Source organism: Ictidomys tridecemlineatus, chromosome 6, assembly GCF_052094955.1.
Source record: "Ictidomys tridecemlineatus isolate mIctTri1 chromosome 6, mIctTri1.hap1, whole genome shotgun sequence".
Classification (NCBI taxonomy): Eukaryota; Metazoa; Chordata; class Mammalia; order Rodentia; family Sciuridae; genus Ictidomys; species Ictidomys tridecemlineatus.
Window position 1 is genome coordinate 46761205 of NC_135482.1, and position 144179 is coordinate 46905383.

A 144179-nucleotide genomic window follows, 5' to 3' on the forward strand; every position below is an offset into this window, starting at 1 on the left:
CAGGCATGCAAGCGTTGGATTCCTGGAGTTTACACTTTTTTTTTTCCCCCAAGAGAACCTTGAATACTAGCACTCCTGTTCTCAAAAACCCCCAGCCACTTCATGTTCCACCCTTTCAGCCACTCCCAGTCAAAAATACTTCTTCCTTCTGAATTTTTATAAAATTTCAGTGAGTCTCACATGGCATTTCCATCCTGCTGTCTGTACTGTTATTCTTTGTGAATAGTCTTTATGTCATTTAATAAAGTACGTCTTGAAATCTTCAAAGGGATCCTCTCACTTTAGAAATGATAGAAAATACTCATAAGATTTTAGATTGATCACCTCTTCTTTCTTTCTCCTGCTCCTTTGACAGCCTGCTTGCCTTGATTTAGAATTTAGTCTTGGGTTCTGATGCTTACTATTGACTCTGCCTGGTTTTGATGAATCTCTTACAATCAGATTCCCAGTGTTGATGTGCCCTCTCGCTCTATTAACTCTATTCTTGGTAGGACTTGGTGACCTACTTCTGCTTCTCAGTATATGACCCTGGGCTGTGCCCATCTCTTATACTGGAGTTTTTATCCAAAATGAACCTTACTTGTCACTACAGGAAGAACTGGGACAGAATTGAGGATGGAGATTCACAGAGAAGCCTCCTGTGAGCCCCTTAGTACTTAGAACTTTAGAGCTGTTCTTTGTATAGGCAGGTCCTTATGAAAAATTTGTGCATGGAATAAATTTTTTTAAAAAGCAGTTATGATAGCACCTCATGATGAGGAAAATGTGCTTTTATTCTTAAGATGAGGCACTATGGTAGATACAGAGGATACAAAGATGAAAAGATATGGTTTCTGCTCTAGTTTGGACCTGGAATGTCCCCTAAAGTCTCATGTGTTGCAGACCTGGTCCTAAGTTGAGTGCACCATTGGGAGGTGGCGGGAACTTTAGGTGGAAGAGATGTATCACTGGGAGAATGGCTTTGAAGGGTATCTTGTCCCCATCTCTCCAATCTCTCCCCTCCCTGCTCCCAGTCTCCCTCCCTTTCTCTCCCCATGCCTGGCTCTCTCTGCTTCACGGCTGTCATGGGGTGAGCGGCCTCCTCTGCCACACTCTCCTACCACCATCATAAGTTCTACAACTTAATAGATGCTCTATCATCTTTATCCAAGTTCATTACTCAGACTTTTCCTCCAACTGCATGTCCTGTAAAGTGAGACTCCCTGGAAGAAAGGGATTGTGTTAGGGGGTTGACTGCCTTGACTGATGCCCAAAGCAATGGAGTCAGCTGACCTTGAACTGAAACTTTTGAAACCACGATGCAAAATAAATCTTTTCTTCTTCAAGTTGTTTTCTCAGGTCTTTTGTCGTGGTGATGGAAAACTAACACACACCATCCCTTTCTTCAAGGGAGTCTCACTTTACTGGACAAGCAGTTGGAGGAAAAGTCTATGCTAAACTTGGATAAAGATAAAGATTAAGTTGTAGACCTTATCCCAAGTCCAGATCCAAAGAAATCTTGAAAATGTTAAGGGAGTTGCAATTTTCAGGGTAAGAAAAGTCCTGCTACTAGGAGCAGGTTGATGATTTCTGGATGAGAGGTTTACAAGCTGAAGGATTTGTAAGAGGTGGACATAAAACACACTTGGGGTCATAAGCAAGCTTCACAGGGCTATTCTTTCTAGCTATTGGTTAATTTTTCAGAGTTTCTGGTTTAAAAAGAAGATTTGCCTATGAGGATTAAAATAATCACACAGCTTCTTCGAGTTCGTGCTTTCTTACTGAAATGGCAAGACTTTTGAAATAATGCCATCTGTTGTGATATGCATCCGAAGTTCTGAATTTTATTTTGGAAATGGGGGCCAGATCTTGCTGGTAAATGAACTTTTACATAACACTACAGATGGTGCAGTCAACCTTTTTTTTGATTATGAAGCCAAATTAAGTGATTGTCCTGTATATAAATTGTAAGTCATCGCTCACGGCACTGCATTGAGTAGGCGGCTTTAAGTAGGTCATCCTCTAATCTAACCAACATGATGCTGTGGCCGCTGTGAGTGGGGAGAGAGATGTGGGTGAGTTGCATGCTGAGGTCCGGGCTGCTGTGTGCCACTCTGTCTCTTGCTATTGCTAAGCACCAGCCATCTCAATCCTCCTTCACCCAACCTTGTCACTCCAGGGAGTTGCTGTCCCAAGCTGTCGACACTTTCTATGTCAAGGCAGCCTGGCTCAAAGCAACAATTCCAGTAAGTATTAGGCTCTGCTTAAGGGGAGGACCTAAAGGACACTGTAATCCTGGATACCACTGATTTTGCTTTATTTTATTGTAGGAAGACCGCATAAAAAATATACGACTATTAAAAAAGGAAACAAAAAAGCTATTTATGGTAAGATGGGAAGTTCATTTTTAGGTTCTACTAGTTCAATGCTTTTGCCCTGTGTTTTGATTTTTTCCAGAGTCATTAAATAATAATAATCCGGGGGGTGTTTCAGTGACATTAAAAAGAAAAAATGATCCAAACTATTCAGACCTTATAAATTAAGAACTTCTTGTATCTTATTTGTAGAAAAACTGCAGATTCCAGGAACAGCTTCTGTCCTTCTTCATGGAAGATGTTTTTGGTGGACTCCAATTACAAATTTGCAAGGAAATAGGCTTTGTGGAAGACTTTCATAGCCTTCGGCAGAAATTGAGCCGCTGTGTGAGTATGCCTGGCAAATGTGGTGAGTTTGAACCTAGAAAACTACCTAAAAACAGCATGTGGGAAGCTGTCTCCATACCAGCAGGTGAGTAAAAAGGACTTTCTGATTGTTGGCTTGGAGTCCAAAATGAGAGTCCATCACCAGGGAAATAGCATCAAAGAACCATGCACAGCTCATGCCGGCACTATTTATTAATTCTTAAAGAATAGCACATAGGGCATGTTGAGAAGAGCTGAAATAACATGGGATGGTCCTCAAGTAAATATTCACCTTGTAATCATTCCCTTGTTATACAAGGCCCAAGTAATTTCGTCTTTCATTTGACAAGTATTTCTTGAGCACCAATTTGGTGACAAGCACTAAGTCTAGGCTGCTTTCTCTCTTCTGTCTTTTCACCATCTCTCCATCTTCCTCTTTTTCTCTCTCCATGTCTCTTTGTACCATGATGATGGGAGCTTTTAGATTGCTTTTTTCTTAATTATCTATGTTTTATAAATTTTTTATTAGTTATTGATGGACCTTTATTTATTTATTTGTTTGTATGTGGTGAAAGTCAAACCCAGTGCCTCACACATGCTAGGCAAGCTCTCTACCACTGAGTCACAACCCCAGCCCAAATATCTATGTTTTAATAGTTGTATATATGTTTTTTGTTTTTTGGTACCATGGACTGAACCTAGAGGCACTTAACCAGTGAGCACAATCCCAGCCTTTTTTTGTTTTAAATTTTGAGACAGGGTCTCACTAAGTTGCTTAGAGTCTCCCTAAGTGGCTAAGGCTGGTTTTGGAACTTGCAATCCTCCTGCCTCAGCTGCCAGGGCTGCTGGGATTATAGATAAGCACCATTGTGCCAGGCAATGTACGTTTTTTTAAAAAAATAGTCACAGTCAAAATCTAAAAAGAAGGAGTGTGTCTTCTTTCATACTGGGATTATTCAAAGCTTCAGAATGGTTCACAGTAAACAATAGGAAATTAACAAGGCAAAAGTGACTGAATTCCTACAGAAACCCACCCACATTAACAAAATATCAATGCTGGCGGGGGGAGTCAGGATCTTTGCAGTGTTAGTTGAATTTCTCCTGTGGGGAGTACAGGAAGGTTTTTATTTCTGAGAGGGAGGATGTCCTTAACCAATGGCTCTCAAGCAGAAGGCCAAGGTATTTAGGCGTTTTGAGTGTGAACTGATCAATTAGGCTAAAAAATTTCAACACATTTATGTTCTCTTTTTCCTCTTTTGGTTTTGTGTTTATGTCCTTGGGACTTGGACTGAATAGTTTTTCAGAAACTCTTATATTCCACTAAAATAACAACAAAGATAAAAAAGAAACAAACAAACAACAACAACAACAACAACAAAAAACAACAAACAACAACAACAACAACAAGAATAAAACACAAAAACTACAACCTGGTATCTTTCTGTAGAACCCAGAGAAAGTGCTTTGGGTCAGTCCTCAACCCTGAAATAATGGAAACGTGGTCACTTATCTTATGTTTATTCTGTATTCAACCTATAAGTTCATCTTATTAAGGCAGTGAATAATTAAAAATAGTCTCTTACATGTTATGTAATTTTACATTTCTTTACCACCAGCTGATTATGTTGTTATCACTCCTAGTTAGAGTCTTATGCCAACAAAGATATGAAGAGGAGGAGAATAATGGAAATAATGAGGCCCATAGCAGACATTGTAGGCCAGGGTGGAGTCACCCAAAAGGACAAGAAAGTGTTTCCCATTGCAGTACCTGTAAACCTGAGCATCCTTTTTTACGGGATTAATACCAAAGTACTTTCCAGTTCTCCTTTTGCTAGTCTCCTCTGTGGGTGCTCTCCAGGACACTACCCAGGAGATTTAATTTTCCTTATTCTAAGTGCAAAGCACTACAGGAATCCTTGCCTGATACTGGACATGTATGTGGTCATATGGAACTGGCCAATCCATTTTGTCATTGGTTTGATTTCATTGGCTCAAATAGCTAAACACATAATGATAGCCATAACCCAAACCAAGCAATTTTCTGGAAGAAAATTCTGAAAACTCGAATCTGTCTAGAAACCCTGGTTTTCCCTGATTTGTTTTTGAGCAGTTTTTCCTCCAAAGGGACTTCAACCTGTTAATAATTGAGATGCTGTTTTCAGATTCAACGATGCACCGCAGGGTGCAGCTGTGTCACCTCTTAGCGGCTGGCTCCCCCTTGTGGTCGAATTCGAACACAGCATCGCATCAACCTCCCCAAGTGCCATGGGACTCTGGTTTTTCTTGTTCTCCTGCCTCTTACCGAATTTTGAGCGGCAAACATTTGAGATTTCCTTTAACAATTTTGAAATGTACAAGACATTATTATTTGCTATATTAGTATTACTGTGAAATATATCTCAAAGTAAAAAACGATAATCATGTATTTCTCCTGTCAACTTGAGCCTCACACTCTTGCGTCATCCTCTCCCTTCCAACACCCCTTCAGCCTCTGAACCACCATTCTATGCTATTTTGAGTTCGATTATTTTATATGTCACATCTGAATAAAAACTTGTGTTTTGGTCTTTCTGTGTCTGGCTTAATTCATTTTGCATAATGTTCACCAATTTCATCCATGTTGTCACAAAGGACAAAAATTATTTTTAAGTTTGAATAGTATCCTACCATATATATATATTACATTTTCTTGATGTATTCATCTATATGGATGAACACATAGGTGTTACAATGAATATAAGACTGCAAACATCTGTTAGTCATATTATTTTGAAAATTTGGGGGTAAATATCCAGAATTGGGCAATTTATTTTTAGAAATGGGATTATATGATGATTTATTTTTAGTTTTTTGAGGAATTCCCATATAGTTTTTCAAAATGGCTGTACTAATTTACATTCCTATCAACAACGTAAAAGCATTTTCTTTTCTCTACATTCTTGCCAAGACTTTTTATCTTTTTTTTGTGTGTGTGCCATCCTGACACACATGCATTGTGGTTTTGATTTGCACTTTCTTAATGGTTAGTGATGTTGAGCATTTTATCAATATACAATATTTTGAGAAATATCTGTTCAAGTCTCTTGCCTATTTTAAGTCAGATTATTTGTCTTCTTTCCATAAAGTTTTTTGTGACCCTTTTATATTTTGCCCTAAGGATATTAATGCCTTATAGGATATATGGATTGCAAAAAAATAAGATATATGGATTGCAAATATTTTCTCCACTTCATAGGTTGTCTCTCCTCTGATGTATCCTTTGTTGTACAGAAGATTTTATTTTGATGTAATTCCATTTGCTTTTTTTTTTTTGCATGTGCTTTTGGGGTTTATTCTTCTGCATATGGATATCTAGTTTTCCCAATACCATGATGACTATCCTGTTCTTTTTTTTTTTTTTTTATGGTGCTGGGGATTGAACTCAAGGCAAGCACTATACCAGTTTAGCTATGTCCGCAGCTCACTGTCCTGTTCCTAACGCATGTGCTTTGCACCTTTGCTGGAAGTTGCTTGACTACATGCTTGCATTCATTACCAGCCTTTCTGTTCTGTCCGATTGGTTGATGAGTCTGTTTTTAAGCTAATGCCAGGCTGTTTTAATTACTATTGCTTTTGTAGTGTAGTTTGAAATCAGATAGTGTTGTCACTCATTACTATTTGACAAAAGCAAAGAAATGAATCATTGCCATCTTTTGAGATGTTATGGATTTATATTTGGTGGGGTAGTCATCAACTGGGTGGGACTTCATATTTTTTTCTTTTCTTTCCTTCACTTTTTTCTTTTTATTTCCTTCCTTCCTCTAATCCTTTTGCCTCCCTAAATATATTTAAAAAATGTTACATGTGCCTGTTCCAGGACATTTTGTCAAATGGCCAAGTTGTAAAGTGACCTTGTTGAATTTACTTTCATTTTCTGATTTACTTTTAGTTGAACAGCTCTAATGCTGTCTTCATAAGAAAGAAGTTCTTCTTTTTGAGGGCTTCTCTGTCTCCATTGCAAGTTTGGTATTAGAGATGAAATAGCAGAGAGAAGGGAGACAGGGGACAAAAAAGTCATAAGAATTGAATGTTTCTGAGCATGAACATTTTTATGAATAATATTTAACACTGATCTACATATATGTGTGTATATATGTACATATAGATGATGAATTCTCCATAGTCAATACATTTATGTACTAATTTTGATATTAGAATGATAATGTTAATTGTAACAAATATGCCCCCCAAATTTGCTGATTTCACCTGTTCAGCCTTTATTTCATAGGAGCCCACTCAAGCAGAAGTACAGTCAGGGCTTTCTGGATGGAATCACTTTCCTCTACATTATGAGTCAGGGATGTAGGTTTCTTCTAGATTACGGCTGTGCCATTCCTGAACTGTCTGCATTTAGTGTGTGGCAGGCTGATAGGAGCAGGAAGAAGCCTTATTCATTTCAACAAGCTTTGCTTCCAAAATGATAGGTATCATCCTGATCCCATTCCATTGGTAAGAACTAGTCACATGGCCATAAATAATTGCAAAGATTTCTGAGAAATGTTATCTCATATATGGCTAGAAAGAAGAGAAGAAAATTTTGATTCATAGGTAGTAGTCTCTGCTAATTATTCAAGAATTGTTCATTCATATTTACAACCAGGGCTACTCCAATAGCGGATCTTTTTGCAAATTAGAAAAAGAATGTAGACTTTCTGTTCACAATCCCACTCTAGTCTGTGGCCACTATTCTTTTAGTTACTTACCATATAAGAAAGGCAGGCTAATATTTAATTCTCTGTCTACCAGTTTTTGAGATAAAGGATTAGTTTTTCTAATATTCTTCTATGATGTCTAACAAATTGTTACTTTTGTTGTCATTTCTCTGTTTCATTATTAACTCATGGTTTAATTTAAAAAACATTTTTGTGAAAGCTTTCTGATTTCTCTAAGCCACCCACCTTTGGGGCATCTTTGCAGGTCCTCTTATATTAGCATCTTCTTGAGCCACTCTTAGGATACATACGACACTAGAAAGTTATGATAGACTCCAAGGGCCAGAGTCCTTAGTACCACTGTATTTGAATATCATCTCATTGTCTCTGGTAACATTCTGCACATTTTGCAGCAGCTAATAAAAATTACATTTTCCAATTAGTTTGATTTGGGTAATTTGGTTTAGTTAGTTTGATGGTATAATTGTTAAAATAAAGTTATGTGTAAAGAAGATATTTAAAGATTCTTATAGAACTCATACTCTCAGACTTGAAAGGGAATTGAACAGTTGCCTCATTGGATTCATAAAATAACTTGCCTAATTGCTAGTGATCAAAGTTGAAACTGAAAAAAAATTTCCATTAGTTTTCAAGATTTCTTCATATACTTTAATTAGCATTTTGAGAGCCTGAAGAGTAATTGTGAAATTAGAAAGGCACATCTTCCATATTTATTATGTCTAATTACATTTAAAATCTGATGTCTTGGCAAATATGATATTTGTGTTTCTATTTCTTATAAACAGTTTGAAAAATAATTTGTATCATAAATTGCAATTAGCTTACCAACTTGTGAATTATCCTTCATCTTTGTAATGTCAATTTTTAAAATTTCAATTGCTTCAACTGTTAAAGCAAGAAAGAGGAAGTGAAACCAGTTTTGTCTTATTCTTTCAGTAACTGAGAAGTCCAAAACCTATCTCTTTAACAATAACAGTAGTCTCCTTGTGAGGTTGTTTGGAGAATTAAACAAAAGAATGTCAAAGTGCCTAGCATATCATGGTTTTGGAAAATTGTCTGCTTTCTATACACAGACCATTGATTTACTTTCAGTTACATTTTCTCAACAATTTCTGAGAGTGGTTCTCTTAAATAAGCGAATAACTTTTTAGTACTTTATATTAGTACTACCATGTATGTGTATAATTTACAATAGAAGTTTGATTTAAAAATGAAGAAATCATTATGAGTAATTGGTTTTAATCTTAATAAATATGTTTTCTCATTATGTTATAGAATATTTCTGCCAATAATGGTGTTCCTGGGTTAATGATATATAATACCTCTGTCAAAATGATGAGGCACAGCTCTCTGGCTGGGTTAAGAATTTTCACAAGCTAAATTATATAGACTCATTCTACTGAGTGGTAATTACATCGAGAAATTTAAAAAATCTGCAATAAAGTTTCCCTACCCTTATATCTGTATGTAAATAAGGGTTTTGAAACTCTAATTCTTTTCCTCTGGTTAAAACATGGAAAAATATTTTGTAATGGTCTAAGATTATTCTATGCAGGCAAAATTATCTATGCTTATCCATATCAGATCATTCTTCCAGTTATAGAGAATATATAAATTAAATCATGTTTTATGAGCTCTTCTGTTACATATTTACTTAGCTGTTAGATATTTATCATTTGTTTTGTTAAAATTAAATGTCTGTGGAATTTGGTTTTGCAGAGAGACACTGGCTAATAGTTTAGTTACTCTTTCCTCTTTTCATGAAAACTTTTTTTAAATACAGTATTTTTTTGAATAATGTTACTTTGTTATTTTCTTTTTGACTTTTCCATAAGGCTTCTTGGTCTCAGTAGTTTTGTGTTGTGTCCTAGTGCCTTTCCTTTTGCCAAAATGATATTTATTTATTTAGTCCTTTTTCAAAACAGGCTATATTAGCACACACTTTTCTCAATTGTTACTTTGAAAGCACCTTGGATAATATTTGTAGGACCTCACATGAAAAATTGTGCAAAAAAATCATTGAATAAGATTTGCTTAAAAGTCTTCATTTAGTATCATATGATATAATGATGACATTTATTTAGTCTTTAATCCCTTATTTATCGTTTGTATTTTGGGAAAAAACGATTTTGGAAATCAAGACCATGACCACAAGTAGGAACTATTTAGCTATCAAGATCGACAGAAACCCTGCCCAAATTAACAAAAACAACAAAGAAAGGTGGTTGTGATCCAATCTGAAGTATGCTGGGATAAATAAAAAATATAAGTTCTTATATATATTTTTTTCATTTCCACAATGGCTATATGTTTATAACATGACATAGTATAATAAAATTCTTTTTTCCCCAAACACATGAAGATATCAGGAACACAAATTAAGAACTGTATTATGTATTTATGTGGTTATTTTAAACAAAGTTTTGGTGCTCACTAATGTCTGGGGCATGTTTCAAACTTTTATTAAGCCAGAAGACTGTGGATGCTGGGGCAGTAGGCTGATGTTTGCATTTCTTTTGCAAACATTTATTATTAACAAGCATTTATTTGATGAACACTCTTCCAGAGCTTGGGGATTCACCAAAAATTGACAGTTAATTTCTCTGTCCTCACGAAGTTCACTGAAAATGCTTCCAGCCAGCCCCTGCTGGTGTCAGATTGTGATAGGGGCTACAAAGGGAGCAGACAGCAGAAGTGCTGCCTCTAGGGTGGAAGTTGGGGTTGTAACTAAAATAGGTTCTTCTGGGGATCTCAGCTGGGACCTGAAATATGTTTAATAGTCCGCTCTCTTCAGCCTTGGAACACTTGCTTCCTCTGCCTACTGGTCCCTTCTCTCTGCTCCTTCCACTCATTCTTCAAGATGCACCTTGCTTCTTTCCTAGAAGCCTTCTGGATTCCACAGTCAGATTTCCTCTCCTCTGTCTCTATTATCCAGCTGTAATTTTGTTTCCATCACAGTAGTTATCACATAGTACTGTAATTTTGCTTTGCTCTGACTCTTGGCAGACTGTGAGCCATCATGTATGTCCTGAGGCAATTTTTTTTATCATGTAGGGTACTTTTATACAGAATGCTGTGTTTCATTGTGGTATAATTGGTACGCGCATACAACATTATTTGATCAGCTTCACACCCTTCATTTTCCTTCCTTCCTTCCTCCCCTGGTTTTCTTCTGCCCTATTGGTCTTCCTTCCTCTTTCATGACATCCCTTTTTTTCCTTTTCTTCTCTGCTAATTTCTACTATTGTATGAGAGAAAACACACATTACTTATCTTTCTGAGTCTGGTTTATTTTGCTTAGCATGATACTCTGTAATTTCATTCTTTTTTTATGGATGTGTGTGTATGTATATATTTTTTCTTTATTTATTGATCTGCTTGCTGGGTTGGACACATAGGCTGATTCTGTGATTAGGCTTTTGTGAATTTATGCTGATAAATGCGAATATGCATGTATTTCTATTATTTTTTTTGGATAAATACCAAGGAAATGCATTGCTGGATCAGATGGTAGTTGCATTTTTAGTTTCTTGAGGAACCTCCATACTGATTACCATAGTGGCAGTACTAATTTACATTCCTACTGCCAGTGTACAAGAATTCTTTTTTCTTTGCTAGCATTCACTGTAATTTGTATTCTTGATGATTGCCATTCTGATTTGAGAGAGATGGATTCTCCATGTAGTTTTTATTATCCTGAGGTCTAAAGATGCAAAATATTATTTCATATAATTTTTGACCATTTGGATTGTCCATTTATTGTTTGGATTATGTTTTAGTCAGTTTTTTTTTTTTTTTGCTGCTGTGACTAAAACACCCACCAGAGGAGGAAAAGTTTATTTGGGGGCTCACAGTTTCAGAGGTCTTAGTCCTTAGAAGGTTGGTTCCATTCCTTAGAACTCCAGGTGAGACAGAACATCATGGTGGGAGAGTGTGGCAGAGGGGAGCAGCTCTGTTACATGATGATCAGTAAGGGGAGGGGAGGGGGGGGAGAGAGAGAGAGAGAGAGAGAGAGAGAGAGAGAGAGAGAGAGAGAGGGAGGGAGAGAGAGAGAGAGAGAAATATACATATACCCCATAGTCCCCCCAATGAACCACTTCCTCCAGCCACACCCCATCTACCTCCAGTTACCAGCCAGTTAATCCCATCAGGGATTAATTCACTGATTAGGTTAAGCCTATAACCCAGGCATTTCTTCTTTGAACCTTCTTGCCTTGTCTTGCATGTGAGCTTTTGGGGGACACCACATCTAAACCATAATGGGTTATTTGTTTTTATGGTATGGAGTTTTTTTTTAAGTTCTTTATATATTCTGGATATTAATCCTCTGTAGGAAGAGTAACTGGCAAAGATTTTCTACTGTTCCAAAGGGTTTCTGTTCACTTTGTCAATTGTTTCTTTAGCTGTTCAGAAGCTTTTTAATTTGGTGCCATTTATTAACTCTTGGTATTATTTCCTGAGCTACAAGAGTCCTGCTAAGAGACTGGTTGCCTGTGCCTATGTGTTCAAGTGTTCCACGCCCCCCTTTTTTCCCTAACAGTTCTAAAGTTCCTGGTAATATACCTAGGTCTTTGATCCATTCTGAGTTGACTTCACAGGGTGAGACATAGCAATCTAATTTCATTCTTCTACCTGGGGATGTGCAGTTTTCCCCATGTTAAAGAGGCTGTTTTTCCTCTGAGGCATGTTTGTGGCACCTTTGTCAAGAATCAGATGACTGTAGTTTTGTGGGTTTGTCTCTGAGTCTTCCATCCTGTCCCATGGATCTATGTATCTGTTTTTATGCCAGTGCCATGATACTTTTGTTTCTATGGCTCTGCTGTATAATTTGAAATCAGGCATTTTAATGCTTCCAGCATTACTCCTTTTGTTCAGGGCTACTTGGGCTATTCTGGATCTTTTTTTGTCTTCCATAATGAATTTTAGGACTGTTTTTTTTCTGGTTCTGTGAAGAATGCTGTTGGTAATTTCATGAGGATTGCATTAATTCTGTAGATTGATTTTGGTAGGCTAGTTCAACTATATCAATTCTGCCTCTTCATGAATATGGGCCACTTTCCATTTTCTAGTGGCTAATGTCTTCAATTTCTTTCTTTAGTGTTCTATGATTTTCATTGTAGAGATCATTTATCTTCTTGGTTAGTTCATTCCTAGAGTTTTTCTTTCTTTCTTTATTTTTTGTACTATGGTGAATGGAATTGTTTTCCTTATTTCTTTCTCAGCCAATTCATATTGGTGTTTGAAAAAGCTACTGCTTTTGTATATTACTTTTGTATCCTGTTATGTTGCTGAAATGTCTTACCAGCTCTAGGAGTCTTCTGATGGAACTGTTAGGGTCCATATCATCTGCAAATAAGGATAATTTGATTTCTTCCTTCTCTATTTGTATCCCTTTTATTTCATTCTCTTGCTTAATTGTTCTGTGTTAAATTTGAAGTGCTATATTGAATAGGGTGGTGAGAGTGGACATTCTTGTCTTGTTCTTGATTTTAGAGGAAATGCTTTCAGTATGATGTTGGCTTTAGGTTTGTCATATACAGACTTTATTATGATGAAGTAAGTTCCTTCTAACTATTTTCTTTAGGATTTTTATCATGAAGGGATAATAAATTTTGTCAAAGACTTTTTCTGCATCTATTGCGATGATCATGTGATTTCTTTCCTTGATTTTATTTACATTATGTATCAAATTATTGATTTGTGAATTTTGAGTCATTATTGGATTCCTGGGATGAAACCAGCATGATCATGATTATAATCTTTTTAATGTGTTGCTAAATTTGGTTTACAAATTTTTATTTTTACTTTTTGTACTGGGGATTTAACCCAGGGCTGCCTAACCACTGAGCCACATTCCTCAGACCCTTTTTTGTTCTTTTTATTTTGAGACATGGTTTTCTAAGCTGCTTAGGGCCTCGCTAAATTGCTGAGGCTGGCTTTGAACTCGTGATCCTCCTGCCTCAGCCTCCTGAGTTGCTGGGATTACAGGTGCACCACCATGCCCAGCTCACAGGTATTTTATTAAGGATTTTTTTGTGTATATATATATTCATCAAGGGCATTGGTATGTAATTTTCTTTCCTTGATTTCTTCTTATCCAGTTTTGATATTAGGGTGATACTGGCTTCATAGAACGAGTTTGGATACTTTCCCTTCCTTTCTATTTCATGGAGTAATTTAAGAAGCATTGGTATTAATTCTTCAAAAAATCTTGTAAAATTTAGCTGTGAATCCATCTGATCCTGCTTTTCTTCATTAGGGAGGGTTTTTTTTAAAAAATTACTATTTCAATCTAATTGCTTGTTACTAGCTTGTTTGTTTTCTGTATTCCCTAGGTTCAATTTAGATATGTTGTAGATGTCTAGAAATTCATCCATTTCTCCTAGATTTTCCAATTTATTGGATTGTAGGTTTTGAAAATAGTCCCTAATGATCATGTGGATTTCAATGATGTCTGTTGTAATATCCCCTTTGTTGTCTCTAATTTTATTAATTTGGGTCTTTTCTCTCATTCTTTAAATTAATTTGGCTAACAGTTTATCAATCTTGTTTGTCTCTTCAAAGAACCAATCCTTTATTTCATTGATTATTTGTAGTTTTTTGTTTATTATCTAGTTCCTTAATTTCAGTCTGATATTTATTACACTTCTTTCCTTTTATTGCTTTTGGGATTGGTTTATTTTTCATTGTCTAAAAATTTGTGATATATAATTAGGTTATTATTTGAGATTTTTCTGATTTTTTAGGATGCGTACTCATAGCTTCATAAGCCTTCTTCTAATAATTGCTTTCGCTGCATTCCACAGATTCTGGAATGTTGTGTTTCCATTTTTGTTTGATTCTAGGAATATTTTAACATTCTCAATATTTCTTGAATGACCCAGCCATCATTGAAAAGTATCTTTTTGAATTCATATATCATGGAGTTTTTAGTTTTTCTTGCTATTAATTTAAATTTCATTTCATTATGATCTGAAAAGATGCACGATATTATTTCAATATTTTGTATTGGATAAGATTTGCTTTATGGCCTAATGAAGAATCAATTTTGGAGAAAAGTCTATGAGTGACTGAAAAGAAATATTCTGCTAATGTCTGTTAAGTCCCCTTGATTTATAATATAGCTTAAATCTGTTCTTTGTTGTTTGGCCTGGATGACCTATCAATGAGAGTGTTGTTCTTGAAATCTCCTATTATTATTGTGATGGACCATTGGTCCCTCTATATTGATCAATGTTTTATGAAATTGGGTGCACCAATGTTTCGAGCACCAATATTTACATTTGTTATATCATCTTATTTCCTTGACCAACACATAATTTCCTTCTTTGCCTCTTCTGATGCATTTTACTTTGAAGTCTGCTTTGTCTGATAGCAGAGTAGCTAGTCCTTCTTGCTTCTGAATTGCTTTTGCATGGAACATCATCTTCCATTCTTTGACTTTCAGTTTGTGAATGTCTTTGCCTGTAAGATATATTTCCTGGTGTGATTTATTCTTTCTGTGCCTCTATTTTTTTTGTCTTTCTTTTTGAATAAAAGATTACTTCAATTATCTTCTAAAATTCTGGCTTAGTAGTCATGAATTCCTTATCTCAGAAGTTTTTATTTAAATTTTTGAAGAATAGCTTTTTGAAGAATAGCTTTGCTGAATATAGTAGTCTAAGTTGGTAGTTGTTTTCTTTTAGGTCTTGAAATACATAATTGCATGCCCTCCTGGCCTTTAGAGTTTCTGCTAAAAAATCTTCTGTTATTCTGATGGGTTTTCCTTTGTATTTTACTTGTTGCTTCTCTCTTACAACTTTTAAGATTCTTTCCTTGTTCTGAATTTTTGACTTTTTGGTCCTGTTTATTTGGGGTTCTAAGTGCTTTGAATACCTGAATGTTAATCTCATCCACTGAATAAGTTTTCTGTACCATTAGTCTATATTTCTGGTCCTTCTTCAAGATCTATGGGTCTTTGGTCTTTTAATGTTGTCCCAGAGCTCTTGAATACTCTGCTCATAGTTTCTTATTTTTTCTTTATTACTGTCTGAGTGTTCTAAAACAACAAGCTTGTCTTCAAGCCCCGATTTTCTTTCTTTTGCTTCATCTAGTCTGTTGGTTAGGTTTTTACTAAAATATTCATTTGATTTATTAAATTTTTCATCACCATGATTATTGTTTATTTTTCAGAATCTTTTTTATTGATATATTCTTTTATAACCTGTACTTTTTCCCTTAGTTCATTGCTTTTTTTTCATTCACTAATCATTTTAATAATAAATTTTTTAAAAATAATTCATTGTATTACATTTCATCTACTTCAATATCTGAATTTGGTTACTTGGGAACTATGAACTTTTGGAGATGTCTTGTTTGCTTATGTCCTCATGTTTCCTGTGTTTCTATGTTGTTGCTTGCACATGTATTGTGATGGATTTGACTTCCTCTGCTGTGTGAATGTCTTTTCAGTGAGTAGTTTTCTCTTTACAACATTCCCTGCATGGGGGTATAGCTCAGCATCAAAGCACCCAATCGTAATGGTGAAATTGTTCAATCACCAGCACCACTCGTTATGCAGCCATACCTCTATCAACTTCTTTCAATCTCAGGCAGCCAGTATATACTGGGTACCTCAAGTCCATAATTTATCCCTCTCTGTAAGGTACTTTTCTAAATGAATGAAATATAGCAGCACTATATGGCAGAGGCACAATTGTATGCCAAGTATATACCAGGTTTGCAATAAACGTGTTGATTTAATGGTGAATGATAAGCTGTAGTCTATGATAAGCATGCAGTGTTTTTTTACTGCATGACTTTCCTCACACTTTTCTTTGATTAGTTCTCTAGTTATTCTGTTACTACAAATAATTTGCCTCTAGTTTAAATCATGTCTATTTCAGTTGAATTTTCAGCCATTTTTGGTCATTCAGTGGTTTTTATAATGATACTACTAACCCTTTTGTCATGTAGCCCAATTTTTGCAACTGCAAGAGTATACTGAAATTTTTTTTTAAAAATGAGAGCATTCTTTTAGAAAGCCCTCCTTTCAGATAAGTCCTCCTTAGTTACAGTAGTGAAGTCTAGCTATCCTACCAGATCTGTAGGATAAAAACACCTGTTGGTTGACTTTTGCCATGTATTATCCTTCATCCATTTCCATTTCATGAGTTTTAACTGTTATCTTTCTTGATGTGCCTCTACACTATTTTGTCACTAGGATACAGCCTCTTGTGAGACTTTAACCAAGTGACTAAACTACCTGAACTGTAGTTTCACTTTTGCAAATTGTGAATAACCAATCTATAAAGTCTCCTTGGTCAATTTGAATGCAAAAGTTTTATGAATAAAAACTAAGTGAATAAATCAGACGTTTCCAACTTTTCCTTCTCTTCCCTTTTCTTTAACCCTATAAAAATTTGTGAGAGAATAGAAGAAGATGTTAATTGTTTTCCTATTTTATTCCTAAGTGATCTCTGCATTCAGATAGGGTTTTAAAGCATAACTGCACAAAGGGAGACTGGCATCTTCTCCTGACCAGGCTACCAGCCAGCTTCTCAAAATATCAGCTCACTCCTGGAGCAATTAATATGAAATTCTTGGGAGTTTTCTCCTGATAATCCACACTGAACATTGTACTGTAAATTGTATGTGACAGCTGGGGTGAATTTTCAAAAAGTAAACATTTCTTGTCCTTCTCCTATCTTCCATACTTCCAACAGCTCTCTTTCTCAACTGCTCCAGCCATGCTTTCGTTTTTCCAGTGTCTAGAAGGCACTGATCTCTTCCCTGCTCAGGCCTTGGCAACATCTTTCCCTCTGTCTAAGTCACTCTGCCTGTGTTTCTTCTCCAACTTCCTCTCTCCTCTCCTTGCTTTCTCAGACAGCCCAAACTGGCTCCTTCTCATTTTTCAGATGTTATTTTAAATGTTCTATTTCAAAGGAGCCCTCTGTAACCACTCAATTGAAAGTTGGTTATTACTATAAATCTCTATCACAGAGCACTGTGTATTGCAAACATAACTTTAATTGTAATTTGCAAATTTTCATTTTTGTACTCTTATTTATCATCTTATTTCCTCTGAAACTGTAAGTTCTGTGAGGACAGGAACCATATCCAGTGACCAGAACATAATACTTGCTCAATAAACATTTGTTGAATGGATGGAAGAGCATTATAAATGCATCTTCAGGGGCTGGGGTTATGGCTCAGTGGTAGAGCGCTTGCCTAGCATGTGCGAGGCGCTGGGTTTGATTCTCAGCACCACATAAAAATAAATAAATAAAATAAAGGTATTGTGTACAACTACAACTGAAAAGAATTAAAAAAATAAGTGCATCTTCAACAATTTTGTCTGTACTTATTGTTGATTTCTTAGATATCCTGTGCTTTACCAGCTAGAGAGGTGACATCCATTACCAGAATGAAAAGAACGTTTTATGGGGTAAATATTTCAAATTCTTGTTTTTGAATGATTTGTTTTCTTCAGTATGAAAGACTTCTTCTTTTATATTTTTTACTTTATCTGCAGATTGGAAACAAAGGAATCTATAAAGCCATCAGTGAACTGGATATTCTTCTGTCCTGGATTAAAGAACTGTTAGAAAGCATTCAGTAAATCAAGAGCCCAAACACATTGATTTGATAGTTATTTTGAAATACAATGATAATAATTAGAAATAAATTTATAACAGCATTCTTCTTTAAAAATTTTGTACACATTTCTGATAATAAATTAGGTAATTCAGAATATATGAGAGAGATTTAAAGTAATAAAGTCTTGGAAATAAGTAAATTGTCAATAACTTGTACATTTTCTATGTTTTTAAAGAATATCTTGGCTCTATTTTGTTATTTACAAGTGTATAGTAAAAATTTAATTTAAAGATGTACAAACTGAATTAACTCACATATTATTTGTGGAAGAAAAATGACAAATTACTGGGATATGATATAATGCTGTGGAGACATAAGTAGATGCTATATACATGGTATTGCCTACTTAATGGTCTGATAGTTATTAATTATGCCCAGTGTGAACTTAGCTCTTAATTGGTTTTGATGTTAATTGAATGGTGTTTCTTTCTCCTGGATATCCTTTCCATGATAGCATACTTTAATTTCATTGGTTGTAATAGATAATGATAAGATCAGATCAAATAGAACATACTGGTCAACTACCTATTTGGAATGATTTACTAGGAACATCTTTGACAGATAACCCAAGCTGGAAAGACCACAAGCAGTCAAGTTGAAATGATGCTGAAGCTCGATAATGCTCCTTCCGGGTGTCATAAAATTTGGAAAGTCGCCAGAGGCCAAGTCAAAGTAAAAATGTAGCTCAGATGTCACACAATCAATTTTTGCAAGGTCTAAAAACCTCATTTTCACAGCTAGATTTTCTGTTAACTGAGTAATATGGCCTGGCCACTGTTTCTTATAAAGGGGACCCTGCTTCACTGTTATTGGCACATGGCAGTAGAAGACATGGGCTGTTTCTGACCTCATGGCCTGACAGCCAGCTATGTCACTCTCAGGACATTCATAACATTCTCCTGTGTGCAGACAACACTGATTTGGTGTCCTGTGCTAGGAACTTTTAGTTTCCTTAAGATCTTTACCCATGATGTACTTGGAAAACTTCATTTATTTTCCTACCATCCAGTTCTTTTCAATCCTATGGTGCTTAGGCTGTTCACTAAGTACCATCCTCTCTTGATTGATCTTGTATTTCAAAGTCACCTCTTTCTGCTTTCCCCATCAACTGTGATCCCTTATCTTGCCCTATGCAGACCTCTTTACTAGACAAGACCATAGGATAGGGAAGATGTGGTGATGGGTTGGGGATCTGGGGGAGCGCTTGGAGGACTATCTTCATTTAACATTCAATGCACGGCTTCCTGAGTAGGCTCTGAGGCCATCAGAAGTGGGACAGCCTTCTTTCCTCAGGAACATTTGACAGAGCTGGGATCTGGGGACTCAGAAACTTGGTCCCTGGTTTTGCCTTGTATCAGAGAGGAGACTGTGTACTCACAGCCTCTCCTTACCCGACTTTTAGTACATTATGGGAACAGCTCCCTCATGGCTGAGTCTCACTGTGCTGGACTTCCATAGGTCCCCAGTGTCCAGTCTTGCTGACAAGTCATTTTTAATCTGACCATTACTTAGGGTCTCTAGACTTCAGTGAGGCTGGGAAACATTCTTCTGACAGTCAGCAAAGAAATGGACTTTAGGTCTTTAAGGATAACATTTCACCTACCTCCCTAATATTTTTAGGCAACTAAAGTCAATTATTTTAGTTTGATTGTTTCCCAAATTGTTTTGTTTGCCAAGAACAGTCAAAATGACATTATCTGGGATTCCCATGGAAAATAGTATCCCTTAGGATTAAGTGAGTAAAATCTCTCAGGGGGGAACAAGACAGTCAAGTTAGCACTCGGTCTTATACAGTTAACATACATACCAGAAAATTAGAAGTTAAAAAGTGGACCAGTCTTCAAGTCTATAAAGTTAAGATAACACACCAGGAGATGGGAGGTTGAGAAGCCAGTTCAGCCTTCTGAGACCATGTGGTCAGTAGAAATACCAAGAAGCTAGAGGCAGACAGGTTACTAAAAAGAGACAGGACAACAGCTTTCTCTGCTCTGAAAAAAGAAATATCAGACTCTCCTTGATGATAAGAAACAATTCCAGATGGTATGGGGCAAACACATGCATAGAATTGTCAGTAAACTAATCTACAGTTGGCTGGGCGTGGTGGTGCACACTTGTAATCCCAACTACCTGGAAGGTGGAGGAAGGAGGATCACAAGTTTGAGGCCAGACTGGGCAACTTAGTGAGACCCTGTCTCAAAATTAAATGGAAAAGGGACGGGATGTAGCTGAGCATAGATCACTTGCCTCATATGTATGAGTGCAAGCCTTGGTTCAGTCCCAGTAACCACAGCTCCAGTATTCTCCAGTTACTTTTACTTTCTTAGTAAAAATCATACCCTGAGGTGGACACTTCATATGGAAATTAGATATGTGCTGCATGAAGAGGCATGCCGAAGAAGAAGCACAGGAGCAATATGTATGTGCTGACATCAAGAGTCTAGGTCCCTGCTTCCCCTGAAGAAGCCATAAAGCCTGCACACCTTTGTCCTTTGTTAGAGTCAGCTTGGGATTTCTGGCTCCCATATGCTACCTCCCTCATGCTCAAACGTAAGAATAAAATCTTGCTTCTGTGCCACTGTGCTTTTATCTTATTCTTCTGATAGCACAAGAATGCACAGAGTCACGGATGAAAAGGTGACTGTGCTCAGGTGCAATATAGGAGTATAAAAGTCATCACTGGGGGAAACAACCAATGCCCATGTGTTGGTACCTGTTCCCAAATGAGTAATTTTCAAATTCTAGAGGGGAAAAGCATAATGTCTGTGTTTTGAGGTAAGGACTGATATATTGAAGAGGCAGCTGTGGAGAAGCTGAGATCTTTGTGCACAGGGAGATGTGTCTTCCTGGGATCATTGTGGGTGAAGCCCACTGGTGTGCAGGTGGCATTCTGGGATTTCACCAGACACGATGACACTTTGGAAATGGTTGCACTCCCCCAAATGCCCATGCTATATCAACTCAGAATCCACTTCTTAGCATTTATAGAAGGAGATGCCCTACTGTTGATTCTTCCTGGAACATTCCTATGAGACTAAGTGTCCTGTTAAAATGTTTTGTCTGCCAGCATTTATTAGAATTAGTTAAACAAATCTATAGTACAGGGTAAAGCAGAAGGAGTCTGAGTATCAACAAGCAGTGCTGGGTGCTGAAAAGACCCCTCAGTGAGGTCAAGGGATGTGGCCAGCCCTGACTTATTGGGGGGACACCCACACAAAACTGCTTTACTTTTCTCTAAACTACTTCTATCCTGCTGGCAAGCATGTCTGTTTATAGACTGTCTGGACCATCTTAGAGTATTGGCTGTGTGTGGCAGGGCTTTGGTCTGCTTTGTTCTCGTCTCTCTAGGGTCCCTTGCACCTGAATAGAACCTGAACACAGGGCTCTCTAAACCAGCATTGATACTATGTACAAACCCATAAGAGAATGATTGAAGCTGGGGTCTGACTGCTCTTGGGGTGTGTGGTCATCTTGGGGTTTGTGGCCAGGTCATACTGCCTCCTGGGCCTCTGTTTCTGGGTGGGTCCTGATTGAAATTAGCTACTTCAGGCGCTTCATTCAGACATCTTCCCACCGAGAGACTGAGGTCTCGTGTACTCTAGCTACCCTGGCGCTCTCAGATAACATACTCTCCTCCCTTGCCCTCAACTGCTTCTACTATCATCCCAAGCCCTTTGAATGGTTAATTTCTCCTGATCCTTTGAGATTTCATACAAACATTCTCCTAATGTTAATGGTTTCTTTTTTTTAATTAAGACTATATTTGTTTTATTTATTTTTTATTTTCAGGTGGTGCTGAGGTTCGAACCCAGTGCCTCATACATGTTAGGTGAGTGCTCTCTACCACTCAACCATAACCCCAGCTCAATGGTTTCTTATATTCTATTATGTCTTCACAGAACCCACATGATAATTTCTTTACTGGGTATAACATCTGTATCTCCCATTGGACTGTCTGATTCAGTGTATTTCTGCCTAGAATCTTATACATAGGAAGTTTGCAACAAATACTTGCTAAGTAAGTATATAAAGTAGTGAATTGAATTAGATGGTCTCTAAGGATTCTTCCAGCTCTGTCATTTTTTTTTTTGCCACTCTAATTTCCTGGTTGGCATGAGCCTTAAGGAATGGAATTTAATAGTGCTGTCTGACTCTAATCCTCTAAAAGCATCTATATTATTATTTACACAGCAATGAATTTAAATCAACGCCTTTTTAAAAAATTTGCTCTAAATAAAAGGTAATTCAATATCTGACTTAAAAAATAGATTACTTGAATTTAAACAATTGCATTCTTAATTAAAATCTGTTCACACGTGTACCATGGAATCATCTTGCAAACTTTGGGCAGACTGTGTCTTACAGCTTGGGAAACACTGCATAATAATGAATTTCCACTGCCTCATTTTGGTCCAGCTTAGAACATACAAAATTGAAACAAGGCCATTTTAACCTACCCACAGATACCAGTTTACAAAAAGTCAAGCCTAATGCTCAGGTTTCAAACTGGTTTCAGAGCTCCTGTCATTTTTTCCGGAGATGGAAGGACAAAAGCATGCTCACTCAGTCAGTCGTTCCATGGTTCTGATGACTGTGGCTCTGACAGAGGATGCTGGGGTGGCGACGTGGCTCTCATCTGTCCCCATCAGCCCTGGTCAGATCATCATGGTGGATACAGCTTCCCAAGAAGGAAAGCTGGAGGAAGCACTGCCTTCCTATTAGTGAAGCTTCTGGATTGCTCAGATGTGCACAGATAGGAGCAAAAGTGAAAGCCCAGTCAGGTGGAGCAAGAAAAGCATCAGAACATCTTGAAAGCAGATGCTAAACCGAGCTTCGAATGACTGTACATCATTACATTTCCTAAGAACGGATATCCTTCACCATGGCTGTGAGTCACTGCTAGACCAAACGCAATTTGTTCTGTAAGCATTGATTGAATGCTTACAATCTCTTAGTCACACAGTCACAACAGGTAATGAAGATAAATAAAACCCATAGATACCTACTAGCAATTTTGAATCGAGAGAGGAAGACAGATATGAAGACCAATAACTAGATGGTTATAAGATACGAAGTACAGTGAGGTGGAGATCTGCACACGTTTTCATGAAGAAGTTAGGTTTGCGATAACTTATCCTTTGAGACTCAGTTCAGGGTCACCTCTTCCAGCAAGCCTTCCTCCATCCCACCAACCATGTATTCCCAGCTGGGTTACAACCCTTGCAGAGCATGTTTTCAGAATAGTATTTTCATAATGTACGGTAACTTCCCAGTTGCTTGCTTATCTCCTTGATGAAGGCTCAGATTTGAGTCTTACTCAGCATTGGTTACTCAGTGCTCAGCACAGAGCTTGTGATACAGCAGACACTCGGAAGCTTTTTTTTTTTAACCAGTGAAATAAAACAATGACGGTAAGACTGGAAAAGAGAAAATAGATTTGTTAGGTACTTAGGAGGTAAAATTGATGTACCCAGTGGCCAACTGGTTGGGAGGTGATTAAATGAGGACTCATAAAAATTCAGCATTTTATTTTATAGCATCTCATTTTAGTCCAACAGAAATGCTTTGGAATTTGAACTCTATGGAAACAGAATCTCATAATTTGAAAGGTCATATTGTGCAACCTGGCACCTTATATCAGTATTTTTTTTATATAACACTGTCCCTATCTGGCATATGCTTGGTCAGTTACAATTAGGAGAGACTAAATACCCCCTGCAAGACCCTTCTTGTCTCTAAATAATCTGGCCTATTATAAAATTATTTATATTACTTTGAAATCTGTCTTCTTCAATATGATCTATTGACATAGGCCCCATTTCCACAGAATAGGAGTATTAGTTGGAGGTCTCATGAGGAAGAGGAGGCCTTCACCCATCCTTTTAAAAGAATAAGCTGGAAATTATATACACCATGTGAGTCATAACAGACCAAGGCCAGAACTTAGGCACATAGTTGCACTGAGTTGCAAAGAATGAGGAAACTGTAGGCTTTTGGGGCAGTCATGCATCCAGATAAAAATTGAGAATTCCATGCTATGCAAAAGAGGAAGAGTAAAGATAAAAGGTAATCCAGCCACACGTTAAACACTTACAGACAGCCATCATTTCTCTTATCTCTTATTTCCATCCCAGTTTCATCATCTCCTCCCACAAAAAGGCCTTCTCTAGGCTAAATATCTCTAGTCCTTTCCATGTATTGTCAAATGCCATGGTTTTGGGTGCTTTCAACAGATAGATTTTATTCTCTTCCAAACATACTCCCAACTGTTTTTAATGAGTCTTTGTTGGGGTCTTGGGGCCATACTCTCTTATAGTTATACTCTTGTTTTTCTCTTTTATATTATATTGGGGTTTTATAAATTACAACAAATAACATGTGCTTGCTGCAAAACAGAAATAACATCAAGGTATATAAGGCCAAAATAGAATTTTCCTGCCTTTCCAACTCTAATTTTCTAAGTAAGCTACTGTAACAGTTTGCTGGGACCTCACAATATTTCTGTTTTTACCAACAAAAATAAAAATATTTATGTATGTAGTGTCTTTACATTTTTTAGAAACAAAAGTGGTATCGTACCATTTATTTGAACCTCTAAACTAGCTATTTTGACTTAATGTATTTTTTTTTACTAATATCCCCCACATTCTTGCTGTCACTGAATATTCTCAATAGTTGAAATTTTTTTGCGAGCCTGGTGGTTGAAAATGATATTGCATTGTTTTAATTTGCATTACTCTTAAAATGTATTAAACTGATCATCTTTACACACACACACACACACACACACACACACACACTCCATTTGTATTTTCTTTTTTTCTAATATTAACTTCCAAATGTCCCATGAGTCATTTATTTAATAATAACTTAGCAATCTTTCTTAAACGTAAAAACAAATGGTACATTTTATTTGGTTTTAACATTTCAAGTAATTTAATAAAGAGGAACATACCCTGGAAAAGCACATTGTGCTTCCTCTCCACTCCTAAAAGGTCAACATCCCTCAGCATGAGATTGCTATGAGGACATCTCCCTCCAGCCTCCTCTGGCCTACACTGAAGGTGCTCTACCCCAGCTCTCTTCTCCTCTGGTGTTTCAAGGCCGGGGAGGTAGAGAGGAGACTGAGAATCCCACAGGTTTAACCAGCCTCTTCCTTACTTGTGTATTTAGGTCCTGGCTGAAGCTTCTCCTGACTCCCTCTGCTCCCCACACCCCAAAACAGGAAATGACAATCCCAGCTGATTTGAGGTAAGTGGATAGCCCCACTTCCCCAGAATGAACTCACAGCAGCCTTTAAGGACCAGGACTGGTGCGATGTTGACTTCAGAGCCTCCTCTATATTAAATACCTCCATGTATCACTGGTTTTATATTTTTAACTAATGAGGAAAAATTCTTCATAAACAGGGGTAGTTGATATAAATAAATAAATTCTTCTTAAAGAAAGGTAGAAAAAGGTATTGAAGAGAGCTGCCCATCCTCTTTAAAATTGCAGACTTCCCACCATGACATTCCACATGCTTTTCTTCTCTTTGTGTAACACTTACCTCTTTCTAAAACACCCTCTTAATTATTTACATATTCCTTTACTTATTCACATAGCTTCAAGCTACTATTCATTGGCATTTCATTTTAGCTATAAGGACTCCCTTTAGCATTTCTATTTTTTCTTATTTATTTATAGTTATACCTAGCAGTTGGGGCTCATCCGACAAACTCATACATGCATGGAAATCGATTTCATGATCCCCCCTATATTTTCTTTTTACTTGACATCACCTATTTTCTCTCAGTTTTCTTGACACGAGAGATTTTCATATGTTTTGTTCAGTGCTGTATCTAAAGAATCCGAGCAGTGTATTACATGAATAAATAAATTTCTGTGAAATAAATAAATGTATAAATGGTATGTTCAGGGAAAAGGGGAAAGAACTCAGAGACCTCTGTGACTAAGAGTACTGAAGATCCCAGTCATGGCTGATTCCTAATCTTACCCTCTATGACAAGGCTAGAAACTCTTTCAAGGAGTGGGTGAAATAGCTTCCCAACCTGTGGTCACATTTCCTCTAAACAGAATGGTTTCCAAAGTTTATTCAAAATGAGGCTCTGATGACTTTCTACTTTCCATTTACCCGTATCCTTTATGATGGAGTCCTTTTAGACTAGGCTTAGAGTGGCTTAGCCTGAGGAAGCATACTTGGGGGTTAGAAATGGACAGCTCAAGTATTTCTACCTCTTGCCTAATAAAATGATCTATTGACATTCTTTGGAATTAGTGAGAAAGCATTCTCTTCACATAATTCAGATTCCTCTGGTAATTTTTAGTTATGACAGTTTTTAAAATTCTGGTGATAATTTCCTACAAAGTAAAATGTATTCTGGATGGTGGAATTTCAGCTTTTCGTCTGGATGTTATGCATGGGATCTATCCTACAGTTTCCTAGTCACAAGGGGTGGTACAGGAGTCAGGGCTGCACCCACAACCCAAAAAAGCCCAGATGAGTCCCAGGTTATGTCAATGGGCCCTGGGAAAAGAGTCTATCTTTCTGTGAACCTGAAACTTGGAGGAATTTAGACTGAAACCACTGTGACTATGTTGTTACCATGAGGACAGAAACTGGCTGAGAATCAAGCCAATGTGTTCATCATCCAGTTTCTTGGAATCTACACTCTCCTAGGATTTTTTCTTTCTCGCTTGAATGTTGCTTCTTGGACTCAAAAGTGAATTTGTTTTGTACCTGAACTCTATAAATTGTAGGACACAGGGCTAGCTCTTGGGCCTCTTCTAGTTTCTATTCCTCTATTGCTTTAGTTTTATCCAATGTGGCTTCATGGCTTTAAAACTAGCAGTGGATTAATGTCTCCAAGATTGACCTTTTCCTTGAGTTCCACATTCACATATTCAGCAGTGAAATTTCCATGTTAGGCTTTTCAAGAATAATTTCAAAAACAGAAATTTTGCTTCTCCTTCTAACATCAGTTCATCCTATGGTTGATAGAAACTTGGTAAGACAAGACTGATATTTAAGCACACAGAATATGTAGCCAATAAAGCTTGGGTTCAAATCCAGAGTGCAGCTTAGTCTAGTGAACTTGATCTCTCTATCCTTCTCTTCTGTCATCTGTATAATAAGGGTGATGGCACAGTGGTTGTGAGGATTAAATGAGGTAATATATGTGAAGTGGTTGGAGTCTTGACTGGCATGTAATAAACATTTTATAAGCATATGTTAATATTGTTACATGATAAACGCTGCCTACTCAATTGCTAGGGTCAATAGCCAAGGTCCTTGATTTCTTCTTTTCCTTCATATCCCAAATCAAATTAATTGGCACTTCCTTTCATTCCACCTCCCAAACACTTCCCAAGTCTCCCTGGTGTGTGTCAGTGCCATTTGTTACCTGGACATTGCATAACTTTTAACACGACTCAGTCTCAGTCTCCACTCAGCTCTTCCCCCTAATCCAGCTTAATCACAGCTTCCAGAGAGAATTAAAAAAATAAAAATCAAGCATGTACCTTCCTGTTTGATACTTTTTCATGGCTTCTCTTACACTGAGGATAAACCTTATTATTATGTGGCTAAGAAAGGCCTTAAAATAATTCTGCCTGTTGGCTATTTGTCAGGTAATAATAATAATCCATGAACTGCCCACCCTTCCTCTCTGACCTCATCTTTTTTTCGGACCTTTCTGTTTCTGAGACATGCAAGTTTAATTCTGTCGTGAGCACTTGTGCTTGCTACTTCTCTTTGCACAGTTGTCTCTTTTCATTCAGGCCTCAGCTCCAGTGTACCCTCATTAGAGATGATGTTCTCAGTCCAGCTAAATAAGGCTCCTCAGTTACCCCTAGTAACTCTAATAAAATCTCCTTGCTTACTTCCTTCATATTATCTCCACTCTATGAAGTTATCATGTTTAGGCCTGGGGGGTGTAGCTCTGTGGTAGATCTTCTGAGTTCCATTCCCAATACTCTACCCCCTCCCCCATTATCTTGTCTATTTGCTGGCTTTCTCATTTGTTGAGGGCCACAACCAAGTCAAGAAGGCGCCTGGCAGATTGCCCCTACCCCTGAGCCACATCCCCAACCCTTTCTTATTTTTAAATAAATTTTCAATTTTGGAGGAATTTCATATTTACAGAAAAGTTGCTGAGATGGTACAGAGAGTGACTATAAATTCCTCATCCAGCGGCCTTTGTTGAAATCAGGAGGAGTGGTTTGTGAAGTAACGCCAGCGAGCCATTAAGATGATGAGGATTCTTTAATGACTGACTGCTGTATCTAGATGATGTTAATTAAGTTAAGCTGTGTGTAATTAGTTGGGTATATATACCTCTGCTGTCCCGTAATGATGCGGCTCCTGCTACCTTGGGTGCCCGCTACTTTGAGTTCTCTGTTCCTGCTGAGTTCACTCGCAATAAAGTAGTTCCTGCTTCAACCTTCAAGTTGCTTGTCACCTCTCAGTTATTTTGCTCAGCCGGACTTAGGCAGCCCAGCCGGACTACGGCACTCATTTATCATCATCCCCCACTCCCCTCTGCTTCCACTAACATGCATGCTTCATGAGAACAGAGGTCTGGTTTATATTGTTTATGACTCTACATATCTGTTCATTGTGGCCCCCTGCCATGTTCTCAACCCCATTCCTGGTGCATTTGGAGTCCTTCTTTAGATCCCTCTTCCTGGCATGATTCCTGCTGAATACTTGTGATCTACCACTTATCACACTGTATTACAACCTTTGACTCCCTTGTCTGAATCTCTAACTAAGTCAGAAGCTCCTTGAGAGTAGAGAGTAAGTCTTGATCTTTGTATTGTCAACATTTTTTTTTTAACAGCCTGGAACATAGTTGGGGCTCAAACAAGGTCAAATGAATGAATTAATTACGCATTATTTGTTACATGTTGCAAAGGTTTTGACAACTTTTTGAGAATGAAAAGAGGCATGATCAATTTTTTTGAGGATGAAAGGAATAATTTTCATAATAAGAGATATTTTGAGAAAAATTATTTTTGCCATTAACTAGCAAGAGGCAGAGAGTGCTTGGAGGGTCATGACATAGGTTCGCATTCTCTATATATTCCCAGTAGACATTGGGTCTTATAGACAGCTACTTATTGTTTTTTTTAGTCACTTATAATTTTCCATTCAGCAATTTCTAAATGAGGTAATGGAAGAATATTTCATTCATTTCAGAATTTTTATTTTTTAGTCTGGGTCCCATCTTGGAAAGGCTGAATTTATAACTTATTTCTAGCAGTTTCTGTTCTTAAAGAATGAAACAGGTCTGGATCTTGGTGTGCTTAATCTATTTTATGACTTTTCCATTTTCCCCACAACAGTGCTTTCTAAATTCTGACGCTCTATGTGATCTTCAGAAATATATTGGCTGTGGCCCCTGATTAAATGTGCATAGTCTAATATGCTGCTTTCACCACAACAGTCCCCAGCTGGATAATGATACAGATGTATATTATCCTATGGTGAAATGGCTAATGGAGCACTTCAGGTGCATGATTTTGTTAATCCATAAAGTAACCCCACAAAATGGCATTAACAGTTACTAATTTATTAGTCTGACTTTCAGAGAGTCAGTCCTTCATCGGGTCTCTACTGTCATACCTCCTAACTAGAAGTGATTGAACGAGTTTACAAATCCATCTCTCATTTGACTTTGGCATGTATGCTTCCTTTCAGACCAGTCCATTTTTTAAAAAAATAAGTGCTCCTCATATAATAAAAGCTTATTTCTATTTTCATGTCCTTGTAGATGCTGTCTTGTCCTTTACACTTTTTTTTAACTTCAAATTATATTCTTTATTTTCTTCCCAGTTTCCTCTGCTCTATAGAGTATTCTGCAGCTACTGCAGCCCATGATGAGTATTATCTTTCAGTTAACTTCTCAGTAATATTGAAGATTGGCTATATAAATATTTTGAGCTTTTATAATATGCTTAATTTTATTAATATTATTTTCAATTTTGCCAATTATTCTAATGCAGCTTTCCAATTATTTTCACAAGTTTGATCCCATTGTGTTTTAAAAAAATCATTTAGTCAACAAAGACTACCTTATTATGTGTCAGGTTCTGTTCTAACAATAAACAAATAAGGATGTAAATATAAAGCATGTCAGGATGGCAAATGTCAAGAAGAATGAATGATCTGGGAGCTGTGTAGCCTGTGCAAGGCCATGGATTCAATCCCCAGCACTGATAAAGACAGGGGTGGGTGGGGGTAGGGTGGGTGGAATGAGGGGGATATTAAAAAAGGGGGGGAATATAAACAAGCTGGAGGTGGGAGGGAAGAAGCAGGTGGCAGTGATTTGCTCTTTAAAGAATATGGTCAGGAAAAGGCTCAATAATGAGCTGATATTTTTGCAAAGGCCTAACAGATCCTCACAATGGCAGCAAATATGTTATTGATTTTATATTTGTGTAATTTAAGTGAATATTGGAACTGAAGCTAGGGAAGATTAAACATTTTCAGTAGTATCACACAATTATTATAAAGTAGATTAAATCTGTACCTTAGAAGAGTGTATATATATATATATTTTGGAATTATCTTGTTTTTTTTTTCTCCAGAAAGTATCTAAGTAACTTAATGACTTAATAAATGACAGAAATAATTTCTTAACTGTCTAGAACAAGTTCTCTTTCTTTAACAAACTGTTTCTCTAGTGGTGGTCAATTAATTTTCTGAACGAAAAATTGGGTAAGAAACTCTGAGAAGTTCTAAAGTGCTTAGAGAGACAATGGGACCAAGTAACTGGGAGTTGACACTAAACAAAGAGTATGTGGTCCATAGATCCCTTGGACTCAACAGCAAGCACTAAAGAAAAACTACAGTGTACTTTGCTCCTAAAAGAAAAAATAAAAAAAGACAAACATGATCAAAACTAGCTTTTCTCATTTGGTTCTATGAAATATTAAGCATTTCTCACCATGTTAACAGTTTTCAACTTACAAAAATATCTTTTTATTAAGCAAGTCTGATATGAAATGGTATAAACTATAATTTCTATCTGGGGTATTATAATGTATATTAGGATATTCAGAGATTGGAGAAGTTTTGCATTTAAATAACTGTTCAACTTTATTTAATTGGAGTTTCTAGAAGATTGTTCCAAGAATATTCTTAGCTCTATAGGAATATCTTTTGTCTTTATTTCACAGAAGATAGTTTGGCAATGCCAGTCGATGAAAATGATAAAATTGAGATGAAGCAAGAGCTGGAAAAGAGTTAGTACTTCTGGCCTAACTCTAGATGTCAGTCAAGGAAAACAAAATAGGGGTTGAAACCGATATGCTTTGCATCTTAAAATAAGAGGTGGAGGACTGTGGTTGTGGCTCAGCGGTAGAGCACTTGCCTGGCATGTGTGAGGCACTGGGTTTGATTCTCAGCACCACTTTATAAGTAAATTAAAAAAAATTAAAGGTCTATCAACAACTAAAAAAATATTTAAAAAAAGAGATGGAAGCCATTTTTCCTCCAAATATATCATATTAGGTAAAGAGCCTGCAGTTCACACTTGAAGCTCTCCCTGGATCTCTTTCTTGAGCAAAAACTGAATAGACCCTCACTTTTATGTGAATAAAAGTCTCTTTTACAAAACAACAACAACAACAAAAACTTTGCCTCAAACCTACAGCTGCAGACCTATAGTTCTTCTACTGATAAGTTAATTTTCCTGCAACAGTAGTCTATGGCTGTCTTCTATTTCCTCAATCACTATTCACTACTCATACTTCTTTAATTAATTAATTCATTCAACAAATAGTTATTTGTGTCAGGCACAATTCTAGGCACAGGGAACAAAACAGTTTTTACCCTCATGGAGCTTACATTTTTTGGTAAAACAGGCAACAAATCAACAAACAAGTATGTAAATAAGTATATATATATAGGGGAATGATCAGAGATAAAGAACAAAGTTAAAGAAATACAAAGTAGATAGGAAGTGGCAAAGGGCAAGGAGAACGATTGGTCAATGTCCTTGTCACAGTGAATGGTTGAGGCAACAGAAGAGCAACAGAATTAACCTGGAAATGGGGATTAATTACAAGGAAATCCTATTATTTTGAAGCCCCTAAATATGTTTTATCGGTAACTAAAGGAAGGAGTATTATCTCCTGAGGTGAATAAGAAAGATTACATTATGAGTGTTTTGGTCAGCATTCTGTTGCTGTGACAAAATATCTAAGATAAACACCTTAAAAGAAGTAAAGATTTATTTTGACTTAAGGATCCAGAGTTTTCAGTTCATGGTTGACTAGCTTCACTGCTCTTGGGCCTTTAGCAAGGCTGAACATCATGGTGGGGAGTGCATGATGGAACAAAGACTCATGGCGCCTGGGAATCAAAGAGAAAGGGAAGAGGTGATGGGGTCTCCATGTTTTCTTCAAGGGCACATAACCAATGACCTAACTTCTTCTGTTAGATCTACCTCCTGAAAATTCTACTACCTTCAAATATGTCATAGGCTGGTGACCAAATCTTCAAAACATGTCTGTTGGGAGGGGGGCATTTAAGATCCAAATGATAACGATGAGTTACTGTTGGTGTCATCTCATTACCACGAGAAAATCTGACTTAGGAAAAAAGCCAATATAAGGACATTAAAGTTCAGGAATCATAAAGAAGTGGAGTTGAGTTCTAAATTAAAGAATAACCCAAACCTGCCCTAAGTCTTCTTTGAGTAGTATAATTAATCCCTTCTTTTAAAAAAAAAATTTAAGAGAGAGAAAATTTTTTAATATTTATTTTTTAGTTTCTGTAGACACAACATCTTTATTTTATTTTTATGTGGTGCTGAGGATTGAACCCAGTGCCCTGCGCATGCCAGGTGAGCACGTTACCGCTTGAGCCACATCCCCAGCCCTAATCCCTTCATTTTTATAAGACAAGCTGTATAGAATTTTCTATGATTTACAACCCCAATCCTACTAGCTATACAGTCTAAATTTTAGTTCTCAGACATGAATTTGGGGACCTATACACAATTATTATGATTCTGAGTTATTTTTAGAGGCTCTTTTGTTGTCCTTTTCACATTATTGCCCTCCCTTTTAAGAATGATGATGCTTCAGCAGTGTCTAAGTGCCAAGATTAGGTTTCAAAACTGCACAGGACCATTTCTGGTTTAGGTGCTGGAGTCCCAGATAGTGCCATGAATCTTGGGCTACAGAAAGTCCTGTATAAGACAGGACTTTTTGTCTATATAGTCTCTAAGGGCTAGTTGTGAGCCCACTGGAGAACATTTTGGTAAGTTGACAGGATTCCAGAACGCTCTTAGGCAGTGAATGGTTTGAATTCCCAGATAGAAACTGCTTCTTGTGACCTCCCTCTTCTATCAACACTGGATCTTCTTATCGGACTTTTTACTTATCTGGATAACAGGAGCAAATGCTGTCACAAAGCCAACATTCCTCATTGTCGGGAGCTGCCACTTAGGAACCTAGAGCTCCTTAGCCTTGAGTGATGAGAATGTGGAGATGTGGCAAGCCAGCCCTGGGCTGTATGTGTGTGAACTATGAGCACTGAATGCACAAAGCAGATGGAACTGAGGTTTCCCTCTGTTTGGGAGGGCCTCGCTCTGGTCTTTTCATTTGCTCTGCCATGATCCCCCACAGCTCGAGATGGGCATGGCCTCCCTACATGTCAGTCAATCTGCTGACAGCAGATATCATAAAGCTAGATTAAACCCCCTGAAACCTGATCCCTTGCCTCATTTGAATGGCATCTCCCCCCAAAAAGGGTTCAGCACGTGCCCTCTCCCTTTCCCTCTCTCTCTCTTTCCATGGACCCCCTAAGGTCGGAGGAGCCATCACAGGACCCAAAGAAAAAGATATTTCTCTGTCTCTGTGTGATTATTTCGTGCAGCCCAGTTCACCTGGAGTGACCCTGAGTGTTTAGTTGTGGAATGTGACACCTCATCATTCAAAACCTTCCCTGGTTTTCCATTGTCTCTGTTATGATAAGCAAGCTCCATAAGGTGGCTTCCAGCAGGGCTTGCTCTAGGAGGAGCCAATGAAGTACTTAGGGTACAAATTTTAAGGAAACACTCACTCTTAGCATTGTGTAAATGGTGCTTGTCTGACCTAGAGAGTGTCTTCTTATATTGTGCAACCCAGACACCTTGCTCTTCTAACCCCATTCTGGCCTGGGTTTCCAGGGTATCATGTGTTCTGGTTCAAACTCCCTTTGCAGCACCATCCTTGTTCTTCAGGCTCTAAACTCTTAGTCTTCCACCATCTTTCCAGGAAAATCTGTAAGGGTCAGAGTCAAAATATAGAACGTGGACTTTGACAATCCAAATGAATGGTGGTTTGTAAATAACTGGCATGTCTTTATTGGTGTGTGTAAGCAACACAGAACTCATACATTCTGTGCCTTTTGTATTACACATATTTGTCTCTCAATTTAATGCTTTAAAAAACTCTTCTCATGGTGTATACTATGAGAAATATATACTATATATATTCTAGGCACATATTATGCACTTTACAGTTATTAACCTGTATAATACACACAATAATACTATTTTACCTATTTTACGGATGAGGAAATCAGAGCACAGAAAATTTAAGAAAAGTGCACAAGATCACACAGTAGCCGACTAGGACCTGGTATGAGCATTCTGGCATTCTGGCTCCAGTGTTTACCCTTTTAACCACATTACTAAGCCATTTGGAACATTACCAATTTAATTGGGTTTGTTTGTTAAATGCTCTCAAATATCTGTTTTTCATTTTTTTTCCTAGGATTTTAATATCTATTATCTATCATCATCATGATCACCATCCTCATGTTCATGATCATCATCTGTCATCTACCTATCTTTCCTGCACTAGAATTAAGCTCTGAGGTGTAGGGGTTTTTGCCTGACTAGTATCACCAGCATTAAGAGTTGGATCAGGCACACAGGAGTCACTCTGTAAATACTAATTAAATACCAACTTAATCATATTCATTTGTACATTTATTTAATCACTATCCATCCTTCCTCATCCAGGACTATAAGCTACATGACATCAGAGACTTTGTACATGGTTGTATTCTCAGGTTTCTCAGTGTCTGGAACATTGTAGGTTTTCAACAATTTCTGGCTTAAACAATGATTTTTATTTTTTACTTTTTTTAATGAAAGAAGCTCCAGAAAGGAGACTCTTTTGTCATCACTTGGTTCCTGAAATAGGAGTCTCCTGAATTCCTGGAACTTAGATGATGTTGAAGGCAAATACACAGTTCAAAGAATTCAACTTGTCTTATCCAGAGTCACTGAGGTTCTGACTTGATCTTGATTATCCTAGGCTTGACTTTTATGAATGTATTTTTTTAATAGCTTCTTAAAAAAATATTTTGTTGTAGATGGACACAGTATCTTTATTTTATTTATTTATGTGGTGCTGAGGACCAAACCCAGTGCCCCACACATGTGAGGCAAGTGCTCTAGCACTGAGCCACAACCCCAGTCCATTGAGTGTATTCTTGACTGAAATATAATCTGCCCCTAGAAATATTTTGGTAATCAATATTTTTTCCTTATCCCAAAAGATTTGTGATTTCTGCTGAAGCTGCCTTTTGGGGAATTTTGTTTCCTTAAATGGTTGCCGAAGGCAGAAAGAGTAGTTAACAATATTAGGCTTCCACATTAGGCCTTTGCCTTACAAAAACAATGTTACTAGAAGAGCCAAAACAGACTTATAAAGAGTAAAAGGACAAATTTGTGCAATTTCACAAATAACTAGACAGTTTTTGTTCTCATGACTCCTGATTTAAAATTTCCAGCACATAATCTTGTATCTTGTTAATATCATAGCTGGATAGAATGTGTCATTTGAGTTCTATCTCCATGTTCTCAAATACAAAATCTAAGAAATGTAGATATTGTCAAGAACTTTTCTGCCCTTGACTGGAATAGCAGTAATGTACAAATGTATAACTGTAGAAAACTTTCCATATTTAAACAGAAGAACTAAATATATGAATAAAGATGTTCCAGTCAAAATACAGATAAACAATTTACTGATGTTAGGTTGCTGATCAACTTTGTAAATACAAAAATAGTAGGCAATAACAGAAGAATAGGTCAATAGGTTTTATTTAGTCAAATTTAAAAAATTGTATTATAAATTACCTTAAACAAATGTAAAAGGTAAGATACTGGGAAAAAGATTCATTTAAAAATTGTGACAGAATTTTAAGATCTTTAATATATTAAGGGGTCTTATCAATAAGTAGGTGTAAAAAGTGGTATAACAGATAAATGTTATAGACCTAAAAGAATTTTTTTGCTCCAAAAAGCAGATAGTGCCAGGTGCCATGGCGCATGCCAGTAATCCCAGTGGCTTAGGAAGCTGAGACAGGAGGATCAGCAACTTAGTGAGGCCCTAAGCAAATTAGTGAGACTCTGTCTCTAAATAAAAAGAATAGATAAAGGACTGGGGATGTGGCTTAGTGGTGAAACATCCCTGGTTTCAATCTTCAGTACCAAAAAAAAAAAAAAAAAAAAAAAAAGAAGAGGAGGAGGAGGAAGAAGAGGTGGAGGAAGAAGAGGAAGAAGAAGAAAGCAGACAGGGAAGTATATCCATTTGTTATAGGAACAGAATCCTGCATAACATATTTCCACCAAATATTTGCCTCATACAATTTAAGTACTCATTTAGCCCTCATGTCTGCAGGCCTTCGGGGGGTCCACTGGCCAAGGTCTGGCTTATCTAGATAGCATTGTTTATCATGGCTTGGTTCTGCTCCACCATTTTTAATTCCTTTCCTAGCACCTAAGGGAGTGAGTGAAGGCATGTGAGTCTTCTTAAGACCAGAACTCTCAAATCCTAAGCTCTGATCTGTCAAATTGTCACATCCTCCTTCTTTGATTGGACAACGCAAGCCCAATTCAAAGACAGGGAGTTGAGAAATATTTCTGTCCACTTCCTGGGAGGAACTGTAAAGTCAAATGACAAAGGGAATCGATAAAATGTAGAGTAAAGAATTAGGGCCAAAACATAACCTATAATAGATAGTTTGGAAGCTGCTTCTAAGAAGTAATTTGAACTTCTTAGACAGGAGGATTAGCAACTTAGTGAGGCTCTAAGCAAATTAGTGAGACCCTGTCTCTAAATAAAAAGAAGAGATAAAGGACTATTCTCAGAAGTAATTTGAGTAGTGAAAACAAGTTCCTTCCATTGGCAAAGACTGCAGAAGCAGTGTTCTGGAGAAGAGTACTGGGGAACATAGATGGATTTCAATTTTAGATAGCAGTTGTCTGAAATGGATACAAAACATCAACTCTTTACATGGTTCTTAAAAGAACTTTAATGAACATTGCTTTGAAATTATTGGAATAAGAGTGGGAAACTGTTATGATGCTACCACATAAATCCCTTGAACAGGTAAATCAAGGATAGTATAGGTTCATTATCAGGACTTTTCCCTCATGGTAAAAACAGTAATAGTTCCCAAAGGTAAAAAGACATGTGTCTTCCTCACTGGAATTTTATAGTTTGCATTAGTTAGACTCCGAATAATTGATAAATTTTCATTGACTGAAGTTTTGTTCATCATAATGTGTTGCTGATGTAGATGAAATCTTTAGCACTTAAGCAAACAAAATGGAAAGTCAAATAATGAAGGGGACAGAGGAATAAATCATTTAACTGAGCTTTGGTCTTTCAACTTCTGCACTGAGAGGATTAATATGACTATGATAATCTACTTAACAACCCCAATCTCAGTGTCTTAAATCAATTCATGGGTCAGCTGAGTTGTTCTGATATAGGCTTCCAGCTGCTTGTGCTGTTTCAGGTGTGTGCCCCACAGCTTTCATTCTGCAATCAATAGCAACTTAGGGCATGCCCTTCTCATGGTATGGAAGAAGTACAAGAGGTCAAGCCAAATCTGGCAGCACATTTTAAACTTTTGTTGCCTAAAGTCTGTTAACATTTCATTGGTAAATCCACTTAGTTAACAATTGCAACAGCACTGGTTCAGAAAATAAACTGCCACATATGATGGCTATGATATAGCAAAGGGGCATGGGTGAATAGTTCTAATATTATGAGAAAGTTAAGAATTCAAACAATAATCTAATTTACATTGAGGGCTTCAAGAAGCTGGTAGAATTTATATCCACTAATTTCTATATTATCTGATGGGACTGGCTCACAATACACAACTATTTGGCAACCTGGGTGACGCTTATAACTTACTATGCAAGCATCACCTGTAGAACTTACTAAAGTTGTCCCATCTGCCATGATGGTGACAAAGTTGTCGAGCTACCTTGTGGTCATAGGAAAGGAATTCTTAGAACAGGAAGCCAGAGACACGTTGCTTTTTCAAGACCATGAATCTGTCATCATCCCCAAGTCAGAAACCCAAGTTTTATGTAAGATGTTCTCAATTTTGGACTGAGGTAAGTCTCCTGGGAGTAAATCGAAAAGAAAGTTTGATTATAGTTCACCTTCCCCTAAATCTCACTCAATAATATTTGTAAGGATAAAGAGAACAGGATTTACGCCATGTTCATGTGTTGATTCTTTCTCTTGCTCATTCCTATCCTAATGTACTAACTTTCTTTGAGGAGTTCAGATGTCCATGCATTTTAATCTTACAGAGACCTGCAATTTCATGTACTTCCCAAAGAATAAAAATTGGAGAAAGCAATGCACATTAACTTGTACACTGTCCCTACATAGACTAGAACTGGTGACATGATGGGAGAGTATTCAAGCACTATATTTAGGTACCATCTATTGCTTAGATCTGGGCACATGATGACTCCACTACTCTGGAAATTCTGAATTTCATTAGAGAACAAACATCTATAGGCCAACTCAAGGGAACATCTTTGAATACTCTGAGTTATTCTCAGTATGCCTCAATTCCATTGAGGGAATCTGGATACTTCACTTTGTCTAGGGTTTTAGTTTGAAACAGTATTCAATTGATTAGCTAACTTAGGTTCTCTGATATTGATTTTTTCTTAGTTATTTGCTTATTTTCAACAAATCATTTATTCATCCAACATATATTTATTGTTTATTGAATGTTTGATACTTTTCTAATACAGGGGAAGAGCTACTAAAATAGACAATAATCCTACCCTTAAGGTACTTACAATCTAATCGGGAAGCAGAAAACAAGCAAACAACAAAATAGGTAATTTCAAAATGTGATAAGTACTATCAAGGAAATTATCAAGGTAATATAAAAAGGAAATGACTGGTGAGTGAGTATGCAAGGGTTATTTTAAATTGGGTGCTCAGGATAAATTTCTAAGATGTAATGACATTGATATTTGAGCTGAAACTTGAGAGATAAAAATTGAGATAGGCATATAAGTTGCTAGAGAAAGAGCATCCTAGGCAGAGGAAATAGCAAGGGCAAGGGCCTTGAAGAGGGAAAGATCTTGGCACATTCAAGAAGAAAATAAAGGAGCTAGGATGGTGGGAGCACAGGAAGCAGGGAGACTGTGACAAGATGAGGTTGGAGAAGCAGGAAATAGTTCATGTTGGATGGGAGGGAAGGGTGAAGGTTTTGAATTCTATTCTGCAAGTAAAGGGATGTTTTTGTACAGTATATTTTTGAAATTAAGATTTTCAACCCTTTATTATAAAATTTAGGAACGTATAAAAAAGTAGAGAGAATACTGTAACAAATAAACAAAGAGACCCCAAATATCCAAGAGAACAAACCCTAATATATTCACAACATTTGGCTTAAAAAATTATTAGCACCTGGAAAGCTTGGTTCATAAATATTTCCCATTCCCCCCACACAAATTATTTTAAATAGAATTCCAAAAAGAGTTTTATCCATAATACTTAGACTTACTTCAGTATTCAGGACTCTTCAAAACATAACAAGAATAATATTATTAAACAAAAAATTATAAAACTATCAAACTGAACATTTTGTATATTTAATTTTGTTGAATTGAAATTCAAAATAAATGAACAGACTTATTTCTTAAATCTATAGGAGCTCTCCCATCACTTAATTGCAGAAGAAATGAAGTTTTTATGGATCCTATAGAATTTTCCAACTTATGGATTTTGCTGCTGCTGATATCCTTAGTAACAGTTATATGCCTCATTTATTCAATTTCCTATAAACTGGCAATTAGATGTTCAAGTTTTTGGCAATAATTCTTCCTGGTGTGCAGTGAACTCCCTATTGCATCATTTCAGAAGGCATGTGACACTTGGCTGTTTGTCTGTTCTAGATCTTAAGGTAGATCAGTGGTTTAAGATGTTGTCAGTCAGATAAAACCATTATATATAGGGAGTGGCAAGCCGTGATTTATGCTACAAAGACCATTCTGGTTATTATGGTGTGGAAGGATGATTGGCAGGAAAAATAATAAAAATATTTAGCAAACTATCTTACATGAGCTCTGAACAGCCACAGAGGCCTGCAAGATATAGCCACTGGCTTTGTTCTGATTGTCAGGGTGGAAGCTTGGAAGGTGATTCCAAGATACTTGTAGTGATACAAGATATGATAGTGACTTGTACCCAGGAGGAGGTAGTGGAGGTGGAGTAAGGTTGGATTCTAGAAGCTTTGGAAAGATCTAGGAGTGACCAGTGTGTGAGCTGTCCAAACTGGAGCTATCACTTCCTTTTAGCAATCATGCACTTTATGGACTTCTGACTTGAATCCTATCCCTAATTTCTTAGATTCTGATATCTTGGCCAGATCTTGATTTTAAAAAATAAAGAGGTTAATTCTTACATTTTTTTTCTCAACTTAGTGGGAAAACAGAAGGGTCAGTGTACCACTAAGGAGGAGGAAAACAAAAAGCAAAATGTTTAAGAAAGCAAAATATGAATGTAGCTTGTATTGTTTTGGGGCAATTAGAAGGAGAAAATTTCATAAGCATCTGGACATTAATTTTTATGTTAACTCTTTGTATTTATTAAAACAAAGTGAGTATCCTAAGTGTAAATTTGCTGATGCTATATCTCTAGCTGCTGTTTCCTGCTTAGCTCATCTCTTAATGAAAAAATGGAACGTGTCACCACAGTTACCTGCCTTTAACCACAAATGAAGAACTAAGTTTTATTTCTTTGACAAAATGTAAGTGCCAATGATATTCACTTTTTTTCTGTTCATGTGTAACATCTTGGGAATGACCAATGACACTTTCCTACTGAGAAAGAAAACTTTTCATGGTAGTAGTAACCACAGGTTCGGTTGATTACTCACATTATTACATTAGTAATATCTTTTGCTCTATATTCACACAAGGAAAAAAGTGTTGAATGTAAAACCACAACCCCAGCTGTCAGTGGAAATGATAGTTCATTAACTACGCTGCTGCTGCCTCTGGGCCAATTCTTGGTAAGAACTATCTTGAATGTAGTTTCCAAATCAATGGATAAGAGCAAGTTGTGGCAAAAATTATATGATCCAATTGCTCATATCACTTTAAAAATAAATTGAAAAAATTAAAATATGGTTATAAATTGCATTAATAAACATACATTGAAAATTATAAAAACTGATAAAGACCTTACATATGAAATCAATTTATGCTTTTAAAAATTATTGTAAATATTGTGCTCTAAGTTATGGTAGAAATAATTTTGGTCCTCAAAGTATCAATTAAGAATTTCAAAGTCTATATTGGAGAGTTATGATTATCAAAATAACCAAGATAAGTCCTGAAAAATAATAGAATATAATTGAGTGCCTTCTAGAATATCTGAATTTATCAAATAGTTTGTCAAATTTTACAAACATCAATGAAACAAAATATATGTAAGTATAATGTGAATAAAATTATGTTAATTGCTGGTTAATGGATAGAACTAGAGAACAACATACTAAGTGTAATAAGCCAGACTCAGAAAGGCCAGGGTTGACTGTTTTCTCTCACAGGTGGAAGCTAGAGAGAAATAAAGAATTTATTAAAGGATATATAAAAATAGAAGAGAGAACAGTGGAGAAGAGGAAAGGGATTGAGGGGGAGGGAGAAGGAGTGGGAAAGAAGAGGAACTATAGAACAAAATTGACCAAATTATGCTATGTGTATATATGAATATATCACAATGAATTCCTCTTTTATGTGTAATTATAATGCACTAATTAAAAAAATAAATAACTAGAAAGAATACCAGTAAAGTAGAGAAAGGGGATCAGGGGGAGGGAAGAGGAGAGGGAAAAGGGAAAAACTGCATTTTGAATTGGAGCAAATTATGTTATATGCATTTATGAATGTCAAGATGAATCTTAGGTATAACTAATGCCCTTACAAAATCATAAAAATGGGCTGGGGTTGTGGCTCAGTGGAAGAGCGCTTACCTCGTGCATGAGAGGCACTGGGTTTGATCCTCAGAAACACATAAAAAAATAAACAAAATACAGATATTACCATGTATAACTAAAAAATATTTTTTAAAAAATTAAGTGGGTTTTCTGTTAATAATTTCTACACTGGCAAAATATAATTTCTAAAAATCTTGGGATAACTTTTTTCTCCTCAACTATCATTTCAAAGAAAGCTTTTAAAAATAAAATTCACTTGTATTTTTAACTTATATAAAAGGTGTTCCCCCAAATGTCTCTTCTGAGAGTATTGTAAAGATAAATTTTAAAATTAATCATTTTAAATTTGCTATGTAACAGGACATTTTACTTCACAGCCTAAATTATGACTATAATACCAAATGCATTACCAATTACTAGTATTCTGTAATGTGAATTGAAGCAGCTTCCAATAACAATGCTACCAGCAGAAATTTTAGGCAGATTGTAGTCAACATTTTAAAGCAAGTTCTGCCTATCTCCCATTAGCATTTCTTTCCAAATAATAAATCAATACTCTTTTAAGTGGTCCAACATTTTCATTTTGTATAATCATTTTTGAAGGAGGACTTTCAAAGATAGGTGAGCAAGTTCCTACTTATAATGACTTCACTCTATTTGTCGGAACTTTGGTTTCCTACTCACTGAGATTGAGCATATTCAATTCAGAGTCTCCTAAATTCCCTCATAGCTCTAACATCTACTGGCTCCAGGCATGTTGGCCTCTGACCAGGCATTGCATAGGTCTTGTTCATTTCCCTTTTTCTCTGTGCGTTTTTCCTTTCTCAGGAACCTTTGGCTCTATCTTTTGGTATTTATGCAGATGTAGACATCCTCTTCCCCAGGTAGTCCAGAAGGAGCCCAGAGCTCCTAGCAGGTTCCCTGGAGAGGAATGCTCTAATTACCTGCTTGAGTTCTGGAGCTCTGGGCTCCCAGCAGGTTGTTTTTTTTTTTTTTTTTTTTTTTTTAAATGTTTACAGCATCCCCACTACCATTCGCTTTGAGACCATCAGGGATAGTCCTACAGTGTGCTTTATTCCTGTTTTAAGACAGATGTACCAAAAGCTCAGGTGACCCTTCAGCTCCAGCTTTCATTTCCCTAATGGCTCTGCATTTCCTTTTCCCTGGATCCATATCCTACCTGTATCAGCTTCCAAAACCCCTTCCTCTGAATACCTTGTCAATCACCAGCAAAATTCCTTATTTTTGAGATACTTTCCGTGAACTTCACCTTCTTCTTGCGACTAACTTGAATCATCTTTTAGTGGCCTGCCTCCGAGGTACTTGTGTCTTTATGTGTCTTCTTTCCCTTTCCTCTTTTTACCCCCTGGGCCATGGAGGTAAAGGTAGTTTAAATGCCCCTCGTGTACTTCATCAGAGTTCACATCACTCTCCCTCACTTCTTCCTAAAACTCCTTAGCTTCTTTCTGCTTTAAATATCACATCATCAGACTACATTACCTACTGGTCCCAGTTGTAATCACTGATTCCTTAGTCACTCTTCCTCATTCTAGAAAGATTTTACTCACTGGTTAACTGTCACTCTCTCCAGAACCACTTCTATCACAAGCTCCAATATCTACATATGGATATATAGACAGTGCTTCAAACATGCTGGTCTCTCAATCTCATGATCTCCCTTCCATGCAGATCTTGTCCCTGAACTAACTTTAGTCAATTCTTGCCATGGGCATGCCCATGAACTTGCTCTATGACAACAACAACCCCCATAATCCCAACTTAATCAATCCTATTCTACAGTTTGCCACCATGTACCCTCCAGAACCCACTCTGGCAATAATTCAACCCCAATGAGAGGGACAATCCATTAATCTTAATATCTCCTCATTATGTGTCCTTCCATTTTGTCTTTGTGTCCCTCATTATCCAGCTTAGATTCTATGATCTCTCATTTGCCATTCTCTTCCTTCCTCATGTTCTCCTGGAAAATTCCACTCATGACTAAACTCCCTGATGCTATCTTGAGCTCTGTACATGGTAAGTTTAAGTTACAAGGAGAACTTTTTTTTTTTTTTTTAACTAGGACTTGATTTATAAACTAAGGATAGCAAGTCCTGGCAAGTGCTAATAAGCATCATTAATAACATCCTAGGCCACTCTCTGCTTGGTAGAATCCTAAATGTATGTCAATCCATTTATTCTTCATAATAGCTCTATGAAATAGGGATTATTATCTTCTTTACCATTAAGCTGAGGAAATTAAGGTTCTGAGAGTTTAAGAAGTGTGACCATGGTCACAATAATAGTGAGGTTGGAGCAAGGATCCGCTGCAATTTCAAGGGTAGGTATTAATGGTTTGAAAATTCATGTGTGAGACAGTGCTAGAGAGTTTAGAGGTGAAATAATTGGGTTATAAGAACCTTAAACTGATGGGTGCATTAATCCACCAATTAGTTGGGTGGTAATTGTAGGGCAGATAGGGTTAGTTAGAGGAGGGGGTCCCTGAGGATGTGCCTTTAGGATATATATTTTGTCCTTATTGAGCAGAGTTCTCTCTCTGCCTCTTGGGTGCCATGTTCCCAGCTGCTTTCCTCTGCCACACACTTCTGCCATGATGTTCTGCCTCACCTGGTGCCCCAAGGAATGGAGCTGGCAGTCTATGGACTGAGACTTCCGAAACTGGGAGCCCCCAAATAAACTTTTCCTCTTTAAAATTGTTCTTGTCAGGTCTTTTGGTCATGGCAATGAAATGATTAAAACAGTAGAACCCTGGTTCAGGGTTTTCTGGCCCTCTGGTATGTTACCTTCTGATTTAGGATTCACTCAATAAAATACATAAACAAAACAAAAACAAAAGCGGAAAGTAAAGGTAGATGTGTTTATGCAGTAATATTAAGTGCGACCCATGTAGGGAGCTAGCAATCTAAGTACTGTAGGCAGGCTCCCTGATGGTGGCTTCTTGGACCCATCTTTACATGTAACCAGCATGCAATGCTTCATAAGCTCACTGTGCAGATCCTATGATGTGCAAACTATGATGTCTCCTCTAGTTTCACCCCCACTGTTAAGTGGAACTTTTCTCCTTTCTCTCATGGCAGAGCTCCATGAGTAGAGCACTTCTGTTCGTTTTCCACCCACTCTCTCACTCAGTTGCTCTAGGTGGGGACTCACTTGATAGCTGTCTGGGAGACAAATAGGATGTGCATATTCCAGCACCTTATTCTGCTCTTTTCTTTTCCTTCTGGTGGGGATGTGGGGGCCACATGTAGAGAAGGCACGTTCCGTTCTAGCCTGCCACTAGAGGTCATACTTCCCTATACATACATACATATACACATACCATAGTTTGGATATGAAATCTTCCCAAAGGCCCATGTGTTAAAGGCTTGATATCCAGATTGGCACTATTGGAAGGTAATAGAAACATTAAGAGGTGGCATCTAGTGGGAGAATTTTAGGTCACTGGGCAAATGCTCTGGAAGGAGGTAGAGACCTTGAACCCTATCTTTTGCTTCCTAACCATGAGGTGACAGTTTTGCTCTGCCACATGCTTCTGCCATGATGTGTTGCATCATCAAAAGCCTCAAAGCCATAAGGCCAACTTATCATGGGCTGAAACCTCCAAAACTGTGAGCCAAAATGAAACTTTTCTTCTTTATAAATTGATTGTCAGGTATTTATTATAGTGACATAAAGCTATAACACATATATATGATTCAGATTAATTTGTAAATTAGGCACAGTAGTAGATTAGCAACAGTTACTAATAATAATATAAAATGGAACAATTACAGAACAGTAATATAGAAATTATGTGAAAGTGATCCATATCAAAATATCTTTTTGTACTTTGATTCTTTCACTTAAAGGAAGCATATTCAAATTTTCAGCATCACTTCTTTTGCACTATAGGGCCATTATTAGGTAAAGCAAATGTTACTTGAGCACAAGCACTGCAATAACTAATAGTCAATCTGATAACGAAGCTAGCTACTGACTAACAGCTGGTACCATATTGGGGGTGGATATGCTAGACACAGGGGTGATTCATATCCTGGACAAGATGAAGTGGGATGGTGAGAGATTTCAGCATGCTACTCAGACAGCATGTAAATTAAAACTTACAAATTTTGTATTTCTGGAATTTTCCACTTAATATTTTCAGATCATCATTAACTGTGTTAAATAAAATCATGGAAAGTGAATCATGGATAAGACATTACTAAATTAGAAAATTTTGTTAAATAAGCACTGGAATCTCAGCAATATATGTATATGTATGTATGTGTATATATATATATATATATATATATATATATATATATATATTACTGTAACACCAGACTAGAAAAATAACATAAAGGTCATGTTTAAAATTCATGCACTTTAAGCCAAATATTGTAAAGATTACCTTTCCAAATGACTTCTGCCTCCAGCTTGGCTTCCAGGAAATTAATATCTTTAGGAAATAATTTCTGGAATAGGACAGATAGAGTTGTGTTAACCTCACTCAGCAGGACCACATCATATAAGCTGGTCATCTGGGCCATGTTCACATACATAAAATGAATGGACAGTTGCTTTTGTTTGCTTCAACATATCCTTATTGGCCACCAAAGTAGTTTCCTCTGGGGAGATAGATCTCAGATGGGTAAATAACCAGAACACAGAATGCCCTAGAAGTGGTCTAACCTATGAGGAAATTGATTGTTTGAAAGGGGTCGGGGTGGGGTAGGGTAAAGAATATAAAGAGAAGCCAGGATCAAGGCTGAATGAGCTATAAACTTTTCATGGGCTGGACTCCCGAAAGGACAGGAACTGCTAATAAGAAGAACCAGAGGTTTATAAAATCCATGTCAATAGCCCTAATGAAACTTAAGTCTGTACATTATCTTTTCCTTATATTAAAAACTTATCTTATTCATTAATCATTTGTAGTAAATTATATTTCACATCTATTAAGTGCCATGATAGGTTGGAAAAAAAGGAGAATAAGATAAAATTCCTAGTCCTGAAAAACCTCCTAGCTTGGTTGAGCAAACCTACATATCAACAAAATTACAATACAATATGATAAGTACATGGTTGAGGCATGCACAATATACTAAAGAAGCACAGGAGATGAGAACTGTGTCCAGCCTGCGTGAGAAGGCAAAGACTTCCTGAAAGAGTTGATTTCCAAGCTGTTCTGAAAAGCAGAAGTGATAGAGAGGGTTCAGCATGAGCTGAGAACTGAAATCCACATAGTAATGCAGGAGCTCAAGTGTGAGTCAGAGGATGCTGAGATGAGGTGTGCAGAAGTTAATAAATGCTTTCTGTCATCACAATAAAGAACTGCTACTTGAGGACAGGTGTAACATTCATCTTCCAGGGGGGAAAAATTTCTAGCAAATGGAGTTGAGAGGGCCATGAGCAGAGACTGAAAGTTGGTCAGGGTTCAGGAAAGACAACAAGCCTATTTTCAAGGATGGGCAGAAATAAAAACATGGACAGATTAGGAGATATAATTGGCATGTTATATTTAAGTCAATGTAAAAGGTTTCCTCTTGGGGGACTGTGAATTGATGCCACCAAGGAGAAAGAACATAAGAGAAGGTGGCTTAGGGTAGACAGATTATGTTTGAGTTGTCTCTGTACAATAACTGCTTTGAGAGCCACCCTGCCCCTGGCATCCTTGTTTGTTAGTTTCTAAGTGTAACAGTCAGGATTTGGCCAGGAAAACAGAAGCCACTTTAGGTATTTCATGTAAGTCAGGTTTTAAAGGACTGCATGTGTGTCAATATTGTAGGGAGCTTCATTGAACTGTGTAGTTCTTAAAATTTGCCCCAAGCAGATGTGAATTTCAAGAACCTTGGAGGCTCCTTTGAACCATTTCAGTATGCAGTACTAATGCGGGTAGTTCTCAGGAAGCTTGCCTGGAAGCTACTTTGAACCTTACATCTGTCCATGTGCCTACCTATAGAGAATAATGGCCTCCCCTTGCCTCTGCCTTCAAAATTTCCTGCAAGTGCCTTAATTGGTCAGCTCTGCCCAGGAATATGCAGAGAAGAGAAGTCTGGGAAATGTAGTTTCTAGCTTCATTGTACCACAGGGGAGACCTTAGAATGGTTTGGGGGTTCTGCAAGACTGACATCAGAAAACTCAGATTTATCACTCAATTCTTATTGAAAATTCTGATTTATGATTCAGAGACAGTTGATTAGCCAAGAAGTAGAGAAAGATGGAGAAAGAAAAAGGAAAGAAAATGTGCACAGAATGGTGGATTTGAAATATCATGTAGCCCATAGCCACAGAAATGGAGAGACTCTCTTGAACAATTGCTGAACTTCCTGCTTTGGATTCTCTGAATAAACCTGGGTCTTTAGAATAATCTCCCTCTCATTCCTCTCCCCACCTTAATATAGCTTAAATTGATTTATGATTCTTTTAAACAAAGGAGTCTTTAGCAATATAGCATCTGATCAGGGATGTCTACACAGCTGTGGGAGGGATGCATCAGGTTCTGGAGAGAGGCCTTTCCTGGAGGTAGAGAATTAGCATATAGAAGCAGTAGAACTGTGAGAATGAAGCAGCTTGGGCAATGGTTCTTACTCAAAGGTGAATAATAATGTGGATACTGAGAGAGCTACAAGTGGATTTTGTCCTTTTTATATGGGGTACAGTGTGATTATCAACTGTCTCTTAAGCAATCATATATTAGTGCTGATACAAAAAAGAAAATCAATGTTTTATGAACAAATAAGTAAAATTAGAGTGTGAAATATGGAAGCATGAATAAGGTGGATAAATATATAAATAAACACATTTTTAAAATTATTTATTTTTTAAGTTGTATTTGGACACAATACCTTTTATTTATTTATTTATTTATATTGGTTCTGAGGATCAAACCCAGGACCTTGCATGTGCTAGGCGAGTGCTCTACTGCTGAACCACAACCCCAGCCTGATAAATAAACACATTTCTTATTTGATAAATGATATATTTATTTGGAGGAATGCTTTTTAAATCTTGATGTTGGGCATGCTACTTGATAATGAATTAAAAGTATCCAATTTTGAGGTTCTTTCTCATGACAACTAACAATAATTATGAGTTTAGTTTTTGTTTGGCTTTGAAAATGCTATGTATTTTTATATACTGGGTTATAAAATTTAAAAACTGCCAATTAGAACTGGGTATGATTGTACTTCCCTGCAATCTCAGGCAGGAGGATCGCAAGTTTGAGGCTAACCTGGGTAATATAGTGAGACCCCATCTGAAAAGTAAATAATAAAAATGAAAATTGACAATTAAATTTTAGTATTTAAAAGATAATGTTGCTGTCATCAAAGCAATATTTTCATAAAAATTATTTAATATGGTTAGTAGAGAGGATCTGAATATTCCCCACAAAAAATGTTCCTAACACATTTCTTTGAGATAATACATATGTAAATTACCCTGATCTGACCATTACACATTGTATACATATATTAAAATATCACATTATATGCTATGAATATATAAAATTATTTTGTGTCAATTAACAAACAAAATATATTTTAAAAAATAAAAGAATTTTTTTAGGAGGAAGATACATTCCTATTTTCAACAAATAAAAATCTCAAAGCTGTAATAAATGTTTAATTTATACATTAATGCTAAAATATGATTCTGAATTGACAGAATATGTGTATAAATAATAAATAATCACTTTTTATTGCGAAGTGGTTTGTAAATTAAATGTACATGATGGGCCTAATTATTTGTCTTCCAGCACTTTTCCTTCTTCCACGTAACCTGGCTTTTATTTTATACATGATTTTTGGTAGGAGCAGAGGGAGTCACCATCTTTTCATGTAACTTCATAGGAAATTGCTCCTAAGGTGGGCAACAGACTTGGGCCCCTCCTCCAGAGTGGTACTCTTGTTACAAGTGATGAACCCACATTCACACATCATAATAACCCAAAGCCCATGGTTTTTATTAGGGTTTGCTCTTGATGTGTCACTTTCTATGGTTTTGAAAAATTGCATAATAACGTGTTCATTATAGTATTATACTATACTGTATATACTATAGTATACACTATACTATATATATGGAACTATACCATACTGTACTGTATGCTGTGCCTTGTCATCCCTCTCCCGGATCACTGATCTTTCTTTTCTAGAATGTCATATGGTTGGAATCATGCACTGGGTAGCCTTTTTAGACTGGGGTCTTTCACTTAGCAATATACATTTTAGGTTCCTCCATGTCTTTTCATGGCTTGATAGATCATTTCTTTTTACTCTTGAATAAAATTCCATTGTACAGAAAAACCACAATATATAACCAAGCACCTGCTGAAGATACCTTGGTTGTTTCCAAGTTTTGGCAACTATAAGTAAAGTTGTAAAAACATCCATGTGCAGGTTTTTGTGTGGACATGACTTTTCAATACTTTTAGGTAAATACTACGGGATGCAATTGCTGGATCATGTGGTGAGAATTCACTTATTTTGGTAAGAAACCACCAACCCATCTTCTAAAGAGGCTATACCACTGAATGAGAGTTCCTGTTGCCCATCTCCTGTCCAGCACTCGGTATTATCCTTGTTGTTTATAGTTGTATTTCCGCAGGGATATGCTACAAAGCGCAACAAGTGTTTGAAGGGTTTGTGCTGTATTTCAAACTGCAATTGGAAAAGTTTTTTTTGGGAGTAGAAGTATGTTAAATATGTTATTTTGGAGGAATGTTGTGAGCCCAGTTTCCTTCCAACTAGAAGATTCTGCTTTGTGGGAGCAGATATTGTGTTATGTCATCAAGAGAAGCAGAGACAACAGCCAAATATGATCTGGTTCTACCTGACCTTGAGGCCTTCCCTCTCTTACCATGATATCTGTGTCCTTCCAATAAATACTTTCCCAACAAAGTAATGTGGCTGCAATGTTCATCTTGTGCTACCCAGAAAGTCCTGAGAAATGTAATTGCTTAGTGTACTGATACTGACATTGAAAAATAAAGGAAATAATGAAAACTGAAAAAAATTAGAATTAAGGTAAACTTCCAGAGATTGCTGATGCTGCCATGTCTTGCCCAGACCTCTCAGCTACCTCCTTTTCAGTCCTATTTGCTCCCTTTAACTCTAGCAACTTACTATTCTTGACCTGAAAATTCTTTCTGTCTCTGTGTGGAGAAGGTTGGAAATGTGGGGGCTGATGTATTTGGAGGAACCCTTAGACAATTGTGAAAAGAGTGGAGGATAAATAGCCCAGGTTCTTCCCCACTTCAGTGGGACCACTTTGCAGTGGCTTCTGTGCCATCACCCAGAGACATTAGTGAATTGAATTCCAATTCCCACTGTGCCTTCTGTTGTTAACTACTCTCTACAGACTTCCTTCCCTTCCCTGAACCATGTCACTTCTTCCCTACTAGTGCTTCCTAGAATCACCTCTGAAATGATCCTGTCTCAGGCTCTGCTTCTGGGATAACCCAATTTAAGTTTCTCTATATAATATACTTCAATTGAACATGAACAAATATATTAAAAATGAAGAAATATACAAATACAACCTATTGTAAATCAGGTAGTAGAAGAAAAGCTACTTCAAAATTATGAACACATATTGTGCTTAACACATGCCAAGTATTGTTCCAAGTGTTTCACATACAACTCTGATTCTTACAAAACCTCTGTGTGAAGATGCTGTTATTGTCAGCCAACTCTAGAGAGTTCAAGGAACTTTCCCAGTTTCACATAAATGGTAAAAGAAGGATCCAGGATTCAAATTCAGTCTGGCTCCTAACATCTTGGAAACAACTAAGAAATAACTTTAGAAGATGATTTATCAGTAATGCCAAGATATCATGTAGGTATTGTATATAATTATTGTTTATATAGATACATAGCACTATTCATACATATAAACCTACATACATATAAGTAGTTCTAGAAATAAATTTGAAATCACTATAATCTAAGGATTAGAAGGTTACCACAAAAATAGTAGTGATGAGATGAACATTCCTTAAAAATCCTTTAAAATTAATGCTTCTCAATCAGTTGTTCATGAAAGTGATTTGTCATCAATATCTAACAGTGAATGACCACTTGCAGAGATTCTGTGATTGGCAGTAGTACAATCATTAGGTAAACAGAGGGAAGGTATAGTTGGAAGCTAGCATTACCATGCATCATGAGATACCATCCTGTTCCCAGTATTGGTCTGACACTAAACAACTGAGGTCTCTTTGAATGGCATCCTGGATAACTGGTCTCATGGGCTCCATGCACCAAGTCTGGCAGTCAAGAGTCATTAGGTACTTCATGCAAAGCACTGAACTGGAAATTTGGGGATAGACACAGTGCGTGCTTTTTAGGACATTAATAGGGAGACACACAAATGAAGATAACTTGAATTTTATGTTTTTATGAGGAAAGCTTCAGGTTCACTTATGCAAGATAGTTCATATGGATTTTCACAATTTGGCACAATTTCTACACTGGCTTCATCTGTTGCAACTCTGGCAGAGAATATGGTTCCTCAGAAGAGAGAAGAACAAAACAGTCAGCCTGGGAGCTCTGCAGGTGGTTTATAGTTCTTCAAACAAGAGGAAGTCAAAAAGCCTCCTGATTATAACAGAGTGCCCTGCCCTCTGCAGAGACTAGAAAGTCTGTGAGCACATCCCCCTCTTCATGTGCTGGGTTGAGGAGAGAGGAAGTATGATGTCAGTGCCAGGAGGGGAATAAGAGTGATTTCCTTCTTCTCGGGTGACCCACAGGAAGGCAATGGGAAGTCAGGTCAAAATTGGCTTGACACCTCTGTCCTGGGAAATCCTATCAGATGACTAAAAGAAAACCTAAGCCTCTAAGGTGCTGCACTAGGCCAAGAGATGGGAGGCACCTTGGGGGAAACCCCTGACCACAGGCCAATAGAACAGAAGGTAGCTAGTCTTGCTGAAAAACCAACTAGAAAAAAATACTTCAAATTCCACCCGAGGTGACAAGAAATATTTCCCAGTCTTGAGTGTTTTCACTTTCCTAATAGAACAGACTAAGTGTATTTGTAGTATGTAGTTTAGATTTCCCCTCTGGTGGTAGATCTTTTTTTCCCTTTGTATGAAGAAGATAAGGTGTCAATGAAACACATTTGTTGTTGAACAGGCTTCCTAATGAAATCATAACCGTGACCAGCATTTTAAGTTGTGATCTATGATTCTAATTAGCAAATGATGTTTCTAATTTTCAAATAAGGCAAGCCACATATCATTATGTTTGGGGACACCAAATATTAATTAAAGAAATTGATATGTGTTTCAAGTTGCTTGGAGTAATAAATCTGTGCTATTAATCTCAAAGAGGCAAGATGATTTGTTGGACAAAAAAGATAAGAAATTTAGCTTATTAATCTAGCATTGGGGTATGTTGCCTTTCAAAATTAAAAGAATAGACAAAACTTTTAAATGTCATTACAGATTTTTGTGGAATCATAAAACTTACTGTTAAGCAAGCAAACAAACCAAGAGAAAAGGAATAACATCAGAATGTAAAAAAAATTAAAAGTTTGATGAATAGAAAATAAACAAAGTGGCCTCATTGGTTCCTCAAATTAAATAGGTCTTAGGAAGGTAAATCTAAATGAAAATATATGAACAGGCTTCAATGTTACAGTAAATATGAAGGAAATAGGCTTCAGAGCAATAAAAGTATGAATATAGATATTTCTTAATCAAGTTAAAATGGTAGTTAAGATATGTGGTTTCAATAGCTATTAGTTAAACTAATATGGCTATATATTTTAGTTTAGGCAATATACTTCCTTAAGTTAAGGCATAACTTGTGTTAGTTAAGATAATATTTGTTAGGGTAATATTAATGAAGTTTAGTGAGTTTATATAGCTAAGGTAATACTAAAGCCCCCCAAATGTAAAATGACTTAAACCTAGCAGTAGTTTATTTCTTGCATGTAAAGTCCAAATTGGACATATCAGAGCAGCAGGTATCTCCTCTAAGCAGGACCAGGACCTTTTCCTTCTGTGGCTTCACCATCTTTACTACTTGGACTGTGAGGTCACTGTGCATATTTGCATCAGGCTGGTTAATGGAGAAAAGCACAAGTGATGGTCCACCATGGTGAGACATATCTCTTCTGCTGAGGAGCTGGAACTCAATCATATGTCCACATGCAACTGAAAAGGAATCTGGGAGGTATAGGTGAGCTCTGTACCAGGCAGAAGAAACAGGTTTGATAACAAGCCAGTTCTGTACTCAAACTCATCCCAGATAAAAATGTACATAAGATAATTCAGTATATGAGCAGTCTCTGCATTGACTGCATTGATGAGTGGACTTTTAAGTTTTTTCCCCCCATCATTAGATTCTTAACAGGATCAAGACATTTCCTAGAAATAAAATATTAAAAATATATTTTATAAATTCTACTCAGTTTTTGACATTTCACAAGCTATTCTGAAAATTCCTATTAAGGTCATTCTTCCACCTTTTTAGCAACCAAGCATCTTCCTCTTTTCTCCTTGCCCCCTAGTTTTCTTTTGGAGATTCTTATCACCTTTGACACTCATGGTCAGGCTGGGCTAGTAAGTCATGAAATCTAAAGGGGTACTGGAAGACGCTTCTACCTCATAGTTTGTCAGCTCAGTAGGATTAGTGCCACAGGGCAGTCAACTGATCCATGATCAGTTAATTAGACTTACTTCCTATGGTTTGATCCTGGAGCAGAGTGGCACAAAGACCGGAAAAAAAAAAAACAAAAAAAAAAAAACAAAAAACAAACCACTAGAACTTACCAATTCCGAACTGGATGGTGTCCTATAGGAGGGTTGAATAGTTTCTGGGGCTGAGACTTAAGATTTTGAATATGATTCTTCAACTTTGTCTTCCATCTTTGAGTTCCTCCATATTCCTTTATTAAGTGTGATCTTTAGATAAAATAATCAATGTTGTTTTTTTAAACATGTGAATAAAGAACTCTAAATTATATATTAGGTAAGACAATCTTTTAGGACTTGAATTAGACAGCAGCCACTAGCTTGGTTGGAACAGGATAGTTAAGAGCACACCACACCTGGTTTAGTCACTTATTAGCTTAAAGATTTTAGATAAGTTGCTTATCCTCTCTGAACTTCATTTTTCTTCTCTATTAAATGAAAATAAACTTGATTTTTCTCAGAAAATTAAAATTTTCAGAATTAACCAATCAAGTCCCAAGTTCATTTCTGAGAACATTTCAATGAAATTGACATAGGTGCATTAAAATAGGTTGGAAATCACAATCTGGAGCTTATTATATTATTTATTAGCATTAATTGTAATTGCTGATGATATCATTAATAGTATTAGTGACTATTATCACTAATAGTCCACTTACTACTTTTCTCAAAAAAATAGAACTCTAAAAACATAAATATTTATTTTCAAATTACCATGAGTGGTATATTTGTTGTTCAATTTAAGTGTTGCATAAATGGGCCAATGGGACATATGAGAGCATGAATATTTACTTATTTTGTAGGCAGCTGTTATTTACTATTAGGAACTAGTTTTTTTTTTCCTGGCAGAAATATTTGGTTACAAAATGCTTATTCCTAAACTTTATGATTCTGGAGCCAAATACATATTTATTGAGTCTTTATGCTAAGTTTGAAAGTCTTCAATCTATGTATTGTTTTGAACAATAATAGCCTAAGCTAATCTGGGAAATTATAATGTATAGCCCCTGCAAAATCTCAAACTAAAAATATCAGGACTTGTGGGAACAACTAAGGCTGGGACAGTATAGTTGCCATGGTCCAGATATGGCTTACGTGTGTCCCCTAAAGGTTCATGGGTCAGAAGCTTTCTCCTCAGTGTGGCAGTGTTAGGAAGGGAAATTTTTAGGTGGTAGGACCTAGTGGAAGGATCTTCGGTCAATTAGGATCATACCCTCCAAATGGAATGTAGGGTCCCAGCCTCTTTCGGGCTTCCTTTCCCAATATGTGATCTATTCCTCTTGTTCATGGTCCCACTATTGCCATCTGCCATGTGTCAAGTAGGGCCCTCACCAGAACTTTCAGGTGAGGTGCTTTCAGGCTCTGTGAGCTAAACAAACCTCTTTTCTTAATGAAGTTAGCCTACTTAGATTATTTTGTTATGATAATGAAAAATACTCTTGACTAAAATACTATTCAATACTTCTTGAACTTTATGATCAATTATCAATCATTGACAAAAGCAACAAAAATCCTAGTCAAAATATAACACTGATACATCTGAAGGGGATGTCTCCTCCTATTATCATAGTGAATCAATCTTTTGCAGCCTTACAACTTGGACTGCTGCTTTCTTCTTTGAGATGAAGGGCCTGAGGTCATTTACTCCCAATACAGAAAATTTTCATCCCAATTAAAAATCCCATCTGAGATGTAGCCATTTTCATTGATCCATTGTTTTTAAACATGAAGGAAGGTCTTTCCAGTTTGTACTTTTTGATTTTAAGAGTTGAAAGTTTAGCAATTTTGAATCCACGAAACCAACTACTACTTGTTTTAAATTAAAACACTTCTGTAACTTTTTGTTTTTTTCCTTAATAACTTCAAATATAACTAAGGCTTTTACCTGTGAGAAAACTGGTATTTAAAACATTAACTAACCTGCTAGAAAAATCAAGTGTGAACCAAATTGAATTACACATTTTATTAATATCGTCTTCCTATAAACCAGCTGAATAGAAGTAATCATGTAAGAAAACTCCATAATCCTCACAGAACAAACTGTATAAAAGAAAAAAATACAACAAAATATTGTGCAACAAAATAGTAATTTTGTCCAAAGAGAGGTTTGATGTAAATTCTAAGTCCTGGGAATTTCCTGCCTAACAAGAGCCTCCTTGTTTACCTGAGGGTATTAGGTCATGCTGATAGTCTAAGCTATGTAATTTATGGTGGGGAACTTAGCCTACAAACTATCAGACTAGCCTCTGGAAGTGCAGGCCATCAACAATGTCTATGTGAGCAAGTTCAATAAAATCTCTGGACACCAAGTCTTGGTGGAGCTTCCCTGGTTGGCACTACTCCATGCATATTGTTAGACACTACCAGGAAAAGTTGGCATTGTCTACTGCTACTTTGGCAGAGGACAACTGAAGGCTCTAATCTTGGAATTCTCCTGGACCTTGCTCTATATGCTTCTTTTCTCTCCCATTTTAACCTGTATTCTTATGCTGTAATAAATGATAATCATAAATGACGATCAAAAATATAAAGAGTTTGCTGAGTTCTGTGAGTCCTTGTAAACTATGGAACATGGGGTGATCTTGGAGGTCTCCAAAGTTGCAGTTGGTTAAGAAAGATGGTCTTGGGGACTACTAAATTTTACAAATAACAAAGGCTTATAACAAAAGGCCTATAACAAAAAGTTAGCAGCTCTCTGGTCCTTGTGTTTCCATTCCTGAAACACTTTTCTCTTTGGAAATCACTTTCAATTTATTTAGTTTCAATTCTTAGCTCAATTTCTTACTTCTACATAACTAAAAAGTTCTTACACTGGTTGGGTGTGGTGGTGTGTGCCTATAATCCCAACAGTTTAGGAGGCTGGCAAATTCAAGGGCAGCCCCAACAAATAAACAGGGCCCTGTCTCGAAATAAGAAATGAAAAGAAGCTGGAGATGTGGCTCAGTGGTAAAGTACCTCTGGGTTCAATCTCCAGTATTAAAAAAAAATGTTACCCTGAATTTTCCTCATTTTAGGTGGTATCTATAAACTTCCTACAATAAAGCATTACCTTGGCTCAGAGTTAGAAAGAAAAAATCACAAGACACAATTTAACTAACAGAGGTTGTGATATGTTTTATAGCTTGTGCTAGGAAGGAGCCTAGATCTGGATACTGGAAGACACTTGTAACGTGGATAAACATTTATATTGAATTCTCAATAGATGTCCACCATTGCACTATTATACACATTGACATAATTTAAACTCATGGAATCTTTTCAGACATCTGCTATTTATATCAACTTTTTATAGATGAGGAAACTGAAGCACAGTGAAGCTCAAAGTCAACACTGAGGATAAAATCATGATTGAATTCCTGCAACCCGACTCCAGAAACTTTGGACTTAACCACTGAGTCATTTTGCCTTTTTTGTGGAAAAGTTTATTGGAAAGTGATTTTGTGCTAGACATGTATGTTAGGAACACAGAAAAAATCTGAAGCAATTTGTATCAAAATGCTGATAGTGTTTGCCTATCAGTAGTGAAATTGTAGGTAATATTTCTCTCTCTCTCTCTTTTTTTGATTCTGAGGTTTGAACCCAGGGCACTTACCACTTGGCTACACCCTCAGGCCTTTTTGTATTTTATTTATAGACAGGATCTCCCTGAATTTTTTGGCATTTCGCTAAGGTACTTAAACTGTTGAGGCTAGTTTTGATCTCAGCTTAAACTGCTGAGGCTTTTGAAGTGTTGATCCTCCTGCTTCAGTCTCCCAAGTCATTGGGATTATATATATATGTGTCAGTGTACTGGGCCTGGTTTTATTTATTTTTTAACTTGAAAAACAATATAATTTTTAAACTATTTCTATTAAACAATTAATGGATGGAAATTTGTTTCAGGTACTTCATGAATAGGTATAGGGATTGGGGACACAGTAATAATGATGAAGAAAAACTTAATCTTGAGATCATCATGGAGTCAGAATTTCTATGCAAAGGAATTCTAGGAATTCCTAGGAAAAAATGTGAATCTGCCAGTCTGCTATTAGAAACTTTTATGACAAAGGGTAAATAAATTTCCTATGAAAAAGTGGCATTCCTAGGAACACCCTGAGAAAAACTCACACGTTGAGAAAAAAACTCTTATTTTGAGATCATTGGGGGAAAAAGTCATATGGCCTGGAAGTTTAAGTTTTTTTTAAGTATAAGCTCAAAGTATTATTCCTCATCTGTTCTTAAAATTCTCTGTATTTTTCAGTTTAATTAAAATTTACAGTTAAAATTTAATCTAAATTCAAAACTCAAGTCATCAGCAAAATCTCCCAACTTTCCTATCATTCAGAAAATTATCCTCTTTGAATTCCTATATCAATCAGTTGGAGCCTCTACCTTATGTATTTTTAGTAATGTCTTATAGTTAAAATTAGTTAATCTTATTCATAGAAAGGAAATGTTAGAAATAGAAACTTATCATTTTCTGGATCTAACTTCATTTTAAAGATGACGTAGTTGAGGTGTCTGGCATGGATAAAGACTTTGCTCAAAATTCCACATCCCATCAATAGCAGATCCAGGACCAGAATTTGGGACTCCTTTTTAGGTCAAAGTTCTTTCTCTTATATTACTTTACACATTATAATTGTTTTTATCTCTAATACTGATTTTCTTGGAGGAAGAGATCATGTCTTTCACTTCTTTGTAAAAGAATTGAGATAATTCACTGAGAAATCTAAGAGGCATGTCAATAAGTAATCCTTTGTTTCAAGAATGCAACTGGGAAATGAAATTCTGATGAAGTAGTATCTATGGGGATTTCAGTATTAATATCTGGATGGTGAAGAATGTCATGATTTACTGGTGACATATTATCAGTATAAGAAATGGAAGGTATACATGTCAAAATGTGTTTGTTTGTTTTCTCTCTTCCTAATAACAATTCATCTTAATTCTATGTAAAAATAGCCATGGAGAAGAAAAAGAGGATCTGGATCTTTATCCAGTAACTGGAGCAGGGGATTAACCCTAGCTATTCATGTGGTAATACATGCTCCTACAAAATTATCTCACTGTAACTTATTTATAAATCCTTAAAGCTATGAGCATGTAGTCTGTGTTGAATAAGGACGTACAAACTGATTGCAATTAGTGTATAAACAAATATTTTCACAACAGAGCTTTCTATCTTTCTTCGGTAACCCTGTGACAAGTACTTTGTAGGTAATCCTTAAGGAACAAAAACACGACCTTTGAAGTGGGACCACGAATCTCTAGATTTCAATGCACAACCTCATCTGAGGTCAAACTGAGAATATTATAAATTGATGATTGACCTCCATAAATATAATGTCTTCTATATTCTCCGATCCATACCTCAAAGTTGCCCAGTGGGCCGAAAAAGAAAAAGGGGAATTCAGAAAACTCTCCTTTAACATACAGGATTTTACGAGTCAAATTGTGGGGAAAATCTGACTCCGTGTGGACTTCCATTGTACATGTCACTCTTCTTCCGTAGGCTCAGCTCAAATGGCGTCAGGAGTTCCAGGAGCCGAAATAGCGTGGGGGCATGGATCCGATATTGACTCATACTGAGTGGAAGAAATCAGCACCAAAGTCTGGATGAGATCATTTGGTTGTGAGTGCTAGGGAAGTGACTGCTAATCACAGAGGAAAAGGGCAACCAATGTGTAAGTTTTATCTTACTACCTATTCAGTTCAGATAGGTAGCAGGAGATACACTTGAAATCTTGCTGATGGCTAAAGCATAACCATAGCCAGTTTTCAGAAAGAAAGTGTAGCTGAAAAGAAAAAAGAAAGTTTTCAGCGCCCCCCCCATTTTTAGTAATATTATTACACCTTGGCTCCTAGTGGCTTTGTAAAACTTTTAAAGGATATCTTGGTGGTGAATTATTCGGCAGTATCATTATGGGTAGAACCAGCAAAGTGTGAAACCTCTAGTTTGCATGTGTAACAGGAGGTGTTTTACAGGCAGAAAAGAGAGAGAAATTTCTTTGTTTCTAAGTTGACAAGACAGGAAAAGATCACAAGGATATACCATTGTACTGACAACATTCTGAACTAAAGAGTTGTATGTTCAAAAATGAAAACCTGACAGCAGATCTAGCCTGGGATGCAAGATTAGCTACATAATTTGCAGGAACCAGTGCAACTGTGGGCTCTGTTAAAAAAAATGATTAGGAATTCTAAGATGGTGACAATAGAGCATTAAATCAAATATGTTTGTTTCCAAGTTCAGGGTCCTGACAGACTGTATAGTTTGCATGCCCAGGATGTTGTCTGCTGGGATGGTGACCTAAGAATTTCAAAACTTTATTCTCAGTCTTACTATTTTTTCAAAGAACTGAAGTGTGTCTACTGTCTCACAAATTCTGAGGGGAGAAATCATAGGAAAAAAGCTTAAATTTAATTATTTGAACTCAGGTATCTAGCATAACTAGAGGCACATTCAATAACTTATTGGATATGAATTTAAACACATCACTTTGTTTCTCTGGGTCTTGATTTATAGATCTAAAACGTGTACAGATAGACAGTCTCAGTAATTTCTTAATTTCGTCCTTAGTATTACCACCAAGAATCATTAGAATTTGATTTTAGCCATGTAGTAACCATCTCTAAGCATTTGGTCATATCATAAACATGTTCTCAATATGTATTTATAATTTTGAATAGGCACTCTCAATTTACAAATGCTAGGGCTGCATATAATTCTCTATTATAGATCCCACTATTCTTTACTCCTCTCTCCCAACACTATATTATTGTGGATGAATCAAGAAATAGATAGAATTATTTATTATCCCTTTCAGAAAGTTTGGAATATTCTTTCCATAACTCAGCATTTTCTGATTGATTACCTGGAAGGTACTGAGTGCCTATAGTGTTTGTCAAGGCTTTGACTCGCATCACTGTGTTGCCTTAAAAACACATTCTCTGGATCATAATTTTTCTTGCAGAGGACAAGTAAAGAGCTTTGTTTTTGCAGCAGTGCAATTCTATACTCTTCACATGATTAACATGAAGCTCTCATCTCATAGATAAGTTTTGATTTTGTTTATTCTTTGGAAATACAGATCCTCAAAGAACTTTCTAGCTTTTTAGAAATATTTTCTTTTAGATGTTGATGGACCTTTATTTTATCCATTTATTTATATGTGGTGCTGAGGATTGAACCCAGTGCCTCACACATGTTAGGCAAGTGCTCTAACACTGAGCCACAACCTAGCCCCTGTTTGGGCTTTTTTAGAAACACAAAATAATACATGGAAAAGTCCCAGTCAGAAGGGACATACATATAGCATCAAGTTTCTAACATTAATAAATCACACAGCAAAGAAAGCAGTTAAGAATGTGAAAAGAATCTATAGAATAGGTGAAAATCTTTGCTAGTTACTCTTCTGACAGAGAATTAATATCCAGAAAATGTAATGAATTCAAAAGACTTAACACCAATAAAACAAATAACCCAATCCATAATGGGCAAATGAACTAAACACATTTCTCAAAAGAAGAAATACAAATGGCCAACAAATATATGAAAAAGTATTCAACATCTTTAGCAATTAAGGAAATGTAAATCTAAAGTACACTGAGATTTCATCTCACTCCAGTTAGAATGGCAGCTATGGAGAATACAAGTAATAATAAATGCTGGAAAGGATGGGGGAAACAGGAACACTGTTAGTGGGACTGTAAATTAGTAAACCACTATGGAAATCAGTATGGAGTTTCCTCAAAAGACTAGGAATGGAACCACCATATGGCTCAGCGATATCACTTCTCTATCCTAAAGAATTAAAGACATTTTCATGGCTCTAGCACTCAAATTATGGAACCAGCCTAGGTGTCTATCAGTGGGTGAATGGATAAAAAAATGTGGTATATACACACAATTGAGTTTTATTCAGCCATAAAGAAGAAAGAAATTATGCCATCTTCAGGAAAATGGATAGACTTTGAGAGCATTATGTTAAGTAAAATGGCCAACATTTGAAAGTCAAGGGTTATATGTTTCCTCTCATATGTGGAAGCTAGAGAGAAAAAACGAAAAGAAAGGTGAGGAGGGATCTCATGAAAATGGAAGGGAGACCAGTAGAATAGAGAAAAGGAGAGGGAGAGGGAAAATACTGGGGAATGATATTAACCAAATTATATTGTTATAGCATGTACATGTATAAATATATCACAATGAATCCCACTATTATGTATAATTATAATGTGTCAATAAAAATATGGGAAAAAGTAAACTAAAAAACTTATTATTTAATTAAGAAGTAGTTTGGCTTAGGCCCGATTGCACTGGGATATAATTTGAGGGTATGTAATGAAAAATAAATCCTTAAGCAAACATTCAAATATATACTTATTCGGTGCTTCCTATGAGCAAATTTCCATGCTGAAATGTTTTAGGGAAAAATGTATGCCATAGAAGCAATGGAACTCTTTCTGATTTTAAGGAACTCAGTTGAACATGGAAAAGATATATGAATAACTAACTTTCCTGAGATTGAGGGATCAGACCTAAAAAAAAAAAGTATAAACCAAATGCTAAACCAGTATGGAGAATGTGAGATTAATTTAAAGAAGATAAATTTGAGAGAACTCATGAAGATGATATTTAGGATGGGACTGGATGATTTGGTGCCAGCCTGAGGGGCACAAATGAAGGGAAAGGGAATTTTAGGCCAAAGATATTGTATGAGTAAAGTTCAAAGTATGATTTTTCTTTTTAGGAATGGCTAGTCACTCCACATGACTGAATTATACTAGTTAACTTTAGTTGAGTGATTACACAGGGAAAATTCTTCCCACTTTATATGTATTAATCCCATCTAATTTTCAACTAAAGTCAAGAGGGAGACACTATTATTAAGTCGATCGTGTACGTAAGGAAACTGAGTCATAGAAAAGTTAAGGGATTTATTCAGGATCCCAGAGCTATATAGTAGTGGAGCCAGGATTGAAGTCTGCACCCATAACCACCCTACTTTACTGTATACAGTATAGGGCAAATTGCATTATAACCAAAGAGTGGAGGGACTTCTGGGCCATCTTGAAGTGTTATAATTTCTAATAACTACCAAGGGATGAGAAGGAATTTCTATTTTTTTTAATTTTGAAAGGCAAAAGATAGTTAAAAACTTTCTCTATTATTAATGAACAATTAATTGATTGATTATCTTGAGCTACACTATTCAACAGAGTATCCCATAGCTACATGTAACTATTGAGCTTTCAAAATATTGCTAGTGCAAATTGAGGTGTGTTGTGTGTACTAGATTTTTAGAATTTCATATGACAAAAGTATGTGAGATATCTTATTTTTTAAAATTATTTTTAGTTGTAGATGGACACAATATCTTTATTTATTTTTTTATGTGGTGCTGAGGATTGAATCCAGAGCCTCACTAATAAATAAATAAATACGTAAATGGGGCTACTAGATAATTTAAATTTACCTGTATAACTTATATTGTATTTCTAGTGGGCAGTGTTGACCTAGAGCAATTTGAAACTTGTGGTGGATATTTTACTAACCAATTCTGATGAAGGACTTCCTCACACATTGGTTTTTTTTAACCATATTCTTTCCTTGCTTTTTGGTCATTTGCAAGAAAAATTTTAAAAGGCTTCCCCTTTGTAAAGTTTGAGAGGCCCTAGAATTTCCTTTTTCACTTGTTCCCAACCACAAGCAAATGATCAATGTGCCCTGTGGATGAGGAGTCAACATTTTACAAGGGTAAAAAGGGGGGAATAAAAAAAAAAGGGCAAAAATAATTTCCAGTCCCTGAATGGTGTGAAGTAAGAGTGCTTTCAAAGGATCCCACAAGAATGGCACAGGTGGGCACAATGGGTCTGTCTCATCGTCAAAGGACCCAAGAAGTTGAAAGGAAACTCTAACTACAACACCAAAATGCCACAAACCATAGTTATTAATACAAACGAATAAGCATCCCTGCCTATCTGTCACCATCTCATCTTAAAAACTTGTGAAAATACGTAATCCTGATGAGACTTCAATTAGGTATAAATACCAGCAGTGAAAGGAGATGCAGTATATTGTTCTGATCATCTCAGATCAGCTATTAGGAAAGGAAGATCAGCCAAGTCCTTTGGACCTGATCAGATTAATACAGGAGCTACTGATTTCAACGTCTTTGGCCTAACTCTCTCTAAAATGATGAAATACATAAGTTATTTCTTGGCTTTTCAGCTCTGCATCATTTTGGGTTCTTCTAGCTATTACTCCCAGGACATAGTTAATAAAGAAATAGAAGCGTTAAAAGAATATTTTGTAAGTATGACCTTTTAATAATACTTGTTTGTGGTTAAAAATGACTGAATGTTTGACTTGTACTAGTGTCTGATAGACTGTGATCTCTAGTTCATAATCATTTTGAGAAGATGTGGTACTTTGTTAATTGTTGGAGGATGTTTCTTGACTAAATAATTTAGATTTTGCTTTAACCCTCTGCTCAATTTGCTATAGAGACTTAGAGGGGATACATGAACATGAGTCTTCCAAAAGATAGGTATAATATGGGTACTAAGCATAACTATATTGATAATTTTATGGTGAGAATATTCTCAAGGTTTTTTGATTTTGTTTTGTGCTGGGATTGAACCCAGGGCCTCGTGCGTGCTAGGCAAGTGCTCTACCACAGAGCTACGTCCCAGTCCCACTAAGTTGTAATAAATCAAGCAATGTCCGTTTCAAAAAATGATTGGCTATTAGTTTCTGATTTCTCAAACTATTATGAGGATGACAGTAAAAGGTCAAAGTTAGTATTAAAAGTAATAATAGAAAGCTATTAGTTAAAATTAAAGAAGGTGAAGTTCTTAAAAATTTGGCTTAAAAATGTCACTTATAGAGGTTTTCTTTTTCCAAAAAGTGATTTCTGAATTCTGTCGCTCCACTTAAGTTATGAATTATTCCTTCAGTCAGTAACTAACTGAGACTTTGTTGAAGTTACTATTCTGGCTTAGGAATTTTTAAATTTTTTGGTTTATGAACATTTACATTTTTATTTATGATTAGTAAAAATGTTTTTTTGGCATTTTAAATAATTTACTATTTCCCCCCAAATTAGCTATTGTAATTATTGTTATTATAATTCTCAAACATTCACAAATGATTTTATTCTTCCAATGTAAATAAAATCTCTCTGTCTCTCACACACACATATATTCACAGAGGTTTTAAAGCTGACATAATAAAACTGTATAGGAGGGCACAGGTAGATGTTATAGAAAACTATACCAGAGGGGGGCAGTATACTATAGTGTGACAACTGCAGATTTCTATTTATTTTTTTTCAACTAGGCTTGAAAATGCTTTTAGGACAATATATGGACTAATTATCAATCAATTTTCCTCTCTTTTCTCAGAATGCAAGTAATTCAAATGTATCAGATGGCGGGTCTCTTTTCTTGGATATTTTGGATAGATGGGAAGAGGTAAACTGAACATTACCATTTGGATGATTTTTCAATTATTTATTTTCTGATGGATTAAACTAACATCATCCTATCTTTGTGCTCTTTTCTCCCAAGGAGAGTGACAAAAAAGTAATCCAGAGCCAAATTGTCTCTTTCTACTTCAAACTCTTTGAACACTTAACAGACAACAAGATCATCCAAGGGAGCATAAACACCATCAGGGAGGATCTTTCGGCTAAGTTCTTCAACAGCAATTGCATTAAACGGGAGGACTTCCTAAAGGTGTCTCAATTTCAGGTGAGATGATTTCAATTCTTTATTTCATTGCAGGGGCTTTTGCAGAGTATTTAATTCTCAGAAAGTAGAAATTAGCTACTTAACAGTTGGCTATATCTATGATTTAAACCTCTGGCTGAAACTCCTCCTTACTAATTCAACGCATCCTTTGGGTAACTGTAAAATCAGTATGGGAATCATTTAAATGTGTCATTTGGAGAAACACAGGCAATAAAACTTGCACAAGGACAGGTGAACAGATAAATCCAGAGAGCCGGAAGTAGGTGAAGACACAGAGAGGAGCATGGAGAAGCAGGTCTCTCTTTGCATGTTGTTTATGCGATGGAAATTCTCTTACTTTGGATGGGAGGCTGTTTGTCTTAGTGGAAAGACACGTGGGAGGGAGTGAGAAGATATCTGTTCTCCTTCCAACTTGGCCACCAAGAAACTGTGACCTCAGATGAATCACATGCCTGGCCGGTGCTCCATTTCCCCATATTGAGAGGAACTTGCTAGGTTCACTACAATTGTAGCTCTATGGTTTCCTTTGCTCTACAATTCTACAATGTTGTGGGTAGAAAATGAGAATGAGAGAGGAGAGAGATATAGCTTTTGAGGAGTCACCATGTGACTGCAGTCTCTGCAGTCTCTGGTCAACATCTCAAGATTATGCAGCCTAACTAGAAGTGAGACTATTTGCTGCTTGTTTTTAGTGGGGGAAAAGGGATAGAGTTTACACCTTCTGAAAGGATTGTTTGATTAACTTTCATATACTAAAATATCTCAGCTGGTGAAATTCTTAGGCTCTGAAGTGTTATCTATGAGGTTGTCTTGGATCTTTAAATTATGGTAATTTTAAAGCAAAAAGACAACTTTAAAGCATAAAGACAATCATGTTTCCCCAAATTTTATCTAGAAGACAAAGGGGTCAGGATCCTTTGGCTTTGGCTTTAATATCAATGGTCTTGAGTGAGAGGGACTGAAGTCTTACTATGAGTTCTGCTCTTAGGATTTGTGCCCAGTTTTCACTGTGCTTCGGTGTGCCTCTCACTCAATTCATGTAGCTCCCAGTAACCGGAAGGAGAGATGGAACCAATTTTCTTTGGGCCATAGACTAGAGATTGAGGAAGCACTTGTTCCTAACCCAGTGCCATCCTGGTTTGTTTAATCTTGAATCTAAGTCTCTTAGATTCTTGGTGATAGTTTGAAAGCCGAAAACTTTTGAATTTTTATTTTTTGCCACTATAATGCACAGGTGGTAGAATTTTTTTTTCTACTCTTGTAACTGGTCCTTGAGAAAGTGAGAAAAATGTCTGGGTTTCATCTTTCTAGACTCTTCAAACCTCCTGATTCATGATGGGCAATACTGAGTGAAATCTTAACCTCTGTCCTCTTGCTCAATTGCGAACATATTTTAGGCATGTTATGTCCTTTAATAATTATTCCGGAGTCTAGAAACCCCCTAGTCACTCTTGGGAATAGTGTTTCTAGCATTAGAAAGAGAGTGACAGAGAAAAGATGAAAATAAATGGTCCTCATTTTATTAATTATAAAATCATCCACATGGCTCTATTAGTTAGATTGAAGAAAATCAAATAGTGCAATCTGCTGGCGTAGAAGTCAGGGTATAGCAAAAGTTGTTGCAAGTCCTAATTTCAAATGTTCTATATCAGCAAGTCACTTATTTTCATATGAGCATGAGTGGTGTTTATTTCAACTTATTCTAAATTTAAAATTATAGTTTTCATCTGTTTTGAACTTGGTGTTTTACAAAGGACTTAACCTATATCAGTGGCTCTCACTCTGTGGTTGGTTTCAGAATAACCTGGGGAATCAGTGACTACACAAGAGCAAGTCTCTGAGCCCAGTCTCTGAGTTCTTTATTAGGTCTCCAGGTCAGTCTGCTATACACCCGGGGTGAGAGGCTGTGTCTTATAGGAACTCATCTGATATGTACAGCAAAGACTGATCAAAGTGTGAGGTGACAGAATTGGTAGACTAAAGGTCAGCTCAACAATCTCTTCTGGTTAGATGAGGAAACAGAGGTTTAAAGAGGTTAAGAAACTGGCTCAAAATTAGAGATACTACAGATGCAGGATTTAATACCTCCTTTTCTTTTTAAGACTACCCCAGGTCTCTTTTCACTAAATAATTTTGAGAATTCTATAGCAGTAAAGTTAGAGATATATGATGTAACCCATAATAATTTTGAACAACTATCAATTCAGTTTTCTTTTAGCCTTAATGGTGGAAGAAGTTAATAATATAGATTAAGATATTATATTGTTATTCAGAATCACCTTTTTAAAGATGAATAATTTCATTTTCACTATGATGTTAAAAGGAGATGGCTTGTATGCCTGAAATTAATTTTGCTGTTTTCTTTCCCATTAGGTAAATGACCTGAAGATCCAGCGTAAAGCAGTGAGAGAACTCAAGAAAGTGATGAATGATCTGTTACCACACTCTACCCTAAGGAAGAGAAGAAGGAGTCAGTCTTCCCTTCGGAGTCGGAGAGCAAATTACAGTCCTCATGACTGTAATATTTGAATTTTTAAATTGAAATCTATTTATTAATATTTAACATTATTTATATGGAAATATATTTTTAGATTCATCAAAGAAGTATTTATAGTAGCAATTTATGTAATGAAAGAATATGTATTATTAATTATATGTATTATTTATAATTCCTGTATCCTGTAACTGTCTCACTTTACCCTTTTTTTTTTTTAATTAGGCAAGAATATGTGATTAAAAGACTTTATCTCAGGGACCAACTAAACAGCTGACCTAAGTTAGACCCTGTGGGTTGTGCATTTATTTAGACAAAGAACACTTATAAACGAAACAGTACCATCTAGTTGTTGCCTATTTGAGAACATGTCTGCATTCTGAGCCACTGCTTTAATGGCACATCAGACAGCACTTGAATGTGTCAGGTGATATGACCTGTGCCCTGATAAACTCAGCACCTCACTGGAGATTTCACACTTGGTGCTTCTGAATATTGTTGACAACTGTGACTGCACCCAAATGGAAAGTAATTCACTTGTTCAGTTTATCCGTATCTAATATATCTGAATAAAGCATAACTTCACAACTATTCATGCTGTATCAGACTTTTTCTAAATGAGGACTGGGGTGATTGAACTGCATACTAGTTAACTAGAAGGGAGAAAGTCCTTTTTAGCTGTGGAAATCTTAGAGTACCATTGGGCCCCATCAAATGTGGTATTTCTCTCCATTGAAAACTCGGCTGATTTTCATTGTTCCACCTGTTTGAATGATCTTCGAAAGATTTAGGTTTAAGTTCGTCACCATTCAATTTAGTTTCTGCTATGGAAATAATCTGCTCAGTTTGGTACACAGAGATTTATTCTACCCTATCTTCCACCTCCTCCCCTTTTCCTCATGTTGGTTTCCCCTCCCCCATCTACCATAGGCAAATACTGTTGGGTGTGGAACAGTGAGTGTTAGTTCTAGGGAGAGAGGTCTAGATTAGAATTTGGGTTATGTCATTGCAAGTAGCATGACCTTTCATGAATTGTGTATATTCTCTAAACTTTGGCTTCTGAAAAAGAGAAATAATTGTGTCTTCTTCCTAATATCGTAGCTGAGAGTTCATTCTATCACTACAAAGTATTTACTGGGGCACACCCTATGTGCCTAGGTGCTTTACAAACCTTAGTCAACAAAACTAGACAATAATCTTTGCTCTTGTGGAATTTGGGATTGAGCAAAAGGGAGATGGACAATACATACTATGTAAGTAAATTACATAGTATATTAGAAAATGATTGGTGCCATGGGATAAAAATACAAATAGAACAGGATGGGGAATTGGGAATAATGTAAGTTGGGTGGGTGAGTGGTCAAGAGGCTTGAATAGACTGATTATAGTTGATCTCATGAAGAGAAAACATTTGAGGAAGCATCTTTAAGAGAGCATCCCACTTGCATTCCAGGCAAGAGGAATATTCTTGCAAAGACTATGAAGTAGAAAATTATCTGGTGGTCAAAGAAAAACCAGCAGACCAATGTGGTGGTCCCAAAACATGGAAGAGAAAATTAGCCATCACTCAAGGAAGATGCAGGGAAAGGAAGCAGTGTCCTTAGTGGACAGCCTCTATTACTTGTGTAGGAGGAAGTTGCAGATATGATGAATTTGCTTAGTTTTCAACTATGAATTTCAGATGACCCAGTAAGTTGATGTATAATAGGTCATAAAAGGAAATGTACATGGGAGTGTGTTGTGAGTTTGGACTTCTGACGAAAACTGACATAAACACGGAAAATAGATATAATGAAATGATTTTTGGTGGCGTTGGGACATAGTGGTGACAAGATTGAGAAAAGTTAGGTATGTGGAGCTTCCTTCTCAACAATTTCACTTAACCCTCCCACAATAGTGGGATTAAGTGAAATCGTTCATGTGAAGCAATAATTTTAGTCTTTGACAATAATCAGTGTTATATTGATTACTGGATAACTAACTGTTCATGAGAGTGGATTCCAAAGCTTTTAAGTATTTGAAGAGGCAAGATAAAAAACTTTAGGTTAATTTTGGCATAACTTTAATTGACATGAGATGATGCTGGGGTCTCTCCTCTTCCTAGTGTAAGATTGATTGATGCAGACTTTAAGTTACCTATAGATGGAGGGCTGCTGTGAGACTGTCTCGTCTGGACTATAGAACCAATCATACCTCTGGGGAAGGGAATTAGAAATTCTTGCTCTCAATCATTTTGGGAAGAAATTAATGATGCAGTAGAAAATGGAATACCAGAAGTCGTTAATTTAGGGCTAGGTAAAATTTCTCCTTCTTCCTGCAGTTGGTATCAGTTTGACGCAGACTCTGAGACAAGAAGAGATATACATTGTTTTCTGTGGTGTCAATGGTCACAGAGATTAAGACAGGGAGCAGTTTCTTTAGGAGAACTTGAATTGAGACTGGCCTATGAAAGAGTTACAAAATATCCTCTATATTATATGCTGCGTTTTAAATGTACACACCTAGTCTCAGAAGTGTTGTGGGTGTTTACAGGAAGAATAGACTGTGATTTAAACTAAGATTTAGACAGGAAGAATAGACTGTGATTTAGACTATGATTTAGATTTTGACACCAATTATTGTCAAGGACTAAAATTTAGACTAAGGAATCTTGGGCATGGCAATGGTTCTTCTCCCAGTGCCAGCAGAGGCAAGTCTTTCCTTAGTCTCAAGAACATTAGAGGCAGCAGCTAAGGCCTGGATTAGGAAAACTGTACTGTTTAAAGTCCCATCCTAATGACTTTCATAAATAGCAGACATGCCCTTGCTAGCGGGGTGGTTTTTGGTGATTAGATGACTGAAATTTGAGTATTAAATATCAACGGATTTCCCTCTTTTTTTCTTCCTCGTTTTTTCACTTTTCCTTTCCCATAACTTCCCATTCTGAATAATATAATTCAGATTAAATTAGGTGTATCAGAGTAAGGTAGGCATCTACAGTTGAGCAGTGTTAGGAGTCAAATTCTGAGCGCAGTATGAAAGATGGACATGCAGGGCAAAACCTAGTGTGGAAGCTGTTAGAGCCTGAGCAAAGGAGAGTGTTCAAGAAGGGCTGGGAGAGCATATTAGTTTTCCACTGTGTTTGTAGTAAGTGACCACAACTTAGTTGCTTTAAAACAACTTACATTTGTTATCTGATAGTTTTGGAGGTCAAAAGTCCAAAACCAGACTCAGTGGGTTAAAATCAAGACACTGTACATTCTTTCTGGGGCTCTGGGGAGAATCTGTCTCCTCGCCTTTTCCAGTGTCTGGAGGCCAGGCCCATTCCTGCTCTTTCTTCAAAGCCAGCAGTGTAGCACCTTCCAATCTCTCTTCCTCTCTTTCTCTCTGGCTCTGATATTCCTGCTTCCCTCTTATAAGGACCCTTGTAATTATATTGAGACCACTTGAATAATTTAGGATAATATCTATCTCCATTTCAAGGTTTTTAACTAAAGTACACCTGAAAAGTTCCCTTTTCCACATAAAGATATATTCACAGATTCTGAAAATTAGGATGCAGATATCTTTAGCTAGTCATTACTCTATTTATCATAAAGAGGCAACCTGACAAGAGTAGTCAGAACTTCAGCCAAATGAGGTTGCCACACTGAAGAACAGCCTGGAATGGGTGTTATGATGGAGATATGCCAAAAGATGTTCCTATTGGCTAAACATTGAAAAATGTATGCATCAGAGTAAATGATGATAGAAACATTATTATAACCTGTTGAATATGAAAGGAAACCCAAAGTATATAATAAACTAAAAATTGGATGAAGAATGGGATATTTACATAGCTTTGCTTTCTCACTATACTTACTAATCACAAATTGGAAAAGAGTAACTTTATAGTGGAGAAGCCTTGCAGACAACATCATCTTAATCAACGGGTAAAAGTGAACACTGTTAGTAATGGGGTAAATGAAAATGATGTGCTCCTTGGTAGGATGCCATGACATGAACATAACTCACCCTCTGTGACATCCCTGTGAAAGATGTAGAAACTTTTAATTGTGAGAAAACATGAGGAACACACTACAAAGTGGTCTGTAGCTTTCAGAGTATCAACATCATGCAAGTTAAGGAAAGAATGAGGAATGAGGAACAGCTGTTAAGGAAGTGGATTATAGACATAGAACAATTACATGCAATATAAGTTACTGAAGTTCATCCTTTTGCAATTAGAGGCATTTTTAGAACACTTGGTTCACTTAAATATGTCTGAAGATGATATAGGAGTAAAATATCAATGTAAACATCTTGATTTGGACTATGTGGGTCCAAATGGCTATGTGGGAGATAGCCCTGCAGGTAGTAAATGCTCACGGGCACATTCAGTGTGATGTGGCATCAAGGCAGCACTTTCTCTGAGGTAGCTGAGGAGACATAAAGATTTTCCAACTCTCCTGTAAATCTGTGATTGTTTCAAAATAAAAATATGCAGAAGTCACCATGAAATTATTTCATAGTTGCAGGCTGCTAAGGTCTAAAATTCTTGAGATTCTTTATTTTCATTGCAATCACAACAGTTAATTTAGAATTTCCCAATAGGGTAGGTTAAATTTTCTAAAGTGACCACACATATTTATTCACCTTATTCCTATGCTTTCTGTACAATATAACTGACACTTGACAGGTAGGGGATATCCTTCTCTCTCTCTTTTTTTTTTTATAAGGGAAGTACTCATGGATTTTTTTAAGAGAGAGGAGAGAGAGAGAGAGAGAGAGAGAGAGAGAGAGAGAGAGAGAGAGAGAGAGAGAGAGGATTTTTGATATTTATTTTTCAGTTTTTGGCGGACACAACATCTTTGTATGTGGTGCTGAGAATCGAACCCGGGCCTCACGCATGCCAGGCGAGCACGCTACCACTTGAGCCACATCCCCAGCCCCTAATACAAATTCCTTCTCTTTAATAGTAGAGTGGAGTGGTTGAAAGTGAAACTGTTCAACTTCTAAGTCAACAATGCAGCTTCTGCCTGGTTTTCTTTTACTCCCCCCACCCGCCATTATTGTACTTCTGATTCTATCATTATATTGGGAGGTTCACACTGTATGGGGAAGCCACATGTGGACAGTCTAGCCAACAGTCTCAGGGAGGCTTCCAGCCAACCCAGACTCAATCATCATATTGATATGCATGAATTCCTCTTCAGATAATTCTGGCTCCAAGCAATTTTCTACCTATTGCCTCAGTCACCCAAGTTTCTTATGATTAAAAAAAAAGTCAGATTAATTTCAGCTCTAATATATTCAGTATAGAAGTTGTTACTTCAATATATTCTTAAAACAAGAATAGATTGGAAAAAATGAAAAACAATGATGTTTCTTAGTTCTTAGTTCAGAGAACGGACTTTGTAACCAAGATCTGTCCACTTGGGCCAGAAACCAAGGGAATCACTAACAGATGAGAATACTAAAATGTTAATTTTGATGAATTCCTGGAGGCTTAGTGTGGAGTAGCTTTGGAGTGAGAAACTCTTAGGGCTGACATATCAGCAGTCCCCACCCTATCATGGGCTTTATCAACAAAAGCCTCACCAGGTCCTAATAGTAAAGATCTGAGACAGAATTCTCTGTGGTTTTGGAAAGGGGAAGAGAAGAAAAATCCTTGTGAAACATGCCCAGAAAAGGAGTTTACTCTCTGGGGAAAAAGACTTCATCAGAATATTGTACAAGGGCCATGGGAAAGGATCTTCTTCTAACTTCAGCCCCATCCAGTCTTTCCTGTGCATATAAAGTTATGCAAGAAGAAATGCTTGTGAAGATTACAGCCCTGAGACACAGGCCATCAAAACAGCAAGATTTAATGGAGAGACTACAGAGCCCTCTCCTTTCCACATACCTCACCACACACCCACCCTAGGGCTTTGGTTATTTACAGTACATGGCAGGTGAAAGGGCTTCAAGACATAGACTCTTTCTGAGAAGGAGTACTTAGGGAAACCCAAAGTAAAGAAGAAAGACAAAAGCAAAGACACTAGAGAAGTTCAAAGTCTTTGGCAGGCAAAAAGGGAAGAAAAACAGTCTGTAGAGATACAGCAAGCATCAGGACCAGACTCTGATATGACACATACCGGAAACATCAGGCAAGAAATTTAACGTAACTACAATTAATATATTAAGAGCTCTCATGGAAAAAGTAGACAATATGAAAGAACAGATTGGTAATGTCAGCAGACAGATGAAAATTCTAAGAATCAAAAGGAAGTAGTATAAATCAAAAACATTGCTACAGAAATGAAGACTGCTTTTGATGTGCCTGTTAGTAGACACAACAGAGCCAAGAAAACAATCAGTGAAATCAGTGAACTTGAAAATAGGTGAGTAGAAACCTCTCATTGTAAATTGCAGAGAAAACCAATGACAAACAACAATAACAACAACAACAACAACAAAAAAAATCAAACAAACAATCCCTAACAGAATGTCTAAAAACTGGAAGGTAATTTCTAAAGATATAACAAAACTACAGTTTCTCAAAAATTATTAAGCAGAACAAATTCCCATAAAACTACCCTAGGGATGTCATATTCAAACTACAGAGGAACTAAGAAGAAAATTGTGAAGTCAAAGGAAAATTGTGAAAAGTCAAAAACCTTACCTATGTTAGAAATCACATGTATTAGTTTTCCCTTGTGACTCTAAAAAATTATCACAAACTTAGCGGCTTTAAACAATACAAATTTATTGTTTTACAGTTCTGGAGGTCAAAAGTCCAAAATTAATCTCAGTGGGCTAAAATTAATGTGGTGGATAGCTCTGTGTTTCTTCTGGAGACACTAGGAGAAATCTGTTTCTTGCTGTTTTCCATATCTAAGGCTGCCTGCATTCCTTGGCTCATGGATCCCTTCCTCCATCTTCAAACCCAGAAACATTGGAATGAGTTCCTCTCATGCTCCCATCTTTCTTGTTCTATTTTCTGTTTAACTTTTCCACTTATAAGAACACCTGTGTTTACATTAGGTCACAGGGATAATCCAGGATAACTTACCCATCTGAAGGTCATCTGATTATCAACTTTAATTTCATCTGTAACACCAATTCATTTTTTGCCATTTAATATAACATATTCATAGAAGGAAATATAATGTATACAGTTTATAGAGGAAAAAAATTAAATTGTTCACAATGATATGGTTGTCTATGCCAAAAATGCCAATGAGTTGACAAAATGTTCTTGGAGCTAGTAAGAGAAAATAGCAGGGCTGTAGGATACTAGTTAATATATAAAAGTTACATGAGTACATCACAGTGAATTTCATCTTATAGTCTATAAAGCATCAATTAAAAAAATAAACAACAATGAGTACATAGAAGGAAGATCAGTGGAACAAAGGAAGGAGAACAGGTGAAAGAAGAAGAGGGAAAGAAGAAATCCTGAGGACCAAAGTGGAATAGATTATATTTCATGCATGAATTATTATATACATAATTCAACTGCTCATTGCTAATATCTAGGAAAGAAGTTAACTTTTATAACATTCTATATTTGTGGATTGGAAGACTATTGTTAAGAATTCATGGCTTATCATTACTGGATTCATAGATTTCACACAATCTCAATAAAAATATCAACACGTACTTTATAAATATCAACAAATTCTAAAATTTATGTGGAAAGGGGAAAACATAGAATAGCTAACAATATACTAAGGAAAAATAAAGAGGACTCCATTTTATTTCAAGACTTACTATAAGGCTACAGTACTTGTATGATACTGTGAAAGAATACATATGTAGATCAATCAAATAGAGAATAGAGAACCTATACAAAGACAGTCAACTGATCTTTGATAAAGAGTAAAGGCAATTTAATGGAGAAAGAAAGTTTTCAACAAATATTACTGGAATAAATGGATGCAAAAAAATCCTGGGCAAATTTTATGGTATTGGTACCCATAAAAATGAAAAAAAATAAGAAAAAAATTAAATCAAATATTAAAAGTTTGCTATTTTTTTCTATCTCTTGCATTGCTACTGTTTACTAATTATGTAAGGCTCTATGGGACACTATAAGATTCACATTTGTACATTCTTTGGTGTTCCTTGGGAGGGAGATTGGTGCCTGTCTGATGCCAAAGAGATGGTCCTCCGGATGGATGCAGCCATAGCAACCAATTCTGGAGGGTTAGGGGTGGGATACTACTGTAATTTTCATTCTTCTTTGAAATGGCATTATGAAACATTGAAACTAGTTATAAGGAAAAATGGATTATAAACTCTTATTTGTAAGAAGGAGACAGGAAACTTAAGTTGGAAATATTAATATAGAATAGGCTTTAAAAATATATAGGTACTTATTCTACTTTCAGTACAAGGATCACTTCTTTGAGTTCACTCTTTTTTATCCTTACTATTAAGGTAAAACAAGTCATTGTATTTCCCTGTGTCTAGATTTTGAATTTCGTGAAAGAAACCAAGGCCCTGCTGCTTCTCTAACAAAAAGTATCTGTTTATTAAACTTACAGAAGTAAGGAAAAAGAAACCTTGGGAAAAATCTTATTTGAGCTCAGAAGGGGTTGGAGGTTGGGGCTATGGACTCAGATGGCTTGAAAAAAGTCTGTTAGTGGAGGGATACTGAGATTAGGGACTTTCATGGTAAGATAGTTCAGGTCTAGTAGAAACAGTGGGGAAAGGTTCTTGAAGCAATTCTTGATATACAAGCAGTTATTCAGCAATTGCTCAGCTAACGTTCTGAGAAGGAGGTTGCTTATTCAGTTAAGCAAGCTATTTGTTCAGACGAATTGATTCTCAATGATTTCCTGAAGCAATCATTCAAATTGTTTATTGGATTAGAGGCTAATTTTCTTGTGAAATAATTTTCTGGAACAAATAGTTAAGTCACCTTTATCCAGGCAACCTTAGGTATGCAGGTGATTTCAGTTCTTATGATGATCCAATTGTCAATGTGCCCTATGAGCTCTGACCCCGGGGTGATATGGATCTTCTATTTTTAATATGTTCTAACCCAGATGTAAAGCTTAACTGTTCAAAATAACCCACTCACACCAAAGCATTAATACGTATTCACTTAGAAAACTTTGTGAAGTTTCATATGGCATTGGAAGAAAGAATGACCACCCCATATTTAAGAGATTTCCATTTTCCAAAAGCTTTGCATCAGCTGTGCTACCACAGGGGAGATGAAAATTTGCTATTTCTCAGCATAGTTCTCAATTTCCTCAACAAGATATCTTCTATAAATTCCCAAATCCATACTCTTTTGCTATATGTAGTGGTCTCTCCCTTTCTTTTGAAGTTGTGACTGGAGTGGAATCCATTCCCTAGTGCTCAGTTTCTAGTCTAAGTCTTATCAAACTATTTTCTATAAAGTCAGGCTTCTCATACAAAATACTTGCTACTAAGAAGAATATATTTTTTCTTCCTTAGTTTTGTTACCTTTAGAATTTTTTTCATAATGATATGTGTTGGACATTATCAGATAGTTATCCTGAATGATAGTTGATGGAAATAATTGACATGGATTGAGAAATCTTGGCTCATCTGTAAAATGATGAGCATCTGAGTGCTCTAGGAGAAAGACCCAAAGCCAAGAGTCTCACCCTGCTCTGTTTACCTAGATGAGAACATGCCTTCTTCACAACAGGGCTTCTATCAGTCAGATGTGATGAAGGACCAAGGGTGAAAGTGACACCACCACCTGAACTGCAGTTGCAAAGCCACATCAGAGAGCCATTGACATCCTGGGTACAGCCACTCCCAAGGATGTTTAATAAGCTAGTGTAAAAAAGTACTAATGAGCAACGAGTGGTCCCATGCTATAAATAAGAGCTCTTGTTCAGAATTCAGTTAGACTGAAATTTTATTAGCTGAAAAATTTTAGGAATGTTTATCATCTTCAAGTCTTATTTGCTAGAGGAGCAAAGTTTCTACAACCTTCAGACCAATCAAAAACTCTCCTTCCCCAGTACCACCACCACCAAAACAAAAAAACAAAACAAAACAAAAATCAAAACAACAAAAACCTCTCCTGGCTGAAAACAAGAAGGAAAAATAGAAATGTGCTGATGCAGAGAAAAGTCAGTGAGCTCTGGGATACCAATGTTGCATGTGAAAGAATCGTGTGGTCCACATTGGAGTCTATTTAGGTTAACTCCAGTTTCTCTTTGAGCAAAGTAACCAGATTTCATCAGATTCATTATACAGTATCATTCTCTCTCTTTCTCTCTCTTTTTGGTACTGGGATTGAACTCAGAGGCACTCAACCACTGAGCCACACCCCCAGCCCTATCTCACTGAGTTGCTAAGCGCCTCACCATTGCTGAGGCTGGCTTTGAACTCTTGATCCTCCTGTCTAAGCCTCCCAAGCCACTGGGATTACAGGTGTGCGCTTCCCTGCCCAGCCCAAACAGAATTATTCTAAGGAACATTTTCCTTGATTTCACCAAAGGATTTTGGGATACTAACTCTGTTCCAGTCTAGAAAAATCTGTTAATGCCCCATTGAATACTAGTATGTGATTTTGCTTTGTTTTTCTGTTTATGTTTTAAGAAATGTGATTGAAAGTCTTATTCATCAGCATAGCACTTAAATAATGTACTTGCTCTGCAACCATAAGAAAAAATTATATTAGACTGTTTTTTTTTTTTTTTTTTTTTTGTGTGTGTGTGTGTATGTGCGCGCCCACTAGGGTGTGTTTTTGGTGGAAACCAACAACATTTGTAAGCCAGGCTCCTGTCACTGCTTGAGGACACCCACTAGCAGATGCTTAGATTTATGGATTGCTTGCACCTCATAAGTGTTGAGGAAGATGAGCTTGCTGCACCGGAGGAACCACTCATTGTCCATTAACATATTCAGTGGGGCCTATGCTGCCTCAGCATCCTAATGAATTTCCTCTGGGTCTTTACAAATATGCTAACCCTTTTTGTTGCTAAGGTCTTCTGAAGGCTTTGTTTAGACCACTAGAAACCTTTCTAAAAATTAAGGCACCTGCTGGTGAGCCTCAAGAAATGGCACACGAATGATATGTAGGTTAAGCTTTCAGGTGCAAGGAAAATGAACCAATATTGTGTCTGTCTTTTAAAAATGTTAAAGACATATAAAGTAGTGTTATGGTCATGGATGGTTCTAGTTAATTTCAGATGAGTGAAGTAAGAGTTGTCTTTATCTCCCTAAGGCGAGTGAAGTAAGCTGAGTGAAGTGAAAAGCAAAACAGGTTCTCTCTGAATTGGGTGTCTAGGTGTGAACCTCATGAGAGGGGTGAGAACAGAATCAATTGATTCTATGGGAGTCTTATCAGTTGTTAGTTGTACCAGTCTAGCAAGTTCAGTTTAGTTACAATGATCATTAAGGTATAGGTGGGTAAGCAGATTCCACTTTTATTCCTCTTTCTCAACCTTACAAGGTTTTACAGTTCTAATACTTGAACAATGGTGCAGACTCCTAGTAACCTTGGCATCGTGCTTCTTTCAATGAACCAGGAAATGCTTTTCCTTTGTAAGCTATTCAAAGACCAAAATGGTATCATTATTTCCTAGTTAAACCAAGTAGAGGTTGGTTTATGTCCTACTACATATACTATTATGGAAATAATTCACCTTGTATCCTTTACTTCCTCAGTACTTAAATTCGCTGTTTAAGAAATAAGGAGGGGGCTGGGGATGTGGCTCAAGTGGTAGCCTGCTCGCCCGCCAGTAACTAAAAATAAATATTAAAATTCTCTCTCTCTCTCTCTCTCTCTCTCTTAAAAAAAGAAATAAGGAAATATTCTTAAGGCAGAGTCTATTTATTGCTATATAGATGCAGTAAAGTGGGAACATTTTAAATTGGTAGAGAAAAAAGCGAATAGTTTGTTTCTTAAGACCTTTTTATATCATGATTATAAGAAAGTAGGAAGTAGAAAATATGTTCCTGGAGCCTCACAAAAGTGTACTCAGTGTGTTCCAATAGGATAGTAGCTCAAAATTACCTTAACACAGTGATAAGCTTTAGGTGAAATTTCAAGGAATTTTGTCAGATTTTTACCAGGAATACTTATTTTAATTTGAAAGTATTAAGGCTAATTATAATTAATCTTTGAGCCTAAGAAGTTTCTGGTGTCCCAAATGATTTCTCATTCCCTTAGACAAAAGTTCTAGAGGGTGCCTGTGTGTTCAAGTCTTGATCCTTGGGGCTGTATCATTGGGAGGTGGTGGAAGCTTTTGGAGGCAGAGCTTTGTGGGAGATTCTGAGGTCATTGGGAGTGGGCTCCCAAAGGGAATTGTGGGGCCCTAACTCTGGTCTTCTTTCTCTTTGATTCTGGTTTTGTGATGGAAGTAGTTTGTATTCCCATCATTATGTACTGCCATTATCAGAGTCTGCCCCCCGCCTCCCCCGCAACATGGATGGTCCAATCTTGAACTGGAACCTCCAGAACCACGAGCCAAATTAAAAATTTCCTCCTTTAAAAGTTAATCACCTCTGGTATCTTGTTATAGTAACATGAAACTGACCAATAAAATAGTAACCAATCTTGCATGAGTTGGCAGGGGCACCAAGAATTTTGGGTAACTAAAGCTTAGCTATCTTTGTTTTTATCATTAAGTTTAGAGACTATGATCAGAGTAGAAAATGCTGTGTAATTGGAAATTAGCATGCTGAAAACTCTGCTACAGGAGTTAGGAAATCCCCACTGTCAGTTTTATTAGGCTAACACACTGGGGTTTGATCAAAAGTAACTGAACGGGCGGGTCTTCAAAGCGTATTGGTCTGCATGCGTAACTGAAAATGGAATATTATCAGTGAAGGCAGTTTGTCATAATGTTGTTAAAAGCAATGATTGTTTACCTTAGTTCTTGTTCTACTTTAATTCCTGAATCAGGGCTATCAGAAGTGAATCAGGAAAGCACAAAACACATACTGAGAGACAGCAGCAACAAAAATGATACCATGAATCTCTGAACAACCATATCCCCCCAAAGTCCATATGACTTTAACCAGTGAACTCAACACCTGAGACATAGCATCTTTTCCAGAACATCAAGTTCTGTGTCTGTCTTTTAAAAATGTTAAAGACATATAAGGTCGTGTGGGTCATGGATGGTTCTAGTTAATTTCAGATCAGTGAAGTAAGAGTTGTTTAAATGTTTAAATGCTTTTTTTTCAACTTTTAAAGATAAGTGGCTGCTACCATCCTATCTACTGTTCTCTCATGCTCATTACCTGTGAGTTCAGTTTTAATGACACAAAGAAAGATAGATAAGACCTGAAACCTCGAAAAATTGTTCTTCACCAGTAACTACCACTTCTGGTAAAGGAAAAGTGATCCAGACTCCCTCTTGAACTGAGAAGAAAGGGATTTGAGGAAAATGCCAAGACATAGTCAGGGAAAAAGCATTTCAAGGGACACTATTTCTGATGTGAGAAGAGACAGAATTAGGAAACAAAGTTCTACTCTTTTGAAAATGTGTTTTTCCTGATAAATATCTTAAAGGTCACATACCTATTAGTATAAGAATGTTTTTAACCACACAAGTTTCAGTAAAATCAAAATCAAATGGTACTAAGGAAACTGGTTCTTTATTTTGAATGTCAGGTTAGCAAATAAGGAAAATTGTAACTTGTGAGGCTGAATGGCTTGAGAATCTAAATGGTCTAGTAAGCAGTGCCAGGGAAACCACAGACTGGGTTTTCTACCCTAAAATGTGGAAACATATTTATTTTCATCTTTTCCTATCTCAAAAACTAGACCAGAATGATGGTGTTAAAAACTGATTCACACACTACTCCCCAAAACAATTATATACCAAGTAGCAAAATATGAAGAGATGGGCTCTTGGCAATACTGGGACTTGAAGTGCATACAGAGGAAAGTTTCCTAACTTTGCTTTCTGATCCTTATTAAAGACAGTTAGTGGGGAAAAGGTAGACTGTGAAGAGACAACAGGAAATAGCTTCTTGGACATGAAATGAGAAGTCATTTATAGATTTATCAGAGGAGAATGGTAGGGGAAATAGGAAAAAGGCTAATAGAAAATTTAAAAATCACTAAAATAGGGCTAAACATGCTGTACTGGACTGCAATAGACAGCATCCTAGAGAATGCTCTTTGATGAGGTGAATTGCTTCCCAGCTCTAAGAAAGTCTTTTTAATTCAGGGAAACAATTTGGACTTTCTGCAAAACATGTCCTCAAAATGTAGATATAAAGTGCTATTTCTTAATCTCCTAATTCTTCTATTCCTGCTGCCCTCAGGATTTTGCTTTGGAAGAGCAAAAAGATAATGTAGATCACTAAAAATTTAGCATAGTGCTCGGCACAAAATTAGCACCAAGTGAAAGTCAATGTTTTGTTAGTATCATTTTTCACTTTAGTGGCGATTTTATTCCCAGCCCATCAAAGGTCACAAAGTAGCTTAATTAACACTTGCTGATTGGATGATTAATTGAAATAGTCATAGTGGTAATAACAGTCCCAAACATTTATTCTGGGTTTACTATGTATGTATGCATTTACTATAGTAGTTCAGAAGTAATACTGAACTCTTTACATGTAGCTCTCTATGACAGAGTATTATGACTATTCTCCTTTTGCAGTTAAAGAAACTGAGGTCTAAGATCAGTCAATTAATAAGTAGGAGAGTCAGGGCTCCAATCCATTCACCTTTTGACCTGGGTTGATTCTATAATTTAGCTATTGTGAGTTGTGCTGCTGTAAACATTGAGGTAGCTAAAGTATGCTGATTTTTGATCTTTTGGGAAATACAAAGAAGTGAGATAGCTGGGTTATATGGTAGTTCCATCCCTAGTTTTTTGAGGAATCTCCATACTACTTTCTAGAGCAGTTGTATTAGTCTACAGTCCCACTAGCAATGTACAAGTGCTCCTTTCCCCCCACAATCTCAGTAGCATTTATTATTGTTTGTATTCTTGATCATTACCATTTTGATTGGAGTAAGATGAAATATTGATGTAGTTTTGCTTTACATTTCCCTGATTGTTAGAGATGTTGAACATTTAAAAAATTACTCATTTATTTATTATTTGTTATTTTTGGTTATACATGACTGTAGAGTATGTATTGTCATATTTATACAAACATGGAGAACATCTTATTCTAATTAGGATTCCACTCTTGTGGTTGTACATGATGTGGAGATTCACTGTGGTGTATTTATATATACATATAGGAAAGTTAAGTTAAATTAATTCCATTGTTTTTCCTATTCCTTTCCCCCCTCCCCCCTCCCTTGCCTTCAATCCCCTTTGTCTAATTTACTGAACTTCTGAACATTTAAATATATTTGTTGGCCATTTGTGTTTATTCCTCTGAGAAGTTTATGTTTAGTTCTTTTGCCCATTTATTGATTGGGATATTTGTTTTTGTGGTGTTAAGTTTTTTAGTTCTTTGTATATTCTGGATGTTAATCCCCTATTGGAGGAGTAGCTGGCCAAGATTTTCTCCCATCCTGTAGGCACTCTCTTTAAGTTCTTACTCATTTATTTTGCTGTGCAGAAACTTTTTTAGTTTGTCAGTGGCATTCCACTTATTGATTCTTGGTTTTATTTCTTGCACTTTGGGGGTCTTGTTAAGGAAGTCAATACCAGTACCTAGATGATGATTGTTGACCTTATGTTTTCTTCTTCTAGCAGTTGCAAATTTTCTGGTATAGTTTCTAAGTCTTTGATCTGTTTCAATTTGTGTTTTGTGCAGGGTGAGAGAGAGGGATCTATTTTCATTTTTCTACATTTAGCAATTCAGTATCATTTGTCTCTTTTCCAAAATATATATTTTGGCACCTTTTTCAAGTATCAGGTAGCTGTAAGTATGGGGATTTGTCTCTGTGTCTCATATTCTGTTCCATTGGTCTTCATGTCTATTTTGATGCCCATACCATGTTGCTTTTGTTACTATGCTCATTAGTATAATTTCAGATCAGGTATTTTGATGCCTCCTGCTTCACTTTTCTTGCTCAGGATTGCTTTGGCTATTCTGGGTCTCTTCTTTTTCTAAATTAATTTCATGATTGCTTTTTCTAATATATGAAGAATGTCATTGGGATTTTGATGGGGACTGCATTGAATCTGCTAATTGCTTTTGGTAGTATGGCCATTTTGAGAATATTAATTCTGCCTTACCAAGAACATGGTAAGGTCATCTTCAATTTCTTTCTTCAGTGTTCTATAATTTTCATTGTAGAGTTATTTCACCTCCATGATTAGATTAATTCCCAAGGTTTTATTTTAGGTTATTGTGAATTGGATGATTTTTCTGGTTTCTTCTTCTGTTAGATCACTGTTGGAGTATAGGAGAGCTATTAATTTATGAGTTTTGATCTTTTGTTCTGCTACTTTGGTTGAACTCATTTATAAGCTCTAGAAGTTTTCTGGTAGAGTTTTTTTGGTCTTTTAGATATAGTATCATCTTTGGCTAATTGAGATAGTTTGACTTCTTACTTGTATCCCTTTGATTTTTTTTCCCTGATTGCTCTGGTTAATGTCTCAAGGACTCTATTAAAAGGAGTGGTCAGAGTGGGTAGTCTTATCTTATTGTTGACTTTAGAGGAAATATTTTTAGTTTTTTTTCCATTCAGGATGATGTTGGCTTTGTTTGTCATAAATGGCCGTTACAATGTTGAGATAAGTTCCTTTGATCCATAGTTTCTCCAGAATTTTTAACATGAATGGGTGTTATATTTTAGGAAAGGCCTTTCTGCATTTATTGAGATAAACACGTGATTTTTGTGTTTAATTCTACTTAAGTAGTGAATTACATTTATTGATTTGCATATATTGAACCAACCTTGCATCCCTGGAATTAAACCCACTTGATCATGGTGTGTTATCTTTTTGATATGTTTTGAAATGCAGTTTGCTAATATTTTATTAAGAATTTTTGAATCTGTGTTCATTAGGGATATTGGTCTATAGCTTTCTTTAGATAAAAAAGATCAATAATGTAGAAAAAGGAGATTGAGAGGCAAAGTGGAGGGATTGGAAAGGGGAATCAATGCAGAATAAATTGTTTAAAATCATGTTTCGCACATATATAAATTTACTGCAGAGAATTTCACCTTTATGTATAAGTAAAAAGAATCAATTATAAATAAATAGACAAGCAAAAGAAAGTCTGGTTGAGTAGAAAAAGGAGAATGGGAGAGGGCAGAGAGGATAAGAGGGAAACAAGGGAGTGAAAATGGGGAGGGATCATGACGGAAATCAAATTCCATGCATGTATAAGTTTGTTGGGATGAATCCAACTACTATGTAAGTATAAAGCTCTAAAAAATTAAACAAGAAGGGATTCTGAAAGTATCAAGAGGAAAAAAAAGCAAACAACATAAAGAAGACTCAGTAAGGTGAATAGAGGGCTTCTCAGTAGAAACTTATAGGCTAGGAGAGAGTACTAAAAAAAAAAAGTTTCCAACTAAGAATACATTATGGGGAAAGTAGTTCTTTAGAAATAAAAAAAGAGATAAATATTGTTACCAGATAAAGTTAAGAAAGTTCATCATCACCAGACTTGTATTAACAGAGATGGTAAAATGAGTTATTAAAACAGAAAGAAAAGGAAACTAATTAGTAACATGAAAGCATATTGAAGTAAAAAACTCACTGGTTAAAGTAAGTATAGAGTGAAATTCAGAATACTCTAATATTGTTATTATTGTAGCATGTAATCACAGATATTTAGCACACAAGTTAAAAGGCAAACATCAGAATAATATAGCTACAACAAATTGCTAGAGACAAAATATAGACAGATATAAATTATTATAAATCCAGAAAAGGACAATGCAAGAAAATTATAGACAAATACCTGATGAACATGGATGCAAAATCCTCAATAAAATACTAGCAAAGCAAATTCAACAGCATATTAAAAAGATCATTCATTGTCATCAAGTGGTATTTATCACTGGGATACAAGGACGGTTCAACATATGAAAATCCTATTGTGATACACATTGACAGAGCAAAGCACAAAACAATATGATCATTTCAATAGATTGAAGAACTGCACTCAACAAAATTCAATATTCTCATGATAAAAACTCTCAAAAACTAGGTATAGAAAGAGTGTGCCTCAGCATAATAGAGGTCTTACATGATAAGCTCATAGCTAACGTCATACTCCACTGTGAAGAGTTGAAAGCTTTTTTCTCTAAGATAAGGAACAAAATAAGAATGTGTACTCTCACCACTTCTACTTACCATAATATTATTTATTTATTTAACATAATATTATTTAATTATTTAACATAATATTATCTAACATAGTTATAGCCAGAGCAATTAGACAAGAGAAAGAAATAAAAGGCATTCAAATTGGAAAATAAGAAGTTAAATTGTTTTTGCAGATGACAAGAATTGATGTATGGAAAACCCCAAAGATTTCCCTAAAAAAGTGTTAGAACTAATAAACAAATTCAGTGAAGTTGCAGGATATAAAACCAACATTAGCATATTTCTACACAATAATAGATAACTACCTGAAAAAGAAAGCATGAAAACAATCCTACTTTCATGGTTTAGATATTAAGTGTCCCCTAAAAGCACATGTGTGAGATAATGCAAGACAGCTTAGAGGTGAAGTGATTATATTATATATGAGAGCCTTAACCCAACTAGTAAATTAATTCCCTGATAGGGATTAACTGAGTGGTAACTGAAGATGGTTAGGTTGTGGCTGGAGGAGGTAGATATTGGGGGAATGCCTTTGGGGTACATATTCTGTGTCTAGTAACTGGAGTCTCTCTCTCCTTCCTGGATGTGTCCTGAGCCACTTCCCTCCACCTCACTCTTCTGCCATGATTTTCCTGCCTCACCCTGAGTCCTGAGGAATGCAGCGATCTATGGATTGAGACCTTTGAAACTGTGAACCCCAATAAACTTTTCCTCCTTTAAAATTGCTCTTGTCAGGTCACTTGGTCACATCAGCAAAAAACTAAAACATCACTTACAATAGTTACCAATAAAATATCTAGGAATAAACTGAATGAAGGAGGTGAAAGTTCTTTATAATATAAACTATAAAACATGGATAAAAAATTGAAGTGGATATAAACAAATGAAAAGATATCCTGTGTTCATGGAAAGGAAGAATTAATAATATTAAAATGCCCATATACTCAAAATGATCTACGCACTCCTTGTAATTCTTGTCAAAATCTCTGACATTTGTAGAAATACAAAACAGAATCCTAAAATTTGTATGAAACCACAAAAGATCTTAAGTAGTCAAAGCAATCTTGAGCACAAAGATCAATTTATACCACCTAAATTTGAAAATCCTCTACAAAGGTATAATAATCAAAACAGCATGGAACTGACATAAAAACAGATGTATAGACCAGTGGAATAGAGTTAAGAGCCTTATGATGAACACACAGTCAATTGATTTTCAATAATGCTGTCAAGAATGCAAACTAGAGAGGATAGTCTTTTCAGTAAACAGTGCTAAAATACCTGAATATCCATTATGCAGAAGAATGAAATTATCTCACACCATATACCAAAATCAACTCAAAATCAGCTAATTGTAAGACCTGAAACTTAAATATACTACTATAAGAAAATATAGAATTGAGTTTTTAAGGGTTTCCTTTTTTTCTAGTTCATGGAATAACTTGAGGAGGATTGGTGTTAATTCTTTGAAGGTCTGGTAGAACTTGGCTGAGAATCCATCTGGTCTTGAGCTTTTATTAATTGGTAGGCTTTTGATGGCATCTTCTATTTCATTGCTTGAAATTTATGTATAAGACCTTCAAAAGAAGAATTAACATCATTACTCCTCAAATTATTTCAATGAAATAGAAAGGAGGGAACTCCTCAAAACTCATTCTATGAAGTATCACCCTGACACCAAAATCAGACAAAGACACATCAAGGAAAAAAAACTTCAGACCAATATCCCTAATGAATACAGATGTGATAATTCTCAATAAAATTCTATCAAATTACATGTAAAACATATTAAAAAGATAGTTCACTATGATAAAGTGGGGTTCATCCCAAGGATGCATGGTTGGTTCAACATATGGAAATCAATAAGCATTATTCATCACACCAATAGAATTCAAGACAGGAATTGTATAATCATCTCAATAGATGCAGAAAAAGCATTTGACAAAATACCTTCATGTTTAAAACACTAGAAAAACTAGGGATAGTAAGAACATGCCTCAACATTGTAAAGCCATATACGACGCTAAGTCCAAGATCAACATTGTTCTAAATGTTTGAAAGCATTCCTTATAAAAACTGGAACAAGACAGAGATGCCCTCTTTTATCACTTCTATTCAACATAGTCCTGGAAACTCTAGCCAGACCAATTAGAAGAGAGAAACTAAAGGGATACAAATAAGAAAAGAAGAACTCAAACCATCCCCATTTGCCAATGATGATTCTATATACAGAAGACTCAAAAAACTCCACCAGAAAACTTTTAGAACTCATAAATGAATTCAGCAAATTAGCAGGATGTATAATTAACACCCATAAGTCAATTGTGTTCCTAACATTAATGATGAATCAACTGAAAGAAATTAGAAAAACTATCCAATTTGCAAAAGCCTTTTAAAAAAAAAGAAAACGAAATACTTGGGAATCAATCTAACAAAGAAGTGAAAGATCTCTACAATGAAAACTACACAATAGAGAAAAAAATTGAAGAAGACCTTAGAATAGAAAGGTCTTCCATAGGAGAATTAACATTGTCAAAATGGCTATGCTATCAAAAGTGTTATAGAGATTTAATGCAATTCCTATTAAAATCCCATTAACATTCTTCATATAAATAGGAAAAAAATCATGAAATTTATTTGGAAAAATAAGAGACCCAGAATAGCCAAAGAAATCTTGAGCAAGAAAAGCGAAGCATAACATATCACAATACCAGAGCTTAAATTATACTACAGAACTATAGTAACAAAACGGCATGGTATTGGCACCAAAACAGACATGTAGACCAATGGTACAGAGTAGAAGACACAGAGACAAATGCATGAAAATAGAGTTGTCTCATACTAGACAAAGTTGCCATAAGCATATCCTGGAAAAAAGGTAGCCTCTTCAACAAAAGGGAAACTGGAAAACTATATGCAGCAAAATGAAACTAAATTCCCTATTTCTCACCTTGTATAAAACTCCACTCAAAGTGGATCAAGGATTTAGGCACTGGAGCAGAGATGCTGTGCCTAACAGAAGAAAAAGTAGGCCCAAATCTCCACCATGTTGGATTAGGAACTGACTTCCTTAACAATAAATAGTTCTAAAGCTTAAGAAGTAAAATCAAGAATCAATACATGGGATGTATTGATTCTTGATACAGAATGGGATAAAATGTTTACCACATGTACCTCAGATACAGCATTAATTTCTGGGATATATAAAGAACTCAAAAAACTTAACACCAAAAAAAAAAAAAACAAAACCCAAATAACCCAATCAATAAATGGGCTAAATAACTGAACAGACACATCACAGAAAAGATACACAATTGATCAACAAATATATGAAAAAATGTTCAACATCTCTAGCAATTAGAGAAATGCAAATTAAAACTACTATAAGATTTAATCTCACTCGAGTCAGAATGACAATTATTAAGAATACAAGCATCAATAAATGTGGGGAAAAAGGTATACTCATACATTGCTAGTAGGACTGTAAATTGGTGCAACCACTTCATAAAGCAGTATGTAGATTCCTCAGAAAACTTGAAATGGAATCACCATTTGATCCAATTACCTGATTCCTTGGTTTTATACCCCAAATACTCAAAATCTGCATAGTATTGTGACATGGCCACATCAATGTTTATAGAAGCTCAATTCACAATAGCTAAACTATGACACCAACCTAGAGGCCTTCAACAGATGAATGGATAAAGAAAATGTGGTATATATGCACAAGAGACTATTACTCAGCCTTAAAGAAGAATGAAATTATGGCATTTGGTGGAAATGAATAGAACTGGAGAATATCATGCTAAGCAAAATAATTCAATCCCAAAGAACCAAAGGCCAAATGTTTTCTCTGATATGCAGAGGCTAATTCACAATAATCAGGGAGGGCTAGGGAAGAATATAGGTACTTTGGATTAGACAGAGGGAAGTAAAGGGAAGGGAGGAGTTATGGAGGTAGGAAGGATAGCAGAATGAATCAGACATTATTACCCAAGAGCATATATGGTTACATAATCTGCGTAACTCTACATCATTTACAATCAGAAGAATGAGAAGTTATACTCCATTTATGTATGATGTGTCCAAATGCCTTCTACCGTCACTATAACTGATTAGAATAAATAAATAAATAAAAGGGAAAACCTTCATGGCCTGATCTAGGCAAAGATTTTTAAAAATCTGACCCCAGAAGCACAGTCAACAGAAATTAAAAATAGCCTCAGCACAGCAAAGGAAATAACCCAGTGAAAAGACAACATATGGAACAGGAAATTATATTTGCAAACCATACATATATATCTAAATATATAAGGAACTTAACTAACTCATTCTTAAGAGAACAACACAATAGTACAAAAAACCCCCAAGTAATCAATTCTAACTAAATGTATTCAAGAGATCTAGTGTGTTTACAGTTAATAATGATGTATATTAAAAATTGCTATAAGTAGATTTCTAGGGCCTCATCACACATACAATATAGTAATTGTGTGAGGTAACATGTAGGTTAAATAGGTTGATTTAGCCATTCCATAATGTAACATATACCAAAACAGAGTGTTTTACATCATAACTGTTTATTTAAAAAAGAAAGAAAAAAAACCAGAAAATGTACTAGCCTTTAATATGTTTTAAAAAATATTGAGCACTTATATAAGCAAGCACTGCAGAATGCACTGGTGACCTGGATACTTCTGAAAGGTGACTGCTGCCCTGATGGATTTCCTAATCAGATGAAAAGGTGACAAGCAAATATATAATGTAAAACTCTTAAAAACTTCACTGACAGTTAAGTTTTCACATTTTCCTTGGAAAGCTACCTTTTATAGAAGCCTCTTTTATTAATTATTGTTATTATTTTAAAAGTAGCAGCCTCTTTAAAATGGAGTATCCTGAAGACATAAAGAAATGAAACATGAATGATGGGGCAGTTGATAATTGGGAGCAGGAAGGCACCCAATCAGATGCTCCTTAATTCACAAATCATTGTCATCCAGTATCTTAAATAATTTGTTTCACTCTAAGGAATATTTTCTCTCCCTCTTTCTTAATATTAGAGTAGATGATACAGATAAGAAAGACCCTGTATGACAATCATATTTCCATAAAAGATAACCAAGATCTGCCGAATGACAGAGATGCCAAAAAAGTACTATGATAAAAATAGTTATTTAAGTTGTACTTCAGAAATTAAATAACAGCTACTTTTCTTCCTCAACCAATTATTTCTTAGAAAACAATTACTGATCACTAGCCCCATCTTCCCAATATTGTCCTAAAAAGGAAAGACTGATCTTAATTTCTTTTCTTTTTTCATCACATGCCTCAGGACTACTTCAAACTACTTTACTCTTAAATCAGATTCAACTACTGCCACTCATACCCCACAGTTAGATTTACGCTTGTGAGAAAATGAACTATGTTTTCATCTCTATGACAAAATTTATTTTAGCACCGGCATAATCCAGCATTGTAACATATACTGATGACACTGATATTTCTAAAAGGTGATCTCTACCCTGCAGGGACTCCTAATCTAGTAGAAAGGCAGACAAGCAAATATAGAATTGCAAGATTAAAATATATTGTGATGGTGACATGAATAATGTACTAAATGAACACATAACGGGAATGTGTTCATGTGATTTAGGTGAAGCAGAAGAGGAGAACCTTGGAGGTAAAGTATGGGGAGGCTGCCAGTGCCTCGTTAGGGGGGTTCTTCTTCCTTCTCAGAAGGATGTAAGCCACCTAATAAAGTCTAGAATAATTAGTGAAGAACAAAAGACAAAGTTAGAAAGAAAATTTCAAGAGATGAAGCCCCTGATAGGTCCAGTCTACAGGATGTGGAGCTAGACAATTAGAAAATAGCTCCTGTGGTTTATTTAAGGGGATACATCAAAGGTAGAGGATAAGGTTTAGGGGTGGATTCTTGCTTCATGATGTCTTGCAGTTAGCTGGTTGACTGGCATCTTGGCAAGTCACACCCATCTCAGAGGGGCTATGTGGCTACAGGAGGTCACCCCATCTCCGGTGTTTGGAACCTTTGGCAGAGCTTGAATATATGACTCACAATGTGTCTGGGCAGTCAGCCAGAGGAAATGTCTGCTGGAAGTTTCCAGACACCAGATTCTCCTGTTCATTAGGCTACAATGCCGATGTAGTCCACACATAGCCTGTGGATGGCAACAAATTTTCTTTTCTCTTTTCCTGGAATCTGGAACATCCCAAATCGAGGAATATACAAGGATATCTTTATAACAACTCAAGGTGATGATAGAGACAGAGACTCTTGTAACATAACAACATTCAGGAGAGCTGGTCCGAGGAAGGTCATCTTGGCAGTATGGAAAATCTTGTATTGTAGAAACTCTCTGAAAGCCCTCCCCATTATCCACTGGAAAAGGAACAGAATGGGAATGAACAGTAAACAGGACCCAGAGGAAAAAGAAGAGAGCTTTCAAAAAAGGGAAGGTAAGATTTTAGGAAGGGCTTCACTGAGGATCTAGTCACTTAATTTAAAAGCTAAGATATGGCTTGGGGCTGTAACTCAGTGGCAGAGTGCTTGCCTACCATGTAGGAGGCACTGGGTTTGATCCTTAGCACCACATAAAAATAAATAAAATGAAGGCATTCTGTCCATCTACAACTACAAATTTTTTTTAAAAAAAGCTGAGATATGAGGGTCCAGGGTTGTGGATCAGTGGTAGGCGCTTGCTAGCATGCACGAGGCACTGGGTTCGATCCATAGCACCACATAAAAATAAAATAAAGGTATTATATCCATCTAAAACAAAAAAATATTTTTTAAAAGCTGAGATATGAGAATTCTTTTCTGCTAAACTGTAAACTCTATATAAATTTAAAGCTAATGAATGGCTCAATATGAAGTATTGCTTGGTTTTCTGTAGTTATATGAATGCTTAATAGCAGAGTATTACATCTCCCTTCTGGTGCTATTGCAGTTATGCAGTCACAAGAAGCAGCATGTACAAAGGTAAGAAGGAAAGAGAAATTATGACACATTTCTGAATTTCTTAGTCACATTCCTTAATCCCCAGTCTCTAGTCCCTGTAAAGCTCTGAACCATCTTGCTCCTGCTCCCCTACCCCCTGCTTTCTTACCCAGTATCCCATCCCTCACAATCTCTCAAGGCCTTTATCTGTGCCCCATGGAGCCCAGCTGAATCAGCAGTAACATCCCCTGTATCCTTAGCCTCTTCTGTGGACACTCTCGCTTTCTAATTGAATTGTGGCCTTCCCCACATGCTCTTTCCCTTGCAACTGTCTTGAAAGCTGACTATTTTCTGTCTTGCAGTCCTTATACCTCTGAGCCTAGAAGCAGGATAGATAGGAATCCTCTTTATTCTTATTCCCGCTGTCAGATATTTGAATTTTATGCCATACGTTTAATTCCCCTCTTTGTAGTCATCTGTATTCCCTAGGATATTTCTATTTTTCCTGAGCTTTGCCCAACATATTACTGTTAGAATTGTTGATGTTTTCAAATTCACAAAGATGGTCCTTACAAAGTCTTGTCTTCTCATTTTTTTCATTTCTCCCAGTGATCTTGTCTTTCAGATCATTCTAACCCTTATTCCCATGATAGTAAATTAAGAATTCGTTGTGACTAACAGGTGGAACCCTTTTCTAATTCCAAGGTCAACTGTTCTACTTTCTGAGTATCACCTCTTCTACGCTGATGACTAAATTTGTTTCCCTAGGCTCAACTTTGTAATGGATTCAATATTTACAGGGAAAGAGTTCAAATCATTTTTGCCTTTGAATGTCTAACAGAAATTTTAGACTTGCCATATCCAATACAAATAGAATCATTTATCTTCACTAGTATGTCAATTACTCTACCTCAATTCCTCTTCTAGTTGAAAAATGGTAGTTGTGAAATAATTCATACAGTATGAAAATACATAAAGTTAAAAAAGATGGAACTACTTCTATCTATTAATATATATAGATAGAAGTATAAATGAATATAGTAAAGGCTCAAAAAAATTCATGGCATAACAAATACCAAATTGTAAATCGTGATTATTCCTGCTGTGAAAAAAGGTGGTACAAATGGATATGGGAATAAAAGGGCTTCATTGTATTGATAATGATGTATTTTCTGATATGGAGGATGATAGTCTTTGTATTATCCTTTCTACCCCAAGTCATGTTTAAAATCACAAAAATTCAAATATAAATAAATACAACAAAATAAAACTGAACAATAAACCTTAAGCAGAAACCAATTTCAAAGACATGAGATATTTTTCCTCATTATGTATGTCTATTGTTTTAATTTGAATATTCATATGTCATTTTTGTACTCAAAAATCACCCACAGACTTTTTAAAAAAATAAAAACATTAGGATTATTTTATAACCATTGAGCTTCCCAAGTTTCATATATTTCGATGACTATGTTGAACATGAGTGGTGTTTCTTATGTATAAGATGATCAGGGGAAACAAATTATATTTACAATGAAGAGTTAAAATTGACAGAGGCAGAGTTTGGGGTTAGAATGACTTGGAAAATATCTAGGATGTTACAAACCTTGGGTTTGATTGAATTGTCTCCCACAGGAAAGCAATATGCTTTGGAATCATAGACATTACACACACACAAATCTTGGTTTTCTTTTCTCATTCTATGAGGTTAAAATGAGTGGGGATGATAAAATCTCCCTTGTAGGATTATTTTGGTGTTCATGGGTTACATTTGTGATATATTTGACCCAAACATGACTACTTTCTCTTTTTTCTGCAGGCCCGGCTCACTTTTGCCGTAGGGCTTTCTACAAATAAGCAACTTGGCATGGAATGCTCTTCCTGTGTCTGTCTCCTTTTTACCATTGAAGTCTTAGTTTATAAGCCCCTTAGAGAGACTTTGCCTCACTACCCAATCTAAAGCTGCTTCCAAGTCACTTTGTTACACTCTGCATACATTTAGTTCTAGCATGTATTTTCTCATTTATGTGGTTGTTGGTCATCTGTTAGCCAGTCCACTTCAGCTTAATACTTAGCATAAAACATTCAATGAATATTTGGGCATAAAAAGAATATATTACAATTGTCCTTCTATTGTTATTGAGAAGTTCTTGACATCAATTGACCACCACAAGATGCCCTAAAATCAAGGAAAGGAGTTATTTTTCTTTTTCTATCAGTATTACTTCCACAATCTTTAAAATGAAGTTTTGACGGAACTTTTTTTTTTTCCTAGAGCAGCATATGAAAGTTGAACTTTTTGGGGAAAAAACTTTGAAGGATATGCTTTAAGGAACGTACGATATTTCTAGATCACATGAAATAAGAACCAGAGATGCTTCCTGCTCTCACATACATCATAGTGCAGAGGGAGGTATTGGAAGGGAGAGGTCAAAATAAAATAAGCTCAGGAGGTGGAATTTTTTTTTTGCCTCTGCTTCAGTATAGCATATAAGTTATAAGAAGAATAATATAAGTTATCAGAAGAATTTGAAGAAGATCTGAAGTTTAGAGCCACTGGTGGATAATCATGTTATTTTACAAGATAAAATATAGGAGAAGGAAGAAGAGCAGAAGCATCAGCTGGAGAAGTGGGAAGATGGAGGTACAGCTGCATAGGTTTGGCATTCATGAGATGGGTCTGGACTGGGCTGAAAGATATGGGGCTTATTATCCTCAAGGTGGTGGTTGAAATCATAGAAGTAGTTGAAGTCACTAGGAGGAACAGACTGAATCTTCAGGTGAAGTAACATTCATGGACAGAAAAACAAGAGGAGTCTGAAAAGAGGTAGCTAAGAGAAGAACCAAAAGAGCAGTATCACAGAAGACAGAGGAAGGGGGCGTAGTTGATAACATCAGCTGCGGAAAGATGGCAAGTACTAAGACTGGAAAAGAGTCCTCTGATTGCCAATCTGTGGTCACCAGGGACCTTTGGAAGTCACAGTTTGAGAGGTGCTGATGGGCTTGGGGGTAGAACTTAGAAAGCAGAGTGATGAATAGAAAAATGATAAAGAAGAGACTGATCTTATTTATGTTCTTTATGATGTGGCAATCTAGTGCAGTTCAGTGATAACTGCTAGGGAAATGTTGCTTTTTAGCAAGCATATTGCATGTATTGATGTTTCATTTTTACCTATGGTTCACTAAGATCTGACTTTTTAAAACAACCTAGATGAACCAGGGTCTTTCTGTGCTGAATGTTCAAAAACACCTCACTAGTGTAAGTCAACCTTTCCAAGATTATTCTGAAACCTGATTTCACCATTATTCACTTCATAGGTCTGCTGAGGACCCTACTTTTTAAGCTGCTTGGACTTCTCCTTTAGTAATGAGATAGAGGCATTCCTACTCTTTGCACATAAAAACAAGAACTGAGTTCAATTTTATCCCTATTCCAAAGAAAAAGAGCCCAATGTTTATAAAGGAAATGTAAATCTTAACTGAAACTGAACAGAGATTTTTCAAGAATTGCATTTTGAAAGAGTGAATGACCACAAATCAAAAGATCTATACAATTTAATATTCTCAATTGATTGTAAGATTCCAAATACTCGAAATTGTCATTATGTTCTACTTATTCAATAGGTGCATGAATTTTTAGAATTTTTTGGCCAAAGAATAATAGAATTAAATTTGAACACCAGGATACTTACTTGCATGAGTATTCCACTAATTAATATTTTTTCCTGCCTTCTTTCCTTTCTTCTCTCTCTCCCTCTTTCTTTCCTCTTCTTCCTCCTTCTCCTTCTCCTCATTTTTTTTTGTCTTTTCAAAGGACTATGAAGTTGATCCCTATAAAGTACATGAGTTATTTTCATTTTACTTGTAAGAAAACTGAAGTGCAAGATGTATATGTCCTTGGGTATATACCCAAAGAATATAATTCAGATGTTATGATTTCTTGCCTGGGATTGTTGCCAATATCTTCCCTACACTCAAGTCAGTATATTTTTATCCACAGCTTTAAAAAAGTGTTATGTCTCAAGGAGAAAAATCTAGGTGGGAACAGATAGAAGCAGTTTTATATATAGCTCAACTAATTGTGTGAAGTCAGTGGTCATGAAACTGTGGGACTGCTAGAAATGGTTACAGTAAGGTGCAATGTGGGCAGAAGATGCTTCCTCCAGGCAGCTTGGGCAAAGTGTTTAGTGCAACACTGCAACACGATTGCTGTTTTGTTTTAGTTCATAGCAGTCACAGGGTCTGTAAGCCCTCTAGCTCATTTTCTATACAGGATAGAATTTTTAACCCAGACCTGAGAAGATGCTTACCTGTGACCCTACTGAATCCTCCCAGAAAATGTTTAACTGGAGCCGCAGATGAAGTCTATTTAGGAACTTGCAGCCTGTGCACTTCCAACGAGTGACCAAGATGCTTGGGTGTGTGCTGACTCATTTAAAAACAACTGATTTAGAGAGCTGCTGGGCGTGGGTGTTAGAGTGTGCTGTGGTTGATTTTCCAGCATGCTACCAAAAAGCGATGGATGGAAGTGGCAAATGATAAAGTCAAAACACAATTACTGTACTGTTCAGAATACAGCTAATTATTTCCTTTCTAAATCTGTTTTTTTTTGCAATACCACAGTCATTAGTAGCTAGTAGCTTTGACAATAATTTAGAAGCATTGAAATATGAATATTAATATTGGAAGAGGCTGAGGCTTGGGGACAAGAAGTGAAACATTAAAGATGCTAGGGTATCCATGGTGGAACATTATACAGACCCAGTTCTGACTTAGGCATTTATGTTCTTATCTCATGAAATACTACTAAGGTTTTAGTGCCATTTTAAGGAAATAAATAAGCTACATTTAATGTTCAGTAAATTTAATTTCTATATCATTTCCCATAGATAAATGTATATGTATACAAATGTATATATATTATACATATACATGTGTGTCTATATATGTGTGTATATGTATATACACACATACACACACACATTAGAAGATAAAAGTTTGTCCATTTAATCTGAAAATGTGTACTAAGTGATGTTAAATTAGGAATATGAAGAGGGGACTATGCTCTATTTCCATATGGTGGGTACTTAAGTCCTTTTAATTCTTCCATTTGGTTGATCCTTGCTCAAGGACAAGTGGAGGGAGGTCTGTGTGAGTTGCTGCAAGTTGGGCTGGGTATAGTTTATGTTGAGACCCAGAGCCTAGAAAAGAGTCCTGGGGTAGTCAATGGAGTTGAGTTGACTCAATGCAGTTGATACTGAGTTGATGATTTAATGATTAAGGAGGAGGGGTAACCAAAGGTAAGTGAATCATTCTAATGGTATAATTTTGTATTTCAGATATACATTTAATTGTATTACATCTTTTGTTGACCTAGTCTCATGGTTATGGGATCTTTTTTTCCCATGAGCTTTCTGCCTGCCTACAGTCTGAGGGGTGGGGCAGAGGTCTTTGACCCATATGTCTTTGGCCTCAGCAGCATGATTTCCAAATAGACGTGTCTTATTATTAGTAATATTATTCCAATTTTATAGATGCTTAAAATGTAAACCATTTTACTCTGACCCAATTATTAGAAATTAGCACACCTTACCTCAACTGTTCTCCCAGGATTTGGAGAGCACCTAGGGACCACCAGCCTCAGTGTCACCCCATGCCCCAGGTCTACCACCATCTTCTCGTGTTGTCCCTGATCCTCAGGGTTGAGTTTCTCTAATCACACTTTTCATTTTTCAGACATCACCCTCATATTCTCCTCTTGACCTCAAGAACCAGACCTCTGCTTCCCTGTTTGTAAGCCTTTCATGATCCATTTAATAAAACAGGTCAAACACACGTAGTTGAATTTAAATCACCATTGTTCCAACTATGGCTCTTCTTAGGACCCTGTAAATCACTTAGCTCCCAGTTGGTCTCCACTAGGCAGAGACTGGCTCCTCCTCCATCACACTACTAGGAAGGTCCCAAGCCTCAGAAACCCTGCAAATCAACCCCAAGCCCTAGAGACAGGAAGCAGACTTCCCCACATTCAATCTGAAACCTCTGAAGCCCATCACCCTCACTGCATTCTCATTAATGGAATTAGTGTCTGTCCACAGTTACTGCCTGGGAGTATCCACTTCCTTAAGTAAAAACTCTGATCCTATCTGGGGGTGCAGGCTTAACTGCCAGCTCCCTGAAAACATCAGAACCCTTGAAGCAGGCACTGATGCTTCCCAGATTCTGGGCTCTTCCTCTCAAATTTAAGCTTTCCGTGGCCTCTTCACACCTGCCTGAGTCACATGGCATCAACCGGTGCAATCCCTTTCTTGTTTTTTCTTTCTTCAGCACAACCGGAAGGAGCACAAAGCTAGGCTCAAGGAGGGCTCTTCCCCCCAGCTCCCACACCCTGCAAAGGACTCAAACATCAACACACCTACTTTGTGATGAGGCTCATATAGGATATAGGTTAAATAGAGCCGACAAAATGCTTACAAATAATTTCTCTCTCTAAAACATAATGTACAGAAATAAAGATCTGTCAAAACATACTAATTGTTGACTTTTTAAATAAGGCATAGTGTCTCATTGTGGAGTGGCTGGCACACGGGAAGTCTTTAGTAAATATGGAACAAAAAAAAAAGGCGTGTCAATGTTGAGTCCTAAACTTTCCCAAGGAAGGAGAGTAGACATTTGCTTTCCATTTGGATAGCAGTGGAGGCCCTTTTAAATATGGCTCTTTTTTTTCCTCCTCAGAACAAAGGGACCGTCTGCCACAAGGATAAATCCAAGTCTCTAGTCTAGAAGACAGAAGCAGCTTATTAATTTTAAAAGGGCTATTTACTCTATTTCAAACATTAGCCTTTGCTAATACTTCTATGATATTAGTGTTGTCAAAGTACAAAAAATACTGGATTGGAGTTGTGAGGCCTAGTCTGACTCATAGTTTCATATTGGCTTAGCTTACAAAACCAAACAAGTGATCCTCTCTCTAAGGTTCAGTTTCTTTATCTTAAAATGACATAAAAACCAAATGAAAATAAATATATGGTGGGAATATTATTCTTTCCATAAAGTGCTCTGATGATGCAAATTAGAGTTCTGAATTATTATTATTACTTAAATTTATATTCATTTAAGGACTCCCAACTTTATTATATTTTGAGACAAATTATTAAAGGATGACATAAAAGACTAGCATTTTCTATTTCCTTTTTCTATCCTCCATGTCTTATGTGATCTGCATCCCAAAAATGTTAGCTAAGGTTGTTGATGTTCTTTTTCCTCCTTTAAACAGCTGCTTATTGAGCAGTTACTCTAGGACAGATACTATTCTAAGTGATGAAGTAAGTGTGTAAATAATTAAAACTGTTCTGGACCATGAGCAATTATAACCCAGCTGGAAAGACATATTTTAATGATATAATTACATAATTAACTATTTGCAACTGAAATAAATACTCTGAAAGAAAAAGAATGCAGAGCCAGTTTTTTTAAAGCAAATGTGGTATATATACACAATGGAGTTTTAAAAAATATTTATTTATTTATTTTTAGTTTTAGGTGGACACAATATCTTTATTTTTATGTGGTGCTGAGGATTGAACCCAGTGCCTCAAACATGGTAGGCAAGCATTTTACCAATGAGCCACAACCCCAGCCCCCTGAAATCCATTTTTGAAGATCACTACCCTGACAAGCAACTTGGCCAATGGTCTCTTCAGCTGTTCTTGAAAGGCACCCTCAAGTTATTTTTCACCTATATCCTTACCATCAGCTCCTTGTGTCAGAGGCACTTTGGAACTTCTCCCATTGCTAGTCCCCATTGAATCTCTGCTATCCAAAATGACTTCTGGGTTCTTTGAAACTTGAGTATCTATATGCTTTTCATTCTGCTTAATGTAAACCTATTCCTACACCTTCCAGAAGAAATATGTAGTTTTAAAGAGGTTGTTAAAAGTTCCTTTCAGTTGCTCTGGGGATGTCTTCAAGTGTAACACAGCAGTGTCTGTAGTGTCTGGGGATGGAGAACAGGTCTGTAATTCCTTTCTTGGCTCCCAGAGGTCAGCAGTGCAGATTCCAGGACTCATTCATTCCTCAAGCTCTATTATGACCCAAGGTTATGGCATGTTTATTGACTAACATGTAGAAATGAACTCATGCCAGTTATGGATGATGGAATTTTCTCGAATAACTGGACTGGTAACTAGCAGGTAGCATCTTGTAACCAACCAGTTTCCTTGAGAAAGTCTCTATTTTTGTTGTTCTCAGGTGTGACAACTGCAAAATGAATATACAATAATCGTAATTTAAGTGATATTTATTAATTTACATGAAGAAACTGGATCAGACACATATACAATATTCATATTCTTAATTATTTGGGTATTGTATTTTTGAGATTTTAGAATACAATAATTATTTAGTGACTAAAAGACAAAATGACATAAAGTCATGTGCTGCATAATGACATTTTGGCATATAATGGCAGTTCCACAAGAGTATATCACCTGGCGACATCAAGACATATTGGTTTGTGTAAGTATACTCTATGATATTCATAAGGATTGTGTCACCTAACAAAGATTGCCTAAAAATTCATTTCTCAGAATGTATTCCTGTTGTTAAATGCTCAATCATATATGCCTCCTGGTGCATGGTATGGACTTAGTGCTTGTGTCTTCAAAATTCCTATATTTAAGTCCCAGTGCCCAATATGGTGTCATTTGGAAATGGAGCTCTTGGGAAGTTAAAATTAATTAAGATAAAAGGAGGTCATGAGGGTGGAATCTGGTCTGATAGTATTAGCACCATTATAAGAAAAGATACCAAACTGGGCATGATGCTGTTTACCTCTAATCCCAGCTACTTGAGGGGCTGAGGCAGGAGGATCACTTGAGCCCAGGAATTTAAGGCCAGTTTGAGTAATACAGTGAGACCCCATTTCTTGACAAAAGGAAGAAAAGGAGGAAGGGAAGGGGAATAATAGAGACCAGAGTACTTGCATTCTCTCTCATAGCATTCGTGATAAAGGGTAATTGAGCACACAGAAAGATGGCAGCCACAGTCCAAGAGAAGAGTCTTCAAGATGAAATTCACCCTGGTATCTCCTATATCTCGGAATTACCAGTTTCAGCTCTGTGACAGATTTCTATTGTTTAATCTTCCCATTCTACTGTATTTTGTTATGGCAGCATAGGAGGACTAATATAGTGCATAATGAATGGAATCTTGCAATGATTGATTATAAAATGAACAACCATAGAATTTTTTAATTTTTCCCACCCAATTTATATATTTCTCACCCAAATGTGTGTGTGTTGATATATATGATATATATGTGTATATATATAAAAAAATATATATATAGCTATAAATGTCTTTCAAATGCTTTAATCTTACTTTTTCTTTAAAGTAATACAAACCTCCTGTATAGAAATGCTAAATTCTGTTTGAGATAATATAATTAACAAAGTGATAACATAATCATGGGCTTTAACAATGGAATTTTTTTTCAATATTCTGCTTCCCACAGTTTTAAATCATGATGGGGATCATGAAGCTCATTTATAAGCAAAAATTCTCAGTTCATTTAAAAATGTCAGTGAAAAAAATTTACCCTTTGATCTTCTGTATTATTCTCTCTTTCTCTCACTCAGTAAGTTTCATTTTATTGAAGGAGAAGCAGGAGGACAGACTGATCAACTATCTGGAGCTCCAGGAAGCAGTGAAAAAGACTTTGCATGTAATTGCATGGCCTTCTCAAATTAGACCAGAGGTAAAATTATGTACTTTAAATTTGTTCTCATATATAAAAATTTAGTATTTCACAGTGAATATTTTTGGGGAAAAATAGTTATAATATATGCTATCACTTTTTATGAATGGATGGTTAGCACCGAGAAAAAGGTAAATGGAAAGATAAATGCATAGATATCAGTCATATTTAATATAATGTCGGCTTCACTTTCTTTCTCCATAGTCCAGACTTAATTCAGTTTTAAGTTTTACTTTATGTTTTTTTAATTTTCTGAATCTTTACTTGTGATATAAATATCAACCCCATAATTAGCAAAGGGAACTTTTTCAGTTTTACTGGAACATTTTTGTGACCTAGATCTTTAGTTTATCAAGGAAGAAGATGAGAATATTAAGAACTCACTTCTGGGGTAAGAGTTAATTTTGGATATAGAATAATTTTGATGAATCAAATTAAATGGCATATGGTAGAAGATAGCCTGTTTCAAATGAACACAGATTCTGAGATTATGTTGGGATTTTTGTGGACATGGCTATTTTCCTCCAACAACTAATTAAACTGCCAATATACTTTTGATCTCACATCAGGCAGTCAAGAACAGAGAAGTATTTTAGGGCTTGCTATCTGAGTCAGACAATCAAACAGCAGAAAATCTCCCAGCCACTTCAATTGCAACACAATTCTTAATTCTGTGTTATAACAAGGCCTTAATAATCATACTTTATTTTTTCATGTACATATAAAGCTGAAGTGTTAGATTTTGGGGTGATTTTACATATAGAAACATCTCAATCCCTTTTCCTTGTTGAAGCTCTTGATACTAAGTAAGGTTAACAAAAGAAATATTTATTTTATTGTGAGACTTTATATCAATGTTCGTCCTCTACATCATCTAATTTCTTTTTTACTATGATTGTAATTCTGTCTTTCCCTCAGTCATTTCCCCTGCTTTCAGCATTTCCTTCAATTACAATCTTGCATGGCATGGCTCAGCTGATGCACAAGCCCTGAGCTACTTGCAAACACAGAGGTTGATTTTTATGCCAGAAGAAAGAGCAAGTCAGAACCCCGACTCTCTGATTGTCATCTAGCTACCGAAAGATTTCCAGAGGCTTAGAATTCTGATATTTCCCCCTTTCATTCAATTTAGTTTGCTCCTTCCACTAAACTCCACCTTTTCACCAAGTTTCTTATTTCCTTTAGCTGCTGCTTTGCTTCAAAAGCAATTTATTAGGAATGCCTGCTATCCCCGAGTTAGGATCCTCAAGTCAAGCTGAAATCAAATCAGCTGAAATCTACCCAAGCTCATGTTGATCTGATCCAGAGCTTTGGGCTCTCATTGGAAATTCAGGCATTTAATAAATATTTATAGTGAAATATTATGTGAGGCACTGAGTTGGGCACATGGTGGGAATCAAACAGGTGCATTTCCTCCTCATGGGCTTGTGTTCTACTGAGGAATTCAGATAATAAAATAAGCATGTGCAAATGTGTGCTGGAATGGAAACACTCTTAAAAGTCTCACAATAAAAGAAATATTCTGTTTCTTCCCAGCAGTGGTAAGAGCTGGGAATAACAACCAAACAGGGCCAACTGTTAGGGGGGAAAGAAGGTAGAGGCAAAGTCTATCTGGGCAGGTAAGGTTCTGCTTCCTGATTTGTAGATGCCATCTTCCTGCTTTGACCCCACATGGTGGAAAGGACCAGAAGCTCTCTGAGGTTATTTTTATAAAGGAACTAAGCCCATCTGTGTAGGCTGACCCCTTATATCTTATTACCTCCCAAAGGCCTCATTTTCAAATACTGTCTAATTGGTGGTTAAGTTTCCATGTATGAATTCTGGGGAGACTTAAAAATTCAGTCTATAGGACAGTGAGAAAGATGGTGTGCAGTCAGCCATCTGCTACTATAACAAATGCCTGGGATAAATCAAATTAAAAAGAGAATTTTGACTCATTTTGGAGTTTTCAGTCTATGGTAAGTTTGCCCTATTGCTTTTAGGCCTCTTCTGGGGGAGCAACACATCACGGTAAAAGTATGTGGCAGAGCAGACCTGTTTGTCTCATGGCAGAGAAGTGAAAGAGAAAAGCAGGAAGGGGCAGGGTCCCACTATCTCTTTCAGTGATAAATGCTAATGACTGGAAGACCTCTCACTAGTCTTCCACAACCTCCTAATGGCACCAAGATGTAGATAAAGCCTTTAATACATAGGCTTTTAGGAGACGTTTCAGACCCAAAGGATAGCAAAGGGATAGCTATTGCTTTAGGAGAATATTAAGAGGGAAAAGGCAATAAAGACCCCCTACAGAATGGGAAAAAACTTTACCACACACACCTCAGATAGAGCACTAATCTCCAGGATATATAAATAACTCAAAAAACTTAACACCAACAAAACAAAACAAAACAAAACCTCCAAAAACCAAATATCACAATCAATAAATGGGCTAAGGAACTAAACAGACACTTCACAGAAGAAGATATACAATCCATGAATAAACATATGAAAAAATGTTCATCATCTCTAGTAATTAGAGTAATGCAAATCAAAACTAAGATTTCATCTCACTTCAGTCAGAGTGGCAATTATCAAGAATACAAGCAATAATAAGTATTGGTGAGGATATGGGGAAAAAGGTACACTCATACATTGCTGGTGGGAGTACAAATTGATGCAACCACTTTGGAAAGCAGTATGGAGATTCCTCAGAAAACTTGGAATGGAACCACCATTTGACCCACCTATCCCACTTCTTGGTTTATACCCAAAGGACTTAAAATCAGCATACTATTGTGACATGGTCAATGTTTATAGCATCTCAATTCACAATAGCTAAACTATGGAACCAACTAGTTGCCCTTCAACAGATGAATGGATAAAGAAAATGTGGTGCATATACACAATGGAATATTACTGAGCCTTAAATAAAAATTATGAAATTTGCAGGTAAATGGATGGAACTAGAGAACATCGTGCTAAGTGAAATAAACCAATCCCAAAAAACCAAAGACAGAATATTTTCTCTGATAATCAGATGCTGATGCATAGTTGGGTGGAGGATAGGGAAGAATGAAGAAACTTTGTATCGTATAGAGGGAAGTGAGGGGAGGTGTGGGGATGGGAAGAATGGTAGAATGAGACAGATATTAATACCCTATATACATATATGATTATACTACTGGTGTGACTCTGTACCATGTAGCCAGAGGAATGAGAAGTTGTGCTCCAACTGTGTAGAATGTTAAAATATATTCTTCTGTTGTGTATAACTAATTAGAAAAAATTTTTTAAAAAGTTGAAGGGAGATCAGTAGCATAGAGAAAGTCATCAGGGGGCGGGAGGGAAGAGAAAGGGGATTTACTGGGAAATGAAATTGTTCAAATTATACTGTTTTATTGTGTGCATATATGAATATATTATAATAATTCCACCATTATGTATAATTATAATGTGCCAATAAAAAAAGAAAAAATAATTATGAGTACAATATCCAATTTCTGTCTAGCATATAAATATAAATATGAATATATAAATATATTTTATATATGAAATATAAGTCTTGAAGCCATTTAGGTTAATATAATTATTATTCTAACCAATCATTCTCAACCTTGGTGGCTTAAAACAAGAGTGACCCTCAAACATCTCTCATGCTTTTGAGAGTGACTTGATAGTTTTTGTGCTGGTCTTGTTGGTGTCTCTTCTGTGATTGCCATGGGATGATGGCTGTGGCTGGGGGTTATTTGTGATTTGAGGATGATTAGGCATTTATTTCTCCCTCCTGATATTATCTTGAGACTTCTCTCTTTCTATATGGCCTATCTAGTGTCTATCCAGCAGGTTACTGATCTTTCTAAAAAGTAACAAAGATGTTATAGTTTGGATGTGAGGCGTCCCCAAAAGCTCATGTGTGAGACAATGCAAGATCATTCAGAGGTAAAATGATTGGGATATGAGAGCCTTAACTCAATCAGTGAACTAATCTCCTGATATGGATTAACTGAGTGGTAACTGAAGGCTAGAGGAGGTGGGCATTGCGGGTGTGCCTTTGAGATATATATTTTGTATTGGGCAAGTGGAGTCTCTCTCTGCTGTCTGATCATCATGTGAGCAGCTTCCCTTCTCCACACTTTTCTGCCATGATGTTCAGCATTAGTTTGAGTCCTGAGAATGGAGCTGGCTATCCATGAACTGAGACCCCTGGAACTTTGAGCCCCCAAATGAACATTTTCCCCTCTAAAATTGTTTTTGTCAGGTCTTTTAGTCACAGCAATGAAAAAAATGACTAAAACAAAAAGGAAGCAAGTGGAAGCCTCATTCTTCTTAGCAGCTAAGCCAAGAAGGACAAAGCAAGCACCATTTCCATTGCATTCTGATGGTCACTATCAACCATAAGCTGAGATATTTGGTAAACCACCTCTCCAAACAAAAACTGTCACTGATTTATAGCATTTCCTCATATAAATATTTCAATTTTGGCTGATTTTAAGCTACAAGTGTAAAATCACTGAACACAAGATTGGGGAAAGATATGCACAATTGGCTCTCAAGAGCTGGTATAAGCTAGAGACACACATCACTAGAATGTATCAATCAAGGTTCAGCACAGAGGGCATTATACAAATGCAATAACCACATATGATATAGTTCATTGGGCACCATTTTTGGAGATTTTCACAGAAATTGTCTACTGTAAAAGACAAATTTATAAATATATTAGTACATTATAGGTATTCTATAAGATATGGTTAAATATCATACTAAATGCGTAATTAGATAAATACAGGAACACAGGGAAATGAGTAACTCTTCTAGGGGATTTAAATGAAGATTCACAGTATTAGCCATGATTATGCTGGTTCTTCAAGAGTGAAAAGGAGTTCATTGGGGAAAAACAATGAGTTCAACGGGGGCCACACTGTTTAAGTAACTGTTAGAACATCTTGATGGTGATGACAGATGCCACTGGAAATTCATACCTGAAACTGCAAGAGAGACAAGGTTGGGGGAGAGGGATCATAATGGACAACAAATTGAGTAGGAAAAGTTCAAGGGTAGATCTCTGGAGACTGCACCATTTGAGAAGCATGGCTAGCTAAGGAGCAGGTAGGACATGAAAGAGATGTCATTAAAGTGAAAATGTGGAAAAGAGGAGAAAGGAGTTGGCCATGATGTTAAGTATCTTAGTCAAGTTAGATAAAGCCTGAATGTCTATTGGACAATGCAAAACAGAAGATAATGTAGGATATGATTAAGAACAATTTTAGAGACCTTGCAGAAGCTAGAGCAGATGAAAAGTGAGCAGGTAGAGAAAAAGTCTAGAAAACTAAATGTGTGTAGTAGAAGAGATAAGCCAGGGATCCCTATTTAAGAGTTAGCTCAGTAGACAGGAGAAAAAGGAGGCACATATATAATAAATGAGCATATATATATAGATATATTAAAGGGGAATATGGCAAAACCAAGAGCATAAGATTACAGCTTTCATGTTTTTCATGATATTGATGTGAAGAGCATCTCAACTGAGAAACTCAAACCTGAGCTTATGAGCTTGCAATGAGATAAGTGTGCACAGTTTGGATCCCAGCGGGGACAGCTTAACTCGTTTCCATTGCAGTTTCTTTATCTGTAAATGGTGGATGATAAGGTTATCTACCCACTGGAGATGGTAATGCACAATAAGCTTAATAAATGTTAGGCAGTTTTATTATTTTCACAAATTTGAATGCCTTATGTTCTTCCTTTCATAAACATTTTAAAAATGCTTTTAGGATTCATTATTTTGATTTTTCAGGATTTTTATTTAAAGTTTTAATATTTATCAATGTGCCCATGGATATATCTAATCTTCAACTACAACATAATTTAAAGAATGCAATAAACAAATATTATTTTAGCCTGATGTATAAGATCATCAGGCCTATGAGAATGGCTTATTTTAGGGTTAATAAAATCCTATTTTAAATCCAAATGTGGGAGGATATTGATATAACATTTATACCTGCAGCTCCAATATGATTTTTTTTTCCTTGTATGAGATTTTCATTCTGTCATTTCTAAATTAGGGAAGTCTCAAAGCTATCTTTGACCTCATGGTGTGAAGCTTAGGCTCTTAACTGAAACACTTCCAAAAATCACTGCAGCACATTGGCTATCCTCAAAAGCCTGCTGAGTTTCCACCAAATCTAGATCTTGCAGAGTGTAAGCATTAAATGTGCTTAATTATTACAGCCAATCAACTTGAAAAAAACTGCTAAAAATATTTGTATGTTCTTTTTTTTTCAACTCAGAAAATAAAGTCCCAAACTAATATGGTTGCTCTTATGTTTAAATAATCAATTCAGTGTAAATGGCTGGGTGAAGAAAAGTTGCCCAGAGTTACCAAATTAAAATTTTTATAGAAGAAAGAAAGGACATGTCTGGAGACTGGGTAAAAGATACATTTTGGGCATAAAAACTCCTCATCTGTTGACTTGGTTTTATATTAAAGAAAACAAGCAAATCTTTGCAGGTTAAATTGTATATGAAATTGGTAGAGACTCATGGGCAATAGGCACTGACTGGAAATATGAGCTGTAATCTGCTTCTTAGGGAAGGGATGTTTGTCCTGTCCTGATGCTACTAAAATAGCTCAAAGTCATCATTTTAGAAATCTGCCTGACTTTCACCAGGTACTTTAAAGTTCCTGGGACAAAAGTAGAATGTATTAATTAGACTTATAATTTATTAGTCCTTAATTTTTTAAAATAGCATTAGATTTTTCTAGAGCTTTCAAATGTTGAGTGTTTTGTATTTTGAATGCAAACTTGTTGTCTTTTTACTCTGAACTATGAAATGTGAAAAATTTAGCACATAAACATCCCTTTAACCAACATTTTGAGAAAATGTGTGAGGAGGTGTGTGTTGGATCCTAAGAATACATACAGGAGTATACATACCAGCCTTCTTTTCATTCATACAACAAATATATACTGAGAGTTTACTTCATGTCAGCTATGTTTTCTTCTTGCACTAGGGATTTAGCAGTAAATCCTGTTTTTAGGAAGCAAATATTTTAAGTCATGAGAAGCAGAGAAGAAAAAAATTTTTTTAAATTAGGGGTTGATTCCAGGGGCACCTTATCAATGAACTACATCACAAGTCCCTCTGATTTGTTCGTTAGTTTATTTTTGCTTTGAGGCAGGATTTTACTAAGTTGTCTAGGCTGTCTTTGAATTTGCAATTCTTCTGCCTTACACTCTTGAGTTGCTGGGATTACAAGTATGCATCATCATATCTGGCAAGAAAATTTATATTGTATATTGTAAAGTAAATCAACAAAAATGTACCATACCACTCCTTTGTTTAAATTATTCTGTGACAATAGGAGGAAGCCTAAGCACCTCCATAAGCTTGGTATCCTCTCTATTTTTTAGTCTTCTATTCTGTTGTCCTCTACTCTATCCCTGGATGCAACATTTCTCTTTTCTGAACTTAATGCTATTTACTTTTCAAATCCAGTTGGCTCTCCTGTATCCTTGGGTTTCTCATCTGTGGATCAAAATTATTTGAAAAAAACAAATTGCATTTGTACTGAGAGTGTACAGACTTTTTCCTTGTCACCACCACTTAAACAATGCAGTATAACAAGTGTTGGCATAGAATTTACAAATGTTGGGTAATCTAGGAGAGAATCAGAATGTATGGGAGGAGTTAAATAGGTTGTATGCAATACTGTGCCATCTTACATAAGGGACTTGAGCATCTTTGGGCCTTGATATCTCTGTGCGGGTGTGGGGTGGGTGGGTGGTATGGTCTTGGAAAGACTTCCTTGAGGCAAATGAGGGGTGCCTGTATATTTTTGAGACTCTTTTCCTCTACTCTATCTATTCTTTACCTTGCCATCTCCCATTGAACCTGTAAGAAGTCTCAAAGTCCTTCCTGTGAGTCTGGATTGCATACTTCTCATGAGAGGTTCCATAACACCTTGTACCTTTTTTATTATGGTGCTGGTCATTCTGTATCATGGCATCTGGGTGAATGTGTGTGTGGTTGATGCTTTGTCCTGTATTTGTTTGAGTGGTACATGATAAGCCCTTGATGAAGGGGCAGATGGATAGATGGCTGAATATATGAATAAAGGAATAGAATTAATTCACTAAGTAAGAATTCCACCTGAAATTAGAATCCCTAAGGCTACAGAAACTTCAATTACATTAGTTCAGGCCTAATTGTCTTCTTGACCCTTATTCCTAGCTCTAAAGGTAAGTGAAATTTTCTTACTAACTACTTACTAACTTTTCCCAGACTATTAGATAAGATCTTTTTAGTGGACTAACTTTTCTTAATCTGGTTAAAAAAAATGAAATAATTCTTTTTTTTCCAGGAATTTAAGGGATGATATAATTTTAGTACCACAGAACAAAGATCAGAAACTTTTACATTCAGAGCTCTAGAGAACACTGTGAATGGGCTTTTTAACCCAAACTTCATCCAAGAAATTTAATTTGGAGGAGTTTTCTGTGTGGGACAGTGTGGACTCTAACAGACACTATTTCCATTTACCTGTGGTATTCATTGTGAGAGGGAGGGTCGATGTCTGATTTGTTTTGTTTTCTTCCATTCAGTTGCTATAATTTGGTTATTAGAGACTAAATTGCACTACTTCCTTGCTTCACATGCCGTAAATTACCCAAAGATGTTTTGAGGTTTGCCTTTGAAGGATCGGTGTGTGTATAGGAATGTGAGATAGATAGCTCTTGCCATCTCTTTGCCCCTCTTGAAGTGTCAGGGGTGTAGGATTTAGTGTAGCCATTCATAGGAGGAGAGATACAGTTTAATGTTGGGGAGAGAGAGAGAGAGAGAGAGAGAGAGAGAGAGAGAGAGAGAGAGAGAGAGAGAGAGACTATGGCTATCAGATTATTTGGTAATTGGGAGCAGAGAATAATCACAGTTCTGCAAAGACAGGAGTCACCTAGAAATAGTGCTTTGGAGATGGCAAATGGCCTTTGTGGAGGAAGGCTGAGGAAGGCTGACCATTTTGTGACATTCCTTTCATATTCCTCAAATGAAATTCTTAGATAAGTATAACCCTGCTGTGCATGCAATTTCAAAAATCCACATAATATTTTACTTGTAATATAATATTCATTTTAACTCAATGCTGGGATATAACTACTTTTGACATAATGAGGTAGTCAAATGCTTGGAACTAATTTATAATAACTATGTTTGGGTTTAAGAGAGTAAGGTCATATTCAATTGAATATTGATTACATGTTCTTTTGATATTTTAACATAAGGGTCTAAACAAGGACATTTATGCACATACATTGCATTGTCATGACCAAGGTAGCTATAAATGCAGATGAATAAGGATGTGTAGTATCAGTGATACAAGCATCACAAAGTGCATGGCTGGTGGTGATACGATGTTCTAAAGTGGTGAAAATTCTCAGTAAAGTGCTGAACAAAACAAAGTACATTTTGGTAACACTGTTGCCATAATGAAAATACCTATAATACACATACATACATACACACACACACACACACACACACACACACACACATGCATGCACACATACACACAATGAATACATGTAGAATTAAATATAAATAATAAAATATGTAATAGACTTAAAACTTTATGGGTTTCCTGTTCATTCCTAAATATGTTCCCAACCTTCCATTTCTGCTGTATCTAATGATGTCACTTTCAACATTACTTCCTAAATCAGACTCATTCTACATTCTTTTACTTTGCTCATTACCCCTCTCTGTCACACTCCAGTTGGTCCCTGAAACAGTCCCTAACAATTGCAATTAACGTGTTTAAAATCCTATCCTTCCTTTTTATCTCACTCTTAGCCTACTCCCTTCTACCTTTATTTTATGAGGACAATATTATAACTGGTAGGTTGGTGAGTAAGCTTCCTGCCTTACTTACAGTTTAAAAAGTTATGTTGTCATCACAGTAATGGGGGAGAGGTGAGCATTGGTAAGTAATGGCCAGGAATTCTGGAAAGCCTGACATTCATTAAGCAGTGAATGCATAATGCATGAAAAATTACAAAAATGTCCTGGGACCTACATGACTTTTGTTAGTCTTCTGAACCGTGGAGGTGGACTTCTTATCTACTGTTCACGCCTAGAAATTAATTTTAGGATCAACCTGAGAACTTTTTAGTTTCTTAGCACCCATCCAATGCTTTGTTATTGAATTTATATGCACAAAGTTTATCAAATTATCTTATGATTCCATTTTATAACTGGTTATTCCTCGATTTTCTTGTCTCGTCTTTGCTTAGGAAATGCATGGTTTATACATTTTGATGTTTGTTCATTTTTCAAAGAACCAGGTTTTTATGTAATTGTTAGGTTCATTACTTTGGGGTTCTGAGTCATTAATTTTGGATTTTATCTGTAGCATTAGCATTTGATTTCTTCTATTTTAATATTAGTGTGAGGTTCCTTTCCAGATTTTAAATTTTTTTGGTAATTATTGTATTTTAGGCTATGACTTTTTCTCTGAATTATGTTTGCCTTAAAGTTTATTTATTATTATTTCTTAGGAACTCTGCTCTAATTGATTTCATTTCTACAGTGGATATCTAATGATTGGGGAAATACCTAAAATTTTCATGTGTCAAAGATTTTTCTGTTTTGTTATTAATTTATAATTTTATTACATTCTGATTTAAAAATATTATCTATACTACTCCTACTTTGGGTAATGAGGTTTCCTATGAGATCTGTTATAGGTTGAATTTTGTCCTCCCTAAAGATATGTTGAGGCTCTAACTCCTGGGACCTCTGAATATGACCTTATTTGGAATTGGAGACTTTACAGAAGTAATCAAGTTAAGATGAGGTCATATTGGATTAGAGTTGGCCTAACTCAATGACTAGTATCCTTATGAGAAGAGAGAAATTTGGACATAGAGACTTACATGGAAACACCATGTGACAATGGAGGCAGAGATTCAAGAATTGCATTTACAATCCAAGGAGTGTCGAGGATTGTTGGAAATCACCTGAAGCTAGAAAGAGGTAAGAAAGGATCATCCCCTGGAAGCTTCAGAGAAAGTATAACACTGCTGACATTCTGTTTTTGAACTTCAAGCCTCCAGTTCTATGAAGGAATACATTTTTTAATATTTATTTTTTAGCTGTAATTGGACACAATACCTTTATTTTATTTATTTATACATGGTGCTGAGGATCGAACCCAGGGCCTCAGATGTGCTAGGTGAGCGTTCTATTGCTGAGCCACAACCCCAGCCCTGAAGGAATACATTTCTATTGGTTTAAGTCACATAATTCATGGTACTTTGTTATGTAAGACCTAGGAAACTGATACAGAGCCAAACAACATGTAGCAAAATTTTGCAGATTAAAGGTGCTGCACCTGGGCTGATTCCTATGCAGAAAATTATTACTTGTCCCAATTATACCTGCAAAGGAGGGTATAATTCTTTCATGTCAGGATTTGTCTTCTTAATTATGTTAAATCCTCTATATCATTTCTAATGTTTTGCTAATTTGAGTAATCAAGAATGGAGAGGCAGATTACACTCATTTGTAACTACTGTGCTTCAGTTTGTTTTTCCTTGTAGTTTTGAAACTTTAGATATCATGTTATTTGGTACATTAAATATTAGGCTCAGATTTCGATTATGGATTATATTGACCTATTTTTACTAAAAATGTGAAGCACCTTTAATTCTTCTTTTAAAATCTGGTAAAGTTTAGTAGTAGGAAATCAATACAGACCTGGGCTTTTGTTTGTTGGGAGATTTTATTATTGCTTCAATCTCATTACTTGTTATTAGTCCACTTGGGATTTTTTTTGATATCCTCTTGGTTCAATTTTGGTAGGTCAGGTAAATACAAAAATTTTCCCATTTTTATAGGTTTTTCCCATTTATTCGCATATAGTTTCCCAAAATATTCTCTAATGGTCCTTTAAATTTCAGTGCTGTCTCTTGTAATGTCTCCTTTTCCACACTTAGTTTTCTTTATTTGGGGCTTTTCTCTCTTTCTTTTGGTCAGTTTAGCTGAAGGTTTGTAAATTTTGTTTATTGTTTTGAAAAACCAACTATTTTATTGATCCATCATATTGTTCTTTGAATTTCTGGTTCATTTATTTCTTCTTTGATTATTATGCTTTCTTTCCTTATCCTGATTGGAGGTTTGGTTTGTTTTGTTTTTCTAAGACCTTTAGATGTATTTTTGGTTATTTGAGATTTTTCTGCTTCCTTTCTGATATAGGAACTCATTACTATAAACTCCCTTCCTAGTACTATTTTGAAGTATCTCACAGATTTTGATATGTTGTATTTTCACTTTTATTTGATTCTAGGAATTTTAAAATCCCCTCCCAATTTATTCAATGACTCATTCTTTGTTCAACAGTGTGTTATTCAATCTCCGTGTGATTATGTAATTTCTGTGGTTCTCTTGCTCTCAATGTCTACTTTCAAACCATTGTGATGTGATCAGATGCAAGAAAGTATTTCAATTTTTCAAATTTGTTAAAATTTATTTTAAGGCCTAAAATCTGATCAATTTTGGAAAGAGTTCTATGTGTTGATAAAAACTCTGTTCTGCAGCTGTTAGATGGAATACTCTGTAATATATGTTAAATTCTTTTGAACTGTACTGTAATTCAACTCTGATGTTTCTTTGTTGTTCTTGTCTGGATGATCAATCTGTTAGTAAAAGTAAGATGCCGAAATTATCCACTATGATTGTATTGCCCCCCCTCTATGTCTAGTGATGTTTGTTTTATAAAATTGAGTGCTCCAACATTCATTGCATATATATTTATAATTGTTAAGTCTTCTTGACAAATTGTTCTTTTGAACAATTTGCAGTTACCCTTTTTGTCTCTTCTAACTGATCTGACTTGAAGTATATTTTGTGAGATATAAATATAGCTACTCCTGCTTGCTTTCATTTACTTGGATTATCATTTTCAATCCTTTCTCTTTAAGTCTGTATCTGTAAGGTGAGTTTCTTGTAGATAGCATATTGTTGAGTCTTATTTTTCCAGTCAACGAGTCTGAATCTTTTAATTGGAGAATTAAGGCCATTTACATTGAGTACTATCACTGAAGGTATATAGTTGTTCCTGTAATTTTGTTAATTTTCTTGGGTTGTTAAATATGACTTGGCATTTTTTGTAGCTTTTAAGAGATCTTGTAGCTTTTACTATTCTTTCTTTTCAGTACTTTTAGCAATTTGATTATGTTGTGGAAATATTCTTTTCTAGTCATGTCCATTTGGGGTTCTGAACCTAGATATCCATCTTTTCCAAGATGTAAATTTATCTGCTATTATTTCACTGAATAGGTTTTCCTATCCCTCAGCATGTATCTCCCCTCCCTCTGACATGCTAGTTAACCAGACACTTGGGTTTTTAATGATGTCATTAAAATTCTCAGCCTATGCCCACCAGAGCCTCTCTTTGTGTATTCTCAGGCTATGTATTTATTGGAGAGAGCAAAGGATGGCTGATATTAACACCCTCTTTTCATTTGGGGTGCTCATTAGGTGACTAGAGGAACAATTTGGGGAATGAAGAAGAGAGGTACAAATTCAGAAAAACAATAGAAAAGAGAGCTAATAATGTCAAGGAAGAAATGGAAAAGGATTAAAAATATATATGAAAGAAATATTAGAAGCAACAACAATACTGAGAGTAAAGTTAAGAAAACTTTCATTTTTTCCAACACTTTTTTTTCTGGTATAATGATTCATTTCTGTGTCTGTAGAAGTGGGTTTGTAATAAATCACTGACCATCACAGATAGTTCGCATAGTAAATTATTGCTTGCTTTGCTTGAGTTAAGAACACCTGCCACAGAGATTTATTCTGAATCTTCCTTTTGACTGTGCTCACAGCCTTCTTATAATGGTATGGCTGTACAATCCTCATTTGGTTCCATGCTCTCTTATAGTCCAAACCATCACATATTTTTGTATAATTATGCCAACCAGAGTCCCTCAGTGCCTTCCAAACTTTTCTCTTTAAAGAAAGAATTGCTGGTTTTTCCATTATGTGAGCACTCTGGGATCTGCCTCACATCTGCAGAAGAAGGGACATCCTTTTATTCTCCCATTGGTTTAAATTTATTGTAAGTTTTCTATTATCATACCTAGATTATGGTTTAAAGTTATAATTCTTTTTAAAATTGAAGGTGAAGTTACATTTTCCTTTTTTTAAAAAATATTGTATTATTTTTATTTGTTTTCAGGGAGAAGAGTGAGGTAGAATTACATAGTTCAGCCACTTTTAATTTGATGTCAGTTTTGACACCTTCTAATAAAATTTTACTCTATTAACAAAATCTTTCAATAGTTAAGAAATATAGAAATATTACTGTGAGCCAAACATTATGGCAGTGGATCCTATACAGAGATAAAATGCAGAAAACCTACCCAGAATATATAGTCAATGAGACACAGGAAAATCAACCAATCACAACTATGCAGTAATGAGCATTAGGAAAATGAGATGAGATGGTTATGTGCAGGTTATAATAGGAACATAAAAAATGAGAGTCTGGGGGTGGGGTTGTGGCTCAGTGGTAGAGCGCTTGCCTAGTATGCGTGAGGCACTGAGTTCAATCCCTAGCACCACATAAAAGTAAAAACAAATAAAATAAAGGTATTGTGTCCATACACAACTAAAAAAAATTCTTTAAAAAATGTAAAATAAAATGAGAGTTCAGAAAAGGTTACTCATAGGAAGAAATGGTCAAACGAAGTCTTAGAGTAGGCATAGGAGTTCTCTGTATTTGTGTATGTGCATAGTGTGGTTAGGAAGGAAGGCGAAAAAGCACATATAAAAGAATAAAAACATAAGAGAATGTGGTACTCTTAGGGACCACAAGAAGATTAGGACACCTAAAAGACAAGTTGTGTAATGGTACATGAGCCTGGAGACTTAGATGGGGGCAGGCCATTATGAATGAATATCCCTTAGACCTCTAAGGAACCACTGGAAGATTCTGAGTGTATACAATTCAAGATCAAAGCAGTAAAATAATACTCTGGTATCCACATGGAAGATGAATGAGGACAGGGAGAGGAGGGTGGTCAGCAAATTCAAATACCATTTTATTATATCAAGTGATGGGTATTGAAGACTTGTATAAAGCCACAACAGCACAGACTGAGAGAAAAGAATTAGTTAACAGGAACAAAAGATTATAGGTTGATTACAGATATTGGTTGGGTGGGGAAAGGGACTCTCTATGGTAACTTCATATTCATGGTTTTCTATGATAACTTCAGGTTCATGATCAGTTAGTTCACTTAGGTGGACTGGAGTTATATACACAGGAATAAAGACTCAGGAAGAGAAAAAGTTTGGAGGAAAACTTAAGTTCAGTTATGAACAGGATGAGAGGTCCAGTTATGACTAATAGATAGGTGGAAATCAAGGCGAGAATATAAAACTAAAAATCCCTTGGGTATGATTGGTGACTGAAGTCATGGTTTGGATAAAGCTATGAAGGGAGGCACTGCCTAGCATGGGAGCCAATAGTCATATGGGGCTATTTAAATTTATCCAGAAATTAAATAAAATTAAAATTTCAGTTCCTTAGTTGCACTAAGCAAGTGCTCAAGTATTCAAGTACTTGAAATCAAGTGCTCAAGTACTAACTACAGCTGCCATATTGGACAGCACAGATTATAGAATATTATCAAAGAAAGTCCTACTGGACAGTATTGATATATATAATCTATCTATCTATCTATCCATCTCTCTCTCTCTCTCTCTCTATATATATATATATATATATATATTTATAAAAGAGCAAGGGTTTGACATAGATCAGAGCCCTGATAACTTTATTGATATTTATGTGGTTACTGAGGAAGAAAAATCTAACGACAACAACAAAAATTTGTGAATGATCCTCCATCCATTGAATCACTTTTAATGAGTTGGACATTGGATGCTTTTTATGTTATTTCTTATCCCCAAATGACCCTGTAATATTAATTATTTTTATTGAGACTTGTTAAGAGTATTTACCCAGGACCTCAAACTTCTAAAGGCAGAGATGGAATTATAACCCAAACATATAATCTAGTAAATTTTCATTTATCCTAGCTGTTTGTCCTCCAAAAGCCCAGAGAAAATAATGTCAAGGAAGAATAGAATGCTGTGAAAGATCAATGACAAAGGGCACCAAGAATTCAAGTAAGGTTAGATCAGAGAAGTTTTCACAGGATTGGGCTACAAGAAGTTTTCATAAACTTTGTTGAGAACAGTTTCATTCAGTGTAAGGGTTGAAGCCCAGTCAGAGTGAACTGAGAAGCAGTATAGTTGTGTAGAGTGTGGACCAGGATAGGCTGTTATTTCAAGACATTACACATAGGTGATTCCTTTATTATATAAAATGGTTCACTGAAGAGAAGTTTCAAGTTTTGCAAAATATATGTACTGAGTGTCCTAAGGCTGTAGCTCTCATCTTTGGTATAATCAGATCAAGCTCAATCCTATATTCTTTACTCCTTAATTACCATCTGTATGACCTTGGTTTTGACACTAAATTCTTCTCCCAGTTTTTCTGCCTGTGCACTGGGGTTGTAAATATGTGTTATTCTCACCTAATAGGAATATGGGAGCACAAAAGAAAACGATGAGTTTCACGATGAACTTCACAGTGAAGCATGATAAAACATGCTATTCCTAACCAATCTGACCAAAATATTTCAGCTCCACTAATTGCATCCATCTTTCTTTTCCCTACCCCCCACTTTATGAATACTGTTCTTATTTCCAAGAAATAGAAACTAACCTGAGATAAAACCTACCTGTCTGGAGACATGTCGGTCTCTCCCTGTTCTCTCATTGAGAGATAGGAGACAACTACAGGCCCCTGAGATGGGAACATACTGGTTTTCCTGTTCTCTCCTTGAGAAGATAAAAGGACATGCTGGTTTTCTTGTTCCCCATCTCTGAGAGACAAGGAAATTGTCTGTCTTTGTTCCCAAGAAACAAACTTGCCTTCCATAAGATCAGGGGATGCTTTACTATGTCAGTCAAGACTAAACCCACCCCTAGCCAGTGGTCATGATTCTAGCCTATAAAAAATAACATTCAAAGGGGAGTTGCTGCTGCTCTCCCTCCTTGCTGCTGCTGTCCCTCTCTTTTTGCAGAGCATCCTTGTCAGGCTCCTGACAATAAACGCGCTTCTTATCTCAGGTGTGTGGGTGATTAGTCCTGCATCACTTTTCTTTCAACATTTATTGGAGATTTTAATTTCAATCTATCAATTCTAAATTCCGGATAAATAAAAAAAATGTCAGATTTTGTTGAATTTCTTCAATTGATCTTTATAGCTTGAAACTTGCCTTTTAAAACCAAGGCCCATGAATTCCTGTGGGTAGTTCTGATTTAAATCTTTGCTCCCTGGCTAACTCCACCAAAACTGGAGGAAGAAAAGATCATTTATACTCTCCAAAATGTTTAATGAATGAGTGATTCAGACTCCTTAAAGTAAACTCAGCACTTACAAGATAGACATTTCTAATTATTTTGCTAACTAGGTTATGTGCCTATATCTAGAACCTGATAATTTATAAAAAACTTAACATTAGTTTACCCAATAGCAAATCATGTTTATTATGTCAACTGGAGAATGCTCTGAATTTTGTTTACTTTTGAGCCATGTTCATGACCAGAGAGCAGAGTGTTGCTTGGAACCACCATGGTTTCATAGAAGTGAGGGTCAAAATGAGAGGGTACATATTTACTAGACCAAGGAAAGCAAAAAAAAAAAAAAAAAAAAAAAAAAAGAACTCTGCAGGTATTTTTCTGGACCTTACCAGCTGAACACATTCCTTGCTGACAGAAATATTCCTAGCTTCCTGAACTCCCAGGTACGAACACTGGAGTCTTACCATAATTACCCCTGCTATCTGCAGTAGTTTTCAGGAGAACCTTTAATATTTTAGCTCAGAATAAATCAGAGAAACAGTAACTCCAAATGATAAACTGTTTGTCAATAAGGTATTTCTTGGTCTCCTCTGAAACTTTTCTGATTAGCTTCAAAGCACGTTGAACCCACAACAAGTTACTGGAAATGTTAGTTATTAAATAGACACTTTACAGTAATTCAATGTTAGTGTCACATAGTTCAGACCACAGGCCCTGGCAGCCTAGAGAAAAAGTTGCTTGTAGCAAACTCTGCACTGACAGGAAGCAAACTTCTCAGCTGGGTCCCACCACAGTGCTTTGGCCTTAAGTTGCAAGAAGGAAAAATAACCAACCCCATCCCCCCACATCAGCGATTGCCACTGAGCTGCTGTCATTGAAATAATATCATGGTGGTCAGATAAAATATGAAGAAAACCAAAGTCTTAGTGGGACTTTTTAAAGCCTCCATTTCAAAGGAATTATTTTTCTTTTGGTTGAGGTTTATCATGCTACTGTTAAATGGTCAGAATAATGTGCAGAAAGGAAATCCCCAGCCACAGTGGTAGAGGGTTAGGACATTGACTTGGCTCTGCTGATATTTTAGTAGAAATGATATGAAATTCCTCTATTTTTTGATTGATTTTTAAGGTACCATCTAAACACCAAAAATCTGTCAGGTTGAATTTCAGCTTTCTGACTTCAAGACAGATAAGAAAAATTGTGATTATCTTAATCTTGGGATAGAATACTACCAGTGTATAATGCTGGCTGCAGTTTTCCGTTAACTGCTGCATATCCCTGTTTCTAGTGGCAAGACTATTCATAAAGTGAGCTAAATTAGCTTTTTTTTTTTTAAGCTAAATTAGCCTTATATTTAGGGCTCTTCTGTGTACTTGGTCCCATCTGCAGCTTCCTCAGGATCCTCCAAGATAATTCCCTTCACCCTCCAAATGTGCTCCAGTGTTCTCTTAAAATGAACATAGGAAAAACAGATAAATGATCTTCCTATACTTTTTCCACACATCTCCATCTACTTAAAGCCTTTTTCTTCTTCCTTTTATATCTGTAAATATTTGGTTAATGATAGCATCTCAATGTCAAGCCCAGTGACATCATTATGTAGGGAGTGAGAAGAATGCTACTGTATTGCTAACCAAATCAGTATCCAATGTATCCAATGTGAGCCCTGAATGCTATCATGAGACATGAGCTTACCCTGACTCCTTGTAAGTGGGCCGTGATGCAGACAGGTTTCTTCTTTATTCTGGTCTGCCTTGCCTCTGTTTGGTGGCTTAGAATACCTTCTATGTATGGATTCATGGTTCACATAAATATATAATATGGACCAGGACTCTGGTGCCTTGATTAGTTCTTGTAAGCTTTTTTTTTTTTTCTAGGTCTAGATCCAGGTTTTCTCTCTAGTGGGAAATCCTGTTACATATGGGCAGATTTCCTGGGACAGACCATTGTCTGACTCTTACACATGTCATATATATAGCATCTCATAATATATATAGGTATATATATGTGTCACATCATGCATTATATCATCAAGGTAAAGAGTAAATACTACACACTTAAAATAAAACTAAAAGAAAATAGTTTTAGAGCTTCTTTAACCTTTGTTTTCTAGCCAAATGCTAAGAAAAGAAATGATCAGCTTTGACACAAGCTGCTGTCTCTTATCTACCCTGGATGGGACTACTAGATCTGAATGGTTGAATTATTGCCATTAAAAAAAATGATGAGGTACTTATGTTTTCTATTTCTAGCCTTCCTCTGGAGCTTGGCAATGTTTGGCCATGTCCATCCCTCAACATTGGATAGAGCACTCTTTTAAACTAAACCAGCATTCTTGCCACTCACCTGGCTCTGAGTATTACAATTGCCAGATTCTTTGGGAACCAAAGGTTTATCTTGTCCTCTCTAGCATGTTCAAATCAGCTTCAACTGCATTTGTCATGCATGTTCCTTTATAATTATGATCTGGACTTCTGGCTACCAGCATTATCAAGGGTAGTCATAAGCTGGTTTAGTCTGCACTCTCTAGCCTCTTTCCAGTTTCCTCTCTTAATCAATAACCCAGCATGGGGATAAGCCCATTTCTTCTTCCAGAGGAAGCATGGCTATTTCCCTTTCCAGACCCAGTTCAGTGTTAGAAAATGTGCAGAAAAACTTAACAAGCAAACAAGAGTTAAATGTGGGCATTTAGCAATAGGAAATTCCATGAATTTTTGAGCCTATAATTACTGTGGTAAAATTCACTTTAAGAAGCATGACTGGATATTTATGGACAGGAGTGATAAACCCATGAAAGCCAGAGAATCAAGAGCATCTGAAAGTCTATTACAAAAAATACATAAAGCATGTAAAAAATTATGAAATTGTATGTTGAAAGACATTAAAGAGACCTTGTGTTTTCACATTTGTTGACAAGAAGACATTTTAAAGATGTCTAATATTTCCCTAATTAATCTATAGAATCAATGAAATTTCAATCAACATCTCAACTAGTTTCTGTTTATTTTAAAACTGATCTTGACAAATTCTAAAGTGAACATGCAAAGGTGGAGCCAAGAAACCCTAAAATGCTACAAAAATGACACCTAGGTAGAAGCATTTATTTTATAAGATATTGTGATTTGCAAAAATGACACCTAGGTAGAAGCATTTATTTTATAAGACATTGTGATTTGCAAATATTTAATAACTGAGGTAGGTGATATGTGAGCATGGTGAAGTAAGATCAATGGCAGAGAATAGAGTCCAGAAATTTTTAAAAAATGCATATGGAAACTTGATATAGTACACCATTAGCATTTCTAATCATTGGGAGAAGAGGGACTGTTCAGTAAATGGTGCTAAGAAGGAAAAAATCAAGAACGTGAAGAGAGAGCCTATAGGATGGGAGAAAAACTTTGCCACCTGCACCTGAGATAGAATATATCTATCTAATAATATATCTGTTAATCTCCAGAATATATAAAGAACTCAAATAACTTAACATCAAAAACCAAATGACCCAATTAATAAATGGGTTAAGGAACTGAAGAGTCACTTCACAGAGAAGAAGCACAATCAATCAACAAATATATTAAAAAAAAGTCTAACATTTTTAGCAATCAGAAATTCAAGTTAAAGCTACACTGATTTCATCTCACTTCAGTTAGAATGACAATTATCAAGAATACAAGTAACAATAAATGTTGGCTAGGATGTGGGAGAAAAGTACACTCATACATTGCTGGCAGGACTGCAAATTGGTACAACCATTATGGAAAGCAGTATGGGGATTCCTCAGAAAACTTTGAATGGAACCACCATTTAACCCAGTTATCACATTCCTGGGTTTATATCCAAAGGACTTAAAATAAGCATACTACAATGTTTTTAGCAGCTCAATTCACAATAGCTAAGCTATGCAACTAACCTAGATGCCCTTCAATGAATGAATGGTTAAAAAATGTGGTATACATACACAATGGTATATTACTCAGCCATAAAAATGAAAGAAATTATGGCATTTGCCAGCAAAAGAATGGATCTGGAGACTATTATTTTAAGTGAAATAAGCCAATCCCAAACAACTAAAGGTTGAATTTTCTCTCTGACAGGTGGATGCTAATCCCTAACAAGGTAGAGTCGAGAAGGGAAGTATGGAAGTTTATTGGATTAGACAAATGGGAATGAAGGGAAGGGAGGGAAGATGGGAATAGGAGAGACAGTAGAATGAATCATACGTAACTTTCCTATGCTCATGATATGAATATACAACCAATGTAACTCCACATAGTGTACAACCACAAGAATGGAATCCAAATAAGAATGGGTTACACTCCCTGTATGTATAATATGTTAAAATATACTCCACTGTCATGTACATCTAAAAACAACAACAAAAGCAGATACTGAATAAGTAAATAATTTAAACACATAATATATGTGACGATAAATACTATGCAGATTATTTACCTGAGAAGGAAGGTAGAGAATTCTTGAGGGAAAGTAGGTGTCATCTTCAACATGCTTATCAGGAAAAGTCTTCCTGAGAATCTGAACATTGAGCAGAGATCTGGAAGAGGTAAGGGAGTAAGCCATGTGATTTTCTAAGGAAGAAATTCATGTGCAAAAATCCTGAGGCATAATTATGCTTTGTTTGCTGGATGAAGAGTAAGGACACCAGTATGGCTAGATTGAGTGATTAAGGAGAAGAGTAATAAAAGATGAAATTGGAAAGGTAGAGGGGGAAGATCATGTAAGAGCCTTGTAGACTATGCAAAAAATTTTTTTTTTGTATTTTACTTAGAGCGAAATGAAAAACCTTTGGAAATTTTTAAGCAGATGATAATGTTACTTGATTCACAGATAAAAATATCATTCTGCATACTCTGTCAAGTATAGATCAATTAGAGGAAATCCAAGCATAAAAGCAGGGAGAACAACAAAGAAGCCGTTGTACTAAGACAAGTGAAATATGGTGGTCTTTTAGTGCAGTGGGGTAAGAGGAGACTAGATTTTGTATGAATTTTGATGTAGAGCTGAAGGAGTTTTCTGAAGAGTCAAATGAGGTTCTTTTTGTCCCAAAATAATGTAGAATTACTGATGTCATTTACTGAGTTAGGGAAGACTCTTTGGGACTAGGCATGAAAACCATGAGATCAGATGTGGATGTGTTATACTGAAGATGTTTTCAGAGAAGCTGTTCAGTAGACATTTGCATATACTAATATGCAGCTGGAGATAGAGATTTGGATTAGAAATGTAATTTTGGGAGTTATCATGATGTAAATAGTGTTTCTAGCTATAAGACTGTCACTGAGATTGACAAGAGAAGAAGTGTAACACTGGAACCCCAAGCAGTCCAATTGTTTTAAGTATATTCAGTAAAGACAAACAAGCAGAAAAGACAAATTAGCTACAAAGAATCAACAATTAGACCCAGCTCATTTCTGTATGTCAGTGACAAATCCTCTGAAAGGGAAATGAGGAAAACTATACCATTTACAATAGCTTAAAAAAAATACTTGGGAATCAACTTAATGAAAGAGGTGAAAGATCTATACAATGAAAACTACAGAACCCTAAAAAAAGAAATAAAATAAGAACTTAGAAGATGGAAAGATCTACCTTCGCCTTGAATAGGCAGAAATAATATTATCAAAATGATCATTCTACCCAAACCACTATACAGATTTAATGCACTTCCGATCAAAATCCCAATGTCATTCCTCATAGAAATAGAAAAAGTAATCATGATATTCATTTGGAAAAATAAGAGACCCACAATAGCTAAAGCAATCCTTAGCAAGAAGAGTGAAGCAGGTGGTATCACTATACCAGACCTTAAACTATACTATAGAGCAATAGGAACAAAACAGCATGGTATTGGCACCAAAACAGACTGGTAGACCAATGGTACAGAACAGAGGACACAGAGTCTAACCCACATAATTACAGTTATCTTATATTAGACAAAGGTGCCAAAAATACACATTGAAGAAAAGATAGCCTCTTCAAAAAATGGTGCTGGGAAAACTAGAAATCCATATGCAACAAAGTGAAATTAAACCCTCACCATGCACAAAACTCAACTCAAAGTGGATCATGGACCTAAGAATTAAATCAGAGACCCTGCGTCTAATAGAAGAAAAAGTAGGCCTCAGTCTTCATCATGTCACATTAGGTACCCATTTCCTTAATAAGACTCTCATAGCACAAGAATTAAAACCAAGAATCAATAAATGGGATGGAGTCAAACTAAAAAGTTTCTTCTCAGCAAAAGAAATAATCAGTGAGGTGAATATAGAGCCTACATCCTGGGAACAAATTTTTACCCCTCACATATCACACTAATCTCTAGGGTATATAAAGAACTCAAAAATCTAAACAACAACAAAAAACAAATAACTCAATAAATAAATGGGCCAAGGTACTGAACAGACACTTCGCAGAAGATGATACTCAATCAATCAACAAATTTATGAAAAAATGTTCATTATCTTTAGCAATTAGAGAAATGCAAATCAAAACTACTCTAAGATTTCATCTCACTCCAGTCAGAATGGAAGCTATTATGAATAAAAACAACAATAAGTATTGGTGAGGATGTGTGGGGAAAGGTACACTCATACATTGCTGGTAGGACTGCAAATTGGTGCAGCCAATATGGAAAGCAGTATGGAGATTTTCTTGGAAAACTAGGAATGGAACCACCTTTTGACCCAGCTATCCCACTCCTCGGTCTATACCCAAAGGACTTAAAAATAGCATACTACAGGGACACAGCCACATGAATGTTTATAGCAGCATAATTCACAATAGCTAAACTGTGGAACCAACTTAGATTCCCTTCAGTAAATGAATGAATAAAGAAAATGTGGCATATATACACAATGGAATATTACTCAGCAATAAAAGAGAATAAAATCATGGCATTAGCACGTAAATGGATGGAGCTGTAGAAGATAATGCTAAGTGAAGTTAGCCAATCCAAAAAAAAATGCCAAATGTTTTCTCTGATATAAGGAGCCTGATTCATAGTGAGGTAGGAAGGGGGAGCATGGGAGGAATAGACAACTCTAGATAGGGCAGAGCGTGGAAGAGGAAGTGTCTTTTTCTGCTAAAAGAGGGAAGGGAATCTGATACTGATTTTCTACATTCTTGTAAAATGTACATGTTGTGAAATCCCTTCTACCTTCTTGCTTTCTTAGCCCGCTTATCTGCTAATGTTAATAACATTAATGTTAATAACATCTGCAAATGTTATTATCTATATAGGAAAGGCCTCTGTTATAGTTTGGATATGGAATTCCCTCATAGGCTTATATGTTAAAGGCTTGGCCCCCCATGTAGCAATGTTAAGAGGTACAGTTTTAGGAAGTGGTTTAATCATGAGGGAGCTAACCTCATGGGGGTGCTAACTTCCTCAGTGGATTAATCCATTGCTGAATTCACAATTTTAATGGACTATTGGTATGTGGTAGAAACTATGGAAATGGGAGGGAGTGGGTCCTTGGGGTCATGTCCTTGGGGTCTATGCCTTGTTCCGGTTTTGGTTCTCTCTCTGCTTTCTGTTTATCATGAGCTGATTAGCATTCTTCGGCCACACCTTTCTGCCATGATATTTGGTCTCATCTAAGGCCCTAAAATGGATCCAGTCATGGACTGAAACCTGAAAACTATAGCCCAAATGAGTCTTTCCTCTTTTTGGTTGTCTATGTCAGGCATTTTGTCATTGTGATGAAAATCTAACTCATCCCCTCTTAGATTCTGGTTTAATGATTGGATGTAACCTCATGCAGTCCCATAATTTCAGATACTGTTTATGGGTCAATGAATCTTTTGAACACTCTACCTTAAGCTGCTTCATTGACTTTTCAACTTGGATATCTTCAATCAGCCTCTCAAACTAAAGAGAATTTTTTATACATCATGTTTTATTTGCAATGCATGGACAGCGTTGCATGAGACTGGAAGTCCCTCATGGCATAAGACTGTCCAAAGGCTTAATTAATGTTCCTGGGTGTGGTGGGACACACCTGTAATCCTAGTGACTTGGAGCAAGAAGATCCAAAGTTCCAGGCCGGCCTCAGCAACTTAGCCAGACGCCTATATCGAAATAAGAAAATTAAAAAGGGCTGGGATGTAGCTCAGTGGTAAAGTTTTCCTGGGCTCAATCCTCCCCTTCCCCAAAATAAAAGGTTTAAGGTGGCTACAGTATTAATATGGGGTGGGGGATAAGAGCAAGGGAACTCTCTGGGGAGAAGGGAATCAGAGAAGGCTTAGGTGTTTTGACTGGCAGCAGAACAAGGAGTCTACGCAGCTAGTTGTAACTGTAGGGACCTATTAAAGAGAATTCTTGTTTTCCCTTCTGCTCTCATTTTCTGCACACCTGGGTGTTCCTTATTCCAGTTCAATAAAATCATCACTTACCCCTTTTTGACTATGGCAGACAGCTGAGCAATTCTTTATTGCCTTCTTTACATCATTATTCATCAGCAGATCCTCTTGACTACACCCCTCAAAAATCTCCTTAACCTGTTTTCCTCAATATCTGTTAATAATGCCCTGACTCAAATAACAAATCTTTTTTTTAAGGATCATCATATAATTTCTTTCTTAATTTTTCTTCTTTCTGATGCACACAATAGTTAATAGAATCTTTTAAAAATGTAAATCAGAACATGTAATTTTCATGAGTAAAACCTTGAGCCTCACTTAGAATAAAATCTACATGCTTAATGTGGCTTTCCCAAACCCTAAGAACTCTTTGGTGCTATTCTCCAAAGTCAATAAATTCCTCCTCTCTCACTATGTTATTATTACTTGGCTTCTTCTGGTTTCTTTGAATATGCCAATCCAGTTTATTATGAGGCTCTGGGTTATATCTAGACATGGGTCTCTATCCAGACATCATCACCTTCTCAGAGAGGAATTCTCTGTCTGCACAGTTCATTGTAGGCACTTAATACCTTTCTACCATATTTCCTTAATTTCCTTCTATCATATTTGTGACCTTTGATTTTTTGTTGTTTACTGCCTCATCTCATTCAAATTTAAACATCTTTGTAAAAGAGAAAACTTGCACAATTTATATTCTCAGCATATTTGTAGAGTAGGTTTTAAAACATAATAGAGTCTCCTCAATATCAATTAATATAATGAATGGATGAAAAGTGCACTTAAGCTTATTTTTCTCATAAAAACACTGTGAGAGATGTATGATAAGTGTAGCAATTGTTTCTGTTACAATGTGTGGCTTCCAATCTATTTGGAGACCAAACAAAAGAACATTGCATGACTAGGCAGCAGTAAGCTATGTGGTATTGACTATAAGTGAGACTGGAGTTCAGAGAAGAGTGTGGGAAATGCAAGAGACCTAAGCTCTGAGCTTCTGTTCCAGTATTTGCATACTGTTCCAGTATGCAAATCATTTACAGAATGTATAGAATTTCCATTCCCATCATTGTGGTTGTAGCAGGAGTGAAATGGTGCTAAAACTGGTGATAGTTTATGCATCAACTACTCATCCAGCAAACTTTGTGTGTGTGTGTGTGTGTGTGTGTGTGTGTGTGTGTGTGTGTGTGCTTTCTCATTTTAGCATGCTTTCAACAGAAATGTTTTGGGTAGATTTTAAGTTTTACCCAAACTAAGTAAAACATTGGGCAAACTTCTTCTCTTTCTAAACAAGATGCATATGCAGGATGACTTTAAAGGTCATTAATTCATAGCAATAAGTAATAAACATTAAGAACTCCATGATACCAACATAACAAAGGACATTTGAATATTTGTTTTCTCACTTACTGGGTATATTTTTGGTCTTAATTGCTTACATTACTTTGGCTTTTTGAAGGATAATTCTTCTTGGAAATGAGTTCTATTTGTAATCTCTTCTTATAACTCATTTATTTAATAGACTATTAGAATTGCACTTTGCATTCACTTCTGAGGGTCTTCTTCCAATTTTCAACAAACCCGTAATAGTAAACATATTCATTAAATGAATAACCCCTAAGGTTGAAAATAATTATTTTAATTTTATAATTTCCTGCTGAAAAGTTAATAAATAAGGTTTAAAAAATTTGTCTAGGAGAAACAGCTGAGCAAGGAAGACACTGTAAACTTTCAGGTCCTTTACCATCTCTTTCTCCTGGAACAATAGTCAAGACTTCAAGAACTCATTGCCTTTGCTTTTCAAATAAATGACTTGGGGTGTGAAAAGCAGCACATCCGCCCTGTGGTTGAGCATTGTTTTCTGTGAGTAGCATAGCTTTGAACTTTTTGTAGTGCTGGGCTGGTGGTACTCCCTTGGCCTTTCCCAGAGATTCCTCTCTAACTCACTTTCCATTTACTGAAAGACCCTAGAATGACCAAGTAAAAACTTTTGGTTACCTCATTTCCTGACTTCAAATTATAGTGATTGCTTCTTCAAAAAACAGAATTCTATACTTATGAAAGTACATCCTTATCCTATTTTATCAGGAAAGCAATATCTCTCTATATATTATTTCATGACTTGAGTTAATATGATAAACCTCAAATATTAGAACCCACTTAACTCAAGTCCTTATTTCACTAGCATTTCCCCCACTGAATTCAAGTTTTAAGAGAAAGGAGAATAGCAACTGTTTCAGGAATATATTTAGTTACTTTAAAAATATTCTATTATGATATGTAAAAATAAAATATAGTTTTCTTAAAAAACATAACTACCAACTTATGTTCTATTATTTACAATAAAATGGTATTGTCAACTTTTTACTCTCATCCTTCAAGGTTCTAAATAAGGGTATGCAAACATAACAACCATACTTGGATGAAAATTGAAGTGTTGCTTTTCCAATATTAACAAAAGTCCTACAACTCCTAAAATGGAAGGCTTCCAGTAATCTAGTGAGACATTTAAAAACTAGTTTAATATGTACTTTCTTTCACAGAAATTGAAGAAAACAGGACTGCAGTGCAAACTGTCTGATTTACTTACCCAGTTACCAGATGGGAAGGATGGTGGCTATCTTTTCCCACTCCTGTACTTAATAAGGAGAGGCCCTGCCAGGTCTGCAGAAACCTAAAGAGGACTTACTTCCCCTAGGCAAAAAGGGAGTTGCCAACCGAGTAAAACATGTAGCAATGAAAATCAGGATTCAACTGCTTGGCATTGGGGAAGGCTGTGGAAATGAGATGCATTACACATAGAATTTCACCAAGGACAGAAAGAGGAGAGACAGGTTGCCATTTATAACCATACAACTCATACACTGTACTACTCTAAAGTGCAGTTCCACTCATAGAATATGACACAATATGTCCTGGAGAGTTGTTCAGCAACAAGAGTCACCAAGATTTCTTAGTACACTCATATGAAGACAACTAACTGTACTACTCTGGCTGAGTCATTTAATCCCCATCAGCCCCAATTTCCTTGATCAGAGAAAACTATTTGTATATCCAATAATGATTCACTCCTGTTTCCTTAGCATTGAATACCTGCATTGATGGGGATATAGCTGTGTCCACATTGGAACAAAGTACACTTCCAAGCCTGCCTTGTAGTTGGGAGTGGCCCATGGGATATTCCTTTAAAATACTTATATAAGGATAATTTTTCACCATGTTAGTTTACAGCTGGTAGAGTATCCTTCAAATTGGATCAAGCTGAGAGGTTATCATGAGGTCAACTGCAATTGAGAGGTTATCATGAGGTCAACCTGAAGATGACAAGCACCCCTTAAAGATGATGAAGCAGAAAGAAGGAGACTGAGTCCCTGATGTAGATGGAGTTACCATAGCAGACTTTGTCCCTAGGTTTCCTTTTGACATGAGTTAAAAAGAAAATTCCATTTTGGTTGAACTACTGTTGGTTTTGTTACATATCTAAACTAATCTTTATTGACAGACAACTGACCTATCAATATTTACTTGTGCAACTGAAGAGGAATAAAGATAACATATTGGAGAATACTTTGTCAACAAGAAATATCAAATTAATGTAATGGTTTTATGAGAATCTGGACTCAAGCAGTTTTGACATTTTAAAGAATGTAAATGAAGAATGTTATATGAAAATTGCTCTATCAATATAAATAGGAATTATGAATCTATATTAAACAGACTTTTAAGGATTTTCTGACTAAGTATTCCTAAGATATAAAGGATCTAGATAAATCATTGAGAGGCAATGGAAAAATAAGAGAAAAATAAGTAACACTTATGTATAAGAAATGGTAAAAGCAGCAGCTTAAAAAGTGAATATAAATTAATTTTATACATTATACAGAAAAATTAGGAAATCAATTGTTGCTCTCAAAACCTCTTGATTACTCCTAAGTAAGTCCAACTATCTTTTATGGAGCCCAAGTATGTGCCAGGCTCTGTCCTGATAGATGCAGTTGATATACATTAACTAATTTAATCTCCACAATATCCTTGCCATAGACCCAAAGTTCTTATCAACTTCTCCATCCTTGGTGGAGACCACCACTTACCAGGACACCAGATGCTTCTTATTGGCCTTCTGCCAGCTCTCATAACACTGTTAAAGGGAGACAGATTTCATTGGAAACCTCTCCTTTTAAAGGGGCTAACAAAATAATATGGGGCAATTAAAAAGCTTATGAAACCTTGTAGAGTTTCTTTTAGTTGTGTGTCCTGGTCAATGAATCCCCAGAGTACAACAGAACTACTGAGCCTGGCTCTTTGGATGCTGAAAGTTGAGTTCTCTAAACTGTCTCTGACTAAGGTGGTGTTCGGGAGTTCTCAGGAGCAATAAAAGCAGAATATCTCCTTGTCACAAGAGAAAAAGTATAATTTCTGGAAACTTCCAAATTAAACTAAATTCACCTTAGTGCCCTTTCACAGCAGTGGTTCTCTTTAGATTATTTCCTTATGAGTTTTTTGTATGGGATACCAAGGAATCGAATTAACATTTATATAATTGCTTTTTTCTTTCCAGAACAAAAATTTCGATGTCTAAAAAATGAACTTGAAAATGAGAACTTGAAGGTCATATTTCCAAGTTAGGTTTTTATATGTACTGATTTATAGTGCATATAAAATTTCTAGATGGAATAGTACTCATTTTTCAGGTCATGTGCTATATGAACACCATTATTTTATTCTTTTTATTTATAAAATTATTTAGTACTTTTTGATTAGTAAAGCCCACTTATATAAGGATAATTTTTCACCATGTTAGTTTACAAGCTTCATGTCAAACAAAATGTTAATATCCTTTTCAGAACTGGTTCAACTTTTTAAAATTTGTTCAAATTAGTTACCCATGGCAGTAGAATGCACTTTGACACATCATACATAAATGGAGTATAATTTCTCATTCTTCTGGTTGTACATGATGTAGAATCACATCAGTTGTGTAGTCATATATGTACATAGGGTAATAATGTCTGATTCATACTACTATCCTTCCTACTCCCATGCCCTGTCCTTTCCCTTCACACCCTCTACCTAATGCAAAGTAACTCTATTCATCCCTAGCCCCACCCCATTATTGTGAATTAGCATCTGAATATCAGAGAAAACATTTGGCCTTTGTGATTGGCTTATTTCATTGCTAATGACATTCTCCAGCTCCATCCATTTATAGGCAAATGCAATAGTTTCATTCTTCTTTACAGCTGAGTAATGTTCCTATATATATATATATATATATATATATATATATATATATATATATATATCCCACATTTTCTTTATCCATCCATTTTTGAAGGACACCTAGGTTGGTTTTGCTATTGTGGATTGAGCTGCTATAAACATCTCTGTGGCTGTGTCACTGTAGTATGCTGATTTTAAGTCCTTTGGATATGATTATACCAAATTGCTGTCTCACCAGCAACGTATGAGTTTACCTTTTTCTCTATATCCTCGCCAACATTTATTGTTGCTTGTATTCTTGATAATTGCCATTCTGACTGAAGTGACATGAAATCTTAAGAGCAGTTTTGATTTTGGCACCAAAAAGCCAAAGGACCAATGGTACAGAATAGAAGACATGGAGACAAACCCATATAAATTCAGTCATCACATATTAGATAAAAGCACCAAAAACATACATTGGAGAAAAGATAGCTTATTCAACAAATGGTACTGGGAAAATTGGAAATCCACATGTATCTCTCATCCTGCACAAAACTCAACTCAAAGTATATCAAAGACTTAGGTACTAAAACAGAAACGCTGAACCTAATAGAAGAAAAAGTGGGTGCAAATCTTCACCATGTCAGCCTAGGATCTGACTTCCAAAAAGACTCCTAAAGCATAATAAATAAAATCAAGAATCAACAAATGGGATGGATCCAAACTAAAAAGCTTCTTCTCAGTGAAGGAAACAATCAATAACATGAAGAGAGATCTACAGAATGTGAGAAAATCTTTATGACATGCACCTCAGAGTATTACTCTCCAGGAGATAAAGAACTCAAAAAACTTAACACCGAAAAACCGAATAACCCAATCAATAAATGGGCAAAGAAACTGAACAGACACTTCACAGAAGAAAAATTACAATCGATCAACAAACATACAAAAATATGTTCAACTTATTTTCAATTGCATTAGAAATTATGTAAGAAAAATGTAAAATAATATTCCAAAGAAAATGAAGAACAATGGGAGAAGACTATTCCTCATATGTAGTAACACACATTATGACAACATTATTTATGCAGTGAATATATATGTATGTAAACACACACACATAAAAATAAATATGAAACACAAAACAGATGTTCAATATACTTATTGAATGAGTCAAAAACAGAAAGAAGGGCTGGGGTTGTGGCTCAGTGGTAGAGCGCTTACCTCGAATATCTGAGACCTTGGGTTTAATCCTCAGCACCACTTAAAAAAAATAAATGAAATAAAGGTATTGTGTCCAACTACAACTAAAAAATAAATATTAAAAAAAGCAGAAAGAAAATCACTGTGATGTTACAAGGACATTAATGCATGCATCTTTAATATTTTGTAATGTTGTTTTAATGTTTCTTGAATAAGCAGAGAAAGAAAACTTCACGAGGCATGTCTGCATTTTTTACTTAACTAGGCAGGATAGAGGTATCAAAGGATGCTATGTATTCCATATATCGTATTGCCAGTGACCCTTGGACTCAATGCAGTATTTTTAAGTACACACATATCTCAGTTTCTGGCTTATATGTGGCCCTCTTACTGACTTCTAATTTACATTGGAGCAGAAACATTCTCATTTTTTTCCATTTCAGTTGAAACTATAGGTGGTCCTTCAAGGAAAGATGGACACAAGTTACTCTGACCTGTTAAATACAGTTTTAGTGACTGATAATAAAAGAATGGAGTGTGATCAGGTGAAGTTGGCCATAGGAAAAATTCCATCTTCTTTGGAAGTTTTAATAATGGTGCTTGGAGAAAAATAATTCATATGTTAGTTATTTTTAAAGTAGATTACTCTTTGTATATGGGGGAGTATTTTTTTCATTTTGATAGCAGTTTTCTTCTCTAATTGGGTATTCAAATAAGCACAGTATCTTATGTACATATTTACAAATTTCCTAAACCTTTACTGTAAATTATTCGAAGAGATAACTTATAGATAGGAAAAATATGCAAAGTCACTATGGAAATGGTTCTGAGAATTTTCAGTGAGGAGAAATTACACTAATAGGGTGTTTTATCCAAGACTGCATATCAAGGCCACGTGTCATACCATGTTGTCATCATCTTCTTTCTTTTTTTTTTTGTAGATTATCTTTATGTTTAAACCATTGGTTTTCAATAAGTATAAGAACATTTTTGGAGGGGACCAGGGGATTTTGACCCCAAATTTCATCCTGGTTAATCAGTGCTTCTCAGTAACCATATGTCATTTAATCATTCTGGCTCTTAGATGCTCTAATTATAAAATAGGACTTCTCTGCATGTACTTCCCTCCGTTAAAACTTCAGATCACAGAATGAAAGTTGCTGATCTGCGGTGGGAAAAAACTTGAATCCATATCTTATTCCATCCATATATCTACCTCCAACACCTATCCTTGAGCCTCATTTTCAACATGAACTTGCCTGCTATTTCAGAAAGAAAGCTGAACCCTCAGATGTGGCCTTCACTTGCTCCCTCAGATTGCTTTCTCACCCATCTGCCTCTGTGCCCACACACCTCCCTGAGCTCCAAACCCTTCTCTTGCCTATTTATGGGTGTGCTCCTGGAATCTTCCTCGTTTGTCATAGAACTCTCTTCAATAATTAATTATTCTCCTTAGAATACAAACATGTTATTTTTATTATTCTAAAAAAATCCTTAACCCCTGTTCTTCTACCTCTAGCCCTCATTCTTTGTTCACCTTGAAAGCAAAACTCAGAGAAGGAGGTCGTTTGTGCTCAATGTCTCCTCTTTGCTTCACTTCCCTTCCTGAGCCTGTTCTGATCAGGCCTTTGGCTTCCACCACTCCACAGATGTTGACCAATAACCACCAGTTTCTCTAAATCCAGCAGTCATTTCTCCATCCTCACCCGGTTAACTATCACGGGTGTTTGACATAGTTGATCTATGCTTGCTTTTGAATTGTCTTGAATTCCTGACACAACACCACTCTCTCAGTTTTCTTCTTACCTCAGTGGCCACCTCACACTCCCTTGATGCGTCTTCTCTTTCTCCCCAGTCTCCAAATCTCCATATATTTGAACTCTCCCATGAATCTAAGCTTCACTTGAGAGTCTAGTGTGTGTGTGTGTGTGTGTGTGTGTGTGTGTGTGTGTGTGTGTATATATATATATATATGAAATTCAGTATCTCCAAAATGGAACCCCTTTAACTTGCTCCTCTCTTGGTCTTCCTTATTCACTCAGTACATACCATTGAGTCATCTTTAATTCTCTTCTCACTCTCATTCAGTGCCCAACTCTTTAATAAATCCCAGAAATCCAGCCTTAAAAATTGTACACATTCAGGAGGCTGAGACAGAATGATTCAAGGCCAGCTTGTGCAACTTAGTGAGATCTTATCTCAAAATAAAAAATAAAAGGGATGGGGATGTAGCTAAGTGGTAAAGTATCCCTGGGTTCCATTCCAAGTATCACAAAACAAAAACAAAAACAACCCAAACAGGCACTTAAATAAATAAGTAAACACACACACACACACACACACACACACACGATCTGCCAACTGTTTTTTAAAAACATCATCTCTTACCAGACCTATCTAATTTATCAATACTCTTACATTTGTAATTGATCTTGTTCCTATCCTTGTTTGTTCTCCAGATGGCAAACCAGAATGATCCTTTTAAAATGCAGTTTAACCCAGTCCTTCTCAAACTATCAGTGATAAAGAAATAATTTAAAAATTTCTTTTCCATCATGGATCATCATGTAAGCTGTTACAAAATGAATTACTAGAAAAGTAAAATTTAAAATGACATGAAAAATACAAGTCATATTTATTATCAGATTCAAAGTATGGAAATTACATTTCAATGATGAAAAGAAATAAGATTTCTGTAACAAATTTTAAATGCTTAATCCTAATTTGTGTGGTTATCTTGTCAGGAACCTGTAAGGGACTGCTCACGGATTGGCAGAAACCGCCAAATCACACTTTGGGGAGCACAAGGATGGATTTTGCTTATTTCTTGCTCAAGATTTCCAGTGTCTTCCCTATCCTGAACCGAAAACCTGTACATGATCTGGGCTCTGGTTGTCTCTTTGTGCTCTTCTTTGGTACCTCAGCCTGTGCCCAGACACACTGGACTCTTGCTCTTTCCTACCAGGCCTTGCATCTTCTCACCCCATGGTTTTGAACTTTCAGTTTTCTTTCCCTGAAATATTTTCTCTTTGAAGTAGACACATTGCTCATCCTCATTCCTTCAGCTCGATGCTTAATGATTCTCTTTTCAGTGCTGCTCTTTTTCAGTACTCAATTTAAAAACAGCAGTCCTCACTCCTAACCAATATAGTTTACTTCATTTATTTATTGATTTTTTTTTGCCTTAGTAGAATGTAAGTTCTGCAAATGGAGGAATTTTTCTGTTTTGTTCATTGCTATATTCCTATTACCTAGAATAGAGGCTGGCGCATAGTAGATACTGAAAAACATTTACTGAGTCAATAAATTACATGAAATGATTCCAACATTCAGGAATGATTCACAGTATTACCAGGTATATAACTGTTAAAAGTTAGAATGTTCATATTAGGCTTAAGCTATTTATTGTGCATTAATAGTAAGAAACAGTAATAAAACCCATAAGCTTTCATATACCCATTATCAGGATATTGTTATCATTTTATTCGCCCAGTACATCTACTTTCATAGGAAATGCCTTTGCCCAGTAACATGGCTTCTATGGTAATTGTCATATTCTAACAAATAATTGGGAGATTAGTGGAAATTTAGTAATGAGCCCTTTCTCTGGGGCTGTGAACATTGTGCTTCCAGATTACATTATATACAGTGAGAGCAACATTTCCTCCCGTGTGGAGAAATCCATGTCACGGCTAAAGAACATAAAGGTGAACTCAAGGAAGAAAACAGATCAGAGGAAGAGAAGTTTTCAGGTTATCATTGAGTCTCCATTCTAATTTTTCTGGAGTTCCTCTGCACTCTTTCCCTTAACTTAATTATTCAATCTTTCTTTGGGTTCCATAATCTACTTAGCCTCCTTTAAAAAATTAACACCTGTGTCCTTTGGTGTTGAGTTTCCCCATTTAAAATCAAGTGCACCTACATTATAGGTATCAAAAAGGATAGCACCAAAATAGGAAGTCTTCATAAGATATTCCTGAGAAGAAAAGCAAGTTGAAAAGTAGACATGATCCTGTTACATAGAATGGTATGTACTGTGGATACATAGATGCATTTAGAGAACAATAGAAACCACGACAGACCATGGGTTATCTTTGGGTGGTAAGATTTCTGAAATTTCCTTCTTTGTTTTTCTACATTTAAAAAATTTTTCTATTTGAAAATATTATAAAGCTAGTAATTTTAAAAAATATGAAAGAATATAAAACATCTTTGCAAATACAAAAGAATAAGCAGAACTTCCCCCTATTATTTGATTGTCCTGATATTTTCACTCAAACTGCATTATGTGTGAGAAAGAAAATGGAAAAGTTGTGCAAAAAAACATTCTGGAACTTGACCTAACTTCCCTTTAGCTTGTTTTAGTAAATTTGATGTCAACTCCAATACAATTTACTAATGAAAAAATTTAAAGTGTAATTTGAACATACACCCTCTTAAATGTTCTATCTTCACTTATTTCTTTCTGCTCTTTTGAGAGAAGATTACATGAGATTTTCTTATAACTAAAGTTATTAAGTGTTTTCATGTTTTAGGTTGGGTATTAGGCATAGAAAACATCATGAATATCCTGGTGTGAGAAGCCATGTAGTATTTTTTTAATTTGTTCTTATTAGTTTTACATGACAGTAGAATGCATTTTGACACATCATATATAAATGGAGTAAAACTTCTCATTCTTCTGGTTGTACATGATATAGTTACACAGGTCATATAATCATATATACACATAGAATAATAATGTCCAAGTCATTCTACTATCATTCCTACTCCCATGCCCCCTCTCCCCTCCCTTCACTCCCCTCTATCCCTGGTAGTTTTGAAAAGATTGAAAAGCAACCAAGAAACCTAAAAACTAAAACATAGATTATAACACAGAAAATCCTGAAAATACAACTACCCATACAACTCAGTGAATGCCAAATGATATGTAAGTATCTGCCTTTCTGAAGAGGAAAACAGCAGTCCTAGAGGGATAGTCAGAGAAGCTGTATTGGAAAAGATTGGATTCAAGCAGGACACACAGTAAGAAAAGAACATTCCAGGTTGGTGTGTAGGTGTGTCCGTGGGTGTTCAGGGGGTATTTGGATGAGCATAGACAAGCATGTAAGAGTAGTAAGGAATATTTCAGGGAGAAATACATAGGCCACTCCAAATGGAATCCAGGGAGGTGGGGTAGCTTTTGTTCAGTTATTGGTTATCTAGGGTCCTTTGAGAAGGATCATGAGACAATGCTTGGAAAATGGTGCCACAATCAATAAATGATGCCAGTTTTAGGTATAAGAAGTAATGGTGGCACTAAATGTGTTAGGGTATGTTGGACTCTACTGAAGATAGTAGGGGGCCTAGATTTTGTTGTACTGGTTCTCATTATGTCTAATCCTTTTAATTTTTTCATTGCTCACAAAGCAAACTTTTGACTTTCATGCAAGTTTGCTTACATAGCTGAGAGTGTGCAAATTCCAGTTTGCACCCCTTATGTTTCTAAGATATATTTGTATTCTGGGGAACTACAGTTTATTTTGACTATTGTAGAACATGTTGTTGAAACCAGCCAGCCAGCCCTGCTGACAGAATTCTCATGAAAAGTCAATAATGAGGTTTCTGATTATTCTTATGTAGTCTGAATACAGGTAAAAAAGGTGCAAACCATGCTGAATAAGTATTTACAGTATGAGAAAGAGGTACTTCTCAATATAAATATATTCACTGGCATTCTTGATGTTTCTGCTGGCTCATATGTGTTTTAGTTAGCAGGAGTAAATCTCCCATAACTGGTCCAGAGCAGGTCTATAGCACTTAATGGTGAAAGGCAGGATCCAGGAGACTTTCCTTAGTTGATGGTAGAACTATGCCTTTTCCCAAAGGTTAACTGTTCCCTAATGATTTTTTATTAACTATTATGGCTCTACTGGTCACCATTTAAGTACTTTTTTTTTTTTTTTATTGTTGGTCGTTCAAAACCTTACACAGTTCTTAATACATCATATTTCACAGTTTGATTCAAGCGGGTTATGAACTCCCAACTTTACCCCGTATACAGATTGCTGTATCACATCAGTTACCCTTCCATTGATTCACATATTGCCTTTCTAGTGTCTGATGTATTCTGCTGTCAGTCCTATTTTCTACTATCCCCCCTCCCCTCCCCTCCCCTCCCCTTTTCTCTCTACCCCTTCTACTGTAAATCATTTCTTCCATTTGTATTATCTTGTCTTACCCCTCCATTACATATTTCTTGATATATCATATTTCACATTTTGATTCAAGTGGGTTATGCACTCCCATATTGCCCCTTATACAGAATTGTGCAATGTTTTGCATACTCAAAAGATTGTAGTTAACACAATAGTCTCTACTGGTCACCATTTAAGTACTTTTATTGTGCAATGTTTTGCATACTCAAAAGATTGTAGTTAACACAATAGTAAAATATATACTCATAATTCTATCTTCCACCTTAAAAAAAAATAGAAGATTGCATTGCAATGCTTGTATAATGTGCTTCTTGGAGGCTGCCTTTCCCCCAAGAAGCAACCAGTATCTGAATATTGATTGTAATTTCCTTGAATCTTTTTATTGCATTTTAGTATATAAAGATATAGTACTGTGTAGTTTTGTTTGTCTTAAGCTACACTGCAACAATGTCGTGATATTTACAGAGTTTTGGAAATTACTTTCCCATATATTACTTTTCTAAAACATATTCATTCTTTCTATGTAGCTGTAATGTATTTTACCATTGTGTGATATGTTCTTTTCTGACTACACCACCTTTTATTTTCTATCCTATTAAAGAATATTCAAATTAATTGAGTTTTTTTCCTTACTAAAAATGTTCCTATGATCATTTGTGGACTTTTCCCCTTCAAGACCCTGTTCGGCAGTTTCTACAAGTTAAATATCTAGGAATGAAATTGGTCATTGGCACATGGATAGTCACCTTTATGAGATACAGCAGAATTGTTTTCCAATGTGGATATTACCATTTCATTATCCCATCAAAATTTATAAAACTTTGTGAATGCTCTAAGGTTTTTGGAAAGGAAATGACTTAACAAAGTGGCATTTTGAAAACAGAAATCTGATATTTTTATCCAATATAGATTTAAAGAAGTAGAGACTGGGAAATCCAATAAGAAAGCTATTAAAATAATTCAAGTTGGAAAAAAAATAATTCAAATTGGGATCAGGATTGGATCAGGATCTCACTGTAGAGATTAAGCAACAAGCATTTTTGGTGAGTTATTTTGGTCTATTTTGGTCATTGTATTTGGTTATTAGGTGACTGGAGTGTTATAAATAACTCCTGCATATTTAGCTGGAGTCAAAATAATTCATCCAAATACAGCTGTCCCTCTGTGTTCTTATATTCCATATCTGAAAATTCAATCAACTCTGAATTGAAAATATTCTGAGATGAAAAAAATAATGCATGTAATGAACATGTACATATATTTTTTTCTTGTCATTACTCCCTAAATAAAATAGTATAGTGACTGCTTATATAGTGCTCAGCTCATCTGTATTAGTTATTACAAGTGATCCAGAGATGATTCAAAGTACACAGGAGGATTGCATAGGATGTTTGCAGACACTATGCTATTATATTTAAGGACTTGATAATCTGAAGATTTTGGTATCTACAAGAGATCCTGGAACCAATTCCTCAGGACACTGAGGGGCAATTAGAATAAAAATGCATTGAGAACCAAAGTATGTCAAGCATTAGGAAATACAAAGACTAAGATACCCTCTCTTCAAGGATCTACTAAGAAAGGGAGAATCCAAGTTACTGACAGCTACAGGGCAGTGTCCTCAGCATGGCAATGGGAGTTAGCAGCAGGGTAACCAGAAGGGCAGAGAAGGAGCACCAAAAACAGTCAGATGTAGGGGAGG

General features: G+C 36.1%; 2 protein-coding genes across 12 annotated transcripts; both read left to right on the forward strand.

The window, feature by feature from the left end:
• The first annotated feature begins 1967 nt into the window (after positions 1 to 1967).
• Positions 1968 to 65281, forward strand: Il26 (interleukin 26). 11 transcript variants are annotated; one of them, XR_013440498.1, is made up of 8 exons: positions 1968 to 2225; positions 2310 to 2366; positions 2547 to 2681; positions 17733 to 17798; positions 21797 to 21836; positions 25181 to 25258; positions 60482 to 60653; positions 65201 to 65281. XR_013440498.1 is itself a non-coding variant. In XM_021728691.3 (5 exons), the coding sequence occupies exons 1-4, from the start codon at positions 2049 to 2051 to the stop codon at positions 17753 to 17755; spliced, it is 477 nt and encodes a 158-aa protein (XP_021584366.1). In that variant the 5' UTR covers positions 1969 to 2048; the 3' UTR covers positions 17756 to 17798; positions 17886 to 17908. The 11 variants fall into 11 exon arrangements, 3 of the variants coding, with proteins under 3 accessions (XP_077909313.1, XP_021584366.1, XP_005328814.1); XR_013440495.1 differs by lacking the exon at positions 21797 to 21836 and adding an exon at positions 21907 to 22025; XR_013440501.1 differs by having other exon boundaries at positions 1969 to 2225; positions 2547 to 2766.
• On the forward strand, positions 60685 to 69808 carry Ifng (interferon gamma). The gene is made up of 4 exons (XM_005328756.4): positions 60685 to 65281; positions 66376 to 66444; positions 66541 to 66723; positions 69097 to 69808. Exons 1-4 carry the CDS (start codon positions 65165 to 65167, stop codon positions 69250 to 69252), a joined length of 525 nt encoding a protein of 174 aa, XP_005328813.2. The 5' UTR covers positions 60685 to 65164; the 3' UTR covers positions 69253 to 69808.
• Positions 69809 to 144179: the final 74371 nt, after the last annotated feature.

What these genes read in the sequence shown, in the direction of transcription:
- Il26 (XM_078053187.1), top strand. Translation starts at nt 2,049, where the DNA reads ATGTGGGTGAGTTGCATGCTGAGGTCCGGGCTGCTGTGTGCCACTCTG. An exon ending in AAACAAAAAAGCTATTTATG is followed by an intron (nt 2,367 to 2,546) that starts GTAAGATGGGAA and finishes TCTTATTTGTAG; the next exon opens with AAAAACTGCAGATTCCAGGA. An exon ending in AGCTGTCTCCATACCAGCAG is followed by an intron (nt 2,767 to 3,956) that starts GTGAGTAAAAAG and finishes TGGACTGAATAG; the next exon opens with TTTTTCAGAAACTCTTATAT.
- Ifng (XM_005328756.4), top strand. Translation starts at nt 65,165, where the DNA reads ATGATGAAATACATAAGTTATTTCTTGGCTTTTCAGCTCTGCATCATT. An exon ending in AAGCGTTAAAAGAATATTTT is followed by an intron (nt 65,282 to 66,375) that starts GTAAGTATGACC and finishes CTCTTTTCTCAG; the next exon opens with AATGCAAGTAATTCAAATGT. An exon ending in TAAAGGTGTCTCAATTTCAG is followed by an intron (nt 66,724 to 69,096) that starts GTGAGATGATTT and finishes CTTTCCCATTAG; the next exon opens with GTAAATGACCTGAAGATCCA.